This window comes from Vigna umbellata, chromosome 8 (assembly GCF_029865625.1).
Source record: "Vigna umbellata cultivar VRB3 chromosome 8, Vumbellata_1.0, whole genome shotgun sequence".
Lineage (NCBI taxonomy): Eukaryota > Viridiplantae > Streptophyta > Magnoliopsida > Fabales > Fabaceae > Vigna > Vigna umbellata.
In genome coordinates this window covers 35,306,050-35,413,993 of record NC_142172.1, presented here as the reverse complement: position 1 = coordinate 35,413,993, position 107,944 = coordinate 35,306,050, and the positions used below count along the sequence as shown (strand labels likewise).

General features: G+C 30.8%; 10 protein-coding genes across 14 annotated transcripts; 6 read left to right on the top strand and 4 right to left on the bottom strand.

Moving 5' to 3' along the window:
* Positions 1 to 17,258: 17,258 nt before the first annotated feature.
* On the top strand, positions 17,259 to 19,161 carry LOC124841598 (Dof-type zinc finger DNA-binding family protein). 3 transcript variants are annotated; one of them, XM_088095866.1, is made up of 3 exons: positions 17,259 to 17,452; positions 17,768 to 18,609; positions 18,822 to 19,161. In XM_088095866.1, coding segments are annotated over exons 1-3 (867 nt in total). In that variant the 5' UTR covers positions 17,259 to 17,428; the 3' UTR covers positions 18,823 to 19,161. The 3 variants fall into 3 exon arrangements, with proteins under 3 accessions (XP_087951992.1, XP_047173852.2, XP_047173851.2); XM_047317896.2 differs by having other exon boundaries at positions 18,693 to 19,161; XM_047317895.2 differs by having other exon boundaries at positions 17,768 to 19,161.
* A 15,196-nt stretch (positions 19,162 to 34,357) lies between these two features.
* LOC124848930 (Serine/threonine-protein kinase WNK (With No Lysine)-like protein) lies at positions 34,358 to 38,888 on the top strand. Its single transcript, XM_047326756.2, has 10 exons — positions 34,358 to 34,800; positions 34,993 to 35,082; positions 35,225 to 35,321; positions 35,426 to 35,467; positions 35,677 to 35,736; positions 36,204 to 37,703; positions 37,911 to 38,012; positions 38,105 to 38,260; positions 38,350 to 38,475; positions 38,609 to 38,888. The coding sequence occupies exons 1-10, from the start codon at positions 34,691 to 34,693 to the stop codon at positions 38,738 to 38,740; spliced, it is 2,415 nt and encodes an 804-aa protein (XP_047182712.2). The 5' UTR covers positions 34,358 to 34,690; the 3' UTR covers positions 38,741 to 38,888.
* Positions 38,889 to 42,342: 3,454 nt separating this feature from the next.
* LOC124848927 (aluminum activated malate transporter family protein) lies at positions 42,343 to 44,541 on the top strand. Its single transcript, XM_047326753.2, has 6 exons — positions 42,343 to 42,754; positions 42,833 to 42,973; positions 43,069 to 43,341; positions 43,458 to 43,579; positions 43,664 to 43,807; positions 43,884 to 44,541. Exons 1-6 carry the CDS (start codon positions 42,439 to 42,441, stop codon positions 44,379 to 44,381), a joined length of 1,494 nt encoding a protein of 497 aa, XP_047182709.1. The 5' UTR covers positions 42,343 to 42,438; the 3' UTR covers positions 44,382 to 44,541.
* Positions 44,542 to 51,601: 7,060 nt separating this feature from the next.
* LOC124848923 (UBX domain-containing protein) lies at positions 51,602 to 56,694 on the top strand. Its single transcript, XM_047326747.2, has 4 exons — positions 51,602 to 52,530; positions 55,345 to 55,515; positions 55,684 to 55,887; positions 56,202 to 56,694. The coding sequence occupies exons 1-4, from the start codon at positions 51,769 to 51,771 to the stop codon at positions 56,436 to 56,438; spliced, it is 1,374 nt and encodes a 457-aa protein (XP_047182703.1). The 5' UTR covers positions 51,602 to 51,768; the 3' UTR covers positions 56,439 to 56,694.
* A 1,184-nt stretch (positions 56,695 to 57,878) lies between these two features.
* On the bottom strand, positions 57,879 to 59,743 carry LOC124848926 (protein yippee-like At4g27745). 2 transcript variants are annotated; one of them, XM_047326751.2, is made up of 3 exons: positions 59,291 to 59,743; positions 59,064 to 59,185; positions 57,879 to 58,296 (listed from the first exon to the last, which is right to left on the bottom strand). In XM_047326751.2, exons 2-3 carry the CDS (start codon positions 59,154 to 59,156, stop codon positions 58,066 to 58,068), a joined length of 324 nt encoding a protein of 107 aa, XP_047182707.1. In that variant the 5' UTR covers positions 59,157 to 59,185; positions 59,291 to 59,743; the 3' UTR covers positions 57,879 to 58,065. The 2 variants fall into 2 exon arrangements, with proteins under 2 accessions (XP_047182707.1, XP_047182708.1); XM_047326752.2 differs by having other exon boundaries at positions 59,295 to 59,743.
* A 124-nt stretch (positions 59,744 to 59,867) lies between these two features.
* On the bottom strand, positions 59,868 to 60,980 carry LOC124848925 (early nodulin-like protein 8). Its single transcript, XM_047326750.2, has 2 exons — positions 60,686 to 60,980; positions 59,868 to 60,556 (listed from the first exon to the last, which is right to left on the bottom strand). The coding sequence occupies exons 1-2, from the start codon at positions 60,876 to 60,878 to the stop codon at positions 60,129 to 60,131; spliced, it is 621 nt and encodes a 206-aa protein (XP_047182706.1). The 5' UTR covers positions 60,879 to 60,980; the 3' UTR covers positions 59,868 to 60,128.
* A 1,926-nt stretch (positions 60,981 to 62,906) lies between these two features.
* LOC124848924 (uncharacterized) lies at positions 62,907 to 71,089 on the bottom strand. Of its 2 annotated transcripts, XR_007029725.2 has the most exons (20): positions 70,234 to 71,089; positions 70,099 to 70,143; positions 69,744 to 69,825; positions 69,549 to 69,617; positions 69,042 to 69,212; positions 68,883 to 68,948; positions 67,778 to 67,846; positions 67,631 to 67,699; positions 67,286 to 67,560; positions 64,998 to 65,134; positions 64,793 to 64,890; positions 64,686 to 64,724; positions 64,535 to 64,594; positions 64,265 to 64,366; positions 64,088 to 64,139; positions 63,945 to 64,000; positions 63,703 to 63,767; positions 63,560 to 63,611; positions 63,212 to 63,397; positions 62,907 to 63,083 (listed from the first exon to the last, which is right to left on the bottom strand). XR_007029725.2 is itself a non-coding variant. In XM_047326748.2 (19 exons), exons 1-19 carry the CDS (start codon positions 70,770 to 70,772, stop codon positions 63,332 to 63,334), a joined length of 2,112 nt encoding a protein of 703 aa, XP_047182704.1. In that variant the 5' UTR covers positions 70,773 to 71,089; the 3' UTR covers positions 62,907 to 63,331. The 2 variants fall into 2 exon arrangements, 1 of the variants encoding a protein (XP_047182704.1); XM_047326748.2 differs by having other exon boundaries at positions 62,907 to 63,397.
* A 21,078-nt stretch (positions 71,090 to 92,167) lies between these two features.
* Positions 92,168 to 95,483, top strand: LOC124848928 (metal-nicotianamine transporter YSL1-like). Its single transcript, XM_047326754.2, has 7 exons — positions 92,168 to 92,281; positions 92,443 to 92,850; positions 92,977 to 93,149; positions 93,414 to 93,508; positions 93,610 to 93,744; positions 93,830 to 94,134; positions 94,356 to 95,483. Exons 2-7 carry the CDS (start codon positions 92,472 to 92,474, stop codon positions 95,282 to 95,284), a joined length of 2,016 nt encoding a protein of 671 aa, XP_047182710.1. The 5' UTR covers positions 92,168 to 92,281; positions 92,443 to 92,471; the 3' UTR covers positions 95,285 to 95,483.
* Positions 95,484 to 95,668: 185 nt separating this feature from the next.
* LOC124848929 (Tetratricopeptide repeat (TPR)-like superfamily protein) lies at positions 95,669 to 104,929 on the bottom strand. Its single transcript, XM_047326755.2, has 14 exons — positions 104,413 to 104,929; positions 103,991 to 104,113; positions 103,756 to 103,825; positions 102,859 to 102,972; positions 98,970 to 99,053; positions 98,741 to 98,791; positions 98,527 to 98,556; positions 97,738 to 97,800; positions 97,552 to 97,617; positions 97,305 to 97,433; positions 97,161 to 97,196; positions 96,783 to 96,902; positions 96,476 to 96,664; positions 95,669 to 96,020 (listed from the first exon to the last, which is right to left on the bottom strand). The coding sequence occupies exons 1-14, from the start codon at positions 104,778 to 104,780 to the stop codon at positions 95,910 to 95,912; spliced, it is 1,554 nt and encodes a 517-aa protein (XP_047182711.1). The 5' UTR covers positions 104,781 to 104,929; the 3' UTR covers positions 95,669 to 95,909.
* A 1,042-nt stretch (positions 104,930 to 105,971) lies between these two features.
* LOC148194573 (very-long-chain 3-oxoacyl-CoA reductase 1-like) lies at positions 105,972 to 106,558 on the top strand. Its single transcript, XM_088097244.1, has 3 exons — positions 105,972 to 105,992; positions 106,052 to 106,279; positions 106,382 to 106,558. Exons 1-3 carry the CDS (start codon positions 105,972 to 105,974, stop codon positions 106,556 to 106,558), a joined length of 426 nt encoding a protein of 141 aa, XP_087953370.1.
* The last annotated feature ends 1,386 nt before the right edge of the window (positions 106,559 to 107,944 follow it).

Sequence of the window (107,944 nt, the reverse complement as noted above, 5' to 3'; positions counted from 1 at the left end):
TTCTTCGTATAAATATTATAACTATTTAGAAAACATTTTCACATTTTTAATTGTCACAAATAATTTGAATTACCTTTCATATATATATATATATATTAATCTTGAGAATTTGTAAAGCAAAAAATGACCATTGTAAATTGGAATCAATTAAGAATAAAAATATTTTCACAAAAACGCACTTTTAGTTTCTGACGTAGTACACCATCACATCAGTCCTTAATTAAGCTTAATGTTCATTGATTTGTATTTTTGGGTAAACCTTGTTTCCTTTTCTAGGCCAAACAGCATTGTGCTGTCGTGTTGATATTTTAACTAATTTAATAGTTGTTGCCATTTTCAAATTATAAAAAATCTCCATACTTCCAACCCAAATATTCTCAACCTACCCGTATTAACTTTGCACAAATAAAATAAAAAACAAAACTCAGATATTAATCCATTTAAATGATATCTAACAGAACAAAACAAAATTCACAAGGATGAACAACCTGGTGCTAAAAGTTTAAGATAATTTCTACAATACTCTAACCTAGTTATCCCTACAAAAATATTGAGTGACACTATAGAAGAGCAAGATAAAAAGACATAAAACATTATTGTTAAGAAGTAGAATGATTGTTTTGGTCGGATTATAGATCCTTGAGAAGATGAACAATGTGGATTTCCTTTTATGTTAGATGACGTGCCTTGATAGAAATGACATTGTGGATTTCCTTATATATGATGATCCAATGAACAATGTTGAGAACTCGTAACAAGAATCTTGTAACTTTTTGCAACCACCACCCAAGCACTTACACTTTCATGCAACTTACATGTATCTTCTCACTTCATGAGTACTGATGTCACTAAGATACCAACTCAAAATGCATCTATCAATCAAAACTTATAAAAGTAATAATAATAAAGAAATTAGTGACTGACGTAGGTGAACGTAGATTCTTCCTAACTTTCCCTTTTATGATTCTTTCAATGTCATCCGTTAAACAATTTTATTATTACAGATATCATATTGTTTATATTGAAAAATACTTATATTTCGATCGTATTCCAATTTATGAATACTGAGAAAAGAAAACCCCACACAATTATTTATATGTATCGTTCAAATATACTCCTCTTTGCATGATATTACATGTTATTTTTTTTATTTAGTGTGGAACAAGAAAATAACAAAATTAAAATAATTTTATGTAATATTTAATGTTTTCCCTTTTCAATTATTAATAAATGTGAAATACCTTTTCTGAAAAGAAAAACACAAAAAATGTAGGACAAACATTATAAACATTTAAACTATGTTATGCTAGAAAATATAAATTTGTCATTAAAATCTAATCCAATTGCTTAGATTTTCGATTTTTAAAAACCAAATTATTTTTTTAGAAAAATATGAACGAGGATTTAATTTTAGTTTATGTATTTTTAACTTCTAACACTAATATCTTAAGAAAATGCAAGATTCTGATAAAGTTTTATTCTAAAAGTTATTTTTAGAAAATATGTGATAGTTTTAAATTATTTTAGATATAAACCAATTTTTCAAAAGATATTAATTTTAAAATTGAGATTTCAATTTAATTATTTAGATTTGAATTTATAAAAGTTTAAACTATTTTTTAAATATGACTCTGATTTAATTTTAGATCTGAATCGGAATTTAAAATTTTCAATTCACGCTCATCGTAATAACTGTGGTTTACTTTATGCAATACTTACATGATTAATTCATACTAAACAAATATTTTTAAAATATAAATTGTATTCATATTTCTGATAAATAATTTGTGTGGTATAATTTAAAAATGTTAGTAATTCATTAGTATTTTCTATATTAGTACATAATATTCCGTGAATGTATACATAGTATGAGAAAGTATACTGTAGAGAATGTTTTTAGGCATGAACATCTGTCTTTATAGATTATAGGTTTTTAATAATAAAAAAGAAAAGAAAAAAGTTGAAGTTAATTTTAGTAAGTGAAAAGAAATAGAAACACATTAAGATTTGTGTTTGTTTTTGGTTATAATGTTGGAAGACAGAAAATAACGTTGTGACGATAATACATCATGGAGTGGGAGCCAAATATTTGCTTTTGAAATGTAATTTTTAGTGTGTCATTTATCGATCTTCAAACATTGTTCTTATTCGAAGGCTGAAGAGTGATTGAAGTTGATGTATATAATATAAGAAGATATAAGATTGTTGTGTTGCTGTTTCGTCACCGACTAAATGTACTATCGCCGTCCAAGAATGCAAAATGTTCCACGTGACCGCCGTGACGTCACCGGAGCCACTCATGATGTCATAACGGCGCCGCCTTTAGGACAACCGTGGGCGGTGGCGATCACCACACACCACGACCAAGGTTTGAATTTGGAACCAGTGTCTGCGCGACGCGTGGATGAGAGAGGTTTTAAGGAAGCGAGTGAATGGTGAGAAACTCTGACACGTGCATAAAAGCGAACCATTGATTTAAAAGTGAAAAAGGATCTAACGGTTTAAAATTTATCTCCCACTATCAGAGACCTGAGTAGCAGCTAACTCGTAAGTTCTTGCTTGGTGTATTATAGTTTGTTGAAAGTTGGAGAGTAGTGAAGAGGGTGTTACTCTTTCCACCACCACATTTTCTCTTTTCACCTCAATTCTATTATATATCTTTTGAATTACAAAATTAATCTTTTATAATTATAAAAATAACCTTTTTACTTTTTAATTCTAATTATTTACTTTAATCCTAAAATTTATTTTTCTATCCCTTCTCACCCACCTCCCAACTCTCTCAGATTCTCATCCAAACTCCATCACATCCGTTTCTCATCTTCCATTTTTCCTCCATATCTGTTTTCTTCCTCTTCAGCCATTCGGCGGTGTATACTAATAACAATAAAGATCCTCAAAAATACATTATTAAAATACGTCAAAATATATTTAAAAATAATATATCAAAAAATATAAATTACATTATTTAAATATCTTCAAAATTAATATAAAAAAAACTGTAAAATATAAATCGTATAATCTTTAAACGGATGTGAGCATCCGTTTAAAGATTATAAGGTTTATATTTTAGGGTTTTATTATGCACCTTCACGCCTCTGAACCTTTCACGTCTCTGAACCAGCACCTTGAAGCATCACCACACTCACGGCGGAAGATAAATTGCTTTCCCCACTTTCAATCTTACTAAACAAAAAGTCCACCACACTCTCACGTCACAATTCTATAAAAGAGAAGAAGTGGAACATGAGAGACAACCCAAGGGTAGTGGAACGTAAGAGACAATCTGGTCTGAGAAAAATAATAAAGAGAAAGAAGGAAGAATGATAAAGATAATGAATGTCTACGTGAGATTTTAAATAATATTAACCCTAAAATTTTAATAAGGGTAAAATAAGAATGAAAAAATAAAGAAAAGGGTAAAAGGGAAATGGGGTGGTGGAGGAAGCAAGTTGTGGTGGTGGAGGGAGTAACACCCTAGTGAAGATTGTGGTGACTTGTTTAAGGACCGGCCCAATGGACTTTGTTAACTTATCCCAAGCCCACTTTTATGAATAGTGAGATTGAGTACTTGCGGCCTTTTCTTCCTGCACCAATAATTTCAAGCTACACCTTCATAATTTTGAAAAAGATCATTTTGTTCTCATAAAATTGGCTTCTAGATTACCTGTTTCAGAAGTCTTTAGGATTTTAAAAATAGTATTTTCATAACAGAATTTCTGAAATAGAAATGTTAAAATAAACTTTCTGAAACATATAAAATACATTTCAAAATAAGCTTTTTAGAACAAAATTTCCAGTACAAGCGTTATGGAACGTGAATGTTACCTTCATTCTACTAGAATAAATCTTTTGAACAAATTTTTCATATAACGAGTTTCACAACAAATCTTTTAGAACAATTTTTTTTTGGAACAAAGTCTTTTTCTTCTTTAGCGGAAATGAAGATGCAGTGACTATGAAGAAACAGTGGAAATGAAGATGCAGTTACTCTAATGAAGTAACAGCAACGCACGATGACAACAATAAGATAATATATCTATTCGTTCTAAAATAATTTATTATTACCAGAATTAGAATTATTTAATAAATATAAATCTGTATGAAATATTAACTTCCTTACGGCAAGGTCTTGGTGAGGCACACCACATATACATTTAATAAATTCTTCATTTTATTTAATATTACACTCTATATTTTATAAGTACATGAATAACGTTCGAACACACTTTATGTTTCATAAATATATGAATAGCGTTCGAACTTGTAACTACTAGGTAGATATGAACTCAACATCTAAATTTATGACTCTTGATACATTCGAACCTAGCGTCTGAAACTTGCAACTACTTGATAAATTCAAGTCCAATGTCTAAACTTGCGAATACTCGATAAATCTTAGCTCTTGAAGATGTAACTACTCGGTAAATCTGAATATGAACATCAAAATATGTGACTATTCAGTATATTTAAACATGAATATCAAACCATAGACCAACTTAAAAAATATTCTTAGTACTTTACGAGTGTCCGACCATAAACTTATAAGTGTCCGATTATGGACTTACGAATGTTCGACTATGGAGTTACTTGAAAAAAATTCGTATAAATTAAGCATCCAAAAAAATGGTAATATAAGTGTTCAAGTACAATTCAATTATGTGCTAAAAGGAGCATACAACTTGTCCAAAAACTAAAAGTAGCATATATAAAAGAGTCAAAAATAACATATAAATTTGTTGATTTAATAACTTCATCCACTTGCAAAAATTATTAACTTTCAAGCTCAAGAAACTTTTGCACCTATCCAATCCAAAATATATTATTATTGTCAAATTCAAAATGGACTAATAAACATGATATTTATGTGAACACAGAAAAAAAATATTTATTATAATATAAACAAAAATCAAGTTATAACAAATCGAATCTAATTATTATATTTATTAATCTATTGTTATATTTTAAGTTTATCTTAATTATTGTTATATTAACATATCCGAAAAAAATTATAAATACATGATAACATAAAGTACACTAATTTAATATTTATTCTTTATTTTCATAATCACAAAATACTCTTTATTACCTTAAGGATGAAGTTAGTGGAGGTGGATTTTTTTTTTAACAAATTAAAATTCACATTCGCTCCAAAGACCGGCTAGTTAACCTCACATGAGACAAAATTTCGGTAAGAATAGATAATGGAGTGAAAGAAATTTTTTAACCTTTTTGTGTTGTGTTAACATTGGGTGTAGTTAGTAACGATGGAATCCAGAAAGAAAAAGCCGCAATTGCTTAAAACAGTAACGCTGGGAAATAATGAACACGGTAAACCTGGACATTATGTTTATCGGTTCAAATGATATAATGCTTGTATAACTTACGCTGTATTCGTTTGAACAGATTTCACTATTTATGAAGTTTTGCGAGTGAGGAATTGAGTTCAATTTTGTGTTCATTTCAAAAGAAATGCAAAGACAGATTGGAAGACATTTGTGGGATGTATACATTTTTCATCACCCGCAGATGTGCGGAGATTTGAAGGGATGAAGTGCAAAAAGTCTTATTTGCCCTATAATTATTATATAATTTCACCTCCATTTATGAGCTTAACATATTCTGTTCAAACGAATAAAGAAGTGATTACAAGTGTATGATTAATATTACAAAACATTGAGTTGAGCACGGTTCATTGTTCTGTGAAGAACAAAATGGTTGAAGATGAATACAAATGTTTGAAGATGAAGATGAAGAACAGTGGTTGAAGATGAGATTTGAGGATAAGAGTATTCGGTTACATGCAACCCATATTCGATTACAAGAGTAGGAAGAAAAACACACGAAACTGTATTCGGTTCCCTTTTCTTTTTATTGGTTCCCCATTATTCAGAACATGTATATTCGGTTCCTAGGTTCCATGTAGTAGAGTCCATGGAGGTGGTTGAAATATGAGCACCCATAACCTTTGTTTGTGATAGAGGTGTTCAGTGGAACTCTTTGAGGTGTTGTGAACGTGATGGTTGTTTTGGAACCTTCTCAGGCAACTTCGACAGCAGAATCTCAATCTCGGGTGGGGTCAGCAACGGTTTTGGGACATCTGGTTTGGGTTTCAGGTGGCTAAGAGCTGGATCGGTGACTATTTCCGATGGTACATTCGGGTCGGTTTCCGGATCACGGATAGGAATGAGGGGTTGCTCATAGGGAAGAGGAGAAAGTTGAACTTTTGGCAGGGATCTCAGGTGGGGTCCGTTGTAGGTATTGGGGTATTTCATTGGGTCGAGGATTGAACATGGTGATTTTGTTGGTGTTTGTGAGGAAAATTGAGCATGGTGGAGATTCTGTGTGTTTTCGTTTTTAGTTATGGTTGTTCTTAAATGTCTGTGTTGTTGTTCTGGAAAATTTTCTTAACTTTGTATGCATGGAAAAAGAGATGTAAGTGTTTGAAACACTCCAACGCACACCACAATGGGATTTCTTTTCCAGGTTACATATTTTTATTAATAATAATCAATAATAATAATAATAATTATTATTATAATTTTTTTTTACATTTTAATAATTAATTTTAATTCTTTTTCTTCTTATAAACATTTCTAAAATTAAATATAAGATAATCTATAATCAAATGTCTTTTTAGTCCCTTACACTTATCATTATGTGAATGTATTTTATTACCACAGTGTGAATGTATTACATCTACAACCAAGAAAAAAAATAATAACTAATAATAATAATTAATAATAATAATAATTAATAATAGTAATGATAATAATTAATAATAATGATATAATTAATAATATTCATAATAATGATTTTTTCTCTCTCTTTATAATAATAATAATAATAACCATGATAATAATAATAATATTAATATTAATAATAATAAAAATAATAATGTTATTAATAATAATAGTTATTATTATTATTATTATTTCAATTTACTAAATTATCATTTTTTACATTTTAAAAATTAATTTTTATTTTTTCTCTTATAAACATTTTTACAATTAAATATAACATTAATAAATAACATTTTATATTACTTTAATAACTAGGAGTATTTTGGTAATCTTCAATTTTTATCAATTAAACTAATTTTGTAAATCTGTCACATTAATCAAATCCTACACTAATTCTCACAAACTTTACTTCCAAATTCACTCTCAATTATCTACAAATTCACTCAAAAAAACAACAAAAAAATTACCTTCAAATCTACTTAAATTCATTCAAATCATCTGTTACAAATCCCTATAAAAGAACGAAGCCTTAGAGCTTTAACTTATTATATTAAGATTGAAGAATATATTTTAATCCTAGGAGTCATTTTAAATTTAATATTTTTTATAATGTAGTAAAAGTGGGTGTGTAAACAAAACTCACTATGTTAGTCAACATCGCACACTTAAAACTCTCAACCCAACAACCATTGACGTCACTCATCACTAACATAACGTCTGCGTAAATTGTTTGACAACACCTTATTTAATATTTTGTTTAAGAAAGTAAAATATTGTTGTTATTTGATAAGTAAAAGGTATGTATTTATAGAATGAAAAATAGTAAAAACAGGATTTCGAAGACATTATTAAGGTTAACGTAGTACGTTTTTGTGGTGGGCCTAGGTGGGAAAGTTAGATATGGTGCATCTGACAAGTTGGAATCGCCGCCACTCGTTTTGTACAGTTATTCTGCTGCGTCTCCCACAAGCCTACTCCTATGAGCTACAGTGTATTGAATTATTTGTGGGTGTTTCTGGTGTAGTGTTTGATCTTGAGTGAATGGTAGCGTCACATGCGTTCTTGCTGATGTGAGAAGCATCGGTCTGGAATGGAAGGGTGAAGGGTTGATAGAGTGATGGTGCGTTGTTGGGTGATGAAGGTTACATGGGGAATTGTGCGAGAGAAAAAGATGATAGGTAGGGCCATAGCATACGTTATAAGTAGTGAGGGATGGCATGATGAGAATGTGGATAGTGGGCACTGGTTCTCCTAGTATCACAGACATATATACCTGCGCCATGTGATTGGTCACATACAAAATTGCTATGCATGTGAAGTTTTCTGGGACTGTACCTTATTCCATGGCAACCCAATCACTCTCCATACTTGTAACCAGGGCCTCTAAACAACCATTTTTTTCTCTACCAAAAATCCTTCTTCTCATCTCACAAGGCTTGTCTATCAAGTGAAATGTTTAAAGCTATCTTCTCCATTTTTCACTCTTACCCAACCAATCTGCAACGTCGTATGCACTATTTTCACTTTCGTATTTTATTTTTTTCATGACATATTATTAATTTCATTTATAAACTCATTTTTCTTATCGAGATTTATTTTTATTATCTAATGTGTTTCTGATCTCATATCTATTATAGCTACTTTCATATTTGATTTATTTAGTAAAGTGTTACTGATCTTATTTATATATTTATCCTACTATTGAGATTTTTTTTATTGGTTGAGATGTTCGTAACTTTATCTTCATTTGTAATTATTTTCTATTCTATAGAGTCAAGTGTTCTAAACCTCATTTTCATTTATTTTTATCATTCCAATTTATTTTATCTATAGTAAGATTTTCCATAACTTTATTTTCATTTATATTTATTTAGTGATGTCATTTTAATCTTATTATAATTTATTTTTTATTTATTTTATTTGGTGAGTGGTTCATTACCTCGTTTATATTTATTTGCATTTTTATTTGCAATTTAACCTTGTGGTCGTGGGTTCGGGTCTAACGGTAGACGCCAAATGGTTTCGGTTAAATTGGTCTGAGAGTTGTTGACCTGCACAAGACACTCCGACGTTCAAGTCAACTATATATTGCACTAATGGTTAATCAATCGACTTGACTGTCACAAGTCCTATAAATATACAATTGATGTCTATATACAATCATCTTTTTCTATCAAATCCAATAATACCGTAAACTTGTAAAGCTTAAGACAATCTAACTTATTAATACCTGTTAATTGTTCATAAATGACAATTAATTTTGATCGGTATATTTTATATAGTATAATAAATGAAATGATCTTTTACAAATTTTACAATTGCATATTTATTTATAACTACTTCACTAAGTAATAATAACTTATTTCTCCTCTATTTTGTTAAAATCCATAGCTTAAAAGTGAAGTTTAACTTGTTCTTAGAAAAGTTAATTTTATTAATTGACAAGAAAGATACATAAAAATTTGGTAAGTTGAAAATTAACACTTAATGACAAAGTTTTACATAAGTGTTGATACATAAAAGTGCATATTGAAATCACCCTATACTTTTAATTACAAAAAGAGTATTGATGGCACACACAAGTTATCTCCGGTTATTATTTTCACTAACTATAAACCAATTAATCAACTTTAAATGATTCATAAATATTTTATAATAATAATTTTCAATAAATTTAAAAATATTTTTTAAGAGTTACTAAAATAAATAATATTAATTTGAAATGAAACAAACATAAATATTGCAACTTGGATAACATACAAATCTATCATTCACTTATAACTTTAACTTAAAAGTCTGTAGATACTAAGTGTTACTTATGTCATGACGTTACTTCCGGGTCATATATAGTATTCCCGTACGATAATACCGAATAAAACTTTTGAATTTAATTTCAATTTCATTTACTTTAAAAAGCCTTGTACATTGCGATTGGGTAATGCAAATTCATTTCAAGTACTTTTTCTTTCCCCGATCAAAAATCACGTGCACAAAAGGTTTTCATTCCAATTTATCATAAAATTCAAGTTTAACAATTCAAATCAATTATTGATCTGTGCGCATAAACAAATCACCTTGATACAAGTAATTTTTTATCCTACTAATAATAAAAAAAAGGTAAATTTATGAAATTTCATAATTAAGATTCATCAAATTTAAAAAACATCACACTTAGTTTTACAACACGACGCTCATTAAAAAAAAAATCAAAACTCAAATGTAATTCATGTATTTAACACGAGATTCATATTCTTTAATATATTCTACTTTTACTATATTAATTAACAAGGATCTCTAATCTCATCTTCTAAAACCATCTCCACCGTTAAAATATAAAATTATATATATATATATATATATATATATATATATATATATATATATATATATATATATATATATATATATATATATATATATATATATATATATATATATATATATATATATATATATATATATATAGGAATATGTTAAATCATATTTTGCGTAGATGAATGAATTTTGTATAAAAATAATGATTCTATATGAAGTAAAGTATGGTTGTTTGGAGAGATGAAGTTCAGGACAATTTCTAGTTATTATGTAACGTATGAGTCGGAATTTGGGGTTGAAAATTATCTTCATACTCTACTAACCATTTAACTCATAGAAAATAATGATTGAGGGATTGATAGTGGTAAGATGTCATGGTCAACGTAGTTCTTATGACAGACAATATATTTTTAACCTTGTAAGTGATAGAGTGAAACATATCCTCCGCATTGTAGAAGAGACCATTACAAGTGCAAAACCTTATGAGATTTGATATCAATGTTTGTATCCAGATAATTTAGTTTAGGCTTAATATCCTATTTTGTCCCAGTTTCGCTCGAAAATGTCAAATTAGTCCATCCTTTAAAAAATGCGTCAATTACGTCATCACTTAATAAAATTTACATCAATGAAATCCCCTCCGTTAAATCCGTACAAACGACGTTACTTAATAAGAGAGAAAAATAATTAACGCCGTTTGTACGGATTTAACGGAAGGGATTTCATTGATGCAAATTTTATTAAGTGAGGACGTAATTGACGCATTTTTTAAAGGATGGACTAATTTGATATTTTCGAGCGAAACTGGGGATAAAATAGGGTATTAAGCCTTTAGTTTATAAGAGCCTTCAATTTTATATTTTATATTTGTATAAGATGTTGGAGTGCATTGTTTTATGATATATGTTTTATGAATATACGATTTTCCTTTTGTATATTAGTTTATTCTTTATTGTTTGTTTGTCTAATGTGTTTTGTATTATTTTTTTTTTGTAATAATCACCTTATCACTGTAAACATATGAATCAATCATAGAACAATCATAGATCTTATTAAATATATATTTGAAATAAAATCATAGTCCGAAACTTGAGTTACACATGTATTATATTATTATAGTTTCATCTACTATATGATTGTACTAATATGAGATATACCTTGGATAATATGTTTTATAAATACCTGTAATAAAATATTTTATTTTAGTAATATTATACTATTAAAATGAAATGTTATATTTATCACTGTGAATTTATTTAACTCATTTATTTAAAATAATATAATCAAAATACTCATATATTTTACTAAGTATTATTATAAAAATAATAGTTAAAATATATAATTAGAAAAAATAAATAAATTAAATATTTAAATTATTCAAACACATATTAAACAACATTCTAAATAATAAATAATTATAATAAAAAATTATTAAGAAAATAGTAAAAAAAATATTGCTAGTGGATTAGAGATTAACCCGTTTTCGATCCAATTTGGATTCTTTTAATTTTATAGGTTCAATTTGATCAATATTATTAAACTTTGATTTTTTTTTTAACCCAATTCAACTTAATATCATGATAAAGCCTCTTGACTCATAGGTTTAAACTCGTTTAAAATTTCTAATATGTAAACAAACTTCATTAAAATATTTTTTTTACGTTACAAAAACATTATTTTTCTTAATTAACAGTGACGCTGAGTATGACTATGAATGATTCCAATTCCACATTTCCATGGACGGATCCTACCATGTCTGAATTGGGCAGAGATGACGTCTTTAGTGTAAGCATGTGGGTTCATTTGCTGTGAATATTGACTAGTAGGTTTTCAAGTGTACCAAAGTTCCACATTCTCTTAATTTCACAGATTTTTCAAATAAAAAAAGAAAAAACATGTGCTTCAACTAAAGTTTTTAAATTTTAATTTAGGTTAAAATCATAATTATATTGCATGATCGTCCTAATTATGATGTGGATTATTTTTTTATACGATCTTTTTTAACCACACAAAATAATTAATTAACAGAGAGATTGACATTAATTTTAATCAATTTAAAATGAAGTATCAATATCACAGATCAGATCATATCTTTCTTTTAAAATCTATAAATAAAAAATAAAGAGATAAATAATTGTATTTAATATTTAAATAATTAAATTTTTATTGATTTTTATATCATAATATCTTATGCGCAACTTTCTATTTCTATGTCTAAAAGAATAATATATATATATATACATATATGGGTTTGGTAACGCGCACGTCTGTTTTTCAGTTGGTACATTTTAGCAATGTGTTCCGGATTTTAGTAGACAAAAATGCCTTTATATATCATGGATTCTAAGTTTTAAGGTTAAGGGTATTTTAATAATTTTCATTATCAAAACTTAAAAAAAAAAAACCCAAAACCCTTAGTCACCTCTCTCTCATTCCTCTCAATCCTTTCTCTTTCATCTCTCTCACTCCAACCTTTTCTTTGTCATTCCTGCTATAGCTCAAATTGAAAAAATCAGAAACACTTGTCTTTAAACAATTTGCCTTTGTAAAGACTGAGTCATTGACATATTCACCTTCAGGCAAAGGTTCATTCAAGATCTCTTCAATTTCACCATCTTCACTAACCTCTCTAACTTCATCATCTGTATATGTTGAATCAACATCTCTAAAAAAACCCTTCAGGCCAATTACCAATTCTTTTGGATGTCATTATGCTTGTGAAAAATTAGATAAAATTATATACGACAAAAATTACAAAATGAAAACTCATTATAAAATCATTTTTTGTAAGAAATTGTTTAAGAACAATGTTTCTGATTTTTTCCAAGTCAATTACCAAATCGTTTGATGTCATTATGCTTGTGAAAATTAGATAAAATTAGATAAAGACAAAAATTATAAAATAAAAACTCATTATAAAATTATTTTTTGTAAGAAATTGTTTAACAGCGAGTATTTTTGATTTTTTCCAGGTCAATTACCAATTCTTTTATGCTTCTGAAAATTGGATAAAATTAGATAAGACAAAAATTATTAAAATACCCTTCCCTTAACCTTAAAACTTATAATTCATTATATATAAGGATATTTTTGTCTACTAAAACCCGGTACACATTGCTAAAATGTACCAACTGAAAAACAGGCGTAAGCGCGTTAGCCAACCCCATATATATATATATATATATATATATATATATATATATATATATATATATATATATATATATATATATATATATATATATATATATATATATATATATATATATACACACACACACACAAATATGTATATATTTTGTACAACGTAACTTTAAAATATAAGATTTTACTTAAAATACTTAACTTAATTGGTCTCGACAAACTACTAATCTACTGTTAAGATTGTGTCGGTAATAAAAAAATAAGTAACTTATACCAGGTTATGGATTTAAGCATATTCAGCATCATTTAATTAGAATAAAAAAATCAGAGAAAATAATAAAATCGTATATTATGGATGTTGATTGACTCTGAGACTATGGAGGCTAATGAAGCATATAGTGGAAAAATAGGGTTATGAATGATTAGTGTATTTTGTTTAATAAATGATTTAAAGTGAAGAACTAAAAACTGAAATTATAATACTAATTAAAAAGGTAGAAGTGGGAAAAGGTTTGAAAAATAAAAAAGATGATGATGAAAATGTAGAGAGTGGGAAAGACGGTCCTTTTGGCTACCACCAAAGTCAATTAACATCATCATTCCTTCCCACCTAATGCCTACAAAATTTCCCTACTGACCCACGTTTTTATTTAAATAATGATAGCATAACACACTTTTACATTCATTTAACACAGATTACGAAAATATAATGATAAAAAAAATGTAAATTTTTATATTATTTCAACAAGAAAAGAATAAAAAATAAATAAAGATAATATCAAATGAATATAAAATATTTAGGTGTCTCAACTAATTTTTATTTTTTCTATTTCTCTTCTCCTTCTCCCATCCTTGTACACCTCACCATGCAACTTAATATAAAACAAACACATCCATCTCCTAATTAAGATCATAATATTTTAATTGTATTTTTCGAATTCAAGTGTGATCTACATTAAATAAAAAAAAAAATTAAGTAATATATAATATAAAAGATTTCGTAAACTTATTCTCAAAATTTTAAATTATAAATTAAATTGATATCTTATTTTTTAAATAGTTCTCGTTTGAAAATTTTATTATACATACTTTTTTATTTTAAAATATTAATATTATCCTTGTTAAATTTAACCAAAATATCTCAATTAAATTGATAAAAACATTTAATATTCATTATCAAATAGAATATATTAATATTGATAGATACTAATATCACAAATAAATATTAATTATCTGAATATCACAAAAACATTACATTAAATATAACATTTCCATACACAATGGATTGAATATTTGAATCACCGATCATGATGAGCTAATACTCTAATATCTCAAACCAGATAAATATATTGTTAAAATAAGTTGTAAAAGGGTCCTTTTATTTGCCAAGAGGGTTAAAATTTGATTTTTCTAATAATATATATCTATTAGCATCTTGCAATCCATCTCAAATGTTTTTTTGTTAATTTTTATGTTGTTCTTCGATTTAGAGGGGAAAGTAACAAAATGTCAAAATCGAACGTTAATTCCGCTGGCAGTGTCGGAAACGAAGTGTATCGATATTGGATTATAAACAAATAAAAAATGTTACGAGGTTGGGCTGCAACAATCTCCAGTGGTCATATCAAAAAGATTTGTTGCTTAGTTATTATGTTGTTAATTCTAAATAGTAAATTAAGGAATTTACGAAATCGTAGGTGTGTGCTACAATTTAAGTGTTCTGAATAGATAAAGAAAAATAATAAAATATTGTGTTTAAAGGATGATGATAAATATAAAATAAAATAATAATGTATTTCATTATATATCGTACAATAAACTATAGGTTGGGGAAAATTAGACTAGTCATGGTTAAAAAATATAGCCAGATTCTGATTAAAAGTTTAGGAAGTTATTTTAGTTTGTTATTTAATTTATTTCAATATTTTATATTCAAAACGAATAGTATGGATCGATCTTAATTATATCAATTCGACGAATTTTGAGTTAAAATAATTATTTTAGATTTTTAATGAAATTTTATTTAATTTCTTTTAGTTTGTTATTTAATTTATTCCAATATTTTGTAAACGTATTTAATAAATTATTTTATTTTACTAACTTATAATATTGTTGTTTTGATATATTTAATAATTTTACATTTGTTTAATAATTCAGATCAATAAAAGTTTAAATATCTCCTTCAATTTTTTAAGACGTTTTCTAATAATAAAACAATAATAAAACTTTACATTCCAAAATGAGTAATATCACAAATACACTGATTATTATGCTTGAATTGTATATATTATTTTTTGAATTGTCTTTAGAATTTAATATCATTTTATAGTGAAATTTATTTAAATTTAAATTAAAAAATTATATATTTTTTATTTTTAAAAAACTTATAATTAAGTGAGTCACTGAGTCAATTCGTCTAACCCACTAACCCATGGTATAGTGAGTCGGGCCGGATTCGAATTTTTTCAGTTCGCTAATAAGCGAACGAGGTTCGGTTGACCACTAAATGACCAACTCATGGTTTGTCGGGTCAGGTCGAGTCGAGTTATCCATTTTGACAACTCTAATAAATTTATTGATCAATTTCAATTTGATTTATCAAGCTGCATTAAAAGAAAATTTAAAAATTGGTTTATAGATTTGTTCATTGGGTAAATTTTATTTTAAATATTAGGTACTTTAACAAATATTTACGCTTTAAAAAAGTATTAATTAAAATATATTTAAACCAACAAATTACTAAAACAATCAAGTTGTAATTGACTCATAATACTATGTTTCAATATAGTGATTATTTCACAATTTTAAGGATAAAGACGCTATTTAAATAATAAAATGAATGATTAATATATAATTTTCCATACATTCAATCCATTTTTCTTTTCTTTATTAAGAGGAAGAGAAAGCCAATCACTCTCTCATTTTCATGTTTACAAATTCTAAATAATTAAATCCAAACCAATACTATTTGTGCTTCCAGTTCTTTACACAGAGGACTGAATGATGAATTTTAATAATAATTTTGGTCAGTTAAAATAATGTACTTAAAATTTATATATATTATTGTTAATTAATAACGAATGTTAATTATTTATATTAAGAACTTATGAAAATAAAATTAAGAAGATTTCCAATTTTACTAAATATTAAAACATAAAATTTAATATAATAAAGAATAAATCAATCGATTCTATTTACCTTCCTCATGCTATTCTGTCATAGAATCTCATATACGTAAGCACAAGTATCATAAAAATAAAAAAGAACCTTAACATAAGTGTTATTTCAACATTAACTTGTTTTATCGATACCCTAATCATGTTTTCTTCTTAACTTTTTAATTATCACTTATAAAATATTTTTATTTATTATTTATATAATATTAATTTTCTCTTTTTATAATAACTCCTTTTATTTCAATCTTCAATAATTTAGCCTTGTACATTTATTATGGCATTATACGAAGTACATTGAAAAGTTATGTTTTTCTTTTTTATAAAAACTTAAAAAAAAATAAAAATAGGATATTTATTGTTACAAATTATTTATATATTAAATACATAAATTTTTCATACTTTTTATGTTTTTGAATTAATTTTGTTTGTTAATTTATTTTAATTAGGTTATATAACTCTTATTTTATTATTTTATATTAATAAAAAACACGTTTAAGATATAATAAATAAATTAAATAAAATATTTAAATTTTAAAATATATTTTTTAAAATATTTAATAAATTAAAAAGTTAGTAAGAGTTTAATTTAAAATATTTAAATTTATAAAAAAAATTAAAACTTAATTAAACATAAATTTGTTTCACTCGTTTATTTCTAAAACAGCTTAGACGAGATTTATCACTGAGGGAGAAAGAAAAATGAATTGGTTAGATATAATTTCACGTACACGTATTCCCACGTTTTTTTTAAACGTGTATTCTACGGTGTTGGGAATACGTAGAATATAATATTTAGAATAGAAATTATATGTATATGTTTTGTACTTTCCCTTATCTTCTTTCTGACTATTAAAACTGATAAAGTGGCAAAAAGTATTGGATTCATTCATAGACTCTTGCACAGGGTTCTATCATTCCCTTTTTTTCTGCTTCTGCAACGAGTTTCAACTAAAATACAAAACCTTCCATCATTTCTCCTTCTTTCAGCTTCATTTCACTGCACCTACCTTCATCTTCTCTTCATCTTCATCTTCATCTTCATCCAATTCCATGGACACAGTTCAGTGCCCTCAGGTAACACACTTACTTTTTGATTCCTTTTTTGCACCTGGTGCAAGTGAAACTACGTTATCAATTTTCTTTATCATATTTTCTACCTTTCGCTTTCTTACTTTTTTCCCTTTGCTTTTCCCACTTCAAAAGTTCTGCTTTAGTTTCTTCTTCTGCATCTTTTTCTTTTGCCATATATCATAGAATTATACACACAATTTCCTCCCTCTTCCTCAATCGTGAAAAGTTAGACCGAGATGTTTTGTGCTTGGTATGATATGTAGACCAGACACAGATGCATGGTTCGATTAATTAACATGTTTGCGCATGATGTTGCAGGAGATGGTGGTGAAACCAATGGAAGATATAGCAGCGACAAATACATGTCCGAAGGTTGCAGGTGCTGTGGAAAGGAAGCCAAAGCCACAGAAAGAACAACCTCTTAACTGTCCAAGGTGTCATTCAATTAACACCAAGTTCTGCTACTACAACAACTACAGCCTCACACAGCCTCGCTATTTCTGCAAAACTTGTAGAAGGTATTGGACTGAAGGTGGATCCCTCAGAAACATCCCTGTAGGAGGTGGCTCCAGGAAGAACAAAAGATCTTCTACTTTTTCTTCCACACCTCACAATAATTCACCAGATAATAAGAAGCTTCCTGATCTGGTAATCGCACCACACTCTCAAAACCCTAAGAATAACATTCATCAAGGTCAAGATCTCAATCTGGGTTTCCCAGCCACAACCCCAGATTTCAGAAACATTTCTGAATTGGTTCGGCAAAACAACAACAATAGTAGCAACAACAACATGTCTGCTTCGGCTTCTTCTTCTTCTTCAACTACCTCTAACACCACTCCTACAATTTCACACCTTTCTGCATTGGAGCTTCTCACTGGAATCACTTCAACTTCCACCGGCTTCAATTCCTTCATGCCTGTTCCCGTTCCAGCCGATCCAAATCCTTCCTACGCATGTGGGTTTCCTCTGCAAGATTTCAAGCCAACCTTGAATTTCTCTTTGGATCACGGGTACGCCAGCCTGCATAATATTCAAAGTGGGAGGCTCTTGTTTCCATTTGAGGACTTAAAACAGGTTTCCACTACCACCACAATGGATCAGAAGCAACAAGGAGATTCAACCGGGTATTGGACTGGAATGTTTGGCGGAGGATCATGGTAATTCATAGATATTCTTTTTTTCTTGCTTTCTGAGTTAATTTTCCTTTGAACTGTTTTTGGTTTTAACGAGTTTCCTTCAGATCACGGAGACTTCTTTACTTGTTTGGATATCTTCATAACTGGCTAACAGTCGATAAAGTCGATTCTTACATCGCTTTCTTTTCCTCTCGTGTTGATTTCTGGTGTATCTTGCTCCTCTTCTGTTCAAGACCAAGCTCGATGGGATCTTGAAATGAAGCTTATTTTAGCCAGGCTTCAGTAGTACTGGGAAAAGTAAACAAGGGTTACATTACATTGATTTCATCATATGCAAAGATTAACCCCATTTTTTTAGGGTTAACAAGTAGCTAGAAAGAGTTGCCCTTTTCATGTAATTTCTTCCATCATCATCATCATCAATTGGTTTGATTGGCTAGCTTACCTACTGAAAAAACGTATAATGTACAAGAATATGTTATATTATATAATTGGTCTATGATGTTATGCTAAACATCTGGATGTGAATATGTATGGTGGTGGTTGTTGTTTGAATATATTTTCTTGCTCTCACTTTTGTTTGTACTGTTGTTTTCATAGATTGAGGTTTAATTGAAGGTGTGAGTTGCAGCAAAGTATATTTATGATCGTATTAAAAAAAAGTGTTAAGATGAAGCAGAAGGTGTACTGTAATTAGCTAGAGGAGAATAAAGGCCAGGTGAGAGAGTTCTGATATCTTCACGTGACATCCCATTAAAGAAGTAGTAACATTGATTAACTATAGTCATCATAACTACAAACTATAAAGCTGCTTCAATCAAAACCCCACCTACCGGTCTCCACAATAATACTATACAGATCTTTATTTTGGTTTGGTTTGCAAATGCAGATAGCATGAAAAATAATGAAAATGGCCTTAAAAGCAAGAGGGTTCAACAATTATTCATTCTGATATTTCTGTGATTCTCTCTCTCACACCATTGATGATTGCTTGAGTCCCACCTCGTGTTCCTTTGTTTGTGTATCTCAATTGAAAGAAGAAAAGAAAGTGACAAGGATCTGACACAAAACATACATTGTTATCTTCTATTTTTCTCTTTCTTTTTCGATGTGGGACCCCGTAAACATTCCCCTCGGCATGTGTGCTAATAAGAATAACTACACACTCTCTCAGTCCCACTTGCTTCATCAATTCATCTACATTCCTACCCAACTTCTCTTCTGTGACCATGCTTGTCTTTTTCTTCTCATTCTGCGCTGTAACCCACTATCAGTAATCAAAATTAGTAAACAACATTCAACGAAATTTCCGACTTCTTATATTAGCTCATCAAATTCATTTTCTATTAGTGGGATTAGATTTATATGAAAAATTATTTAAAATGATACCTATTTAATAAAAAAAAATTAATTAGTTGGCATAATAAAAACAGATTATTATCCTAACTCGAAAGAGCAGGGAAAGTGGAAATGGTGGGCGTAATTGGTGTGATAGACGTGAAACGCATGTTATATTCTGACATTTTTTTACGTCTGTAGCACACTTCATTTCATGTCCCTGCTGCATGTGCCTAATCTTCCCTTTGGGAAGGAGAAAATAAACACAAGAAAGAAAGAAAATAAGTGAAAAAGATATTGTTTGATTAGAAATAAATAAAACAAAAAATATTATTAAAATTAACCCTACAACACTACAATATATGATCTTATGTATCAAACATTAGAAAAAAAAAACATATACGTAATCTTTCACTCATTTTTGTTGGTTGGGTTGCAAGAAAGCCAAAATGAGGAATAAAATGGCTTCTTTATTAGAAAAAGAAGGAGATATGTAAAAAGTGAAATTAATTATATTTATCATGAATGATACTTGTTAAACCTGTTATTTTTAAAATTGACCAACTCAATAAAATAATAAATGTTAGACGGGTTTGTCTTTCAATTGTGTAAAGAAAATTGTTGATATTTTAAACCACAGTCATATTTTTTATAGTTTTAAATACGCACTTTTTTTAATGTTTTTAATTAGAGGATAGTTACATCTTATTTAAATTTTATATAGACACTTATATATATTTTTTTAATAAATTATGTGCATCTTCATTGTAATTTCAGAAAGTGACACTGGCTTTCCCTATTATTATAATAATTTTAGTCAATATGACATTTTAATATGAAATACGGGTAATGAATGTTACTTTATTAAAAACACACGGAAAGTGAGGTGTGCTTTTATCCTTTTTCTTTTCAACGATAATGTTTTAAGTATTTTTTTTTCTTAATATCTTTCAATCTATTTTTTTAATCCTTTCTTTTAAATTTTATTTTAATATTGGAAAAATATCACATAACTAATTTTGTTTATCATCAAATCTAATATATATGTAAAAATTATGGCTTTGTTATAAAGTTATGTCACGATATATTTTATATATTAAAAGTTAATGACTCTAAATTTTAGTTATGTTAAATACACAGTCATCATTTCTAAAGACATAGAAATTATTTTTTGAGAAAAAAATATGCCTTTTTATTCCTGCACCATCATGATTTTTAACTGCACCCACATAACGTTTAATTTTACTTCTTTTATGTTAGTATAGGAGTGCAGTTAGTAATAGGGGTGAAGCGGGAAGAAAAATAGGAAAATATCGACCCATGTGCAGACAAGTTGGGCCTTTAGCCTTAAGTAAGATGAGTTGAATTAAATGAGTTACTGTGAAAATAAGCGGCTTTACAACTTCATTAACTTGAGTTCTAAGAAAATACTATTATATTTTAAACAATCCACCTTTTTATTTTATTTATTATTTTTAAATATATTTGACTAAGTAAAATTAACATTTAATTTTATAATTATTCAAATTTGATTATTTTATTTGACAAAACATATCTTTATTTAATTTCACAAGTTATAAACAACGGGACTTTTCCCATTTTCTACTGGATCCCCTGTCCAGGAAGCAACTGTGAGCCTCAAATGTTCATCAGTATCACTTGGGCTTCAATAAACTTTAAGGGATGCTTCTCCATGCACCTCTAAAATTTATGAAAATGACAAGAATAACCCTCTGACAGGGTAAAAAATTTTCACCTGAAGTTAACAACCTTTTACTTTTTCTCTCTCCTATTGAATCACATACCAGCACACACATTTACTCACACTCTTTACTTGAAAACCCTAGCTGCTGCACCTTGCTTCCCTATGATTTTTCTATTTTTCCTATTTTTTAATTTCAATTTACTTTTTTTGCCTAGTTTCTAATATTTGATTAATTTAATATTTTAACATTTGATAAATTTGTTTGTCACAAATATGACAATAACACAAGGTGAATCTAACGAGAAAAGAGTTCTTCACGAGGTGAAGAAAGAATTAGACATATGACATCAATTCGTAAAGGCGATCTAAAGATGTTTATGAGGAGCACCACTATGTTACTGAACAACAACATCATGTTGTTGAGTAGTAGATGTCTTTCAAGAAGAAGAGGAAGTAGGTAGATTCCTTGGAGGTTCACACGATACATCATTCATGACTCATTATGTGGAGTATGTCACATATGTCTTATGATAGGGTCAGACTAGTACAATACTTGAGTTTTAATGGCTAATAAGTAGTTTGAATGAATTTTATATTAAATACTTTTGTGTAGGATCGAAGTTAATCTCCCATGGAAAAAAATAAAAATAAAAAAATGGAATATGTCATGAGGCAATTCTAAATTTTTTTGTTGAATTCTGGTTTGACATTCTTATGTGATATTTCCTACGATTACAACGACAAAGGTTTGATTTTGAGACAAATAATTTCCATCTCCCGATAAGTGAGATGATCGTCACAATAGCTTATGTGTCATAGTTGCTTCACCTACCTACAATGGGACAGTTATGTCCAATCGACTTGTTGGAATTTGAAGAAGCTCGATTTGTTGTTGTGGAACTATTGGGTATGGATCGCGCAAGGGCTAAAGTTGAGATGACATAAGCACGTGGTCCAAATGTTAGGGTGAGCTGATTTAGAGATGCTTATAATGAGTGTTGTGAGCACTAGCAGTGGGACTGCGCCGCACAAGCGTATACTTGTTACATCTAGTTGCAGCACTATTTTCACGAATAATAGTGCAACATTGATTTAGAGTATCGTACTCGATGCTCTTTAGAGACATCACACATGCAACAGATATGCCTGGGGCTGCACTAGCCCACATGTACGAGCAACTCAAAGATGCCAATTTTGCTGAGACAACGAAAATGGTTGAATATTTGACTCTTTGGGTACACAATATTAAATGCACTCAATAATTTCACTACATCAGGATATGTCCAGAAGAGGTTACTTACCACCTTAGATTTGTCGACAAATCTACTCCAATGAATGTAGTTATCACAATCTACCATCATCATCAATTGTTGCAGTTCAGTTCTCGATTCCCTCAATGATCGTTTGTATGTATACCTTACGTTATAAATTTGCTTGATTGTTGTGACATTACAATCATTATTTTCTTTCCGAGTCAATAGAATATTTGTAGGCTTCACTTGATTCTTAGTCATATCAACACATAATGAATGTTCAATGGGATTTAACCTCTTAACCAAAAGGTGACCAACTAAACATTGTGAGAAACCATGGTTGTGATATCCGCATATTACCTTCAATACTCACCCCTCTGCATTAAAATTTGGTTTGCCCCTTAACTTAAAAGGATACTCATATTTTCTTGTGTCGTATATACTCGTTTGTATTTCTTATACATTCCATTTCTTTTACATCCTAACAAGACAAACGTGTTTCTTCCAGGTTCACTGGTGATTTATGGTTTCTGTTTTTGGATTTTTGTGTTTAATTTTGCTCTCACTTTTTAACATAGCAAGGAAAGAGGGTCTTGTGTTTTTCCCTATAGTTAGTGTCTTTATTCCCCCATTATTCTCCTGTTTTCATTGTGATGTAGGTTGTGACAGCTGTTCTCACAGCCTTGCAACTGCTTGTCTGGAAAATCTTTGTAGACTGGGCCTGCTTACCCTTGTTGTTAAAGTAAATCTCACCGGTTGAGATCTTAGGGAGCAATTTATGCTCTGTGCAGTATCCTACATCACACAGATCCATAATATCTTTAGGAATCTTCTTGAATGGTTGAGGGACAGAGAATGATGTTGTGAGTGGCTGAGAGATGGAATAGGGGCAAAGTTAGTTACATAAGTATGGTGCACTTATTAGATAATGCAAGCAGAGTAGAAAGTCCTCTGGGTAAAAATTAAACATGTTTATTTTGGGTGGGGGCAGTAGTTCTTTGTAGGAGCTTGGCGGTTGTTGTAGAAGGGTTTTTCCACTATAATTTTGTTCTTTACAAAATCTATACCCACCATTTTCTTCATTTCATTTAATGATTTTTATGTTATTATCTATATCGCTTCTTGATTGCATCAAACATTTTTCATCTACTGGATTTGTTGAGAGGGAAAGTTTGGAGGAAAGGGATCAGAATTTTAGGAAAGGGGTAGATGAAGGTCGCATTAAAAAATGGATGCTAAGATTGTCATTATGGATAATGAAATGACAAACCTCAAGACAAAAATGGATGCCTCTCATTCCAAGTGCTTGCACATATCATTTGTGAGCTAGGGTTCATGGCAGCGGTGCTCGTGAGCTAGGGTTCATGGCAACGGCGCGATTAGGTTGTTTTGCTATGCGATTTGGGAGTTCAAAACTTGGAAATTTTTTGGGTTTTGTTGTGTCTGAATCGCGAGGAAGAAGATGGCGTTGATGGAAATTCCACATCATTTTAAACCTAAATGTAGTTAACACCTCAAATGACCTCACAATGTCATCAAGTTTTTATCAGTGGGACAAGTCTGTCGTTAGCCTTTTTAACGCTGTAAGCAAAAGGGACTAACGTGAACCGTTTTTGCAAAATATAGGACGTCAGTGAAGTTTTGAAAAAAAGAAAGACAACTTTGAAGACACCTTACAAACCGAGAGACCAAAATATGTATTAAACCTACACAATTCTTTATCCACCCACAAAAAAGAAGAGAGATCCAAACACAACTGAAAAGAAGAAGATAAAATACAAAGAAAACTATACAACAAAGAAAACAAGATCAAAGAAACGAACCACATTAAAAATAACAAACTCAAACTACGATGAAAATAAAAAAGAAACTAAACGTGAAAAACAAGAATAAAATATAGGATTATAATTAAATAAAATTTGATAAATAGTAATTATTGTTTTCAAACTTTGTTTTTTCTTTTCATTTATTGAGAGACAAATCATTTTCTGGAACAATAGAATATAATAAAACAAATCCATTTTTTTTTTCTCGGTAGACAATCGTCCCACTTCTATTACGGAAATAATTTTCCGGAGACTTTAATTGAGTGTACCAAAAAAAATTTGATGGGATACTGAGAAGTCCTTGCCAAATTCAAATTAATCACAATGAATTCGAATTAGCATGAGAAATTCGTTAAGAAATTTTGAGCATTGACGATGATGTTACTTGAAATGTGAGTGATGATGGGAAAGCTATGATAACAATATGTTCTTCTTCCCCAACAACGTCTTCGTTCTCACCTCTTTTAAGAGAAACCAAAAGGATAATGGAGCTTCTAATCAATGCTTAATTATTCATCCTTTAGGTGGGAATTCAGAATCAACCATTGACTAATTACAGTGAATCACAGCTGGAAAAGTGACCACACAAATACAAAAAGATTATTGAGTTGACTTTCTAAACAACTCAATCCTCAATTAATTCACCAAATGCCACCATAATCATAACACATTATACGGCCCTTTAACTCTTTTTTTTTTTTTCAATTTTTACTCACTGGATTAATTACATATAATCTATAATTATGTATAAGTATACGAGTTTCAATCATCGAACTTTTAAGTTTAATATATTTTATTATTAAAAAATGTTACAACGTGATTTATAGAAAAAAAAAACACAGTTGATCGTGAAAATATTGTTTTCAATTTTAAATTACTTTAGAAATATAGATTGTGTTTTTGAAATATTTGAAGATGGTTAATGATTAATATGTAAGTATGTATGAAAAAAATAATTATATTATGTAGCATATGTCACGCTGTGCTGGAAAGCTGGTTGTACTTTGGTCTTAGGTGTAAAGTAGAATAGACTTTTTGTAGCAGCAGTACACTGCACTACAATGTTTGAGTAGAAGGCGACACGTGTGAAAGGAAGTAGATTAGTGATTAATTAAAAAGATGTAAAATTAAGGATAAGTGTAGTTTTGATGTTTAAGATAAGTAAGTGTTAAGGTTAATTAAGATGGAGCAGCGTGAACCGAAAAGAGAAGAGTGTTGGATGTTGAAAGTAAGAAGAGAATGGTGGGAAGAGAAGATGGGAAAAGTGAGTAAGAGGAGGGTGAATGTTTCGCTTTGTTGGACAATATTATTGAGATATAAATCACTAAAGCCTGGCTTATGTCGTGAACCACCTCGGTGGAGTGGACCTCTTCCTGTCACCTTTGTCTCTTCCTCTTTCTCTTTCTTCTCTTTTTCATAACTAATTTTTCAATTACATCTCCCAAATTTCATTCCTTATTTAGGACCAACCAATCTTATTTTTAATATAATAATATTAATACATTTTACTAGGTTAAGTCTGTCTTTTTAAAGAGCTCTAAAATTTTAAAGTTTAAGTCATTAGTTTTTTTTCTTATCGTTTGCTCCATCAAATTCTAATACTAACGTAAGAAAACACTCTAATGTTAAAGTCACTCTTATAACACTAACAATAAATATAAAATTAATATAATCAACTACTTGAATATCTAACATTTATTTATAATTTTGTAATGAAATTTTTATTAATATTGATCTAATTATTATTTAGCTTAGAATTAATGTAATTATTTTTAATTTTAATTATGTTTATAATCTGATCGATCGGCTTATAGACCTGGTGATTATTTGATTAGTGGTTAACCAAACAATCATATTATATACACAATAGTCTTAGTATAAATTTTTTTACTTTATTTATTAATGTCTTATGCAATTTAATATATATTTAAAGAATAAATAAAATTGACTAAGTCAAACAACTTTTATAATAAACAATAATAATACATTATAAAAAAATGGTTAATGAAGATGAGAATTATAAATAACCTGTTGAGATAAATAGAAACTTGTTGTTGTAGATCAATCGAGTATAAAAAATATATTTCTATAATATAACAAAAGACTTAAAACAATCTCATAAAAGTTATTGTATTTATTATCCCTGTATTTGCGCTGCAAATATGCTGTGTTCATTAGTTAAAAAAGTAAATAATAATGAAATAGTTTCGTTTTCAATAATTCTCTAATGTATTTATTAAAAAAAATTAACGTTAATATACAACTAAATACATATTTCTATTATGTTTTTTTAATAAACACGTGAAACAATTATTAAATATCAAATACCATAACACATTTTCAATTATCTAAATTATTAATAAAATAAAAATAAAACTTAAAAGAGTTAAAAGTTTTTGTATTATTTTTTTATCATATTAAAAATAACATATGTCAATACCTATTGTACTAAATAAATTAATTGTTTTTTATCTACAAATAAATTTTAAATCATTCTTACAAAATCATTATTTAAAATCAACATACTTTTGACTTCATTTGTTTTGTTCCACCAGAGCACTTTTTTTTTTGTTTTTGAAATAGAAAAGAAAAAATCATATAAATAGTTCACTAAAGAACTCAAATATCTATTTCTTAGAAGCTAAGTGTCTACAATGTAATAAATTAGAAAAAATAATATTATATATAGTAAATGATGAAAGTCAAGTCTATTTATTTTTCTGAAAGAAAACACCTAAAATTCAATACATTATAAAAAATTCATAAATTTATTTATTTTATAAAAAAAATTAAGATCTAATTTCAGCAAGCTTAAAACTTTATATATATATATATATATATATATATATATATATATATATTCACTATATTTTACTTATATATTAGGATTATCTCACTAGGGAAAAAAATAATCTCTTACAAAATTAAGTAACAATGTTTTGTCAAAAAATAGTAAAAGAGAATCAAAATTTTATCTACACGATCTATAAGAGAAAGAAAGTGCAGACTATGTTTTCACATTCTGAAAGACACGAGTCAAAACAGTAATATATTTTATTTTTCATTTTTTTTAATGAGTTTGACTTGAAATTTAAGTGGAATGTGAATAATTTATGGGACCAAACATACACATCTCATCTCATCTATCACCTTAATCCCGAGAGACAAAGAAATCAAGTTTGTGAACATATTATTTATTTCAAACTATTTACCAGTACAATTTATGCTTAATTAAAAGAAATCTTAGTTTTTTAAAATTAATTAAAAAAATTAAAATAGTAGTATTTTTACTTAATACTTTACTCTTCTATTTCATAACATTAGTTATAAAGACTTAAAAAATGTTTAAGAAAAGTAATGAATATTTATAAAAATTAATTATAAATAAATTTTATATTTGAGTTTAACTTTATAAAAATTATAATTTTTATAATTTTTCTTAATTATTTTTAATTTTTTTGAATTTGTGTTTTATTTGTTTAGTTATAAGAGACTATCAACATACTTATAATAGATAAATATACAATTCTGACTTATACGATTGAAATAAAATAAGTTTGTTTATCATACATAAATTTATACATGTGATTTAAAATAGTTCAAAATGAATATTTATTTAGTTGTAATATTTTAAACATTTTATATCAATTAGAAATAAGACTAATTTAAAGTTTATATGTAGGTGTAGATCTAATTTATAAGTCAATTTTATAAAATTGAGTTAAACCATTTCTTAATATAATGATTATCATGTAATTAAATATATGATATGATATTTGTGTAGGTATAATATGAACTAATCAATCTAAGTGGATCACCTCAGATAATAAAAAAATATTTTTTTCCTAAACCTTATTTTATAAAATATTTTTTCAAAAGTAAAATACAATTAAGATAAAATAAAAAACAGTTGGTCCATAAAATATAAAATCATAAATATATTATAATTGTTTTGTCTATGTTGAATTCCAACTCTAAGAAAACTAGTAAAACATAGTGATAAAATTATCAAACACATGAAAATGATAGATGACTGACCTTATGTTTGTTTACCAAAAGAAAGAATAATGAAAGAAAGTGACATTAAAAAACAAAAGTGAAAGAAAGTGACATTAAAAAACATAAGTAACCAATGAAAAATGACATCTTTCTTTGCTATAAAATAAAATAAATACTTTCTATTTGCTCATCTTTTTACACAAGTTGCATTTTTCTTTCAAGTAAGCACTTTTTCGATAAGATTATTCTTTCTCAAACTTCCTTAATAGCTTCAATAGACTCGTGCCCAGTTTCTTATTCTCAATAAGTCTTTTTGTTTTCTCTTTTAAAAGCATAGTTTCCTTCAACATATATTGAATTTCACAGATTCTCTTCACCTATAAATTCATTTTCTCTATCTTCGCTTAGAGTTTTTTTGTAAAATTTTGCTGTGTATCACCGTCAAAATTATTTGAACATTTAATCTATTTTTTTATTTATAATTGGCATTTACTAGACATACAAAATAACAAAAATAATATATTTAAACCAAATGTAATTATAATTTTGAACTATAAATATTTAATGAGTGAATTAAGCTTTTTAGCCCAGTGCAAGTCCTGCTAGGTAAATCCATATAAAAATACCATTTTTTTCAACCTCATCATGACCCTACCTCAACTTTGCTGATACAATATGTTGGCAATCAACCAACACTTACAATACAAGCAAATCAGTTTCCAGATTTTCTGAACTTTGAACCAAAACCATCTCAATTATACCCCTTTGATTATACTTAGGTCAAATCTTGAGTGCAAGTAACTATTTACACAACATAATTAATTAAGATTTAAAAAATATTATATTAAACATTGCAAAACTATCACAATCTCAAAAATAGTAAAAGTTATTTATGTTAGAATTTCTTTTACTGAAATACACTAAAAAGATTTATTAACTATGAGGTAATATTATTTGTACAAGACAATGATAGAATTTTAATACATAAACTTAAATTTAATATTTGTGTTTTTTATATATTATTTATCTTTTTTACTTTTAAACTAGATAATGAAAATGTGAAATAAGTCCATATTTATATGCTAAAACGAGAAACAAAAAGCAAAGAAGAAAGGAAATTGAAGAAGGAGAAACACAATTACATGTGACAGCGTTGGAGTAAAGAGAAACATGGCACGATAACAAGTAATAACTGATCATAATACTTTTCTGTCTTATTCCAATAATATAGGACCCATCGCCCCTCACTTAAAGGCCAAACCATACAAACTTTCAACTCAGATTAAAACCAAACATTATATAGGTAAGTTGCATTGTTTGAATTCGACGCATTATCATTCAAATTGAAAGGGTCAAAACAAAATCCCTATAGTTCCTCCAATTCATCATGTGTAGGACCTTATGTTCAATTGCCTACAATTTCACCATTTCAAATATTCTTTATTCAATTGACCATGCCCTTTTGTTTAAATTTTCAAACCAAAAAGGAGAAAGAAAAAACATGTTTCTTCTGCCTAATAAAACCCTAAAAGGTGTGTTGTTTTTCAGTTGTCAAATATAATTAAAAAACACAAAAAAATAAGAAAAGACATAATTTATGTATTTTTCTTTTATCTTAATTATAACGTAATGGTTTGAACCGTTGAAAGTCTCGACTAGAGATAAGAGACCAATTTAGAGTATATAAGTGGGTGTAAACATTATCTTACAAGCCGATTTTGTGGGGTTGAGTTAAACTTAAAATTCACTTTTTAACATAATATTACAATTAGTTTAGAGTCTATCCTAACAATATTTGTTGTTTGTTGAGTTTATTATTTCACCCACTACATATTAATGTTAAGAAATTTACTTAACATAAACTCTTACATTCTAAATTCTTAAATTTAAATTTTATATATTAAATAAAAATTAGTAGAAAATAAAGCGTTTTATAAGAAAAATAATTTATATAGATTTTAGACTGAAAATGATGTAAATTTGTATGGACTCGTGTTTTATTAGCTGGAAATATCCATATGAAAACAAAAGTATTATATATATAAATTTTGTCGATTGAAATGTGCATGAAATTCATAGGTTAAAATCTCAACGAACAAGCTACGAGGCTATGTATGACGAGGTTGTTCCTATAAAATTGTGTGGAGACAAACAAACCTTAGCAAAATGACATGGTTACATAGGTTAACAGAAGAACATAAGCTTATGGAAGAAGCATGAATTGGAAATGTGGTTTGAACAGTGTGGATGTTGCTTTAGTTGATTAGGTGGTGGTCATTGATTGAAAATCATAGGGTCGTTGAACACAAGAAGCAGTGTCTTTTCGACTTTCATAAGCTCGAAGAATTTAGCACTTCATTTATTTTTGCTTAGGGTGAGAAAAGAAGAAGAATACAAAAGAAAGGTCAGAAAAGAAAAGAAAAGAAAAGAAAGTGAGTGATGAAGTTCCTTTAGTAGTAAGTTTTTTTATAAAAATGGGTATTTTTTTTGGCATAGCTAATGAAAGTGTTGTTTATTTAGTGAGGAAAGGGATATAATTTTGTCCCCTTCAGCCACCACACGCTTCATCATGGCTGTTCAGTGCCATCATAAGCAATCCAAAAGTTCTACTCATTTTTGCCATCTAAAATCAAATTATTTATTTATATTTATATTCAAATTTTTTTTTGTTAACATTATCAAAGATTCTACATATCATGTCAACTTCCTCACACTCCATCATTTTGTATGTAAAATATTATTTTTTTCTGCTATATATAGTTTATAATTATCCATTCTCCCGTATGCATATTGCATTTTTTTAAAGCAAAATGAACAAATACGTTTTGTTTGTGTAAAATAAACGCAATTTTCAAATTTTTTGGTGTTCAACTATCCTATTTGTCATAAAGATAGCATTTTTTTTAGTATACGCAAAAGTGGCACAAATGATAAATAATTTAGGGATGAGTTTCAAAAAAATATTTTTAGAAAATAAAAAGGTTTATCAATAAATTAAAATTAACTTCTTCATAGTTATTTTAAAGAAACACTCACGTATAACTTATTCAATTTTTTTTATTTTATACATAAAATAATTGTAATTTGATTAACATGAAATAATAGAAATTAATGCAAACTTTGTTGATTTGAAGGTGAAAACATTTTTTTATATTATTTAAGATGATTTTAATTGATTTTTCTTTTTCTGTCAAAATCTTTATAATAGTTGTATACCATTGGAAAAATGCTATCAGTTCGATGATGAATAAAAGTATACATTAATATAAGTTGAATTGGCATAAGATATTTCTCAAAGATAGCCCGTTTTTCATAAGAAAATTTTGGAGAATGAGTTTCAAATATAAGTTCATGCAAAGTTTATCACATATATAAAGCTCTTCTTGATGAAAAATAATTTAAAATTAATCTTAAGTATGTAAATATATTAATATTTAAAAAATTATCATTTTCTGTACTTTTATTCAGTTTAAACAAAAATTAGACTTGAAACGGAATAGTATCAGTCTCGCCACCCCTAGCAAATTGCAATAGCTATAATAGAAAAAGAAAATGAGTAGAGAATATTTTTGGTGAGAAACGAGGAGAGAAGAAGATGAACATAAGACAAAACTTTTTTGTCTTGGAACTAGGAAAGAACAGTAACAGTACCACTGATCCCAGATTAAAGTACGAAAAATATTACCAAAAGTATTTTTAGTTATAATATTTATAAAATTTATTATATTATTCCTCTATTAACTCTCTTAAATATTTCATCAGATCATATTAAATATTTTAATATTTAAGATATTAAATATATTTATTTTTTCATTTAATGCTTTTATGACATATTATAAAGGTCCATAAATAAGGTTGCAGGATAAAAGAGTAAAGGTATTCTATATTATACTATAACTATTCTTCTTGTTCTACATTTGTTAAAGAAACATTTGAATAAAAATATTTTTTTAAAATATTAGTTTATGTGTACTTAAAAATAAAGAACACATTATTAATCTAATCTCTATAGTTATTTTTTTTGGCCATATGATTTAAATATATACCTTTTTAGTTCGTAAGCATGCTATTTTTATTTTCTCTTAGTCTTACGTAACTAAAGAGGAACAAAATTACACGCATAAGGATTACAAGCGTTAAAAAAAATTAAAAAATGTATTTAAACATAAAATTAAAAGATTATTTTGTCATAAAAAATTATATAAAATTGCTACTTTCACAAATGAGAATATTTTTTGGTTAGTTATTTGTAAGTTACTAAAATTTGTCACCGTAACATAAATATGATATTAACAAAAGATTGAATAATAGTAAACTTATATTTTTGTGAAACTTTGGAAGAGTTCTATTTTCTGGAATCTTTAGTTGGAAATAGAAGTTGGTTCACATTATTGAACCTTTATACATTTTTCTTAATCCGTAAATCAAACGATTTATAATTATTAATGTGTTAATTATTTAAATACGACTTTATTCCGTCTAATTCATTAACATGTAGTAAGTAAATGAATCCGTGAACCAATTACTCTTTGTTAGTATTGAAATATTTATATTTTTTGTTGAAAAAGTTTAAAGATATCAAGTGTTTCTTTATGCTTTATTTGGTGTTGGAATGACATAAATGAAGTTTCTTTCTTTTTTTTTCTATTGCATTAATGCATTCACTTTTCCTCATAATTCCACTAATTTTATCTTAACATTTTTAAAATTTTTTTTGTACAATTTTCTAATTTCTATTTTTTCAGTTTGCTGATTAGTCCATTAGCTTGTGAGATAAGTGACTGAAATCCCTTTAATTATTGAGATCCAGTATGTCAGTTTTAATGCAGAACATTGCTGATAAAGCTAAATACCATACTAATGTGTATATTCTCACCTATGGATAAAAACCCAAATATTGATCATATAAACTATTCTAATAGAATATATCTTTTTTTAATTTGATACTCTAATAGAATATAACTGTATTTTCAAGCTTTAAAAATACTTCAAACCAGTTTCTCAAATTAAAAAAAAAACCACTAATTTGTTTTAATCTATTTTAAAATTGATATTTTTGTCTGAATATGATTCTTGTTCTTGCTTTGAAGCACTGAAAACACTGTACTATACCACAGTTTCGTGAATGTAGCTAGAGCGCGGGGCGCAAGAGATACTTTACAAATCTATATAATATTGTCTATTAATTCATTATGATGTGCTAGTATGCAATGCATGGTATCAGCAACTTTTTACAACATGATAAGATTCTGAAATTCAATGCTCGTAAATTATAATTATTCCCATCCATTAGTATAAATTATTAACAATTATGATATAATCACGAGAAAATATTTTTTATCATCTAAACTTGAAATCCTACGATACATGCGTATCTGAATGCCAATGATGACCACAACTCTTTAAATTTGAGGATATTATATTAAATTACGCAATATTAAAAATGATGAACATGGACGTCATATATGAGCAAGTTTTATTATAATAATAATAATTATTATCATAATGAATATTTAATAAATTATATTAAATGAAGATCGGGAATAATTGTGGGCGGTGGTGGTGGGAGAAGTTGATGTCGTAAGGTGTGTTGGAAATTGGAAGCTAGGGAAGAGGAAAGAGAGTTACAGTAATGGATGTTGTTGGTTTTTTTGTCCCTAAAAAAACACAACTACTAGTGACTACTGCTACTACTACAACATTACTATAATATTTATTCGATTAAATACATGTCTATATTATGCTTTCTCTCAGATTTTTTGATCGAAAGTGAGAATAGGCCAAACCTGACAACATTTCTGTTCAGACTTTGCCTTTCCTTTTCTTCTTCTGTGTTTGACACATACATATTTCTAAGCTTCTTGAGTGAATATTCGCTTTTGGTGGCCCTCCCTGCCTTCTCTTCGTTTCGCCATTTTCTCTCTTCTGCTATATATTCTGCACTTCGCTTCTTCATGCATTGGTAATAACCACTTTAGTTAATGCCAATCACAATGCCTCTCACTCTAAGGAATAAGCTCAAGACTCTTTGTTCTTCTGTTGATGCTTGGTCTTATGCTATTTTCTGGCGCTTTCATCCACGCAATTCCTTGTAAGCATTTCTTTTTCTTCCTTCTCTTCTTTTATGTCACTTGTGTAAGCATTTTTCTATACTGGGAAGCTCAAAAGTTTCACACTCCAAATTACTCATCTGTCACATCTTGGCAAAGAGAGCTCTCACATTTCACTGGTATTTTTTATCTTTCTCACTGTGGATTGCGTTGCATGTTTGAAATTCTTGTAGGTTGTTGACTGTTGAAGAAGCATACTATGAAGAGCATCTGGGAGAAGAGATCGCCGACATGCATCCACAGGTCCACTTGCTGGGTGAAGGGTATGGTCAAATTATTGTTGTGTTTAGTTTCACTTTTCCAAAATTGCATATTTTTCACGAAACCTGTGAGATAAAAGTGGAGATTCTTTTCAATTGGAAAGCCTAAAACAAAGGGCTGATACAGTTTACTTGTGCTGTCCAGAATTGTAGGTGAAGCTGCTTTCACGGGTAAACACAGTTGGGTGCACTCAGATGGTCAAACTCATTATTGGAATCCGACTGGGCAAAATATTTGTGAAGTATTGCTTTCAACTGTTGAGTTTGTGACATTTATTTCAATTCAACTTTCGATTGCTCTTGTTTTTTGTCCATTTATCACAAAAGATTTTTCTCTTTTTTGCAGGATGATTCTTGTTTGCATCAACAGTTTTCCTCCGGGATAAAGGTATTACAAAGGAAGAAAATGATTTTCTAGTTGTTAGTTTCAGATTTCATCTTTTTCCTCTTCACCTCCCTTTCAAAAATTTTCCAATCTAAAATACAATTTTTTTTGTTAAAGTTACCTCGATAACTCAATGCCATACCAAGTATGCATGTTTGGTTGTTCTTCAAAACCATGAGCAATGTATATTGATAAATTTTTCTGCTTTGTAGACTATTGTGGTCATACCTGTCAAAGCATTAGGAGTGATACAGTTTGGATCCAGAAATAAGGTTAGTAGTATCATGAAAGAACATGAATTTGTGATATCATGCATAAATGAATTTGTGCTGGCAAGTTTTACTATGACAAAACAAGAACATTGCGCACAATGTGTCCTTGTTTTTTGTACTAAATTTAATTGATAAATGTCGATTTATCAGAAAGTGAAGTTGTTGTTTCAGTAACAGAGAACCTTAAACCTTAAATTGACAATATATGGTTGTTGAATTCCGGTTTATAAGCGTAGTTCTTTATCTGAACGACTGGAAAGTAGAAGTTTATACTCGTGTTTCATCTGGAAGAGTATCTTAGCATGACATCCAAATTTTGGACAAAGAAAACCGTGGAACTAATTTTTACTAGCTCACTTTACGTTATTTTCATCATGGCTAATAAATAATTAACGATCTTGAATATTTATCAACACTAGTTTGTACGAGTGCTAATGGATTGCAGCATAATACTTTCATTACTGCAGATTTTGGAGAGAGTGGAATTTTTAGAGCAAACACAAAGCATGCTCACAGAAATAGATGATGATATGGGTATGTTTGACATGTCAGAAAATGCAGTTTTACCACTGGACTGTGAAAATAATGATTTAAATGGGATGTTGGCTTCCATTTCTTCTGCTAGTCCCAACGACCCTTTCCCTTCTCATTATAAAAACTATGAAGAAGCAATGGCTTCATTTCAAGGAGATTCTTCGTATCTTGGTGACCAATTGAAAGGTACCACGGAAGCACAAGTTGTATGGTCAGACAGGAATAGCATTGATGTGCTTTTGAAGCATAACTCTTCTACTGACAACTTCATTGCCAAAACCCCCTATCTTGGTGTGTGTGATGGTGAATTATCTTCTTTTGATTTGTTGGAGCAACTACTGGTTTCCAGTGTAAGGCCACAAGATGTTGCTGATGCGTGTTTTATGAAGGGAAATGCATCTTCTACCAGCAAACTTCCAGTTCAAGATTCGGCACTGGTCCCATTCTGCAGTATGGACAGAGGGTCATTTCAAGGAAAATTGCAAAATTCACTGGATAACCAATATTCAAATCAGTCTAGTGTTGTGACAGACGTTGATTTTTCTTATACTTCATATGCATTGCATGGACACTCTGAGAGCATAGAGCCAGTTGATATGTCAGAAGAAATTTTGAAGTTCAGCTCCATGGATGATCTTTGCCACTGGTTTGGTCCTTCTTCAGAGGATAGCATCTGCAAAGCGGTAATTGCAATGGATAACAAATTTTCTGAATCAACGGAATTTAATCCCACTTCCTTTGATCTGGCTGGAAGTAGTTCTTTAAATGATGTTTTAGTGACAGGCCTAGCTGGGTATAATTCAAACTCAGATGGGAATGAAACATCTGTGGTTATGCAGAACACTGAAAAAGGTCCGCTGGATTTCATGGAAATTGATTTTAGCTATGAACAATCCAATGAATGGTGGGGGAATACACTTACACCAGTGGTGAGTGGTGTTACTGATACTGGCTTTTCTGAAAGCATATCAGAGTTGATTTCTGATACTCTGCCAGGCACCCGGAAGAGATTATTCTCAGAGTTGGGAATTGAAGAGCTTTTGAGGGGTGGAGCAAATTACTATCCAGTCAATAGTTCGGAATTTGAGTGTGGATTATCACCCAATAAGAGGCAGACAGTAGAATCTTCATCTGTGAATGGAAGTACAAGAGCAGAACTGATGCAACCTCTTTGTGACTTAGACAGCACAAACAATCTTCCAAGCAAGAAAGATACATTCTCAAAATTACAAGCAGCAACTTGGATTGGTGATAGCCATAGCATTAACATTAGAAAGGCTGTTCCAAAACACCCTCAAAAGGCAGAGGAACACGCAAAGCCCACCAAGAAGAGGGCTAGACCAGGAGAGAGCCCTCGACCACGGCCAAAAGATCGTCAGCAAATCCAAGACTGCATTAAAGAATTGAGAGGAATCATCCCAAATGGTGGAAAGGTAAATGATATTTTTTTCCAAGGAACTGTAATTATAAGAACAACACAACATTATATTTCCTCTACTTAAGAAGCAAAATTTGAAACTTCTAAAACTTTCTCTATTTAGCATTTGTGATTCAAGGCATACACTTATAATCTTAGCTACATTCTTTTTGTTGTGCTGCAGACTGTTTTGATACTGACATATGATTTCTTTATTTGACAGTGTAGCATTGATTCTTTGTTAGACCTCACCATCAGATATATGCTTTTCTTACAAAGTGTTCTCAAGTATTCAGACAAGTTACGAGAACCAAATGAGCCGAAGGTAACTGATCAAACCAATTTTGTAAAATGTTTTATTTGATAACAATTAAACATGTAAGAATCAGATATGATTGGACTTGTTTGGTTGTTTAGCTTATAGAACAGGAAAATGAAGTGGTTCTAAAAGACAGTGGTGTCGCGGATAGCAAAAACTGTGGCATTACATGGGCATATGAAGTGGGACACGAAACAATGCTATGCCCCATTATAGTTGAAGACATGAGTCCACCGGGCCAAATGCTTATAGAGGTAAGATAGAATTGAGAGTGTATGTTTTATATATCTGTCATTTGGATTACCTATGCAAAATTTAATTCATTGGCATAACTTTGTTGCAGATGCTTTGTGAGGTGCAGGGTATATTCCTTGAGATCATTGACATAATTCGGGGTTTTGGACTGAATATATTGAAAGCCAAGATGGAAAGAAAGAAGAACAAACTATGGGCACGCTTTATTGTTGAGGTAGATCAAATATTTGATTGCAGTATTAGAGTACAAATTACAGCATTCAGATGCTGATATGTGAGGTTGCAGTTTTCTTTTTCAATTGTAAGCTTTTATGAAATAATTAATACAGCTTTACTTTGTGCAACAGGCAAACAGACATGTGACAAGGATAGATGTGTTTTGGTCCCTTATCCATCTTCTACAACAGACAAACACCTCCGGCATTGATTCTTCCAACAAGAATTGGGATGCTCTTCATGCCAATAGCATCAAATCGTAGGAACATGATCCATGTCTGTACATAAATTGTAGATTAGGATACACTTAGCAAAATCTGTAGGTGATCAATTCCCAACTAAATTCCCAAGGAAGAGGCTGTGCAGGTGATGAATTGAAATTATGTATACTGTTGAGCTTTATCTTGTCAACTGTGTTTCAGAGGGCCAAAAGTTAAGAGTGACCCAAATCAGCATCCAAATAGGCATATTTGAATTCTCTTTTACATCTAGTATTCCTTGAAGATGTTTAATAAATTAGTTGGAACCTATAACCTATATCTCAATCAAATATAATAAACTTTATCTGCATATAGTAGTTAGATTTATTTACAATTAGAGTCTAATTACTATATATGTACTCTTAATATAAAAAAGTTTACAGTGTTAATCAGTAAGAAATCATAATTAAAAAAATTATTATATATGATAATTTGTTGGATGATACTGTAAAACTGTTCTACAGTGAGTTATATTCCTTTACAAACATCTCTTGTACTGCAGAAGTAGTTACAGAAAAAGTTAGACAAAACATCACATACTTAATGATATGGTTCTTTAGGGTAGTGGTTAGATCCTTTTATGAAAAAGCTAAACAATATGCAATGATGAGATGACGAATCATCCAAACATTCCAACACAAACATTGTTAATGGTTAACTAAAAAGAGGCAGCATAGTAGCTATAATTTTGGTTAAGTGTAAAGATTTATATTTGGACTTGTAGAAAATGCTGACTCAATAAAGTTCTTTAAAGCTCCTTTGGATCGTTGGATTGTCTTTTCAAATAGAATTTAGAATTAGAGTGAGGAGTTAAGTGCTCTACAATGTTATGGACCCACATGCATCTCAAGATGTCTGAAAACTTTTTTAATTAAAATGAAAGTTGTATTCATGACCTAATTCATTCATTGTTAACTAAGGAATCTAAGGTATATCCCGTTAGATTGTTTCTATTCCGCATTAGTTAACGGAACTAATGGACATGAATCTACTTTGTTTTCATCACATCTTCAAAGAATCCAAGCTGCATTCTTTATATATACATATAGGGTTCTTCAGGTGGACATATAATTTGAATGAGTCAATCTGTATAAAATATAATTTGATTTTGTATACAAGCAACAATCTCATATATGTGTGTTAAGCTTTTTAATCAAACGAGTTTCGAGTTAATCCATATAAAAGATGCTAATAATCTCAGTTTAATGAGTTTATAGAAATTTTTCTTTATATATTACTTATCTAACTCGTCTCCACTTAATATATATATATATATATATATATATATATATATATATATATATATATATATATATATATATATATATATATATATATATATATATATATATATATAACTCTTAATATTATACTTGAATTCCTCACAATTTTTCTTTCAAGTAGTGTGAATCTTTACCACAAATTGCAAATCCAAGTATTCTACCCGAAATCCTTTACTTATGTACTACTTCCACCGACAGAACTAATTGTTGATTCGCTTAACACTATGTCCATGAAATTAAAAAGACAAGATCATAGATTCATAGTGGTAAGTATCTTATTTGTCAAATATAATTGATTTCATCAACACTGCAGAATCCAATTGGTTTCCTTACAGTAAGTTACAATTTTAGGCAAAGTAGCGTGTTTGTTTGCAATACGTCTGCAAACTGAAATGGCAAATAAAAGATTACACTAATGGTAAATATGGTGTATATTTAGTAGCTGTATCCTTAATAATAGCTGTATCTTTCAATCCCTTTATTAAAAAATTTAAAATTATAGATCTAATTAACATGATGTGATATGCATGGTTCCCACGTATATCCGGACGCATGCTTTGTACGAATACTTTACAAAAGTAGGCAATATATGTTGCTGCAACTGAGAATTTTAAAACTTGATTAATTAAGAACAAATTAGGACATGAAGAAATGGTGACACAAGTAAGGTATGTATATATTTATATAAGCAACTTTTGATAGTTGGATTGACTTTTCAAAAATAGTGCGCAAACACCACAAAGGAGTTAGATAAGGGCTCTCCCATATATTTTGTAAATTCCCAGAAGCCTAATTGGCCACAAAATTGTTTCAAGGTAGAAAGTCCTAGTCATGACCTAATTCATTCCGTGTTGCTTCCTATAATTCCTAATTTTGTTATCCATTTTCAGACAGCAGAAAAATGATCTGATAACCGTACCACTGAGAATCAGGTGACGGCTGTGTGCGGTACAACAGGCAAGCAATGCTAGAGATGGTGGACCAACTCACTATGCTACTATAAGATTGCATATCAAACATATCCCATATTCTGCTTTTAATTAGGTCAGTCAATGAAAAAGAGAACAGTCGATATTTAAAATTTTTGATTTGAAAGTGGTATTATTCTTTATATAATTTAAAGTCATGTTATATGTATATAATTTTTCTCAGAACCCTAGAAGCTCCTTGAAAAGAAAAAAGAAAAACCCATAAAAAACTCGAACATTGGCCTAAATATGTGGAAGTGCATGCCTATGTAAATTAGGAGTGGAAGTGACACGATATGCTTATTAGGGTTTTCATTAATCTAAAAATAATTATCATGCATGCACAAGTGCCAGACAACAGATAAAAGATGAACCAAAAATATCATCTGTTGAATTTTTAACTATTTATATACATCTGGAATATTGTAGTCTTTTTTTATTATTTAGTGTCCAAATATCCTTTGTTAAACAATATGTAGTTGCTTGCATAGTTCGATGAGTAGGTCACATTTAATATGCAACATATTTCCCATTTATAACATACATATGTAGGCAAAACTCTATTCTAATCTTTTTTATTGGTGTAGAGACATCACGACCAACTAGTTAAGTTTTTCATCTATAAAATTTATTAGAAAGAAACTTTACGTGAACTGCTATAAGAAAATCATTAGAATTTTCAAAGAAACTGTAAACGAGGTATGAGCATATATGCAAAACATATTCTGACAGCTCAAGGTAGTGACTCTTTCATTAAAGTAACAAATGCTTAATTAGTCGTTGATTGTATTAAATTGAGTGTCGGATACACTAAGTTTTCTGACATAGGACCCATGACTTTATGTAAGTAATGGCATATTAACTTTACTATTCACGATTACATCTTCAACACTGACAGTGTGAGCTGAAAACCCTTTTAAGTTGAGATAATTCATTATCTTGGTTAGGTCAAGTCCCAGATATTTTTGTTTGCATTGATACAACTTGCATTAAGTGACGTGCTTTCTGTTTTTCTGCAGTCACGTGCATAGTATAAACACAATAAAACATGACCATCTGTGCATATATTGTGCCCAACAATTTTTGAATTGGAACATTTTAGCACTGAAAAAGATAGAACAATATACTTGAGTGGGATAGTTGTCAGTGTGCTCTTACACATCAACTATGTCTTAACAATAGAATATAAACTTACCAACTTATAGAAAGTTAATGGACACAAACCCTCCTTTTCAGTTGATTAATTTATAAATATCCTCTAATTGAGGTATCCAACACTTGTCCTCTTTTATATAAATATGCAAGGTTACTTCTCTAGCTCCAACAAGTTTTTGTGTGGCATAAGGCATTTGATTAAAGCCTTAGCCACTAATCTTGGTCTAACAATATTTTGCTGAACCACTTGCTAATTTAACAGATACACGCATAAACAGCATTGGTAATCAAGAAGATGGCTTGTGGCAAGGAAGTGGCAAAAGAAATAGAGTGGAGGATCAAGGTAGAAGAAGATGACACATTGAAGAGAAGAGTGGTTGGTTTCATGTGGGCAGCTACAGCAGGTGTGGCTTTGAAGCTGTGGAAGTTTGTGAAGAAAGCATGGGAATTGGGTGTGAATGACCCAAGAAAATTCATCCATTGCTTGAAAGTAGGGGTTGCTCTTTCACTTGTCTCGCTCTTCTACTATTGGAAGCCTCTGTATGATGGCGTTGGAGGAAATGCTATGTGGGCTGTCATGACAGTGGTTGTGGTGTTTGAATACACAGCCGGTAGGTAGAAATTTAACTGTAACACTTTTTCTGAGATATTTCCCCAGTGATATGTAACTAGTGACAATCCAATTGCAGGTGCAACGATATGTAAAACTGTTAATCGAATGTGTGGAACTTCCCTTGCTGGATTTTTGGGCATTGGTGTACATTGGGTAGCTAGTAGAGCAGGAGAACAATATGAACCAATAATCATAGGAGTCTCTCTCTTTCTTTTAGGTATATATGTATAAAGTTTTATGTTACGTACGCAATCAATATCGAATGTGTTTAATACTTGATGGTAGCTAATGAATTGGTGTGTGCTTGTTCAGCTTCGGCAGCAACATTCTCCAGATTCATCCCCACCATAAAGGCTCGTTTTGATTATGGTGCTATGATATTCATCCTCACTTTCTGCCTGGTGTCAATATCGGGTTATCGGGTTGACGAGTTGCTGGATATGGCACAGTACAGAATGTTCACCATTATCATTGGCAGCATATTGTGCATAATTGTCAGCGTGATCATTCGCCCCATCTGGGCTGGTTTTGAGCTCTTTGTTCTAGTCACAGGGAACCTCGACAAACTGGCCAACTCCTTACAATGTCAGTCTTCAATGTTGACTTTCATATTACAATTATTCATGTTATGTTCCCACCGATAGAGAATATAAATTCTTAATTTTCTCATTTCCATGTATAACGTATAGCATGTGTTTCAGGTTGTGTGGCTCGGTACTTTGATGGCAGTGAAGCCTCGGATGAAGAAAGTGATAAGGTGTCTGAGAAAGAGTTGCTAGGCTACAAGTGTGTGCTAAGTTCCAAAGCAACAGAAGAAGCTATGGTAAATATATGCATATACTTGTAACTCTTTTGACCTTATTCTCAGTTACTTATTAGTGTGACTAAACTATGATGGTTACGGTAGGCAAACTTGGCCAGATGGGAGCCTGGCCATGGTCGCTTCAACTTCCGTCATCCATGGAGGCAATATGTTAAAATCGGAGCATCAATGCGTAGTTGTGCTTCTTGCTTAGATGCTCTTATTGGATGCATAAACTCAGACAATAAGGTATTTTGCGAGTGTCATAAGTATGCAAAAATCACGAGCTTCATCACTTAATTTATTACTTAATTAATTTGAGCAGGCTTCGGATGAGATGAAGAAGAACATGAGAAGCATCTCCATGAAAGTGGGTGCCAAATCTGCGAGTGTCATAAGAGAGATAGCAACTACGATGAGGAACATGACAAAATCCTCAAAACTTGATATTCTGGTTACAGAGATGAATAGTGCTGCACAAGATCTTCGAAGTTTACTGAGTTCTTATCCAAACTTGGTTAACGCACCGTCACATAATGCAAAACGTAGTGCACAAACAGAAACAGCTCCGTCTGATATTCCTCAAGCTGCAAAAGTAGAAATCCCACTTTTGCAAATTATTCAGGTTGTAACAGTGGCTTCTTTGCTTATTGAAATCGTGGCACGTGTGGAAGGCATTGTGGAAACTGTGGAAGAACTATCAGATTTGGCTAATTTCCAACCAGAAAAGCGTGTCAAATCCAAACAACATTCACCAGACAGCAAGATCTCCCCAGACCAACAGATTGACGAGGAAACCGACAGAACACTACAAATGGTTTGAAGACATAGACACAATTTCTTTGCGCATTAATTCTTTGATCCATGAATATACATGAATAGTGTATATGAGATCAGAGATCTTTGTCAACGCGTGTAAATTACGCTCCTTGTAATTTTGTTTGAGTCATACATGTGTTCCTGATGGATCTGGATTTGTATTATATTATTGTTCAATAAGCACTGCCACTTTCATAAGCATCATCACTTTCATAAGCATCGTAGAAGTAGCAAGAGAGTGAATTATTCGATGTGTAGCATAGCAATGACATGAGGTTTCCGACACTAGCCAAATTTTGAATGAGTTTTGAGAATTTTAAACAATTAAAGGATGTAATATGCTTTCACAGATCACAACATAAAAACATTTGCTACGTTAAGATGGTTGCATGCGGGATTAAATTCATCAAGTTTAAGGAAAAACATTAACTAACCATATTATTCTCTACACTACAGCATTTGTTTCACCAATTTTGACGTATACAACTATTTTGATACTTTAATAGTACTATATGTTAAGAATAATTTAATGTTTTCTTCTTTAATTTTCTTAGAAACATTTTATAGAGAGTTTTAAAATTTAAGTGAATAATACTTAATTACAATAATTAACTTTATATTATTTTAAAGAACTAAAAATTTGGAACAATGATTTTTCTTAATTTTTTAAATTTGTTAATTTTATATTATGTCACGTCAATTGTAACATCCCAAAATATAGTAATTACCATAATCAAGATTAATTACATTAAGATAATAAACAGTGCAGTCTTACAAAAACCGAACGAGCACTAAGATGTCGAACGTTCATAAAGCATACAGAAATGACGAACGCCATAATATAAAGAGTTTAAGAACGAACGGTTTTACAGGATTACAACCGAACGTCTACATAAAACACGTATAAACTATACTATACTGGCGAGCGCTCTAGGGCTCGGCTTTCACTTCAACATCCACCAGCGTCGCGTCCTCCAAATTTTCTTCTTCCAGCAGTGTTTCAAGGGACGCTCCACCGTCTGCTCACATCCACATGGATGATCATTGCATTTTGACAAGACGGAAAATACATGGACAGTAGACAACACAATGGAAAATGCAAGGGTAAGCTTACGTATTTTAAATTCATACTTCAACATTTATATTCAAATCATCACACAATCAGTACATACGCATATAACTTCAATCAAAACATAAATATAAATATTCTAGACAGACCGTCCGGACTGTATGAATCTGTGTAGTTTCAAGCGTCCTTGCACCCGAGTGATGTAGTAACTGGGATAACACCAAACAGCTGCCACTCGAGGTAAGTCCGTTCTTACGTCGCCCATGTTAACTTATGGACTAAGGACCTCCTGCCGTTCCCACACATGAGTACCCCCTTCTACTTGAAGAGGCGTATCACGGAACATCAGGATGGACAGCGAGTCTAAACTTATCCACAGTCATACTTTACTAAATTCAATAACCAATCAGAGTCGTTCCTCCTTGGAACGCTCGTTCAAATATCAATCTCATAATTTCACCCCATATATGGTTCGTTCATTTTATAATTCTCTCAATATCACATTTTCATTCTTTGTTACACTTCCATAAAAAGACGAACGTTAATTCACTGTATGGACGAACGCTATTTGAGATCAGGACGAACGCTATTTAAAACGGACGCTCGACATGAGGTCGAACGCTATTAAAGACTGACGCTCGACATGAGGTCGAACGCTATTAAAGACTGACGCTCGACGTGAGGTCGAACGCTATTAAAGACTGACGCTCGACATGAGGTCGAACGCTATTAAAGACTGACGCTCGACATGAGGTCGAACGCTATTAAAGACTGACGCTCGACATGAGGTCGAACGCTATTAAAGACTGACGCTCGACATGAGGTCGAACGCTATTAAAGACTGACGCTCGACAGAAGGCCGAACGCTTATTTACTCAAAGGGGGACGCTCGTTCTCGAGCAGAATTCTTTCCAAATGAAAGAATTCCATTTTAAAGTATCATAAGGAAAACCGAACGGTATAAGACCGTACAGTGACGAGCGTTAGTTAACAAAAGTAGGATTTAAGTGCAGAATTATCAACCTTAGCCAATTTTTCAGATTTAAACACTTTAACCTAAACTTTATACTTCAAATGAATCTCAGATTTATGAACTTTACACTCTCACTTCCAGATTACTTCATATTCAATAATCAACATCTTAACAATTCATACATTATAGTATTCATCCATACGATTCAACCATGCATGCAGCTCAACAATCCAGAAAATCATATCAGTACATTCATAACAGCACAACAGGGCTCGTTCATGCAGATCAGAAAATCACGCATACAAAGATTTCATACAGACAACCCAATCATGCTTTCATACAATCATACACGTATAAATTTAAATATATGTAAGCTTCCCTTACCTGGATAGCAGTGATCTTCCAAAAGCACGATTCTAGGGTTTCCTCTAACCACTTCTACTCTCAAGTTTCGTTCCACAGTTCCCACGTAAAACTAAGACACCAAAACAATCAACCAAAACTCAGACCTAGAACCCATTCATGCAACCAACTAGGGTTCGCATGAGACCAGAAAAGGGACGAAGCTTAAGACAGAAAAACTTACCAGTTCCGATCCAAGTTCTGTTCGGTCCAAATGAAAGGTCTCAACTGGACGAACACTCCTACGGTTCTGGAAAGTGAATCGGAGAAGAAGAAGATGAGTTATCGAAGAGAGAAGGTTACTGGTTCTAGAGAGAGATCAGAGAAATTGGAAAATCTGATTCAGAGGAAGGAGATGAGTGATACAGGTGAGTGGAGGGTTTTTTTCGAAAACTCTTTTTGCTTAACTCACGTTCGTTTGAACGAACGTCTCCCTCGCTGACACCTGCATACCAAACTCTGAATTGGAAGCTTCCAACGTGACAAGTGTCGTGTGTGCATGCAGAGCTTAGTGCGCAATTAATGCACTGGACGTGCGTCGCGGCTCATTGATGGAAGCTACTAGGTGAATCAGCAGTATCATAATTACTGATTTGACATCTAATTACGTTTTAAAATTTTCCGGGATCTCACATCAATCAATAACCCGTGATAAATAATATTTTTTATAAATATATATGTTGTAGTTAGTGTTAATTAAAATAACATCAAACATAGAGTGACTAAAAAAATTAGTATTTTTAGTGCGAAACTTCTAGACTTAAATATGAAGTAGTTTGTTATATTAAGTATGAGATTCTTAACACAGTAATGTTTAATTTGAAAAAAATAAAAGAGAAAAATTACTTTCAAAGTAGAAAATGTTTTAAAAAATATTTTGTGTAATTATTACTAGTAATTCTTAATTTGAATGGAAAACCTTAGCTTTAATAATATTTGATTGTACTTTGCTATTAATTTTAGCACGACACCACAAATATCATAGTTTTTTCTTCTTAAGTTGTCTTCGTCTTATTATCTTTATTTATTTGAATGAGATGATTGTGAAAATGGTGATGAAGCCACCAATACAATGATAATGATGGAAAACGCAACCACTACCTCTGTCAATGAAGAAAGAAGATTCTATCAATTAACAAATAAAATTACAAGCTTTATTAGTGCTGCCTTATTTCTCAACGATTTTTTTTTTTCAGGGTAAGAAGATATTTTTCATGGATTTTTATTTTGAGTAGAAAAAGTATTTCCGATGAAATAATTTCCACCGATATTGTTTTTAGATAAAAAAAAGTTGTTTCCCATGATTTTTTTCCCACAGATTTTTCGGTCATAGATAAAGTTGATACTTTTCAAGTCTCATTTCCAACAAATATTTTTGTGAATAAAAAGGGATATGTTCACGCTCCTTTCCATACATGTGTTCATGAATAAAGTTAAACTACCCATAAATCATTTCCCATCTATTTTTTTTTCATAAGTAAATAATTTTCTGTGAAATCTTTCCACAGATTCTTTAACATAGAAAATTTGATTATTTTACACAAATATTTATCATGAATTATGTGACATAGATAAATAAATTATTTTTGTGAAATATTATTTATAAGATAAAATTTATATTAAAGAACATCATCTCTTTTATTTTTATTATTGTTGAAGAATGTGAAGTTCATCTTCACATCTTTTCCTCCATTTTCAATCTCTTCTTTTAAAAGTGAAGTTCATTCTATTTGTTTATCTCCTTTGTCTTCTTCTTTTCATTTTGTTTTTATATTTTGTTCATCATCACTCGTTCGAAAGAGCTCATGTCTTTCCGTGCAAACCTGAAACCTCCATAAATAAAGTACAACTGTATTCATTCTTGAATTATTGGGTATGCAAAGAACTATTTTTTTTCTGATTTTTTTGTTAATCCATTTTGGTTTTTATTGAACGAGAACCATCTTGTAATTGTTTCAAGTAGTGTGTGTATTGATTAAGAGATTTGGTATTAGGAGTTATCCTGACGCTCTAATAATCATCAAATGTCAGGTAGAGAAGGGTAAAGTATGTGGTGAGAGAAACAAGAGATCCTAGTATAGAGATTTTACCTTAACCATAAATGGTTGACGAACTAACCTTGTGTGTGCTAGTTTGGGTGGACAAGTTGTTCCACCACCACAAGTGCATAACTCTTAGAGTTTGACATCAATACATGTATCCAGAGGTAAGACTAGAATAAATGATTTTATATAAATTGTACATCTATTAATATCTTTGTTTGTATTACATGATTTTCTCTTTTTGGTAAATTCGCTTACCTTTCTATCTTTGTCTGTTTGTATGTTTGTCTTCTATTTTATAGTGATCACCTTAATGATGTGAGTGAAAAAACACATAAGATACTATTCTTAGTTTTCTATATATATTAGACTTTTTTTTATAAAACTCTATTACACTTTTGATTTTAGTCAGAGTATATATATATATATATATATATATATATATATTTCTTTTAAGTTAAATGTTTTTTATTGAATGTATGGTAAATTTTTATTGTAATTAAATATTATTAAAATGGAATTTTTCAAAAATAATAATTGATTTATGAAACAATTAAGTATTGGAGTAGATATATGCATGTCTCTCAATCTAAATTAAGTAGGAAGATTTGTCAAAGAATGAAAGAGTTTTAATTACTTGTACTAGATGCTGGTTTTGTTCATTTTATACCACATTGAAATATTTTAGAAAAACTTACAATTGTACAAGTTGCAAATATTGTTTATGATATTTTCATTTATAAGCAATTAAATAATGTTTATTGTAATATTTAATTATCTCAAAGGATTTTCATGAATCTTGAAAAGATAGTATTATAATTATCAAGTAATTTAAAACACATAATTGCTCCGACCCTCATGAATTTGAATTAGACTGAATCTAGCTGAAAAATAAAAATACAGATTAATTATTGAAAAATAAAATCTGATTTATTTATTATTAGACTCAGAATGACTCGTATAATCCAATAATTTTAATTAAAAAAATATCCAAATTTAAATTAAAAAAATACATTGGCAAGAAATGAGTACTTTACTTAGAGAATAATACCAAATCCTAAATCTAATATATTCTTGTAGTCAAATTTATTCATTTGAAAGAACATAAAAATTAATTTGTAGATTTTTTTCCGGTAAAAGTGAGATTATATCCAGGCAAGTTGTAAAATGTGTTATAGTATATAAATTGTATCAACACACAAAAATATACGTTTTTTTTGGGTGAAAAGATACTTGAGACCAATAAAGATTTAATTCACAGATTTCATTTGATTTTTGTAACAATGTATAATTATAATTATTAAAAATTATATTAACTTTATTAAAAAAATATTATTTACTTAAATGTTACAAGAGAATCTATGAGAAGAGTTTGAGTATAAATTGAAATTAAAAAGTGTGTCCATTTTACATATAATATTACCACGAGTAAGAGACTGTCTTTTTTGTTCTATTTAATAATTGGAAATGTTGATAAAATAATTTTAAAAATTATTAATCAATATATTAAGACAATAATATTTAGTTATTACTTTTTTATATTTTTAAAGTTGTAAAATTTTATTGGCATATCTATAAATGAATGGATCTTAAAACAGATATATTTATAAATAATAACTTACAAGGATGGTTGCAAATCCTAAATTATTTTTATAACCTTTTAAGATTTTGGAACTAAGTATTTTTCATGTCATTCACAGAGGCATAGAAGATATATATGTGACATTCATGCATACACATGGGTTTAGTATTTTTAATTATCCATTAAATATAAATTTGTTTATGTTAACTTTTAAATTGAATAAATAATTTATTAGTATTGTATAATAAAATAATATTATTATATGATTAAAATTTACCATTAAAGTTTTAAGTTATATTATATTTACAATAAAATGAATATTATTATTATTATAAAGTAAAACGTAAATCTGTTATGAAATATAATCTAATGCATAATAAAAACAACAAGAAGTTTAGATATTGACATATGAATATCAATAATAATACTAATATTACTATTATTAATAATAATGATATTAATAATAATAATCATAATATTATTGTTAAAGTTAATGTTAATATTAATATTAATAATAATATTAATAATAATAATAAACAAAAAATATTAATAATATTATCTATAATAATAACAGTAATAATAAATATTTATGCTTATACTAATATTACTAATACTAATATATATAATTATTGACGCAAATAATAATACTGATACAAATAATGCTAATAATAATAATAATTATAATAGTAATTATTGTTCTAATATTAATAACAATAATAGTAATAATATTAATATTATTATTAATAATAATAGTAATAAATAATAAAAATAATGATAATATTAATAATTATAAGAATAATAATTAAATAATAATATTAAAAATAATTGTTATAATAACAATATAATAATAATATTAATAATAATAATAATTAAAATAGAAATAATAATAATAAGAATAAGAGTAAGAATAAGAAAAATAATAATAATATTAATAATAATATAATATGAGTGATATTTCTGTAAATAATGTAAGTGTTATTTTTGTGAATAATGAAAAGTAGTAGGAATATTTTGTGAGTGAGATTTTCGCATATTTTGATAAATCAAGTGTGTGTGTGTGGATGTGAGTTTATCTTGTATGAATTCTAACTTATGTTTGATAATGTATATGAAATTAGTTAGAATGAATAGTTATTGTTATAGTTGAGAAATATAATAGAGATAAAATAAGAAAATAAGATAGTCCGAGAATAATTGATATGAAAAGAAAAGGCGGTTGTGAGTTGAATAAATTTGATGGAGAAGAAGGAAGGATCTTGAAAGTAAACCCTAAAGAGAGAAGAGAAGAGAAGAGAAGAGAAGAAGGTGGAAGAAGGAAGGAAAATGGGAGATGTAGCAGATAAATTGGCGTATTTTCAAGCGATAACTGGTTTAGAAGATGCAGACCTCTGCACAGATATCCTAGCTGCTCACAATTGGGACCTCGAACTCGCAATCTCTTCCTTCACCACTTCCGTAAACCCCACCACCGACACCCCGCAACCCAACCCTAACAATCATCTTCCCTCCGAACCCGATCTCCAACCCCTACCCCAACCGCCGCCAGGTCTCGCCTGGAAACTCATCACGCTACCCGTTTCCGTTATTTCCGGCAGTCTAGGCTTGATCTCCGGCGCGATCGGCTTGGGCCTGTGGGCCGCTGGGGGAGTACTCTCCTACTCCCTCGGCCTGGTGGGCTTTGGCTCCACCCCTTCCTCTTCCTCCTCTGCCCCCTTGGTTTCCGTTTCGGCGGCCACTTCCGAGGCCATGGATTTTGTCGCCGCATTCGAGAGGGAGTACGGCTCTTCCGGACCCAATTTCGTTGGCGAGGGGTTCATGGACGCGCTCCAGCGCTCCCGGAATTCCTTCAAGCTTCTCTTTGTTTACTTGCATTCCCCTGATCACCCCGATACGCCGTCGTTTTGCCACAGGACTCTCTGTTCCGAAACCATTGCCGCCTTTGTGAACGAGAATTTTGTTTGCTGGGGTGGCAGCATTCGTGCCAGCGAAGGGTTTAAGATGAGTAACAGCTTGAAAGCCTCTCGCTTTCCCTTTTGTGCTCTCGTCATGGCCGCCACTAATCAGAGGATCGCTCTCCTTCAACAGGTTTGTTAATTCTTATGGATTTTTTGGTTTGGCGAATTGGAGTGAACTGGGTCAGGTTGAGAAACATATATGAAGTGAAATTTTGTATATTTGTTGTCATGATTACTCTTTGGGCAGGTTATAGTTTCTTTGATGTGTTTTGGCTTGCATTTTCTCTGCTCCTGTATGATTTAAGTAGTCACAGTCTGTGCGACTATATGCCTATTGTAGCTCTACTTAACGTCAGTTACATTCCCTCTATGCACATGCTTGCTCTCATCACTTTCTCCACTTTCTGAATTTGATTGCATTATGGATTTGTCGTCCTCCTCTTGCAACTTCCTTCAACCTCCCGCCTTCATGATCATCTGCTGTCACCGCTGCTGTACCCGTAGTTCTATAATGTCCTAGTTTTAGTGTTGTTAAATAGCTTTTATAGTGTCGTTGAATTCCTTAGCGTGATATTGTGGTCAGACTAGACAGGCATTGAGATATTTGGCGTTTTCTACAAGATTATCTCCTCTTGCTTCTCACAATAGTTTTCTTACTTGATATGCCTTGCGTTTATTGCGTGTTACCGATTCCAAGTTTAGGCATGCCCGTCATATTCACGCAGTTCAATGCTATTTGTTTAGTGGCTGAGCCAACCCCCAATTGCAAAAAATTGCATGTAAAACAAGGTTTACACTTTTAACGTTGTTAGAATTGGTAAGTTATGATAGATCAGACGGCGAAATTGGCTTTCGGCACTTCGTGATGTGACAACTAAGTTCATAATCTGTTAAAACATGGACAAAAGACTTCCCCCCAAAAAAATTCTTCATGTTATACGATTCCAGAGTAAGCTCGAGGATTTAAATGTCACTCTTGATGTTGTTTGGTCCTTGTTATTGTCAGAGAAAGGGATAATGACAAGTGGCAAATAATCTTGCTAGTTCCACACACAGTTTAAACACTAACAATGACATCCTTTTCAGAATCCTTTTATTAGGGATAACATCTTTTTCATTTTCTTACTGGTATGATATCTGTCTTCATACCTTTGAGGTTGTTATGAAGCTGAATAAAATTATCTAATTAGTTCCTCTTTATTTATTCTACAGAACTTGATTTCTAGTGCTAGAGCTACAACAAAAACAATTCACACTAACTTAGGTTTGCTACAGGAATCACATGGCACCATTCGGCACCTTTAAAACTAAGCTTTAGGAATATTTTTTACCATGAGATCTCCCTTGATGACTTCCTTCGATATCCTATTTGATTTTCCTCTCTTCCTTTTCACTAGACTAAACATATTGCAATCTACTTCAGTACTAGAATAATAGATCACAATAATCATCATTAGAAATACATTTTTGTAGGAGTTATAAGGTGGCTTGGTGGTAGAGTTGGAAGGGAGGGTGGGAGAGATTTTTGGTTCAACTCCTCCCACTAACATAATACTAACAACTAACATTTGCCAATAAAAAAGAACTACATTTTTGTATCAAGTACCTTTTTCTTTATCATGTAGTAAGAACTGATGTTGGCTAGATGAAGATTCACTCGATGTATGGAATGAGTTTTGGTCATTCAGTGCCTTGAAGCTGATTGTTTGATCTATGTAGCTATTCCTACCTAGTAGGATAGGGATTATTTGTCGTTGTTCTGCTAAGTTTTTAGTACTGTTTAAATGTTGGACCGGTTATTGAACTGGTAGAGGTGGATCAATGGTTAAGTTGTGTGAACTGGTATATATTAATTATATAAAAAATGCATGTAAGGTATTATATATAAAAAAAAAATTGGTATATAGATGAATACTAATATCACTGTATAAGTTGTCAAGGGAAGCTTAACCAATCCAAGGAGCTGGGTTCAAATTCTACCTTGTGTGGAGGTCTTTGAAACGTGGTAACGCTTTCAATCTTAGTAAATCATTTCCTTGGGAAGGCAAACTCACTCTGCATACAGGCTTAGTCTGTGTGCACAGGGATGCATGTCAGTTTTTGTTGGACAATGTGAAGATCCACTTCGCAGCGTCAAACTCATGAATTAAAAAATAAGTATTCTAAAACCAGTTTAGACCAGTTCAGTGACATATTCAATCCAATAAAGATATTAGACCTGCTATGCCACCAGTTCCCAGCCCAAATGGTTGGTCTTGCTCGGTTTTGTCCTTTGTCACTTGAAAATGTTTTCCTCCTCCCCAGTTAGTACAAAACACTTCTGCTTATGAGGAAGTTTTTGATTGATGTCAAGTGGTTATGCCACAAGTATGCTTAGGAAAACCGTATATAGATTCAATTCCATCAGTATTGTCAAAATATGTGAAGAATATTTCACCTCATGACATAAAAATATTGTATTTTAGAATGTTAAACCCAAGAGTAAGTACACTGAGTTTATGTCTTCATTACATAGACAAGACAGGCTTTTCCGCTGACAAGGAGTCTCCTGCATTCAGGCTTTGCACATTTGATTTTCCCTGACGAGTTTCTTAGAGTTATTTATTAGGCTTAGTTTCTCTATTGTCTCATAGTTCATTATTAGTCATTATGATGTAGTAGTTGTTAACTCTTCATGTTTTATATCACTTTGTAAGACAATATATTAAACCAAAATCATATCAATTTGATTGTATTTAACTAAGTATTCAGTCACTTTTATATCCTTTTCCTCCCTTTTTGTATACCTAAAGTAAAGCTCCATAAATTCAATAAGTAGTTTTTCTAGAAAGGCTTATTGAGTCCATATTTTTTTGTTTCTACTGAAATGGTGTGCCACTTATTGTAGTTGATAAAATATTCTGATTATGATGCTTTCATTGTTAATCTAGTTCATGTAATGCAGGTTGAAGGTCCAAAATCCAGTGAGGAGCTGCTAGGGACACTTCAGAGAGTGCTTGAAGAAAGTTCCCCTGTTCTTGTTGCTGCTAGACTTGATGCAGAAGAAAGACGAAATAATATGCGCTTAAGAGAAGAGCAAGATGCTGCATACAGGGCTGCGCTAGAAGCTGATCAAGTATGTTGTTTTTCAGTTTATGGTTTTTTGTTTTCATGTTTCGTATATTTTTTTGTGGTCTGCAGACAATGGCTTTTCTGTTTTTTGTATCTCAATTTTCTTTGCAGAGCCTTTTATTGAAAGAATAGGCCTGTTAGTGCTATGGATTAATGTTGTACATATGTTCAGGCTAGGGAACGTCAGAGGAGAGAAGAAGAAGAACGTCTTGCAAGGGAAGCTGCTGAAGCTGAGAGGAAGCGCAAAGAGGAGGAAGAGGCCCGTGAAAGAGCAGCACAAGAAGCTGCAGAGAAACAAGCTGCATTAGCTAAAATACGTCAAGAGAAAGCTGAGTCTCTTGGTGAAGAACCTGAAAAAGGACCTGATGTTACACAGGTACAGTATTAGAAGATTGAGCTATGTTTTATTTCTCCTTTAATGCCAGCATCTTTCATTAGTTTATAGAATTACTGTTAAGCTTATATAGTTTCATTTGTATTTAAGATCTCAGCTTTAATTCATATGATAAGGTTGAACTTAAAATTCTTGATCGTTTCACTTATATGCATGATGAATGATATTTACTTCTAGTTCTGTATGTTTTGGAATTGCTTTAGCCTCCCTCTTTAGTTTCTCTATTTTCAGTTCAGTTTTTGTTTGATTGTGTTGCAATTTACATGATAATTACATTTATGTTGATGAATGGATAGGTTATGGTACGGTTTCCAAATGGTGAACGTAAGGGAAGAAGGTTCCACAACACAGCGACAATTCAGTCTTTATATGACTATGTTGACTCACTGGGAAGTTTAGAAGCCGACAGTTACATCCTGGTATCCAATTTTCCAATTGTAAAGTATGAACAAGACAAACTGGCATTGTCTTTGAAGGAAGCAGGATTGCATCCTCAGGCCAGCTTATTTGTGGAGCTCACTTCATTAGAATGAAACTTGCCTAATACTCTTATGAATACATGAAGATAAGACCTGCAAATAGGGAAATTCTGTGGTGTTTCATTCTTCTGTCTAAAAAAATTGACTGGTTGAACAATTAAAATTATTAGATGCATAGGTTGTCGTGGTTTTTGTAGTTTTTATTTTTCTTATTTTCAATTGAATCAATCAAACAGATAGCGACATGTGGAGATGGTTTAGAATAATGATATATATATAATATATAATATATATTTGGCCCTTCCCTTAATTAGGAAGTTCCCAAGTGTTATCTGTCTGTATATTTTGTCTCTGATCATATATAGCATTCGACCAGTTACAGGGTTGGCACGAGCAGTACTTTTTTATAGTATTTATCAAAGGTAGTATCTGTTTTTGGTCTTAAAATATTGATTTTAATCCTCATAAAATTTATACATTGTTAGTTCTTATATAAAAAAAAGTGGCTTTAATCTCTTATTAGAGAGAAAAATATGTTTGTATCGAAATGTAACGACTAAAATATAAAATGTTTGAAGATATTAAAATGATATTCAAAATGGCTTTAATCTCTTATTAGAGAGAAAAATACGTTTTTATTAAAATGTAAAGACTAAAATATAAAATGTCTGAAGAATTAAAATGATGTTCAAAATATTGGAAATATGATCGCTTCATAGGAAATAATTATAATTAATTATACAATCTGTTGAAAAGAAGATGCTAAAAAGGGCAGCGTAGGGAAAGATCTAGTTATGGTTTGAGGTGGCAAGTTTCTTAGGACATGCAATGAAAAAAATTGGTGAATTTTGGAATTGTTGTTAAAGCAGAAATAAAAATTAGCAGCATTGTTAAGAGCTTAGGCTCTGATATCTGTGTTCTTGATAATATGTCCCACATTACTTATTATTGCCGTTGTTTCATCATACCATGTCAGGTACGAATAGGTGTTCTCTATCATGTCGTTACGAAGCTTATTAGTTTCACGATTTTGTTGATACTATTTAAAATTGATTTTTGAAGATTTAAAAGACAGCTCTTTCTGCTGAGAAAGAAATTATTTTTAAAATCAAGAACATTACCATCAAGTTCTTTTATACAAAAAGGCTCACTAAAATGCAAGTTTATTCGTCCAAAAGAATATTTTTCTGAAGGTTCTTTGGTGAAGAGGTCCAGTGTTATATTCTTGATCGAATGTGGTGCCTTCAACTGTTGATCGAATCAGCTGAAAGGTCGTTTTTCTGTGAAAGAAGTGACACACTAACCAACTATACCCTCAATATCACATCATTCCATCAGATATTTTTCCATACATTAAATTATTAGGATACCATACAAATTTCACCCACAAAAAAAAAAGACTTCTTTTAGTTTTATTTAAATTGGAACGGTTTCCATGGAAAATAAAAAGTGATCGAGGATTGCATCACCAAGGTTCCCCAAGCTGGCCCAAGATGCATAAAACAATATATCCAAATTATTATACCTTCTTACAATAACATGGATTTTCAATATACTGTTTTCATGATGATTCAGAACTTAAATAAAACAAAGAAATCAGCCCGGACATACTGAGGTGAAATGAGTGTAAAAATGGTGAAATGAGCATAATGACAAACACATAAGAAGCAGTTTAAAATGCTTAGTAGCAGTTTTCCCTGACAATTTTAGCCTTCTCAATAACAAACTTGCCTTCCTTGTACTTCTGAGATTCCTCATAGGCTCTCTCATACTTCCAACCAAGAACTTGTTTGCAGTCAGAACAGTAGACATCGGCAACAGTGTGGAGACCTGTCATTAGTTCTCTGTCTTCTTTTGATCCCACACTAACATTCAATGCATGACCAAACAGAAATGCTCTCCCACTTTTCCCCTGAAAATAAATTAAAACACTTCGTTTCCAATTAATTTTGAGAAAAATGCCCTTCTTTTTTGGCTCATATTTCTACAATTGGTAAAACTTTAAATTATTAATATTCAAATCATAAAATAATTTATGAGAATTAGAGTAATGGAACAAAATTAATAACTATTGATGGCATAATTATCAGAATCGTTTCAAAAGTATTGCAATAAAATAAACAATGCAGATGAATCATTAATAATTAAATGAATAAAGTGCCATTTCATTTTTGTCATTCAGTTCATTAAAATATTTTAAAAATTAGTTTTATTCCATCTCATCAATAAATTTTTCACAAACATTTTAGTGCAATGTTTCCATTTTGAATTCGAAATAGTTTATTATTATTATTTATAATACTCAAATTCTGTTTTAAAACTTTTCTCATATGGGAATCCAATAATATCCTCTTATTGCTATAAAAAGGGAGATTTGATGGTCATGTATTTACAGAATGGAAGGAGTTTTGTCTAAAGTTTACAAAATAAAGATACAAGATTTATAAAAGTTAAGATTTTGTGCTAAAGTTCATCATTTTCATAGAATGAGAAAAGTTGTGTTGCTTTTAGAAAATTACATTTATTAAAAAAGAATGAATAGAAAGCAAGCTGAAATTCTTCCAAAAATCTAATATATCATGTGATATGATCATGATAGCAGGGTATGCTGTGAACTGAACTGATAAAATGAAATTAATAACAGAATAAGAGATAAAGCTGACTGAGAATAGTGTTCACCTGAAAGGCCTTTGAAATCACATCATCATGAAGGGCAACATGGTTTCTACAATTAGAGCAACAGTACAATCTGGGTCCATTCACTTCCTCCATCTCAGGGATTTTCAGAACACAACTCACTCCTTTTCAACCAAGAACAGTTTAATCAATAGTGTTCATCAGATCATGAACCATGATCATAGCATTTTAGGTTTTCAGTTACAACTTGGAAATGAATTTGCAGGTACCTGCCTCTTGTAGCAGTGGATGATTGACTCTGCTTTACCTTCAAAGATCACCCCTTTTCTTAGTAACTTCTCCTTTTCAGGGCTTTCTTCTGCTTCCTCAGTCACAGAATGTGAGATTTCTCTCTCTAACAAGTTATATCATGGTGGGGTTTGATTAACACAGTGATTTAATTCCAAAGTTAAAAGATTTTCTATCACTATATAGTACACTTAAAAGTCTCTAGAGTTTCAGTGCCACCTATTTTTTAACAAAATGGTCGGTCACAGATACTGCTTTCTTAACACGTGTAATTTTTATTGTGAAGAACAGAGAAAAAAGATAGTTCTTCGATCCCCCACCTCCTATTTTGGGTCATTAATGAAAGTATGTCTCTGGATATATACAGAATTGATTTTAACTTTTCTTGTTTTTGTTTGATAGTGCAGAATGAGGATAATTCACCATAAAGAATATGAAATACTTTACATCTGATTATTTCATAACTTTGATTGCATAAGATCTTTTAAAAGACTGACGATAATTCACCACAATACGTTTATTATAAGAGACAAACTTTATGGTTGTAATTGCACCACATTTGTCAAATTCCTCTCTGATAAATGAAGGATTGAAACATCACAAAGTATCACAGTGGTGAAAGAATAATGCTGTAACGTATAAGTAGGCCCTTGTTATGAAAAGGGTAAACTCAAAAAATAAATCAACATGATGAATTATTGAGCATTGACATTGACACTGACATCTTTTCACATAGAGGCACCGATGATATGATTACTGACAAAACTCCCTCTAAAAATATTTAACATAGTTACGTAGCTAATACTCAAACCTGTTGATTTAAGCCTGTAATGGTAAAGGTAAAGGCATTTTGGCATCACATAGGGTAGAAAAGAGTGCAGATATCAGAAATCCAACGATGAGAAGTTGAAAAGTTGAAGTGAGTTGAGATGAGGTTGAGGTTGGGGTTGAGGTAGAAGCAGCTACTGGAATATTGCCAAATACTGTGGGATAAGAGGGTGCAGATGCAGGAGAAGATGCAGCATCCACATTTTCTGATATTCCTTCACCTACAGCTATATGAAGCTTCTGATTCTTTTGGCAATGGCCAGCCACACCACTAGTGAAGTAGAATTGGCCCTTCGATGTAATGTTAAACAAAGAGTTTCCATTGTTCATGTACAAGATAGGGTCTTTGATGTTGCACCTGTTGTAGGATTCTTCAGTAACTTGAATCACTGAATCTTGGCTTGGTGGGTATAGAAACACTGTAAGCATATACAATGATACACATGAGATCATCAGATTTGTACCCTTGTTGTAAGAAAAAGGGTCATTGGTGTAGAGTTGTATAAACCAAATTGAAAAACATGATATAGCAAATAGTGTAAACTTACGGAGGGAATCTCCAATTGTGAGATTGTGATATGTGGACCATTTTTTGTAGACTTGTGGATTTGTTGAGGTGGGTATGCCCCAAGCATCAAGATCTCCAACTTTGTATTGGTAGCAAAACACCTTGCTTTGGATTTGGACCAATGTGAGGAAGAGAAACGCCAATATTCTGTTGGGACTTGAAAGATTACCCATCTTGGTTCTTCTCAGTCACACTCACATTAGATTTTGGAGTTATAATCTAGGACCACTGAGATATGGCCAATGGAGAGTTGATAATGAGATCCAAAAAGAACCAGACTTTGAAGGTCAATTTACTTGAGTGCCCTTATTTCTTTGAGTCAAAAAATTTATACTATTATAATTCCTACATGATACAATTTATTGGTTGGTCTAGTTGGTTCTCATTCATTAGTTTTGTTCTTCTGAAAGAGACCTAGATTTAAAATGAAAACTGCAGAACATGGAAAAAGAAAGATGGTTAAGACTAAATAAGGTTGTCAAGAAGAGTAAGATATTGCTAGAAGAATAATATGGAAAAGAAAAATATTATTTGACGCATCTAAATTTTTTATATTTATTTTTTTTTATTTTTTTTAAAATACAAAAATTTATATTTTTATAATTATTTTACTCTGTCACTCCGTATTAAATAAATGAGAAAAAAAAGTAGTGCTGAGTGTAAAAACCAAGAGACAGATAAACTTGACAACTATATGCAATAATAATGTGCACATGAGCCAGTTGGCAAACTATATTAGTTTATGAGGTTTCTTCTTATATTAATAGTGTCTGTTAGTGTATAATTGCCTCACAATATTGCATTATTATGTGCTGCGAGGAAGAAAAACAGCAAACTTCTCCAGACACATCACATGGCTAGCTAAATGGGATGCCTGAAATCTGTTCATAAAAATTATTTATCAGAAAAAATTAATTGAAATTCTACATCAATAATGAAGTAAAAAATTTAAATCAATCAAAAGTTGTAAAAATAAACAAACACTGTAAATGTAGTTATTTTTTAACAAACTATTTGATAAAATTTATTAGAAGTTACAAAATTAAAAGTAAAATATCTTAAACACATTTTCAGCACGTCAACAACGCAGTATATTAAAAAGAATTTGTTGTTATTTTTGTCATGTAAGACGAGTTACGTACACGACAATAGTAATGAATATTGGGGAAATTTTGTTTGTTAAAATTTGTAGTAGATGTCTGTTGGAGCTAAACAGGAAAGTCAATGTTTACGGAGATTGTACGAGATGAGTGGTACAAAAGCTGTTTGATAAAGTAACAGTATCAGTAGTACGTATTAAAGTTAAAGGCATTGTTAAGCAATCCGTCCCAATAGTAATTTGAGGTTTTTCAGCAGAAGGAAAAAATTCTACAAATTTTATGCTTGATGGTCCAGATAAAGTAAAGATGAAAATTTTAAAATCAATGTAAAATTCATAAATTAAATACTTCAACTTCCACCACCGAATGAGGATAGTTACTTCCTTCCTTCAGTTAATATATAAATGGACGACCAACCAATAAATACGTGCTCATAACTCAATTGGATCATTTAACATAAGAGGATTAGCATTCAGATCTTACAATTTGAGTCAACTCTCAATATTATACTATTATAATTTTCAAACAAGTACTTTGTTTACAAATTAAACTCATCAAAAAATATTTTTTAAATTTATTAATCGTAAATATCCAATTCTTCTAACATATAGTATACATAATCATCCAATTAATAACAAAACATATTTAACGGATACATTAATAAAGTTTTAATCTAAGCAAAATTATTGAAGTAAATTTACCAAGAATTACTTCCAAGTAACTTTTTATTTGGGCTTTTAAGAAAAATACTTTCTTGATTAAAAGAAATCTTTTATAAGAGCATGGTAACTATAGAAGATTTTTTAAGAAAAACATCAAGACCTCAAAAAAGTTATTTTAACACTTTCGTATCAAACGGAAAACACTGGCATATGAAAAAAAAAAAACAAATATTGCATCATAAAATAACCTTTCCTTTTTAGGTTGAAAATGAGGTCCTAATTGAACAATCAATTGCTTAATGTTGGCTCGTGTAACATAATTAAATTGTAAAATTCGATGGTATAACGTAAATAGAATAGTACAACGAGAATATTTTAGCATGTTGAGTTTGATTTGATACAGAACCTATTTTTCGGGTGGTAGAATACAACAAGCCTATACAAGTTCAAATCCGATATAGTTTAAGGATAATAATAAAAAGAGTTCAATATATAGGGATGTTATTTCTGCCACGGGGTAGTCCCACAACTTTCTTATCAGTTATCACGATAATTCCGGATTAATCTGCAAACATGGCACGTTGCAGAAGGATACAGCAGAGAAGCTTATTTACATCTGAATTTTTAAATGAAATAAATAATGAGATTGACTATGACATATCATTTGCACTAGCTGGGCTTAGATAGTCACAAAGGCTTATTGAACACAAGGAAGGCTGGATCAGAAATATATATGACACTTACCAAGGACTATTTCTCCTTCAGTAAAGAGAGAATTGGAGTCCAAAGCATGATTGATCACTCGCCTGGATGTACATGTACATGTGCATGTACTTCATCAAAGAGGATCATAATTATCAACCTTCATGCATATTCCTCTCTTTCCCCATTTTGTTCTTGGCTGTAGACAGCAGCTAGCTGTTGTTGTAACTGTTCAAAGCGATAACCAGATCGATCATTAGTTTCACAGGAACCTTCAAAGCTTCAATTTAAATGGATTCAGCTTGGATATGAAATTTATGTAATCCAAGCAAGTAGCAGAAGAAAATCCAGAACAAATGGTGAAATATAAAATCTTGTACAGAAACTAACCTGCACGTATCTTAACTTCTCATAAGTTAGTTCGTCAGTCAAATTAATCATCCTGATAATACAATGCCAGAAGGTGTGTTAACTTCGTGAAGCAGAGAGAAATGGTGACCAGGAAAGCATTTTATGAGTTGATATTTACTAACCGAGATTGAAGTTCTGAAATTTTGGCTAGCAGCACCTGTTCCCTCTCTGAAACTGCTGTATCAACCTATAAAATGACGCAAATGTCAGGTAAGACATAAAGCTGATGAAAAATCACCGTGTTCTACTGCAGGTTTATGTGAAAAAAAAGAGGCGACTAGCTTTGAGCAGAAAATTGACACACAGTAGTTAATAAAAATTAAGCGAACAAGTGAAAAGAATTAATCTAACAAAATTTGCTTACACTTCCATTGTTTTCTGAATTGCGAGGCAATGGTGGCAATTTTCCATTCTGAGAAGCTGAAAAAATTGATTGTACTTGTTAGTTCATCCAATATTAAGGAAAAAATATCCTCAAACATAACCGATGAAAAATCCTTCACTCACCATCAATTGCCTCTGCGGATTGCAAGCCATTCAACATATTCATTATAAGATCCTGAAATTAAAGAGAACTTTCCAGTATGATTATAAATTGGTAGAAGTTACATTTAAAATTATCAGTTTTTCAGCAGACACACAAGCAAATTACGTGTCATTGCTCGAACTTGAAGCTTCTCTCACCTGTTGAATAGATGTCTGCTGGAGAAGATTATGAAGATGAGGCACTAGAAATGATCCAGGAATATTGATATTGGCAGAATCATTGGAGGACTGACCAATTGGCTGAAGAGAAATACATCCAACGAAAGACAGAGAAGTATTAGTTATCGAATACAATAATAAATGAAACATCCTACACAATCTGTAACCAACCAAAGAATCCAAATATTCAAAAAGGAAAAAAAAATGTTAAAGGAATTTGGGTATAGAACCAATGGAAATTGTACAAACCATTTGTTTGTAATCCACCATCCAATCACCAACACTGGCAGATTTCCTCATTGGAGACCCCTGAATGTAATGTAACAGGAAGAGAATGTCAGCTGAGGGATAAGAAAAAACATCAAAATATAAACAATAATCAATTACATCATCAACCAACCTGTGACGATCGGCGAGAAACTGAACTTACAGGAATATCCTATGCAATAAGATGAAGTCAGATAAGGTTGTCCAAAGGGTAAAATTGATTATTAAGAAAATGCATACCTTCACCAGATCTAAATTTTCTGATGTCACTGAAAACCGTCCTTTAATTTGCACTAGATTAGCCTTATTAGACTTATCATCCAAGGAATCTCTGAATCCTAGCAAGAATTGGGGAACAGAATCAGCACCAAGGTTTTAGATGGCTGATTAAAATATACTAGAACTTGTACAAATAGCCTTACGGTGTACATGATGATTCAAATACCTCCAGAAGATTTTATTGGTGCTGATAAACTATTTGCTGAAGCTCGGTTTGGAAGCATCAATGGACCACTAAAGCTTGGAGCTCGTCGAATATCACGATTACTTTTCTCACCTGACAACTGATTTTCATTCTCAAACCTAAAAGTAATAAGAGCATTACAAATCTTAACAAGCCAAAGATTGCATTATTGATAATATGAAAACCTCAATGGCCAAGTAGCATAAAGAGCGGAACCAAAAAGCATACATCGGATTTATTCATTCAAAATTCAAACTACACATTTTACACAGTGCATTTATGGACAACTCAAAAAATATAGACGGGATAAAGAAGATTATCCAGAAAATACGCACATTACAAAGATAGACTTTGAACTTACCAGAACTCCGTAAAAATAAAATAAGCTGATTGCCTTGTTTATTGGTCACCAGACATAGTTTCTAAGTTAAAGGCTTTTTCACACTATCAATGCAAATTCCAAAAGGAGAATGCATCCCAACTTGGAAGGTGTGTGCACACACGTGGATCAACTCATGTTGATGCGAATTAACGCTTTCACCAATTTGTAACTTTTCAGTGGATGACCATTGGATTATATTATCATAAAATCTATTACATCCAAAGCTTTTCAATTGGTTGTTCCACTGTGCTCACACAAGAACTACTGTAGAAGATGAAGTAAGATTTTGAGGAAAGTGCAACACAATGAAGGCAGGTAACTAGTAATAGGTTATAAATTATATTAAAGTTCTCAATATACATTTATAATTTACTAAGTATTAATATGTAGTATTTTTTTAGACATTACCTTATCTAAATTACAGGATTTTGTCATTGATACAAAAAAAAACACAAGCTATTCATGAGTTTTAAAATTAAAACCTAAAAGATTTATATAACAAATCTGAATTCAAACTTTGAGCTTCTTATTTTAGTATCACAAACAAGTTTATTTAAATATTTAACAAGTCAAGCTTGAAAAGTTATGAACAGTTCAACCCTTTTAAAGCCTTACTATCTCCATTGCTTACACACATGAAGGGAATCACCTTACGGTACTCCCCTATAAAAAAATATTTTAGCATAATTTATTTCTATGATCTTTAACAACTACAACAATAACCAATCAATTTTATATTATGGTTCACTACAAGAATCAAACATCATCATAATATTTTATTGTGAGTGATGTTTATAGGCAAACCATTGACCTCTAAATCCTTCTAATGATTTTCCTCTAGTTTATCTTAGTTTCTTCTACATTTAACAATAGGGTTACCCTCCAGCTGATCCACTTTCCATACTAGGTTATATACACATGCTCAAACCAAAAAGCAATGTAGAACTGAAATGCTTTCAAAGATATAAAGTACAGAACCAATATAACCAATTCATCCTCCTTTTCATAGAAATTTTACTTTTTAATCTTTTACAATATATATACAGCTTATATTCATGATATTATTTTACATAAAATAACTTCTGAATGCTACTTTTGTCCTTGAAATTGAGAAATTAATTTCCTAGATTTCTAGGTGCAATACTTCCAACAAATTTAGCAAGCACAAAGACAGTTCCAATTCTTGGTAGTCAAGACAAAATAAAAAATATCTAAACTTGCAAATTGAGCAAGTACCAGGTCATGGGTCTTATAATTTATATAAAGCAGTATATCTTCAACACTAAAACATCAAAGCCTACTATTTTTCATCTTTCTTCACTTAAGAGCCTATATGCACAAGGTACAACGAGTGGCGTGGAAGGAAATAGCTCCCTGACTACTAAAACAATATAAAGGTAAGTATGATGGGAACCATTGCCCCTCTCAACTTATTTGAGGGAAAACTATTTTATATTTAAAACTGTCCTTGTTTCCTATTTTATGCTATAAATTTAGAAGTTATAAAATGTATGGAAGGGTTATATTGAAATTTTGCATTAATAATTTTAACTCTTTAACTCAGTCGTTTTTTGGAAGGTAAGCTTTGTTACAGTAGTAAGCTTGCCACTTGTGACCTAGGTCACAGGTCCTAGGAAAAGCCATGCAGCTTTCAAAGGTAAGGCTGCACACATGTACCCTACTCAGACCTTCACTGGGTGGGCGGTACATGCACTGGACCACCTTTTTTACCCCACATTTCCTTTCCCTTTGATCATCAAATATAGGGAAGGCAATTTATTTCCATTCCTTCCGTCCCTTTCCTTTTCTATTCCATTTTCTCTCAAACTACCAACACCAGCCTAATATAAAAACAATAACAAATATATAATTTGAAAATACAATGTACCTTTCAAATGCACGCCCTTTTTCAGATAAAGAATGACCAAGCACTGATCCTGGCACCAGGGGTCCACTTTGGGTTTTACCAAGTTTCACTGATTGTGATTTAATCTTGCTTGTTCCGATATCATTCTCTAGAGTAGAAGATGTTGCTTCAGCCACTGATCCATTTCTCTTCTCACTCGGTGGTATGTCGTTACTACCTACTTGTACTGCAAACTCATCTTGTTGCAAGTTATTTGAATTCTTTTTGTCCATAGAAAACTGGAAATCACTTATACCCTGTCATGACAAACAACAAAGATGTTAAAAATCATTTGAGATATAGAAAGTTTAGAACAGTTGATCAAACCTTGTAAGAGCTAAAGAATTTGTTTTCATCTTCTTCCCTCATCTCTGCAATATCATCATCGTCCTGCATCTGGTAAAATTGAAGACATTTGTTCAGATCAAGAGAAAAACTAGTCAAGTAAAAACCATCTAAAAGAAAATAGCATACCAATGCAGCTTGAGCTTTCAAATCATCAATATCGAAGTTCCATGCACTAACTCCCCGATGATATTCGCTCTAGAAATTAAAATAAATAAGTGGATTAGATTTCAATGGTTGATTATAAAGTAACAAGGCTATTTTTCCTTGATATACGTGTTCTTGGATGTTAATTGAAACTTCAAAAGCCAAGCTTCCAAAATAAATGGCTATCCTTTAATCTCACTTGGAAAGGCCTTTTTCAGAACTTGGACCAATTGCCTAAATTCCTCTCGTTTGTAAAGATTAAAGAGGTGTAATAAACTGGAAACTGGAGATTTTCCAAGGAAACAATGCACAAACAGGAAAAACATAATTTTATGACAGAATTGTTTATTTATAATAAATCTATTTATTGAAATGTTTTTCAAAAAAGTACTTTTTAACAAAGAAAATTTCATAGCAAGGCCAAATAAGCAGGAAATCTTGGTTATTGTATATAACTGTTGAAATGGTCACCTTAGTATTTTAGTTTGCAAATTGCACAAAATAAATGTTCAATTTTGGATTTATAATGAGCAATTTAAATAGTGATGCAAGGCTACTTTTAACTTTTGATTCAAAATTTCTCAAAAAAGAACTACTAAAGTTTAAGATATAAATAAAAGATGAAAAATGAGGATAGATTGAAAGACAGGTGATTAAGATTAATTATCAAGAGAAGGACAATTCAAAAAGGTTGATAGAGAAATTCATAAGTCAACTGCAGGAGTGGCGTGAAAGATGGATATCCAAATGAGAAACAAAAGAGAATATTGGGAATGCCTAATTAAGAAAGTGAGGAGAATGAGTGTCACTCTCCAAATTGTGTGTTCTAACATACAGTACAAGAGGAAATCGACAAATATTGAAGCAAGATCAACCAGAGTTATACCATTTTAAGCATGTAATGCACTGTACCAATCAACCAAATTTGAATATGCTATCAAGGTTTCAAGCAGAAAAGGAAACCAGTATCAAGGAAAGGGGAGCCGGGACAAACTTGGATAACGTCAGTCATTCTTGAAAATGCTCTTATGGATCATTGACTATATATCACATCACGTGACACATAAAATTTTGATATCAGACTTACTTGAGATATAGCTTCTTGTTCTGCAGAAGGCATTTTCTTCAGTGCTAGCTGAGCTGCATCTTTAAGCTGCAAGGTTTTTGTGTTGTCAAGCACAGGAAAACCAACTGATTAAGTGAATTTATATATCAGACATGCAGTGAAGTATGCATGACATCAAACCTGGAGGGATTTGACACGGTTCCACAGAGGTGGTAAATCAGCAAATAATTTCTTGACAGAAAGCTCCGGAGGCTTAGCTTGTCTGAAGAAGGAGTGTTTGAGCAACTTCTCCACGGATGGCCTCTTTGTTTGATCTTTTACCAGGCACATAGCAACCATTTCCTTAAAAGACTGGTCACAACTGGAAATACTTTAATTAGACTGCTACTACTCCTACTATAATAATAATGATTATTCTTATATCAGTAGTGAAAGCACAAGCATGGCATTTCTATGTGTCCACGTTTCTATTGCTTTAAATTTGATATACTTTAACAATTCATCTAATTATACATTGACATGAAAATTAAATTGTTCAATATTTTTTTATTGTGTGTCTGTTTAGCAGAAACATAGTCGCCATCATGTTTGTGTGTTCACATTTAATAAACCTTGACGATAAACCAAATAAAGCCACAACGGCATTTAATACCGAAGTATTGGTCTAGGCAGAAAGAACACCCATACCTTGGAGAACTTTCTGTCACGATCATAATCAAGCCCCGGAGGAGCATTCTGAATTGTCATCAAAAGAACCTACACAAAAAACTAACTATGAATCCCTATTTCATATGCACATCACAACAAATGAAAAAAACCTACAACCCGAAGAACATAACCATTCTGAATACGCTGCAGCAAATAAATACCATTTTGACATACCTTCATGGGAGGATACTTGGAGAAAGGTGCGTGACCATGAGCCAACTCCAACGCCGTGATTCCAAAAGACCAAATATCCGCTCTGCCCAACCCAACACAATTCAAGCAAATAAGAAACCAAATTTGAATCACAAGTAATCCAAACCACCAAACAAAACGTAGATGATGTTACTAAAGTACTCTTGGTGTTTCTTCAATCAGAATTAGAATTGGTTTTATATCGTAAATACGCATAATACCGTCCACACTAAAGGTCAACACAAATTAACAAGCTAACAAGGCTAAACTCCAATTCTAATAAAACAACTTTAAAAATCGCCCAGTTGTATCCAAAAGAAAAAGAGCACTAACTGACTTGAAATTATAACCAGTTCCAGGCTGCAGCACCTCCGGCGCCATCCTGCAAAAACATGAATACTAACCCATGAAAATCATATAACGAAGCACACAAAGAGGAACAGTAAAACTGTAACAGAAGTGAGTGAAGCACCAGCAGGGAGTTCCGACGAAGGTATTCCGGGAACGCTGGCGGTCGCCGGTGTCGAACATGCAAGCGGAAACTCCAAAGTCGGCGAGCTTGACCTGGCCGTTGGAATCGAGAAGAATATTCCCGGCCTTAACATCGCGGTGAATGTGTCCATGTCGGTGGAGGTACTCGAGCGCCTTGAGAGTCTCCTTGAGGATAGATCCGATGGCTGCCTCTTCGAATCCTTCTGGATAGGCCGCCTTCATGAGGTGCAAGCAAGAGCCCTGCGCCATGAATCCCATGACCACCCACAGACTGCGGTCTACGACGAAGGAGCAGAAGGCCCTGACCACGTTGGGATGCTCGATGAGGCTCATGGTCTGCGCCTCCCTCCTTATGTCGTCGAGATTGCTGTTGCATCGATCCAGATCCAGACACTTGACGGCGACCTCCTCGTTGTAGGGAAGGTAGATTGCCCGGTAGACGGTGGCGCTGGCACCGTAACCAACTTCTTCTAGAAGCTTGTAATCGGCGGGATTGGCGGAGTAGCTTCTGCTCCCCATTTGAAACTGAATTAAGTGAAGGAAGACCTAAATTGACCCTCAACTCTCGTTGACCCACATCAATTGAAATTGAAAAGAGTAGAAGAGAGTATGGAGTATGGTGGTGCGTGCGGTAATAATAAGGATATGAATAACAATAATAAGAATAAGAAGTAGATTATTAGAGTGGTGAAGAGAAGTAAAGGCTTAGGAGTAGAGAGGAATGACGGTGAGGGGTGGGCACACCAACAAAACAACAACGCCCATTTCTAACGCCTGACATGTTCCTTCTTCCTCGTCCTCTCTCTCCTCTCCGCTTCCGACTCTTCCAATGGGACCCTCCACTCTTTTTTCACTTTCTACTGCCCTTAACTTTTCCCAATCATTCTTTTCTATTTTTTTTTCATTTACTTTAAAATATTCTATTAATTATATTTTTCATGTCATTACATTCAAGCTGTATTTATAATTGTAGCAACATGAATGTAGTAAATTATAAAAAAAATCATAGATATTTTTTAAATTTATCTGAATTTGAAATATTGAAAGTCAGAAAATGTATATTGACATTGTTATATAAAACTAGATTATATCGTTTACCCGGATAAATTGACTTTTATTGTATTCAATGTAAAAGTTAGTCTACGTTGTACTTTGTCGTTCATAACGATGCAAGTGGATAATTTTTTTTCAATGGTAATTTGTTTTAAAATGAAGTAAAATATATTCAATTCTATCTTCACTGTTAAATTTTTTTTGTTTATTGTTTGTTCTTATTCGTTGGTTTATTTAAAAAAATATATATATAAATTAAGAATATAAATAGTTGTGTTATTCATGTTAAAAATATCCGTGATTTCGTAATGGTATCTTTGTTGGTGTTCTTTTTATTTTTTTACATTTATGATATGTAAATAAAATATTTAAGAGAGAAATGTTAGTATGTTTTTTGAGGTTTTGTAAAAAATGAAAAATGTAAGCAAATAAAAGAAAAAATATTATCAATTAATATTCTTGATACATCAATTAACTTTCTTACTTAAGTTGATTAAAAATATAGTAAGAAATTATATTTTAAACTTTTAAATTAGAAATTTAAAATGAGTGAAAATTCAGAGGAAATAATACAGTATATACATAATTGTTTTTTAAGAAAATAAAATATAAAATAAATATAACATTTAATCATAGTGAGTAAGTCATGAAGTACAATGTATCTTACTCTATATGACTAATAAGAAAATTAATAGGATTAAATTTTTTTTCATATTATTTTGTTAATAATTTTATTAGAGTATGAGAATTTCGAAAATTTAGAGTGTATAAAATAATGTTTAAAATATGTTCATATTGTTTGTTATAATCTGTGAATTTTATTTTATTTTTTATGAAAAACTTATAGTTAGATAACGAGTTAAATGTTATAAATATTTATATATTAAGCCATAAACTATTTAATTTAAATTAATGACTACTGGAAAAAATAAGTAATGACAACATACAAATAAGAGAGCTTCTAAAATAAAAGTCTTCTGTTCATGTAACCAAATTCCGAGTTCAATTAAGTAACCTAATAGTGTGTTTAGACCAAGCACCTCAATTAAGTAATTCATTTATTTGGTAAACTTAAATTAATCCGTTTATTTGGTAAACTTAAAATTCTTCGAAACAAAATCACTTGTTTGGGAAAAAATTAAAAAACAATAATAAAATTTAAAAAGTATTTGAAATAACTAGAATATTAAAATTTATAATTTTTTACAAAAAAAAATTAACATAAATTCTACCTTTAATCACTCTTTTCTGTATTAGATATGTATTATTAGGCTATTCACTGAATATTCGTTTAAAAATATTTGTAAATATTTTAAAATACATAAATATTGGATACTTAAAAAATTATTTTATAAATTTTTAAAAATAAAATTACAAAAAATATAAAATATAAAATATAAAATATAATATAAATTAAATTAAATATAAATTAAAATTAAATTAAATTTAACCTAATAAAATATAAATTAATTTTAATTACAATTAAATATAATTTAACAAAATCTAAATTATATTTTTATTTTTATAAATAATAAGTATGAGTAATATAATACTCACACCTAATTTGTATATAAGTAGATATTAGTATTAAATACACATACATACCAATTATCCATAACAAAATATCAATTATTTATAACAAATTTTATACGCATGTTTCCACGTGTACAGTGTTTTTCCATCTATACTCAACTAATAATCCCTTTCCATTAACCTATACACATCCACATTGAAAATATTAAATTTTAGTGTTATTAAATATTTAAATTTGACTAATATATATATATATATATATATATATATATATATATATATATATATATATATATATATATATATATATATATATATATATATTCAATTTAAATTTTAAAATATATATTATTTTAAACCGCTTTTTGTTTAAAAATTCGAATTTAATTATTTTATTAAAAAATTGAAACATCAAATATTTTAATTATTCTGTTAAAATATTGTATTTGGTATATTATTCCATGTAAAAGTGAAATATAATATTTTTCAAATATCTCATAATTTAATTTTGTGAAAACTTAGAAAACAAAGTATCAGAAGTGATAAGTATTTTAAAATAATGAGACCGAATATTTTAAAATTAAAATAATTCATTAATATAAATAAAATTTTTTAAACTCGTCTAATTATTTAAAACATAAATCATCCCTTTAAAATTATTCATCCTAGTTTTCTCTCCCTTCTTCCTAAGAAATTTCTCTACTCGCTCATCTGTTTGACAATCAAGAAGTTCATATGAGATTACAGTTGAGTGATCTCCATTTCTAACCGATCAGTTCTTCGTTTTAGAACAAGTAAGTTTCTACGTCTTTTTCCTTCTTTTTTCTGTTTATGATCATGCTTATGAATCCCTTCGTATGTGTTATTTGTTCTTTATTCTTGATTCTTTGTAAATATGGGGTCCTAAGGACTCACTCTGATCACGATTTGATGATTTGTAGGCGTTTTTATAGTTGCTTAAGTTGGAAGCAAGGGTTTCGACGTTCTTAGAGTTCAGTAGCTTCAGTGTAAAGTAAGGGAAGCTAGTGTTATTTTGTAATTGAATTATTGAGTGTAAAATGATATTTGATAGTTCAAGAAAATGATGCATGTTGTTGATTGTGTTAAAATGATTGTTTTTTAGTTTGGAATGCTAGTAAAATAATGATTATTGGTTGAATGATGTTGGTATGTTTTGATGAATTGTTTTGGAATTGATTCTGGTTATAGTTTTGTTGTTGAGTGTTTGGTAGTGTTAATTTGGTTGTAATGTGAAGAGAAGTTAGTTTAGTTTAAGTTATAAGTCAATAGCTCAAGTAAAAGTAAGGGTTTGATAGATGAATTTTAGAAATAGGAGTCTAAGGGAAGAAATATCTATTTAAAACATTTTCTATGGATATATAGAACTTGTTTGAGTCATGTGTAGAAGTAATATGATATGGAAACAAGTGTTAGTCAATAGAGTGGCTTTTAAAAAGGTTCAAATTCATTTTCAAGGGTTTTGACAATTAAGTTTTTGAGAAAGTGGTTTTAGAGTTACACCAATGTTTTAAGGTTACTTCTTGAGTCTTTTAGAACTTGTTTACGAGTTGAGTTTGGTCAAATCTGTAGTGGATCTAATATAGAGTATGTGTGTTATTTTTGTGTTACATTTTAAGTTCAATTTTGAGGTTTTAGATATTGAAAATCTAAAATATAGAGGTTGCAGTGAATTTGAGGTGTTGGGGAATGTTTTTGAGTCATTTATGACTTGTTAAAAACCTTAGTTTGCAGAAATTTGAGTTAAAAGTTGTTGTTTTGAGTTTAGGTCTTTTTAGAGTCGTCAAATGGACTTAATATACTTAACTTTGATCTAATAATCAAAGAAGTACTTTGCCTTAATTCTAAACATGTTTTTACATCAATTATATGATGTAAAGAATCCATTTGGTCATTAGAACAAATCCCAAGTGCATCAAAATCCATAAACAAAGTGTGTTACCAACTGATATGGCACTCGAGCGCCCCCTAACACCAAATTCCAATGGCATTAGTGTTTAGCACTGGTGTCAAGAGGTTGAGCGCCAACTTCTAGGTGCTTGAGCGCCAGCTTCTAAGCGCCTAATTGCCAGCTATTTCTTCCTCTTTAGGTGTTTTTAAGGCTTTGTTGAGATTTTCTTGATTGTTGTTTATGATTTTGTGATAGATATTTAATGATTTATTTGTTCTCTTACATGGTTATATGAGATTTCTTAGTATGTTTATGTGGAATATATGTATATGATTATGTGGAAAATATGATGATGGTGATAAGTATTTGTTGGTTAAGTGAATAGTATTGATATAGATTTAATTCCATGATCCTTGTGGAGATGTTACATGGTGGTATCCTGTAGTGTTGTTAGTATGAATGGTCGGAGTTAAGCTTCTTGATACTCTCAATAACCCTAATCTCAAGTAAAGATGGATAATTATGTTGTGGAGAATAACATGAGGTCCTAGTCTGAGGTCTTTCTTCATGTAACAAAGGGCGTTTTAACAAACTAACCTTGTGTGGTAGCTTAGATTGAGCCAGCGGTATTACCACTACAAATGCATGAACCACCGTAACTTGACATTCATACTATATCCAGATGGTAAAGTCTTAAGTCTATGGCAGGTTTATGATAAATGTTTCTTTTGTGTATGCAATATAATGTATGATGGAATTTTACTTGATTAAGATAAATTGTTTTACCACTAACTCGTGTGAGCTTAGGAAAGAAGTATCTTTTCAAATGATTTACCATAAGAATGAAAAAAAAAACAACACTATAGATAGATTGAGTTTCTCCAATGTAAGAATTCTTTCTTTAGAAATTTTCTGTCTCTTATAAATTATCATCTATGGAATATTTTATTTTAATAGTTTTATACTATTAAAATGGAATGTTACAAATTTCAATAATAAATCTTATTTTTAATTTTTTTAACATTCATAATACATATATTTTATATTAAGAAAAAAAAATTAACATAGAAATAATATTTTCGAGATTTTGAAATTTTTTGTAAAATAAATTATCCTCTATTTGACAAAATAGTTAATTTTATCTTTAGGATTAATATTAAAGAGTCATCTTAATATAATATAATATAATATATATATATATATATATATATATATATATATATATATATATATATATATATATATATATATATATATATATAACTCTTACCATTTTAGATGCAAAATGTCTTTATATATGTTATGTATATTTACAACCTCATGGAATCTAAATTTATTTCAATAAATGTTAGTCAAAGTTTCACCTTTATCAACAGAACCTAAGTCATTACTATCTATGTTTGATAAACCGAATACAATTTACCAATGAAAATGAATATAAAATGTATCAATAAATAAATTAATTTTGTTTAGCATAAAATAAAAATCATTAACATAATTGCTTTTATTTTTTTAAAAAAATGGTAACAAATCAACAATGAAATTACATATTTTAAAGTAGATTAATTAATATTTTAATATTTTTCTAAAAATAAAAGATACTTTATTTTATAATACATACGTTTATTTTAGGTTTAATAATGTACTCTATATACATTTTCTATTAATTTTAATTTAAATTGAAACATTCACTCTAAGAAAATGATTAATATACAGTGCATCCAAAATCTATATTTTTGCATTATATCATAATCAGGACACGTTCACACCGCTTTTACCTTTTTACTTACAAAATGAATATTTTTTTATTATAATACAATATTTTATTAAATGAAATAAATGTAAAGTAGATATTTTTAACAATTAGGATGTCAATTTCTATTTCCTTTTTCTCCCTCTATATATACAAAAGTAAAAATATATTTATCCCTTAAATAATGTGAAACAGTGTGATGATTATGGACGTAAAACTTTAGATCAATTACATATTTGTAGGTAAATATTATAATTAATATTCTTATATTTTAAAAAGAATATGTATATTAAAATAATTGATAAATGAAATGTCCAATACTTTTAAAATTATAAATAAATTTTCATATTTAATTACCATCTCTCAAATTTTTATTTATTAATTTCAATATATATAATAAAAACTTGTTAAGTGAAATAATTCAATTTTATTGATAATAAATATTGTAAATGCGTATGCCAAATTATTTGTTTATGACGAAAGTAAAAATATATAGAATTATTGTAATTCTAACTAGAATTATTGTATATATCTGATTATACAAAAGAAATTACCATAATTTTTTATATATTGTTACGCATATCATACATTCAATTTTATCAATATAAAGATCGGATAATTTGGTATCAATTCAGTGCATATTTTTTTTATTAAGTAGTATTTACGCAATCTTTCAACTAAAATTTATATATATATATATATATATATATATATATATATATATATATATATACACTTTTAAATTTTCTTAAAAATCATAGACTTTATCCACTCCTCAATAATTTATTCATTTGAAAGTTTTATCATAAAAATTAAGTGACGTATTCCCTTATATCTCGTTGCATAAATCACTAATCACAACATACCTTTTCCTGTTATCATTCATATATCTGTTTTTCGATATTAGAGAAGGAAAGGGAGAGTGGGTTCAATGCATAAAACTTTTTCAAGCACTTTGTTTAAGTTTTTGTAACAAATATTTTAATATTGGATTATTTATTTATTTATTTTATAATTGTATGTATGCATTTTATAAATATTAATAGTATGACGAATACCTACGAAATATAGCATAAAGAAGTTGTGTTTAGATTTGGTTTTTTATGGAACGATGAAGTAAAAGGAAATTATAAGAAAAGAAAGAGGCAAAGTAGCTTTTGATTTCACTGAATGAGTAAAATCTAATATTTTAGTTTAAGGAACTTTTCGTGAAAGTATTTTGACTGTGACGTTTTATTAAAAGATGAAGTATTGAGTATAGATCCTTTTAAACATACGACTTTCCGTGTATGCAAGTTAAAAAATTATGTTTTGTTTTTATGAAGTATATAAACAGATGTTCTTATTTCAAATTTGTTAATTGGTATTAATAAAATTAGTTATCATATATTTAAAATATTGTTGGTTTTAAAGATTGAAATTCTATTTTATTTGTAAAAGATGTTTCTATAAATAAAATGAGCAAGGATTATATAAATTATTTTTGTCTTTTGATTCTTAAACGATATAAAATTATTAGATGTAAAAGTTGAAAAATATATTAGTAATTTCAATGTGATGACTTTAGATCAATGTTATGATATTTGTTGAACATTATTCATGAATGATTATATACTCAATCATATGTTTTTGGTGTTACATGAGAGTAATGAGATTGTCATTTTTTTTATGTGACGCATTAGGAATTTTGAGTAAAAAAAGGTAAATGTATTAGGTGACTAGATTAGGTTTGTGGTGTCACGTGGTCCAAGTCCTTTGTATGAGGATCAAAATGGTTGCTCTCAATGCCAATGTACTAGCTCAATATTGTCACTTATTTAGGTTTTAACTTTAATGAAATGGAAGAACTATAGCTATACTCAAGTTTTGATCAACTTGGGTGTGCTTTTCATTTTTCATTATTGTTAGTTGATTGAATATATTTTTGTTTCTGGTGATATTTATTTTGTTGGATTTTAATTATTGCAATCTCCTAAAATTTTGGTAAAATAGATGTGTTGAAAAATGTAAAATAAATATTTAAAAAGATATATAAAATAGTAGTTTAGTTTAACTTACAAGATAAAATATATTGTCATCATCAAGTTTAGTTCAATTCAAGTCACTACAAATTCAAACTATTTCAAATCAGTGTATCATTAAAATTAATAATTAAATTTAATGTATTATCTCTTTTGAACTATTTCATATCATTGTATGATCAAAATTTCATCATGGTTTTATTTCTGAAAAACATCATGGCAAATTATAAGGATTTTTTTATATAAATTGATTTTGATCTTCTTTTTTAATGAGAAACTTTTTAAATTATAGATTTTCAAATTGAATTCACATGCTTAACTCAACTCAAAAACTTAAGATAACTAATTTATAAATCTTCTTTCTTATATAATACTTAATTTTTTATATATTTATTTAATGTGATACTTAAACTCATTTAAATTCTCAATAATAACAAACAAATTTTTTCATTATCTCTTAGAAATTATATATGTGAGAACCTAGAAAATTGTTTAAAAGTATTGGTGGTTTTTAAATATGACACTAGAATATTTTATTAATAAAAAGTTAAATTTTTTTCATTTTTCTAAACTTCGCCTCTACCTTTTCTCTATACTTTTAATCATAGTTTTTATCATTTTAGAGTTAAAAAATTATAGGATTTTTCCGGTGAAGATCTCTACAAATCTATCCAATTATATTGAAGAGCAAAGTAAGTTACTTTTTATTTTTATAAGCTTGTTTTAGCTTTTTGGGTTGCATGTGAGGGGTTACTCAATGCATATGACTCAATTATGTGCAAAGTGAATCTCTATTAGTTTATGATCATGATGAAACTTTTAGATTCTAATTTGGAACTTATAATTAGATCATTATGTGAGAAATAAGGAATAATAATAAGTTAAGAGGTTGTTTAACAAAGACAAGACAAGTTAATCTTTCTTACACTTTGATTTAGATTGTCTAAATTGATATAGTTTGGTACTTTGTGATTTGATTTTCTTTTAATTGGTATGTTGCACTTAAATGATTTGATTTGATTTTGTGAAAATTGGTTAAATGAGCAATTTGTGATTTCATGATAATTTGATCTTTAAGTTGTGAAATTGGGGTTGAATATGTGGGGTGGTATATTTGGCTTCTAATGAGTCATTTTAAATGAATTGATGTTGTCTTTGACTAAAATAAAATATGTTAAAGATATCATAAAATAATGAGTTAAAGATATCATATGTTATGCAAATTTGTATATTTGGGTTATGAAGACTCATTGTAAAGAAGTGGACTTTAAGTTTAACTCAACCCAAAATAGGCTTGTAAGGTGAGGTTTGCATCCATAGCTCTGATACCATGTAAAGAAGTGGATGCAAACCTCACCTTACAAGCTGGTTTCGTGGGGTTGAGTTAGGTTTAAAGTCCAATTCTTTACATGGTATCAGAGTTATGGTTGCAAACCTCACCTTTCAAGTCGGTTTTGTGGGGTTGAGTTAAGCTTAAAGTTCACTTCTTAACATAGTATCAGAGCCAGATTAGAGCCTATCCTAAGGATATTTGTTGCTTGCTAAGCATATTGTTCCACCCGCTATCAGGCCATTATCAGACCACCAATTAATGTCTAGTCTCACGCTTGAGATGATGTCTATATCTCGGTGTGAGAGGGGTGTATTGGAAGTCTCACATCGACTAGAGATAAGACCAATTTATAATATATATATATATATATATATATATATATATATATATATATAAGTGGGTGCAAACCTCACTTTTTAAGTCGGTTTTGTGGAGTTGAGTTAGGCTTAAAGTCTCTACTTTTTAACACTAATTGGGTGGTCAAACTCTCGCAAAGTGATTGTTAAATTTGAGTGTAACTGAGAGACAAATGAGGATTTTTTAATGGGTGAGCTAACTCTCGCTAAACGAAACCCAAATTCGAGTTTGAGAGAGTGTCAATGGAGGAAATGGACATTGGATGAGTGTGCACTCCAAATTTTGTTTCAGTACTTGACTCGTTGGAGAACCATTTAGTCACTAAGTGAGTGTTTTTCTCAAGAAAGCTTGCTAAGTAAGTAATTAAACTGGCTGACTATCAAATTGTTATTTTTGAAATATGGTTTGAAATGTGAAATTATTATTCTAGTGTTTGATTCATTGTATAAGTTTGAAATTGAGTCTAGAATAAATATGTTTGTGAGTATATAAAATGTGTAATTGATTTGAATGTTAGTAGAATTATACAATATATAATTATGATATATAGATATTTAAAATTATCATTAGCTTTTTTTTATTGTTATGTTCTCTTTCACTATAACCATAACCACTGCACGACATGAAATTGAAAGTAAATCTACACATGAAAAATAATGAAAGTAAATCTACACAGTGGAAATGTTGATTCGGATGAAAATTTCAAATATATATATATGCCATTGCAATGCTTCTCAACCATCAAAATCAATAGTACTGTGATTATATACTATATAAGATTATAGTAACTTTATTGAATGAATTATGAGAATCTTGTACTGAGAGGGCTAAAATATCCAGAAACTTTTTTTTTGGATGAGAAAGAAACAGCTGAAAGGAAGGAGCAATTTATCTCTTTCTCAGAAAGAATTGTGCAAAGAAGAAATGGTGAGAACCTTTGCCATTATTTTTTCACTATGCATAGTCCCAATATGATAAGGTATTTTTTACTCAACTTTTACACAAGAAGATAAAATTTGAAAGTCTGCTCATAAAAAAATAAGGAAAATGACACTTGAACAACCATTTTTGACAACATTTAGACACGCGCACACGTGTCAAAATCTGAGTGGTCCATTTTCATTTAATTTTTCCAACTGGACCACTCAGATTTTGACACGTGTGCGCGTGTCTAAATGTTGTCAAAAATGGTTGTTCAAGTATCATTTTCCTTAAAATAAACTTTTAAGCCTGTTTTTCATTTTATTGTGCAATAATAAGTGTTTCTCTTGTTTGGTTGATTGTAAGATTAGATGAGTATAGTGGTCAATTTTAAGAAGTTTGATTGGTCATGTTTGTTAATTTTTGAATTTAGACTTATTTATTTATTTATTTTGGCAATTGTTCATAACTTAGTTATGTTGCAGACTTTCATTATCAACTACTATTTCTTAGATTCAACCGCGTATTCATGATACGGACTTTCAACAAATAGTTAGTACTTCATTCTATTTTTTTTATAAAATATTTCAATTATCATAAAATATTTGAAAATATTGATAAACAATATTTTTTATATAAGAAAATAAAATCTAACTAATATTAATTTAAAAGTCTTAATAAAATTGGAGAAAAATCTATTGACTTTAAGATTTTTGTATTAAATATGGTCCAACATGATGCAAGTTTTGGCATTTATTTTAACTCAACTTTATCACTGCAGTGAATGAACTTGGACATTGAACTTATCCCATTTGTTAAGACAACCAAACCAAGACTTCTTCATCTACTTTTTTTTTGGTATGTGCCTTGTAATAGTGAATTTGATTCGAGAAATAAGAGTGAAAGGAGATCTTACTGGGAACTTCCAAACTCAAACTCAGAAAAGAAATACAAATATTTAAATTTATTTTATAATTATAAGTGAAAATTCATGCACTGTGTGCATGTTTGTTTGTTATGATAATAAAAAATAATAAAACTATTATTAATATCATACTTATAAAATTAAATATAATTTTTTTATAGTTTTATTGTAAATAATTTTTATTTATTGGATAAGTAGTTTTATAATTAAATTTAGAAAAAAATGATAAAATAATTATTTTAATTTTAAAAAATTTATTTAAAGAATAAATCTGAAAAATAGATGTGAATACTAATTTTTTTTTCCTTATATATAAATATAGATATTAATCTAAATTGTAAGGTCCTGGAAACTATATGGGCTATGGGGTCCTATTTTCTGAGGCCCAAAGGGCCAAAGGCACCATGACCTTAGAAGGGGTTCCTTCATTTTTCAACTCTGATCTAATTTTCCAGTCACTCTTTCTCTCTCTAAACTCAGTTCCATTTTCCTCCTTCTTGCTCTGTCTTCTCTCTACACTTACACTCATTTGAACCGTTGAAATTTCAAATAGGTAGTGTGCTTTCGTTCATGGAGTTGAGAGCTTCCCATTCATCCGATTGAAATTCCGATTTGGGCGGGTAAGTCAATTTCTCCACTCTTCTTGAACCTAGGGCATGCAACTTTACTGGTTGCATGCAACTAGTGGTGTTCCTTTTTGATTTTCTGCCTATTCTAGCTCTAAGAGCTGTTTTCATCACCATTTAGGTGGTTGTAGGGCACTGTTTGGGTTCTCTCTGTGAAGGCACGGTTAGGGCACTCTAGTTGGCTATACTGCTCAACTTCAAGGTAAGGGGAGCTAGCTATTTATTTTTCTTTGTGTTGTTGAAATGTATGATGTATATGTTTGATAAATTAGGTTTTGTCTTACTGTTAAGTGTATTTTTGATGGTGAGCATGTTGATTGGAATCTGTTAAATATGTGAAAGTGTGTATCCATGGTGTACTGAACCTTATTTGACTTGGATGAGCATGTGTTGGATGTACTGGATTTTTGGATTGGAGTAAGAACTCTGGGAAATAGTTAAAATGGATAGTGAGTGGGTACATGTACTGTTTTAGGTTACTGTGAGGGAAGTGGAGTATTGAAATTGGGCAATTGGGGTCTAGAGTACCATAGGACAGTTTGGGTGGTTTAGACAAATTAAATGTGGTTTGTTGAGAGTACTTGTTGGTAGGATAGAGGAACCTTAAAAACTTGAGTTGGCACATCCCTGATCATAGAGCAGCCCTGGCCTGGTCCAGTCAGTTGTGACTAGTCATATGTGCTGGCGTCGAAGGTGAGTTTGATGCGTTCAGACATTGGATTCTTCTCCGGTGACCAATTGGGCAGTTTAGGCTAGGATCACAAAACTGAGTTAAAGTCTCTAGCAAATGGTTGAAGTGGAATTGAGTCCATAAGTTGCAGTAATTGATGTTTTAAAAGATAAAACTGGATTTAATCACTTCAGATTAGTAATGGGGAGGATTAGAATTATCTAGGTCAGTATAATTAAGCTTAATACTCGAATTGGAGGCCTTAGAAGTTAGCCAAGGGTCCTAAAAATGGTAAGGACTGGTGTGAGGGTGTGAGTCTGCAGAATTTGCGTTCTGCAGATAATGCAGGGTCGCCATGCGAGCTGTCTCGCATAGCGAGACCCTGTAGAGGGTGCTCACTGTCTTGGTAACTCATTGTGCGAGGTGGTGCGCTGTGCGAATTACCAAAGGGTGATGCTCTCTGTTTATGGACTCGTCATGGCGAATCCTGTCGCTATGCGACTGGTGGCGGTCTGGGATCATTGCTCATTTAATTCGAAGGGCGAGTGGGGCGCATAGCGAAAGCTTTGGGGAGGTTGGTCTCTGTCTGTGTTCTCGCATAGCGACCTAGATGCGCTATGCGAGAGGTTGAAGTCTGATGTATGTTCCGACTTAATTCGCTATGCGAATTAAGGTGTGCGCTGTGCGAAAGCCTCATGTCTCGCCCTGCGAGTAGGATGCACTGTGCGAATTCTTTTGGGACAAGTCTCTCCTTTTACTCTCTTGATTGATTATAGTGTGTGAATGTATGGGATGTGTATGGATGCACTATGATAATATGATGGTATCTGGATAATCATGTATGGGTTAAGTTTCAAAGTGACAATATGGTTCATGGACGTAATTCCATGATCCTCAAGGAGAGGATACATGGTGGTGCCCTGGTGATGTGTAGAATGATTGCATGGTAGCTCAGTCTTGGGGGTTTTCCTGACGCTCCAATGGTCTTTCATTCTCAAGTAGAAAGGATTGATCCATGTGGTGAGGAGTAACAGGAGGTCCTAGTCTTGGAGGCTTCCAGTATGCTCCAGGGCGCGGAACGGACTAACCTCGTGAGTGTGGTAGGGTGGAACCCATTGGCAACGGCTTTGCAAAGCAGTAGAGGCCACCATGAGTGCATAACCCGCCATAGCTCGGTAATCATTCTGGTCCGGATGAGTGGTCTATAAAGCAATGAGTCTTGTGATGTCAATGTACCATGTTTGAGTGACTTTTGCATGTCGTGTGTGATTGAATAACATGATTTTTATATCTAGCTCACTCTTGCTTGTTTGTATTGCTTGTGTATGTTTCTTCTTGCGATGATCATCCATTTGGATGGGAGCATATGGCGAGGAGGTTCCCTTGGAGACAGCTTTGAAAGTTGAGGACAATGCTGTTGCCTAGTCTCCTAGGATGTTATTAGTTGATTCTGTATTCTGAAATACTATTTCCCTTTCAGCTTACATTTTAGATCTCTTTAGAGTTTAAGCTTAGATTATGAAGTTATGCATGATGATGTCTTTATTATATATGATTTCTATATAATTGGGATGTCACATAAATCACATTAATTATAGTTTAATGAATGATTTCAAATTAAATTTAATTAATTAGATTTAGATGACACATATTTTTAAGTTTTATAAAATAAAAAATAATAATTTTCATCATAAATAAATGCTTGATTAAAATGATTTCTAATTAATTTTAATTGACACATTTTTAGTCTATTTGTAAAGTGTTAATGAGTGGTTGAAATTATAGTTAAGGCATTATTGAATTTGAAATTATTAGATATCATAATCTCAATTTTATTATCAATCTTATCAAAATGAATCAATGAGATGGAGATGTTAAAAAATAAAGGAAAAAAAAGAAATCAAGAGTGGTAGAAATTAATAATAAAAAAAAAGGTTTATATGATATGTAGCAGTTGCATCACACCAACCAACCCCTGAACTTGTTATGAGAAATTTCATTTTCGATATTTAATGAACCTATGTTCTTGTTCCTTTGTAGTAAGACAGCATTTTTACCTAAGGTACATTGCACATTCCCAATTCATAGCTAAAATAGCATTTAAATTGTGTTTATTTGAGAACAACAAAAAGTTGTGAAGCCAAATAATTGATTCTCTTATTTGTTTAGGAATAGCAAAAAGTCCAAGATTGTAACATGTAATTTGTAGGACAAGACACGGATTGAAAGGAAATGTTATTTTTTAAGTTAAGTTCGTAATTGTCTATGCACTATCAGACATGGAACAGACACCACCACGCATATATTTATATTTCTACATAAATCAACTACTAAAGGGTCCCGTGATTCAGATTCTTCACTCATTTCCTCACCCAAAATAATTATTATCACGGGTTACCTTAGATTCACTGTTTTTTTTTTTATCTGTGGCACCTAATTTTTTTGTTGTGTTTTACGAGAGAAAATGATTTTTTAACAATTACTTTATAATTAATTATATGATAGTTTGTAATTAGTCTGTTTCAAATATATGAACTAATAAAATAATGATACATAATTTATTATTAAAATAAATTGATAATATCACATAACATATCTTAATATATGTAAAATAGATGAATGTTTGGTGAGATAGATGACCACCAGTGCTATGCTCCCGTCTGAAATGGAAAGAAAAAGAAAATTAAGTAAACAAGGATAGTTTTGAAATGGATGCTAGAATATGTATTTAAACACTGATTAATAATTAATGAATAATAAATAAGTAATTTCTAATTCTTTTAAGAACAAAACAGGAAAATGTATTTGAATTTATCATTGAAAATTAAGTAAATTGATATCTGATTTTTCTTCTATAAAGTATTTATGATTTTTTCTTCCTATAAAAATAAAAGGAAATAAATAAAAATACATACTCAAATAGGAAAACTATGACTCCTTTATATATTTAAGACCATTTTTGTATTTTTGTGTTCTACCACTTTTAAAATTTGTGAACTATTGATATTTGTTTTGCAAAATCATCTTGACAAACGTTTATTGGAGCTTCGATGCTGTTTAGGAAGATGGTTGGAGCATAGTAAATGATGTTATACCAAGAGTAAAGTTTTTGTTCCTCTTGGTTGGACTATTCTAACCTTCTTTTACTATTTATAATATATTTTTAAATAAATAGTGATTTAATATAATAAATATTAGTATGTTTTATTTTTAATATAATAAAAACATAAATTATATTTTTTATTTTATTTAAATTTTACTAATAATTGAAGTAATTAAATATATATTTGATCTTTAATTGTTGTTGTTTATGTTTATTTATTATATAAACCATTATACAATATTCAACCTTAATCATTAAATTTTATTTAATAAATATAGATGAAAATTGTTAATAAATTTTAATTATTTTAACTGTTAGAAAATTATAAATAAAATTAACTGAATTAAAACTTTTATATTAAAAGTAATTTTTTTATTATATAATAAAATATATCAATAACTATGTTTTAGCGAAGACACTATTTGCAATATTTTCTTTTATTTAATTTATTTAAATTGAGAGTCATGATTAGAAATAAAAATTCAATACTTTATTTATAAATTAAATATTATATTTTTTTCCTCTTAACTCATTATATCAGATATGAGATTGAATAATAAGCAAGGTGAAATCTTACATTTCAGAATCTCTCTTAATTTATTTTATTAACTTTTAAATTACTCTCTCAAATATTTTTGTATTTTTTAATATTAGTTTTTTTTATGATTTTTTCATTTATTATTTTATTCACAAATTTTGATGATGTATAGTTATTTTAATATGTAAGAAAGAAATACAAGGCACAATAATAGTTAATAGTAAGGTTGATATATTTTGAATCCGTGCACACAATTTATGATTGTTATACATTAAGAAGTTGATGTATGAACAAATGTTTTGACCTATTTGCCTGCATTATGTCAGAAGAGATAAAATGAATAAAATTGACTAATGTAGAAAATGATCACTTATTAATATTATTAACAATAATAATAATTAACTTTAATAATAAAAAAGTTACAAATGGAATTATTATCTTCTTAATGCGAAATAAATACTTTAAGTTACTTAGTAACTTATTTTAATGCTTGCATATTAATAACTAAACATTGAAATAAAAATATTTTTTAATATTTCATAATAAATAAATATTTTTAAATATATATTATATTTAAAATTTATGATGAATAATTTAAATTAAAATATTAAATTATTTTGGTATAAGTGGTTTAAGGTTTATGGATAAAAAAGGTGATGAGATTGAGATGGGATCTGGTATGACCCAATAATCTTATGGATAAGCCCACCAACTACAAGGCTTAATATAAATAAATTTTGCTGTATGCACCCCTGTAACATCTAACTACACCTTCATAATTATTAAAATAATATTTCATCCTTTATAATTCTTGAAAGTTCTTCAAAATTTTTAGAACTATATTTTTAGGAAAAAAAATTGAAACATTATTTTCTAAACAGAACTTTTAGAACAAAATTTTCAAAAAAATATGAAAGACATTTTGAAACAAGATTTTTGAAATAATTTTTCAGTTTCATATATATATATATATATATATATATATATATATATATATATATATATATATTTATATAATATCTTTGTAGTATTAGTATAGGATTCAGTTAATGATCATGGACTGCTGGAAGAAAAGGTCATGTATATATATGAGAACTCAAAACTCTCCCCTATTGCTTCCATTTGAGTTTGTGAAGACAAAATTTTACATCTTAATTTATTAAAGAAATAAAGTCTAAAGTTACCATTTCCCAGCCCAAAAGAGATATGCAATAGTAAAATTAAATTTAATAAAAGAAATAATTAATTTGCATAGTAGTTAGATTTTATTTGCATACACACTACTTTCAAATAGTGTTTATGATCAATCAAAAGATATAATTTTAAATATGAAAATATATCATGATGACAATAATACAAAATTGATATTAAAAAAAAATTGGGGGTTTCATCGAAAAAGATTACACACTATTAAAAACATTGGTATTAGAGTTATTTGCTTATTGACCCTATTTAATTTATAAAACTAATATGAATGTATAATTTATAAATGAAAACAAAAATATTGAAGTACCGAAAAATGGAATACAGTTGTAAATCTGCATTAACTAATTATATTATTACTATTATTATTATTATATGCATGGTGATTATACTTATTTACATATATGTTTGTTTCAATAAAAGAAAAATCATAATTTTTAATATTATTATGTCATTTAAGGTTGAAAATAAAGATAATTTATAAATTTACTTATTTTGTAGTTTATAAAACAATCCTTTAACACAAACTTCTGATTATATTAAAAGCAATTCATATAGTAAATAACAAGCAATTACAAAAATTTGGTGCTTGACTTCTTATGTAGACACAATATGTTTAATTAGATTTTTTTTCCCATGATTTTCATTGATATACAAATATAGTTTCCTTCTTTATTTGATTGGTGAGAATGAGAAAGAATAAAGATGGTATTATTTGTAAGGTCAGAAAGAAAAAAGAAGAATAATTATGGATAAGTATAAAATAGCTTACCATTATTTTTTTTAAAATGTTATTCTATTTTGTTTGGCTTGGTGTAGGTTCCAAATACTTTTCTTTTCTTTTGTTTGATCCCTAGAGGAAGGAGAAAAGTGGAAGAAAGTCTTATTCATACATTTAACTTTTTTTATATCCGAATATTTGCTTAAATTTTCTCATATACTCAATAACATAAAAATTTATTAAAATCTCCATTTACTTTTTTAATTCACATAAAATAATTTCCATAACTCGTCCACTCAAGAAACAAAATTTTCCAAATGCTTATCAAATCAATCATTTACCATCCTCTAATTATTGAAGTACATAATCTGACATCAGAACTTGATTTTTTGAGTCTCTTGTCTAAATACGAACAAAACACAACACTGTTAACTTAGTTTTTCCTTTTGTTGTTAAGCAACTAATGTTATTCTTTGTTCTTAACAGCGTTATGATTACTATGCAGTTGTGAAAGCAGTTGGATTTTGTAGGGTTCCAAAAAGACAGAAAATCAGTGTCAAGATGAGGTTTAGGCAAAAGCGTACGAATCAGGCACATGGCGACCACACTCCACACACTAACTAAGGTAGAATTTGGTGTTACGTGTCAATGTCGTGTTTCATTTGATCTACCATGAGCCACTAGATTCAAATTCAAGTATCCATTATAGAATTAGTGGTCATCACAAACACAAACGAAAAACCTTCACCTTTCTTTTCTGTAGAAATAGATGCCACCTATAGCCATAGCCACTCACACATGATAACATGCATTGATGCAGAAACACTTTCACTTCTAAATTATCTAACTTACCCTTTCGCTCTGCATATATGTACAATTACATTCAGACACAGAATTTGTGCACGATGTGATGTGTGAGTGTAGCATCTTTCAAACAAACAAACCAAGTGCTCATATTCAACGGTTCTAATGATGCAACTAAATCATCATCATCATCACCATCTTCAAATGCTAGGTAGAAAGTTCTGCCATATTTTCAGCACCCAATTCATCACACTTCAATTATTATCCTATGAGCTGAAATCAGCACACATATATAAAGTTTCAGACCAGATTTGATTTGCAAGATATAAACTTTTTATTTCCCACATCTTTTAATTGCTTCAAAATACCTTATTTTATTAATATTAGATATATTGTTAAAAAGAAGAAGAAAAAAAAAAGCATTGATCCAAGTTTATCAGAATTCTATCGTTTTCAAACTGGATGCTGATATATGACAGGCCAACCCATCCACTAAGGGATGCAATCAATGTAGTGTTTCAATGGCTCACCTTAGTCTCCTTATGGGAAGAGAATCTTTGCCACTAGTTACAAATGTTATCAGAACCTCATGCGAGGGTAAATTTGGAAAATGGTGGGTCAATAGTAACGTTAACTAGTCAAAGCAAACAAGAGAAAAAAAGCTTTTGGTGATTCCACCTTCACTGTTGCCATGGCAAGTGCATCCAATTCATTACCTTTGTGCGTGTGCCTGTTGTGTGTGTGTATATATATATTCTGATTCTGAACGCATATATATGTAGTTGGACAGATGAACCTTGCCATTTTTCAAAGTGCTACATATTTGCTGTTGTTGTGGCGAATCTGTGAAAAGTAAATTTTCCGATAGTCAAAACTGTTTGTTCCTCGAGACTGTAAAGTGTATAGTTTATGGGTTCTTCTTATTCAAATTATGGAGCAACACTTTACAGAAACAAAACAAGGTAAAGAACTTAATTTCCCTCCTATTTTAATTAAAAAATACTACAATTTTTAATTTTTTTTTTCAGCCTTTATCAATCAAATTACATAATTCATGATGATTATATTAGAAAATTTTCTTTTTTACAAGTAATTAGTGATGTAATAATTGATATTAGTCATTATAATAACATGATATTCTTTTATGGGTGTATGTTTCTCGTGTATTTTATTTTTTATTTTTTGAATTGAACACAGATGAACTAGATTTTCAAACAGGTGAATGGAAGTTAGGTGATATTAGAGTGTATTGTGAGAGAAATCCTTGACTTTTACATAATTTGTAATCAAGTTTTATTATTATTTTTAAATGGAAAACATTGACTACACTGTCTAAAGATGGATCAAAACCATAAACATGTAATATTATTATACTATATAATACTTTTCATATTTTGAAACAGCTGTGATTCACAAATTTTCACTGTTACATGAAGAAAGAATAATTTTTATTAATATCTATTTCCTTTTAAATATTCATCATTCTAATCACAAACCAAGTCGGGTTCTATTAAATATTAACATTATATTTGTTAAACATTTTTTAAATATATATTATTAACTATAATATTAAAATATACTAATTTCTTCGTGTGAAAAAAAGTATAATTTCTTTTGGAATTATAAGATTAACTTACTAATAAAATAAAGTTAGAGGAAAGAGGATTATAGGAGGTTATATATACAACTTTTTCATTAACAAAATATTAATAAATAACATTTGTCAATAAAAAACCTATAACTTTTTTACTATACAGCTAATATATCCTTTTAATTACTTTCATTTGAGATCAAGGACTGTTTAACCTCCTTATCTTGAAAAATATTGTTTTGTATGCATTCTAAACACTGTTTAATCAATTGAAGTAATAATTGTTTGTAATAGAAAATTTCTGTTTTGATACAAAAAAAAAAATTGTACATAAAGGACAAAAAAAAAACAGGAAACAATGTACAATATGAGATTATTGTATGAACAAATTCGAATTTGTTATCTGCAGTATGATTGGTGGACACAAGGTTGATTTTCGGATAAATGAATAGTATTTTTGTAGTGTTTTAAATCCGATATTTATGGATGATATTTTAGACACCAGATCCCAACCACTGCATTCCTAGGTCAACAAGCCTAATGTGTGAAAGTTAAAATTATATATCACAACAAAAAGAGTTTGCAAGCAAATAAACATAAAATTCAATAAATACGAACATCTAACATGTAAAAACTTTTTGCGGACATAAATTACGATATAAACAACTTGTATTACTATTTTTTTTTCACTTTCTTATCTGAGAGATTCTGAGAGATTGAATATATTTACTAAGAGAATAATAATTTATAAATACTCTGATAAAGCCAATGATGCCCAACCAATTTCACTGCAACAAGAAGCCAAGTGAAGTTACTGTTTGTCCCATCTAACTCTGCTTCTATATATGTACCCCACATCAATCCATACAGTAGTTGTGTCTTTGAGAAAAGAAAGCATCTTAATATCTTTCATGGTCCATCCAATTGGTGAGGAAAAAGGCAAAGGAGAAAGAACAATTAAACTAAGGTAAGGAGGATGTTAACTGTATATTATAATTCCACTTTTCAATATTTCTGCTCATACATCACAACCAAAGAACATAGTATTAATACCAAACCGACATTATCAGTTTTGGTATGCTTGAGTTGTGTTTTTGTCTAATGTTCAAAGTTTGTGTTATATAACAGGTCATACAACTGTTACTACAGTTAGAGAGATGATGATCTCCCCGTCTAGTGACCTTAAGATGGAAGAAGAGAAGAAACTGGAGATAGTTGAAAGAGAGGAAGACTTGGAGGATCAGCTACCTGGGGATCAAGTTCAGTCTCTACCATGGAGAGAACAGATAACTCTGAGAGGAGTGTTTGTGAGCATGATGATTGGAATCATATATAGCATAATAGTCATGAAGCTCAATCTCACAACTGGCATGGTTCCTAACCTGAATGTTTCTGCTGCACTCCTTGCCTTTGTGTTTATCAGAACCTGGACCAAAGTTTTGCACAAGGCTGGTATTGTAGCCAAACCCTTCAGCCGTCAGGAAAACACCATCATACAGACTTGTGCAGTTGCATGTTATAGCATTGCTGTTGGAGGTTAGAGTTTTGTCTTCTGTCTTTTTGAAAATATATGTCCTCTTCATATATATTTCTCACTGAATTTTCACTCTCTTTCTCTATGTATACTTTTGTTTAAAGTTTGATCTATGTATATATTGGCAGGAGGATTTGCTTCTTATCTGTTGGGATTAAACAGAACGACTTATGAGTTGTCTGGAGTAGAAAACGAGGGTAACAGCCCAAATGCTATCAAAGAACCTGGATTTGGTTGGATGACTGGCTTTCTTTTCGTGGTGTGTTTTGTAGGCCTCTTTGTCTTGATTCCACTCAGAAAGGTATTACCTTTATATCTTTTCTGTGCATGCGCAAAGTTTTGGATTCGATGTCTTTGCTGCACATCTTTATGTGATTTACATATGATTGGATGCATGTATATAGAACTTGTTACAAACACTCATCAACAAAACAGATCATATTTTTGTTTTTGTTTTTATGATATATTGGCTGACTTGATGAAGTGATGAAGATGAGCGAGTTGCATGTAATGAATGCTCTCACTAGTAAGAAAATACTTCTTACAGTACTTCTTTGTGCTGCAGATCATGATAGTTGACCTCAACTTGACTTATCCCAGTGGTATGGCCACAGCTGTTCTCATCAATGGTTTCCATACCCAGGGAGACAAAATGGCCAAGTACCCTACACCTCTCTACTATGCATCAGCCTTTATTTGTTGCAATTTGCATATATAAGTTCTACTGTTATAATAATTTTTATCTTCATAAAATATTGCAGGAAGCAAGTACGGTGTTTCACAAAGTATTTTTCTATCAGTTTCTTATGGGGTTTATTCAAGTGGTTCTTCTCAGGGATAGAGGACTGTGGATTCGAACAGTTCCCCACCTTTGGATTACAAGCTTGGAAGCAAACGTATGATTGTTTAGTATGCTAAGTGCTTCTAAATGAAATGTTACATCCCACATGTTTCTGATCACACTCTGGATTTATTTTGCAGATTCTATTTCGATTTTAGTATGACTTTTGTTGGAGCAGGAATGATTTGCTCTCACCTTGTGAACGTGTCTTTGCTCCTTGGAGCTGTGATCTCCTATGGGCTCATATATCCACTCACAGATAGACGCAGAGGAGACTGGTTCCCGGACAATTTAGAAGAAAGTAACATGAAGGGTCTATACGGTTATAAGGTTTTTCTATCAATCGCTCTAATCCTCGGTGATGGCATATACAACTTCACCAAGATTCTAATTTGCACAGTCCTCAACGTCCATGACAGAATAAAGAGCAAGAACAATAAAAATGGTAAGATCTGTCAAATTCACATACTTGACTTTGTTTCTATTTTATTTTCCAATTATGATGATGAAGATAATAATAATAATAATAATAATATATTATATCTAATGATGAGATCATATTCTTACTGCAACAGTGACTACTCTTTTAATTTTCAATTATGATGATGATAACAGTAATAATAATATATTATATCTAATGTGGAGGTTGTGTTCTTACTGCAACAGTGACTGCTGATAGAAAGGAGAAACCCACTGAAGACACTAAACAAGCTGAGACATTTCTGAGGGAGAGCATTCCCATGCGGATTGGAATAGTTGGATACGCCGTTTTAACGATAATTTCCATAATTATTTTGCCTCGCATGTTTCCTCAGCTGAAATGGTACTACGTTGTGGTTGCTTACATATTCGCTCCTTCTCTGGCATTCTGTAATGCTTTTGGAGCAGGTCTGACGGACATAAACATGGCATATAATTATGGGAAAGTTGCACTCTTTACCCTGGCAGCACTTACAGGAAAAGAAAATGGTGTGGTGGCTGGACTTGTAGGTTGCGGTCTCGTTAAATCCGTGGTCTCAGTGTCCTGTATTCTGATGCAAGATTTCAAAACTGCTCATTACACACGTACCTCACCCAGAGCCATGTTCATATGCCAAGTAATCGGCGTTGCAATGGGCTGTGTGACAGCTCCTCTCAGTTTCTTCCTATACTACAAGGCATTCGATGTGGGAAATCCGCAAGGAGAATTCAAAGCTCCTTATGCTTTAATTTACAGGAACATGGCAATCATTGGTGTCCAAGGTTTCTCGGCATTGCCCCAGCATTGCTTGCAGCTTTGCTTTGGGTTCTTCGCTTTTGCCATTGGAGTAAACATGATCAGAGACTTTTCACCAAAAAAGATTGGTAAATGGATGCCATTACCAATGGTCATGGCCGTACCATTTCTGGTTGGAGCATACTTCGCTATCGACATGTTCATAGGTAGCGTGGTTGTGTTTGCATGGCACAAGCTGGACTCCATGAAGGCAGAGTCGATGGTTCCAGCAGCTGCATCTGGACTCATTTGTGGGGAAGGACTATGGACTTTACCTGCTGCTATTCTAGCTCTTGCAAGAATCCATCCTCCCATTTGCATGAAATTCGTTCCCTCTTAAAGTTTGACAGACAACAGGACAAGCTGTTAATTAAATGCTATAGGAATTAGCTAGCGTACCCTCCTTTTTTCTTGGTGAACACAAGTACACTCTGGACTGACATCATCCATATGCATTGCAGAAGAGTGTCAGTGTAACCGCAAACAGTTTGTAACATCAAAATTTTCTGACAAAAATAAGGTATGTTTTTTTTAGCGCAGTTCTTGCAGGTACAACCCATCCCAGCAAAAAAAAGTAAAGAAACCCATGTAGTCTTGAGTAATACATGGTTTTTCAGCCTTGCCAGGACACGGACTTAAGAATGTATAACCAACGAAGTGTAAAATCGCGCGGAGGATCAAACAACGAAAATAAGCCTTGAACGGGAATAGAAATTCATAGAAATGAGAGTGTAAACAACATTAATTCATATTTCAGTTCCTAAAGCTCTGCAACTCTTGCAAATGTATATTTGTAAAATTTAGAAACAACCTCGTTAACGAGTAAACCAATAATTTTCAATTGTATTGAGATTATTTCATACATAACTCAATATTATACACAAGTTCGCGGAGAAGTGCAAAACGCGGGAATTAGTTCTTACTAAATTGGAATATTAAATTGATTGTACACTTAAAACTTATATTCATCCTGTTATTATACCAGCCAGAACATCACTTTTGCCTCGCACATAAATTGTGTAAACTAGACGAAGTGCATCCAGCCAGCCATCCAATGATTCCCAAGTGTCAGCAACCTTGATAATGCAAGTAAAAATGAAGATTAGAGCTGCATTTTCAAAATCTAAAAGAGATGCTCGTGTTTCTAGATTGAGATGAAATCACATTTCAAAGATTTCATCTCAAATATGAAATCAACCGTTGTATAATTAATTAAATTTGGATTTAGGATATCCATTTTTAAAGAACAATGGTGATCAGTGGTGAATACTTGGGAAAGACAAAAACACCTGAATGGACTTTGCCTTTCTGTGCAAATGCACGGAAAAACTATTCGAAGCATGGAGGTTATGCCCCCTATGTGCAGTGATTACTTCATTATGAAAGAGGTCATTGGCTGTCACTCCAATGTCTGTGTCGTAATTAAATGTTGTCTTCAATCAAAATTGATTTAGTGCAAATTGATTAAACAATATTTGATAAGTGCAGAGGAAACGTATGGAAAAACTCAGAACAACAAACTGTTGCTTACCAGGTAAAACGATCCGTGACTTGTATCTATGCAGAGCCCTGCACCAGGTGGTAAGGTCAGATCAGCGCATGCTGATACAGAAATTATATCTGCTATATCTACTTTGATAGTCTTCTTATCCCCATTCACCGGATCTACTGATCTTCCTGAGAGGCTTTGAGGCGCTTGTTTATGATCTCCTCTGGGTACCTGAATGAAAGAATGCAAATTATTTAATCAAAATTAGCAGTTGTAAGACTAGAACCTATAGGGTTATGAATGATTTTTAAACTAACTAAAAAAGTTCAATTTGTCAGCCGCATCTTACCTGCTGAAGCTTTTCATGATCCAAAAGGAACTCTGACCGTTTCCAGTCATTATGGGGTGCAATCATTGACCCCACAGGAGGTGCAGTTAAATATCCAACTTTAAGGTGTGGTAATGGTAGCTGTGAAAAATGAGTTCTGTCAAAGTTAGTATTTAAATGAATGATTCCATCAACTACCACTGACATTATAAAGTAATGAAACAATAATATTGGATGGTATATATCAATCCAAGGAGGATAAGTTAACTTCTAAAGAAAATAATATAAGTTGTCTCACTGCAAGTACTACTTGAGGGGATGAGACGTGAGAACCAATAATCCAATAAACCCCATGGTTTCTTAGTTGAAACAAAATTCAGAAAGCTAGATTGTACTCACCATAGAGCGCACCAACCGCAAGGCACTGCTATAAACCTGTTAAATACACCACAATAATGAGTAAAAACTATACATAAGCAGATTGCATGATTAAAATACGAGAAAAAAATTAACAGGATCAACGGATAAATAGTGGCTTCTTACTGAATAATTTGGTTTCAGTGCATGAGCAGCAGCAATATATATTGCAGACTGGCTGTACAATTCATTGGGTGAAACTTCTTGAGCACTCACTGACCCCCCAGTTCTTAAAGTGTCCTCTGCTAATCCATACTGTGAAGGCATTAAGCTAGTCAAATATTAACTCTTAATACTATTACATACATGCCAATACAAGACAGCAAAGTATAATGTGCCATTAAATATGTGTAAACTGAAGAAGCAATATGACCAGAACAGTTCCAAGATTGTAAATTGCCCGATGGAAATCAAATTGCAACTGTATGGCTGCACGAAACTGCATCAAAGAATATGGAAAAGTCAAAAGTGGAAGAGGAAATGTGCTATATTCAGAGAACATGGCTGATGTAAACAATTTTTTGTCACTTCCATCTAATTCCCTCCAAAAAATTGTTACCTTGCTGATTGCAGTTCTCACAATCTTTTGCTTTTCTCGGGCTGGAACAATGGCACTGAGTTCCTAAATTGGAAATCAATTTTTTAAACCAAGACAATACAAACAAATTAACTGAGAATTTCTAATAAAGAAAATTATGAATTTTATAATAATGAAGTACAATTTTTGCAAAATAATTCTCAGGCCATAGGGAAATATATTCTGAAAAAGAGAAGAGAGTTGGCTATGATTAAAAAAAATAAAGGGGAAAGGTACATATGTGGTGCAGCGGTTTGAAGATTTTATCCCATTCTTTTCTTTTTCATTTATAGAAGCTTTTGAGATAATATTGTCCATCCACAGCCAAACTAAAACTAAGTTGAATTTTTCTGACATGGATTAATGATTGAACTGTGCCCATGGATGCTTAATTACAGCATTGAATGAGCCAGAAGAGCTGATATACCACTTTCAAGTTTAGGTGATTAATTATAATACTTGAAAAGATATTTATGACTGCACAATTCATGAGATTTATTCAACAGGGCCCAAAGTGCATTTGGTATAAAGAAAGTTTCAGATGAAGTGAAAAGATCCAAGTCTTAGGGAGAAATGAAAATGTGTTTTTAAAAAGCATTTAATGTAGCTTCTCCTAAAATTCTATTTTCATTACTTGCAATATACATATGTATCAATGGGGGAGACACAAACATGCAGCTAGAAGCATGAAACAATGCAAATACACTATTATTTTTAATTACCGTTTGTATGAAGTAGTGAAATGCTGGTACACAGGAAAATTAAATATACCTGAAGAGCAAGTCCCCAATTATTGAGTGCCTGAAATAGATTCCATGAATGTTAGTAACAAGGGATAATTGTGAAGAAAATCAAAAGTGTAGGAACAGAGAGTGTACAAAATAAAGCAAATATAACAAAGGAAACAAGAAAGACTGTTTCAAATTCATGTTTGGATATTATAAGAATTTGTAAGACAAACTCTTAAAAATAAATTGAGAAGAACCTGCGGACTGTTCCAGTTAAGTTGAACCGCTTTTTCATAATTCCTTGTTGCCTGGGAAAAATATTAAAAAAATTAGATAAGTTATGATAGGCCTCGCTCAATCAACCAAACCTTGACAGCTATAACCAAAATGTGAATAGTTCTTCCATTGAAATTCAGTTATTTGCCCAGAATAATCCAAAATATGCATGAAAATCATTAATAAAAGGAAGCATTTACTTTTACTGACCTGCTTCCACAGCTCTTCAGCTTCCTTTGTGCGGCCACGCATCTTTGCCCGATCAGAAATTGCTATAGCCCAATTGTAGAAAGCCTGAATACAATCAAATGTAGCGGAAACTGAAAAGTAAAGACCTGCACTTTTGTTTAAAAACACAAACATACTTAGGCAAATAGGAACAATTTTGAGCTTTCCTATTGTTAGAAGTTTCACATCGACTACAGATAAGGCCAATTTAGAATATATAAGTGAGGGCAAACCTCACCTTACAAGCCGGTTTTGTGGGGTTGAGTTAGGCTTAAAGTTCACTTCTTAACATGATATCAAAGCTATGGTTAGAGTCTATCCAAACAATATTTGTTGTTTGTTGGCATGTTGTTCCATCCGCTATCGAGCCGTTATCGGACCACCTATTAATGTCTAGTCTCACGCTCAAGATGATGTCTATACCTCTACTGAGGGGGGGGTGTTGGAAATCACACAGAATAGAGATAAGGTCAATTTATAATATATAAGTGGGTGCAAACTTCACCTTACAAGCCGGTTTTGTTTGTTTGAGTTAGGCTTAAAGTCACTTCTTAACATGGTATCAGAGCTATGATTAGAACCTATCCTAGCGATATTTGTTGTTTGTTGGGCATATTGTTTCACTCACTATTAGGCCACTATCGGACTACTCATTAATGTCTAGTCTCACGCTCGAGATGTATATACCTCGACGTAAGGGGTGTGTGTTGGAAGTATCACATCGACTGAAGATAAGATCAATTTAGAGTATTACAAACTGGTTTTGTGGGGTTGAGTTAGGATTAAAGCCCACTTATTAACACCTATTATATAAATAGACTTTGACAAAGGTACTACTTGTGTATCAAAATATGAACCGCATTTTCCTGCAGATAGATGGGCTACTGATACCGCAGGGCTAGCGAGATAGCACAGGTTACTATTCCCACCAGGTATGGATACCTGATATTTGGTGAAGCATGCCTGGTTATGTAAAATGTAGCTCATACTAATACTAATACAATGGAATTGTGGGATTAAATGACCAGGAAATTCCAAAAGGGTTACATATGGACAACAAATTTCTTTAATTAACAAGGGTGATAATAATAAAAGATCTAGAAGTTCTGAACACATGCCACAGAATTTTGAGGGTCTGAACCACTCAATGCTAAAAGGACCTAATTCCCTCTCGGAAATGACAAGATGATCCGACTCTCAACCACCCCTCTTATTTATAAACAACATGCCTTGTTCAAACTATTTCAGCTCAGTAACCTAACCCATGGACTTACTAAGTATCAACTAACGGATAACTAATGAAAGAAACCTACACCAGTTTTCCAGTTATTTAATTTTGAAGCACTGTGACCAACCCAACCAGACCACTGCAGGCAGCCCAAAATGAACTTACACTTCTGCATCAAATGAAAAACATGTGAGTGCTCCTGTAGTCCTCTAGTGGTCTATTTTCTTCTTCATTATTAGCCATGAAAAAGAAAATCATCATCACTGCTTAGCTGTAATGAGACATCCTGGTTCCCATGTGAATTGCATGACAACTTTTTCCTTGGTACTCACTGTCCTTAGTGGATTGGGTTTGACCCTTTAAACTCGTAATTTTATTTCTCCTGATTTGTCAGTCACTCTTCTTCATTGTCGTTGTCCTCCTTCTCTTAAAACCATGATCCAGTGGTTTTGATGATGATGGCTTGGATAATATGTTATACTTTGTTTCTGCACTATTTGTTGTCTCATTAATAGAGCAACATCAACCACCTTACAAGCATCCCAATCAAACTGAGAAGAAAGCCAAACACACGAGAGGCACACCTCCATCTTTGACAGTGACCCATCCAAATCCATGCAAGAACACAAAGCTGGTGGCATTTGTAGCAATTCCTTGACTGGACAACCTGAGATACAAACACCTGTAGGCATGGCAGAACAGTACTTCACATATTCGCCCATTGTGGTCAACCCTTTAGGTTCCCAACTATCTCTTTTTGTCCGATGACCTGAAACTCTTCACCTTTTGGATATTTTGACTCACTGGTGAAATTTGATTTACCTTAAATTAATCTCTACATCTTCACCTTCAATTTTTCAAATTCTGCCTCATTACGATGTTGTTTCCCATCTTTTGCACTTTTTAAATTGTATTGTTTCTTCATTTACATGAATCAGTCCTTGATTCCTTTGCTCCCATCCTCCAATGAGAACAGTTCGAATTTCATCTTTGTTTCTCCTTCAACCATCTCAGTGACTGCTCTATTCTTCAAAACTTTCTCTTCCCTTCTATTTTATTGCTCCTAAGATTTCACCTCCATCTTTCAAGACTTCAACATCCCCTCTATTTTCTTCCTTCTAAGGTCTTTTACCTTCTCATTGTATTTTTGCACCAACAACTATCATTCTTCCTTGAGACTGAAAGCCTAAAACTTGCTATTCTCTATTGTGATTTCTTCAAGGACATCAAAAAACTGTTTCTTCATTATTGCCAAACTTGTAGGGCCCCTAGGTCCTCCCATCTACACTACCCATAGCTCCAAGATCAGAACTCTGGTAGTTGTATCGTTAAAAGAAATCTAGCATCTTTATTACAAAAATAAGGGAAGAAATCCCCAGTTTATAGAATAGGACACACACTGCATTTGGGTATTTGTGCCTTCCTATGCCACCATATGATCCTAATTTACTCTCACAAATGACAATACGATCCCTCTCCTAACCTCCCCTCTTATTTATAGACAGCATATCTGCTTCAACCTATTTTAGCACACAACCTAACTAACTCAACAATGTAACTAACTAACTACTGGGTATCAATCACTGACTCACTACATTAAATACTTGGTCAATACACTAGTTAGTTAGAGCATACTCAATATGTTTATTGACTATTAGTTTAGTTAGAGCAATTGGTTGCATATTTAAAAAACGTGTAAAGTAAATAAGTTGATATGTTGAACACCTAATCCGGGAATGAGAGATTCATAATACTACATCTAATCTTGTATATAAAAAACAAATGTTCATAAAATTGATTTGTTCATGTGGTGGTTATATGTTTCTAATGCACCTTCCGGTCTTTAATATAAGGCACATTTTATAAGAAACTTATTGTCCTTTTATAAGGAATTTTATAACTTCTATACAACATCAGATTTATTTTCCTTGTTTGACTATATTAAATATTATGATTCTGTGTTTTATATTAATGAATAATGAGAAAAGAATATTTCAAGTCATTAATAATGAAAGTAAAATTGGTGCATTGGTAACAGTTTTTAAAACAAACAAAAAGAACTAAAATTTTATTGGTTCGTGTTATTCCGTTAGAAAGACCTTATATTAAGGCCCAAAGAGAGTATTTAGAACAAAAAATTACTTCTCATTTGTTTCTTATATATAGGACCAGAAGTAGCATCATTCTTGATCACTTGTCATTATCACATCCATGCTGATCATTTCATTATAAGAATCCCTCATTTCTTCCCAAATTTGGTCCAATTTTGAACTTTTCACATTCATGACTAACCCAAAAGACTCAAACTCATTCGATAAAATATTTGAGCTTGAAGATTTTACTGCCTGGCTCAGCTTGTTAATAGCTCAAATAAGAATAAAATAGTAAGAAAATAATAATATACAAATATTTACAGCTTCCACATATGCATATGCATGCCCATTTCAAAGGTTTTTTAAGTGGTATTTATTAGCATTTGCATACCAAGTCTGATTTGAGGTTTGGACTCATTAAGGCTTGACTGTTTTTGGCCATGCCCAACCATTTCTAATGTTCAACTCACCAACACTTGTATCCAGATCCTAGCCAAACTTTTGCTAGTGATTCATCTAAAACATTAAGGAGAAGGGTAATATTACATACATCATGTAGTGTGGGACAAAGGAGAGTGGCCTCATCATACTTCTTACAAGCCTCCTCCAGCAAAGCATCTTTGGAGGGTGAGGTAGAATCTGGACTAACATTATCTGCACTTTCCTGCACACCAGAAAGGATTCAATAGACAGCTTATGTAAAGCTTGGACCAAGTATAGCATAACTACAATTCAAACCAATAGAGATAGAACTTGGAAAGTTTATGTAAGAAAGGATAAGAAGGAAGATGAAATTTAGTAGCCATGCATTATTAGTGTTTGCATAGAAATTGTCCTTAGGTAGCTATGGATCCAAACTATTTCTTTTGCGCATTATTTCAGTTTTAATATAGTTATTAGTCAGATATAGAATGATCAATTCAATGAAGCACAGTTAGTGGGTGATGTGATGCATAATATGTACAGAGATTAAGGGTAGTATTGGGTAGTTTTCTTACTAATTACTAAATGCAGGAGGAAACTTCTTGTTGTGGGGAGACCCTGCATTGTCTATATCTTATTCTGTAATTCTGGCCTAAAAACTAGATTGTTTCTATTAATTAATACATAATTCATTGTGGTTACTCTTGAGTTTAACATAAACCGATAGAACTTTGTTTGCAGTGGATATCCAAGGAATTTCATTTGCTAAAATAATATGAAGTTGTAATTCCATTTCATCAGAAAACGAAAAATATTTATTTCAGTTACAATAATACAAAATATAAGTAGCCAACAAAATTCCATCATACGAATGGAATATCATGCCAGAATAACTTATACAGGACAACAAATTGAAAACATACAACCCAAGTATCCCAACCACAAACAGAAGGGGAAAAAAGTCCAATAAGCAAAAAAAATAAAAATATAACATGAAAAACCAGCCACTCGACTAACATCGGACCTGAAGTACTAATGCCCAATTGTATAATGCATCATAATCTTCAGGGTTCCTCTCAATTGCAGTAGCATACCTAGAAAATCCGAATAAGAAGTTACAAGTTTGAATAAATATGGACAAGTGCAGCCCCTACCAAGGAGCACCTACTATTTGCAAAAGATTACAAAGCAGATTGCAGTTTTGCACCGAGTGTTCGGCGTGGGTAATTCCCAGTAGCAAATAGAAGCGGCCATGTTACCTCCTGGCAGCAAATGTTAGAATCCTCTGTCGGGACCGGCCTTCATCATCAACACCTACAACGCTATTTATCAGATCCATAGCAGCGTTGTTCTGCTCTGCGTGCTGTTGCTGTCGTTCTGGGCTGAAATTTTTCAAACACTACAGTGTAAGCCGCAGTTCACGTTGCACAAAAGGAAAACAAGCTACCCAGAAATAAACCCTTAAATCAATATCGCTTTGATTTACTATAGCAAAACAAAAAGAAATTCGCTAATAGAAGCTAAAATTAGAACCATTTCTTAATTAAATATTTTACACGCAGACGATCAACAATTCATGGGTTCTACCATTCCGTAACTAAGCAAAAGATTGCATCAAGAAGTAAGCCAAGCGCATTATCGTTTTACGCTTCCTAATTCAATGAGGCGAAAGAGCAGTAACCTGTAAGGTGAGTTAGCTTCTTCTTTCTCCGGTTCGGAATCGTTTTTCAATCCGTTCAGTAATTCTCTCATGGTGAACGTACGGCTTCCTTCGTCTTTCCGAAGCTGCGGAGTGGGAGAAGGATTGGCGTTGGCCTCATTGGAACGGACCGTCGTTTTCCTGAGATCTGCGTCTTTTACCGCGGGATCAGCTTTTGATTCCGATTTCGGCCCCAATTGTGCTTGGGCTTGTTCCGTCCGCACGGGTTCTGTTTTTGGCTGCGGATTTGGTACGGGTCCGGGTGCCGATCCCGATTCCGGTACCAGTTGCGCTTCTGTTCTTTCTGCCGGCACTGGCTCGTGACGGTTTAGCGACTCCGGTTCGGGCATTTCGAGATGTTAGGGTTTTAGAGAGAGTGAAATGGAAGATTGAGGAGAAAAGCGAGTTTTGCTCCGATCCGAGTCGAGAAATGGGAAGTGGGAGGACTGAAGGAAGGAGACAGCGTGAGCGAAACACTTTTTAATTGGTATAATTTTCGTTTGCCTTTCTTTATCACTGATGTATGAAAACATGGAAGAACTAGAATAAAAAGAGGTAAAAAAATATTACAAAAAAAGTAATTTATTTAATTGTATCCGTGTTTAAACTAATTAGTGTGAATGATTGATTAATAAAGTTTGAACTTATTGATGAGTTTGTTAATAGTTTAAATAATGATTGTAATAATGAGGTTTAAATTTAAATTCTCATTACATTTGTTAAAGAGTGTAAAGTACTTTTTTATTTTGAAATATGTCAAAATTGTTTTATTTGTTATTTTTATATGATTTTTAATAAAATAAAACATGTTTTTGAAGAAAAATCACTAATGCCACGTCCTAAAAGCATTAATTATTCAATTAGACTTTTGAACAGGTACATTTAAACTTTAATTGCTTTTTTAATATTGGTTAATGTGAGAATGGTATAATATTGTATAGATAGATTTTGAGAAAAGAACAGTTTAACCGATTCAATTTACATAAGTTTTAAACAACAGTAGAAAATTTGAGACTTTAAAAAGGATATTGATGTGAGGGATTAAATATTATTAAAAAACAAATTACAATTGATTGTATTAAATAGATATTCAAAGCGTAAGTAAATAACTTTCCTATTTTTCTTAGTTTTTTATTAAATGAATATTTGGCATATGAAATCCATCACACAAAATATACATTCTTTTAGAAGGAAAAGTCATTCGAGCAATCAAATGAGACTTCATAATTAATCCGTAAATTGGTCTAATGTTTTATCACAACTTCCTCCTTGAGCGCTATTAAAAGTATAAAAAACAAGAAATCTATTTTGAATAAAAAAAACTTATAAAATTTTACATCTTTTTAAATAGTATTTTGGTTAAATATGTTTTTAGTCCCTCAACTATCAAGCGATTTTAGTTTTCGTTCCTCTTTCAAATTTTAGTACACTTTAATTTTTGTCCTTAAGAAAACTATAATTTTTAGTCATTTGTGACTAACGATGTTAATTTTTTTCTTAAGTTGTTAATGGTGTGTCACATCATTTTTCCTTTTTCTAAAATGTCTCAGACCCTATCACCTGTGAGGCAGACCCTTACACTTGAGGAAAATATTAGACTTTGAAACCAAGCTCTGAACAGATCGGTTCCTGGGCAGTGGTCATCGGAGCCATCGACGACATCGGAAAGGCCTTCGCTTGCCAGCTGGTAGAGCGAGGGCTCAACCTCATCCTTGTTAGCATAACCTTGCAGAAGCTAAAAGTCGTTGCGCGTGAAATCAAGGCGAAGAATTCGAACGCGCGCGTGAAGGTGGTGGCGATGGACTTCGCGTGCGGGGATCTGTCAGAGGGATATCTATCGCAATGTCAGGTACAAGTTATTACAATGTTGGTTTTAGGGTAAAGTTAGTAGAGGAGTGATGATGAATAGGAAGGATTAATTAATTAATTGTTAAGAATATTATGAGTGAAGGTACCACTGTATGTTGCAACGAAGATGGTGTCAAAGGTGGCTTTTATTGAGAAAGATTCGGTTTTTATACCAACGACTGAAGCTTATGGAAGAGCTACAATGGGTGAAATTGGGTATAAGTATAAGAATAAAGATAAGAAGCAGATGAGTGACACAGGAAAGCGCAGCAACTCATAATTCTTTTTCAAGACTCTGATTATTCCTCCCCACCTAAAATAACATCCATAGTACTTATCTTCCCTAAAAGCCCTTTCATTGTTCATACAAAATTCAGATGCCAAAGGGCATAAACGTAAGGGAGCAAGAAATAATTAATTTGGGAAAAAAATAACAAAAAACGAACCTATGAAAAATGCAAGACCCACACAATACACATAGTTAGAGAACATTGCAGGGAACAAAAAGTGGAGGACTGTTGAAGAGAGGGAGAGACTCGTGGTTTGAGAACACCACACACACCCTTCCATCTTTGAAACAAAAGCTTCAAAATTTTGGTTCAAGATAAAGGGATTTGTTTAAAATCTAAAAAGAAAGAGAACTGCACAACAAAACTTGGATGTGACAAAACAGAGAAAGAAGAAGGATCATTCATTTGGGAGTGTTGTTTTGAAGGGAAAAGGTGAATTTTTTTCATAGATCAGAGGTGATGTCGTGTTCTTCTTCATCTGGGTTTGAAGAGGACGATGGGGTTCAATTCTTGTCGAAAGGGGGTATCACCCGCAAACTTTCATGTGCTATTGTTAAACTTGGTTTCAAGGTCAGCATTTTCCTCAGGTGACAAGGGTCAGACACGTTTCAGAAAAAGGAAATATAATGTGGCACATCATTAGTCACCTAAGATAAAAATTAACACCGTTAGTTATGGAAGACTAAAAATTATAGTTTCATTAAGGACAGAGATCAAAGTGTACCAAAGTTTAAAAGAAAAACGAAAACTAAAATTAGTGATAGTTAAGAGAATAAAAACATATTTACCAATAGTTTTTTAATTATTTTTTTTCTCAAAATAAACTTGATTTTAGTTACATTACTTTTCTAACACCGAAACCATATAAATAAAATAAGTAAAGTTCAATAATATATCTGAAATCAGTTAATATAATAATCATTATAGTTCAACAATTCATTCAATTATCAAACTCAATTTAGATGAACATCAACGATAAACTTCCTGAAATTTATAATATATATAAAATAAAATTTTTAAATCTTTCAACTCAACTTATATATAAAGATAACAAAAATGTATTTAACGATACGAATAAAATTTATCACGATAGTTTATATTTTATTAAGTTGAATTTAATTAACATTAATATTAAATTATATTTTTATTAAATTAAATTTAATGAAAAATAAATTTTAATTTAATTTATATTATATATATTTTTAAAGAAGCGTAAGTTCATATTCGAGCCAGTATGTAATTATAATATAGTTTAAAAACATCCAATATCTAAACTTAAGATTTTAAAAATATTTCAAAGACTCCCTCAATAATAATAAATTATGAATTTGAGTTTCTGCTTCACAGTGTTCTAAAAGATTACTTCAATGATCACA

Bases quoted from the DNA above. Each gene is read 5' to 3' on its own strand.
- LOC124848928 (XM_047326754.2), top strand. From the start codon at position 92,472: ATGATGATCTCCCCGTCTAGTGACCTTAAGATGGAAGAAGAGAAGAAA. The intron at 93,150-93,413 runs GTATTACCTTTA...TTTGTGCTGCAG, and splicing joins TCTTGATTCCACTCAGAAAG to ATCATGATAGTTGACCTCAA. The intron at 94,135-94,355 runs GTAAGATCTGTC...TTACTGCAACAG, and splicing joins GAGCAAGAACAATAAAAATG to TGACTGCTGATAGAAAGGAG.
- LOC124848926 (XM_047326751.2), bottom strand. From the start codon at position 59,156: ATGGAGGAAGTGAATGGACCCAGATTGTACTGTTGCTCTAATTGTAGA. The intron at 58,297-59,063 runs GTGAACACTATT...ATTTATTTTCAG, and splicing joins TGATTTCAAAGGCCTTTCAG to GGGAAAAGTGGGAGAGCATT.
- LOC148194573 (XM_088097244.1), top strand. From the start codon at position 105,972: ATGTCTCAGACCCTATCACCT. The intron at 105,993-106,051 runs GTGAGGCAGACC...AGCTCTGAACAG, and splicing joins TGTCTCAGACCCTATCACCT to ATCGGTTCCTGGGCAGTGGT. The intron at 106,280-106,381 runs GTACAAGTTATT...TTATGAGTGAAG, and splicing joins GATATCTATCGCAATGTCAG to GTACCACTGTATGTTGCAAC.
- LOC124848923 (XM_047326747.2), top strand. From the start codon at position 51,769: ATGGGAGATGTAGCAGATAAATTGGCGTATTTTCAAGCGATAACTGGT. The intron at 52,531-55,344 runs GTTTGTTAATTC...CATGTAATGCAG, and splicing joins GGATCGCTCTCCTTCAACAG to GTTGAAGGTCCAAAATCCAG. The intron at 55,888-56,201 runs GTACAGTATTAG...ATGAATGGATAG, and splicing joins AAGGACCTGATGTTACACAG to GTTATGGTACGGTTTCCAAA.
- LOC124848930 (XM_047326756.2), top strand. From the start codon at position 34,691: ATGCCAATCACAATGCCTCTCACTCTAAGGAATAAGCTCAAGACTCTT. The intron at 35,737-36,203 runs GTTAGTAGTATC...TCATTACTGCAG, and splicing joins AGTTTGGATCCAGAAATAAG to ATTTTGGAGAGAGTGGAATT. The intron at 38,013-38,104 runs GTAACTGATCAA...TTGGTTGTTTAG, and splicing joins GAGAACCAAATGAGCCGAAG to CTTATAGAACAGGAAAATGA.
- LOC124848925 (XM_047326750.2), bottom strand. From the start codon at position 60,878: ATGGGTAATCTTTCAAGTCCCAACAGAATATTGGCGTTTCTCTTCCTC. The intron at 60,557-60,685 runs GTAAGTTTACAC...ATATGCTTACAG, and splicing joins CACAATTGGAGATTCCCTCC to TGTTTCTATACCCACCAAGC.
- LOC124841598 (XM_047317895.2), top strand. From the start codon at position 17,429: ATGGACACAGTTCAGTGCCCTCAG. The intron at 17,453-17,767 runs GTAACACACTTA...ATGATGTTGCAG, and splicing joins ACACAGTTCAGTGCCCTCAG to GAGATGGTGGTGAAACCAAT.
- LOC124848927 (XM_047326753.2), top strand. From the start codon at position 42,439: ATGGCTTGTGGCAAGGAAGTGGCAAAAGAAATAGAGTGGAGGATCAAG. The intron at 42,755-42,832 runs GTAGGTAGAAAT...ATCCAATTGCAG, and splicing joins GGTGTTTGAATACACAGCCG to GTGCAACGATATGTAAAACT. The intron at 43,808-43,883 runs GTATTTTGCGAG...TAATTTGAGCAG, and splicing joins GCATAAACTCAGACAATAAG to GCTTCGGATGAGATGAAGAA.
- LOC124848929 (XM_047326755.2), bottom strand. From the start codon at position 104,780: ATGCCCGAACCGGAGTCGCTAAACCGTCACGAGCCAGTGCCGGCAGAA. The intron at 97,434-97,551 runs GTCATATTGCTT...ATGCCTTCACAG, and splicing joins ACAATCTTGGAACTGTTCTG to TATGGATTAGCAGAGGACAC. The intron at 96,665-96,782 runs GTAAGATGCGGC...TCTTTCATTCAG, and splicing joins ATCATGAAAAGCTTCAGCAG to GTACCCAGAGGAGATCATAA.
- LOC124848924 (XM_047326748.2), bottom strand. From the start codon at position 70,772: ATGGGGAGCAGAAGCTACTCCGCCAATCCCGCCGATTACAAGCTTCTA. The intron at 67,561-67,630 runs GTTTGATCAACT...TTGTCATGACAG, and splicing joins AATTCTTTAGCTCTTACAAG to GGTATAAGTGATTTCCAGTT. The intron at 64,595-64,685 runs GTTGGTTGATGA...CATTACATTCAG, and splicing joins TTTCTCGCCGATCGTCACAG to GGGTCTCCAATGAGGAAATC.